The following is a 124,914-nucleotide window of genomic DNA, read 5'->3' as shown; positions in this document are numbered from 1 at the left end:
TGGCTCTACCTTTGGTATTTTAGAGTTTTGAAATCACAGCATGAAGTTTGTATCAAATTGGCTTGCAGGAAGATCTTCATGGGCCTAAGAAAATGACTAATCAATCAAACGGAAATAAGCAGTTGAGGGATCCTGACCTGAGACTTTGCAGATTGCAGCATGGACTCTCCAGTCCAGCGGCCAACAGCTTCATTTTTGGCTGCTGCAGGTTGTTGTTGCTCAGGTCCAGCTCTCGCAGAGCCGAGGACTCGGAGCTGAGAACCGAGCCCAGAAGCTTACAGTTGCTCATAGAGAGGTTACGAGCAGTTAATCTGAAAAGAATTATACATTTAAATATACATTGATTTTTTCCCCCATTGAATCTAAGTAATGCATGTCTGTGGGGTACGTACAGAGCTTTTCTGGAGGCTTTGAGCACTGGAAGCAGCATCGTAACTCCTTCCTCTGAATCAGAGTATTTCTTAAGGTCAAATGTGTCCAGATCTTCCTCTGATGACAGTAATATAAAGACCAGAGCTGACCACTGAGCAGGAGACAGGTCAACAGTGTCAGGGCTTCCTGCTCTCAGGTACTGCTGAACCTCCTCCAACAGGGAACTGTCCTTCAGTTCATTCAGGCAGTGGAGCAAGTTAATGTTTCTCTCTGGAGACAGATTTGGGTCGATCTTCTTCTTGAGGTACGTTCTCGTTTTGAGGATAGCTCGTGAGGCACTTTTTTTTTTGTCAGCAGACCACGCAGCAGCGTCTGATTGGCCTACACTCCTGTGTAAAGAGTTTAGATCTTGCTTTGGCCACTTCAATTTGATTTTTTGTTTGGACAACAGATTGACATTATGCTCGACGAATCTCAAATGGACATAGAGAGCAGCAAGAAACTCTTGAACACTCAGGCGGATGAAGCAGAACACCTTGGTCTGGTATAGACTTTTCTCTTCTTTGAAGATCTGCGTGAACATCCCTGAGTACACCGTGGCGGCCGTGACATCGATACCACATTCTGTCAGGTCGGATTCATAGAAGATCACGTTCCCTTTCTGGAGCTGCTCAAATGCTAGTTTGCCCAGACACTTGACCAAGTCCCTGCTCTGTGGGCACCAATGTGAGTCCATCTCTCCTCTGCTGTCGTACTTGACATTTTTAAGTTTCAACTGGATGACCAGGAAATGGATGTAGATCTCGGTCAGGGTCTTGGGTAGCTGTGCTCCCTCTGCAGAGTTCAAGACATCTTCCAAAACTGTGGCAGTGATCCAGCAGAAGACTGGGATGTGGCACATGATGTGAAGGCTTCGCGACATCTTTACGTGAGAGACGATTGTGCTGGCATGCTGCCGATCTCCCAATCTCTTCCTGAAATATTCTTCCTTTTGCAGGTCAGTGAAGCCCCTGACCTCTGTTGCCCTGTCAATACAGTCAGCAGGGACCAGAGCGGCCGCAGCAGGTCGTGTTGTGATCCAGAGGCGAGCAGAAGGGAGCAGCGTCCCCTTGATCAGATTTGTCAGCAGCACGTCCACAGAGGCGGACTCCGTGGGATCGGTCACAGTCTTATTGCTGCGAAAGTCCAGAGGGAGTCGACACTCATCGAGACCGTCAAAGATGAACACAACCCGGAAGTGGTCAAACCTGCAGAGCCCTGCTTGTTTGGTTTCAGGGAAGAAGTCATGCACCAGTCCCACCAAGCTGTACGTTTTCCCTTTAAGGTAATTCAGCTCTCGGAAAGTAAAGGGGAAGATGAACTGGGTCTCCTGGTTGGTTTTGTTTTCAGCCCAGTCCAGAGTGAACTTCTGAGTTAAGACTGTTTTCCCAATCCCAGCCACTCCCGTAGTCATCACTGTTCTGATGGATTTGTCTCTTCCTGGCAATGGTTTAAAGATGTCTTCTCGTCCAACTGTTATTTCCTGTGTTTTTGCTTTCCTGGCCGCTTGTTCAATGTATCTAACCTCATGCTCATTGTTGACCCCTCCAGAACCCCCCTCTGTGATGAGGAGCTCGGTGTATATCTGATTCAGAAGGGTTGGACTTCCTGCTTTAGTGAGCCCCTCAGAAACCCACCTAAATTTTCCCTTTAGCCTAAATTTGAGATTGTTTTGACAGACGGCACCCAAAACCTCTGTAAAAAATTTAAAAAAAGGAAAATTAATCAACATATTTCTTGCGACACAAATAAAGCAAAGTTTATTCTGCAAGTTAGATCTCTCTCTTACTGCTCTTCCCACAGCCAGCCAGGTCCTTGTTGGTCATTAGGACCTGCAGAATCACCTCTTGAATCATCTTTCTGCAGCTTCCCATCTGCACTCCATCTTCAACCTCTATCCAAGGTCTCAAAAAGCATTCTGTACTCAAGACCTTCTGGACCCATTTCAGCTCATTCTTCACAATAGACACCAGGCTGTCTTCCAACAGCTGATGCAGAGTAACATTTTGGTTAGGATTATCATAAAGAGACAGGTTGTAAAGCAGGAGAAGTAGAAGTACAGACCTTAAATAAGGAATCCAGGTCTGTTTGACGTTGCTGAAGACATGGAATAATAGAGACAGTTGAATCCTTTGGGTCAACCCTGTGGAGGCAACAAAGATAGGTTGGCAATGACTACAAGGAGAATTCCATCCAGGCGCCCAGTCGCCTACTTACCTCTGCTCCGCAGATGGCCGATCGTTTTCCAAGTTGACGATCAAGTCTTTAGACTGGTGGCTCCCAACGGACAGACATGGTGGCTCAGGAGAGTCTCGGCTCTGCTGCGGAGCACTGAAGTGAAAAGAGCTCAGGTAAATGTGAGTGATTAATAAATATTAGACGTTGTAGCTGGTGTGTTGCCTGTGTGAATTTTACAGTTGCAAATGCTGCACACGTTGCTGTCTCTTCCACTCCTCTAACCCTAGCCATGACCCTAATATAACCCCAACCTAGCCATAAACCCTAATTGGGGACAACCACGCCAGGGGGCCTTAATGAGCACTGTTAAATACAGTCCTCCTCCAGCCAGTGGCCCCTGTTTTTTTTTTACACTTTTATCTTGTCTTGAATTTTTCTTAAAATCTTTTTTAAAATGTCTTGTTCTTATTTTTTTTTCACTTATGAGTTTAGCTTTGTTTTAAATTTCTGAAATCTCTCTTAAACTATCCCCATACTTTTATAAAATAATCGTATCCTTTCTAGTATTTTTTTTATCCAGCAATTTAGCTTTGACCCTATATTTACCTTTCTCTCAAAAATGGGAAGAATTTTACTATCAAATGATTCTAAACTCTATTTTTTACCTCTCCTAATATTTTCAGTGTGACTGACTGGGATACTCGCTCTGATCTTCTGACCCTCAATGGGAGCTTTTCCTTTCCCTCACACTACTCAGATCAGTAGGCCAGTGCAACAACGTTTAAACCCAAACCCTGAACCCCAACCATGTTAATGACTTATGCATTTAAAAACTCTTTGATGATGTGCATGACAGAATTACATGGCTCCTCTTGCTCTGGCTGCCCGGGCCTGGTCTTGAACCTGGATCCCCTCCAGACGGGTCTGCAGCCTCCCCACTCACCGACAGTGCAAAAGAACTGCTACCCAAAACTCCAAACCCCAAATTGAACAGAATCCTTCTAACCTTGACCTAACCCAACCTGAACCCTAAACCCAGACATAACCTCAGTTTTAGAAAAAAAATCTTTAATTTTTATATTGCTGTTTGTTGACAATTTATGTACTAGTAATAAAAAACTGCACTCAAATGGGAGTGTGTGAAAGAAAAAACAAAGAAGATGACAATGAGGCAAGACGTGCAAACGTGTTGTTGTTGTGTGGTTTTGTTATTTTTTTTCTTCCCTTTATCATTAAGCCCAGCCAGTCATATGCGCCATTCAATCTTTCAACAGCCAATCATCTGCGCGATTCAATCTTTCAACAGCCAATCATCTGCGCGATTCAATCTTTCGATGTCCCGCCTTAAATTAAACTGCGGTCTCAATCTTTGGAAAAGCCAATCGATCCTAGAGTTGATTTATTATTTAAAAGTCTCCCCGCTGTTTATTCCGGACATCTCCGTGAATTTTGACACGGTACGTGCGCAAATTGCGGTCTGTCATTCGTTACGTTTTTTTTTCATTTCACATCAAATATCACCGTAAATGCTTAATGCAATATGTCCAAGTCATGTCAGGCCTTTGTAACGCTAATGTAACTTGATCATCGGGAGTTTTGCAATAAAGTTTGTGCAGTTGCTGCCGGAGCTTTAGCTGGTTGTATTTTTTTTTCTGCCGATGAAATTGCTTGTTTTCTTTGGCAGTTGTACGCTGGACTGCGTCGTTTCTGATTACTTGTTATGTTATAACATTATGTTATGTTATGACAGACCAAAGAAATGGCATGACCTTTACACTCAGGTGAAACGACCAACCTAAAACGACTTACATTAATCATTTCAGATAGCAGACTACATTTTCCCCTCAGGTATAGACAGAAAGGATATAATCTATCTAGATTTATGACTATTAGCAGGATAAAAATCCCTCTGAAGAACTTAACACGGTTAACTGTTACATTCAGCAGGGTGTTTACACATTTATTAGTCAGCTATTATGTTATGTGAAACAAGAGTAAGATTTTTTTGTTGTTACAGATAGAAAAGTGCCCTCTGCAGCTGAGTTATATTATGTTATAACATGACAGAAAATGTCTACCAAAAAAACCTCCAGCCGTGCCTCCTCCACCTCCAGCTGGGCCTCCTCTTCAGTCATCTACAGTTTTGCTTCAGCCCCAGCTTCCTTCTTCCATGTCCTCTTCACAACAGGATGTAAGTGATAAATAAATAAATTCTCAGTCGATCTATAGATCACCTTCCACCTTCCCCAACTATTCTATCCTGCCTGCTCCCCGGTGAATCCTGTCTGCTGTCTATTCCTGATAATAAAGCTGTGTTCCGTCGAACTCCGGTGTCACATTTGGGTTCTCGTCGGGTCCCTGAAGTCTGTCTGTCTGCAAGAATTTAAGTAGTGACAAGGAAATTGTGATGCCACAGAAGCTAAATATCAGTTTTTATTTTCCAGGCTGGAGACAACCGCAGCATTCCTGGAACGGACCGTGTAGATCAGGGGTGGGGAACCCCCGGCCTCCGGGCCGTATACGGCCTACGAGACCATTTCTACCGGCCCGCAACGCAATAAGATTTTTATATTTTATATGTGCACTTATACAGTGGGACCGTTCGCTAAACTCCGCGAGCTGCGAGTAGCAGCGGTAGCGTATTTTTGCCTTTCGTATCCTGAAATTTCTTTCGTAACAAGAGGAAATATTTTCCCGTTTTCTGAGATAAAACAGACGATTATGTTATGTCCGAGTCAAGGTCAGGGTCGGTGAACACAGCATGTGATGTACGTAGTGGGCTGGACTGATTGATATGGACGAAAAATGCTTAGCGAAACACGCTAAACTCGACGAGTTGAAAGGACAGATGCGTTTGGATAAAATTAACGCTCTTCGTCGGAGTTTGGAGGCTCAACAAGCAGCTTTCACACGACCATGTACCGACAGAGAGAATATTACGCGTGCAAGTTTTGTGATGAGTGAATTAATAGCCACGAAGCTGAAACCTCACGTGAACGTGCCTCGTAGCCGCCGCTGAGGCGCTCGCGCCGGACAACGTAAAATTGTTTCAAAGTGTGAATTTTTTTTCGTGAATAACTACTTAACTAAGACATATATTGTCATGATTCCAGTGGCTAACGGTATGTTTTTATGGTCAAGGAATCTAAATATGTAGTCAAAGTATATGTGGGACTAATATTTATGGTGGAAATCACAATATGCCAGGAATTGTTGCGCTTGGCGGAGGTCTGCGCTCTCCGAGTGCTTTCTAGTTGTTATTATTATTGTCTTTATCTTTCTTTCTTTTCATTTATTTTCTTGATTATCTTGTTGTATTGCAGTTTTTGTGAGTAGAGGCCTCGAACAGGCCCTTACTGGTCTCTTGCCTCAACTCTGCACCTCTTTTTTTATTGTTTTGTATGATCATGAAAACATATTTTACTTGTTTGTCATTTTATTCTATTTTTTTGGTGATTTTATATGCATGTGTGTTAAATAAATAATTCAAACTCAAATGCAGCAATCATGAGACTTAGTAACACAGTGGTTATAGACTTTTTTTGTCTTTTTTTTGCATCCCTAGCTATGTGTTCGTAATAGTATGGCCCTCGGAGGACTTTATAAAAATTGAAATGGCCCTCGATATGAAAAAGGTTCCCCACCCCTGGTGTAGATGAACTGGCTGAATACTTGGTGGAGCTACGAGAGCAGACAGGATTGACCCTGGACGATCAACAAGTTGGCACCATTCTGGGTTTGTGGCAGAGTCTTGACAAATTTGACAAAGACAGGATTGTGTATGCTGCAAGACATCAGGACCGGTGGCTAACTGGACGCTTCAGGTCTCCTAAAAAGAAGGCTGTGTTCACTCCTGGGGTAGAAAGCACAAAACGGTGTGTTCTTGGCTCAAGTGGTTCACCAGCTCAGTGGCCAAACTGCCGTCGCCTGATTGAGACCATCTTCGTGAGGCTGTTCAACATTCACACGAGCCCCAAAGAAAGAGGACAACACAGCGTATCTCGATGGTCTCTAATTTTACAGGACTACAAAAAGATCCGGCAGCTGGTTCTGTGCAATGGGACGCTAATGCAGCAGACAACCCTTCAACGTGTAGTGAACCAGACCACCCTCATGCAGTGGTATAACCAACGGTTGAAGGGTCAGGAGGTGTCTGTTCTTTTGCAAGGTGTGCAACGGCCAGTGGCAGCTGACCCATTGCCCTGTGCAAAAACAAAACCCATCTCTCTGCCACAGTACCAACAGCAGCCCCCAGTTACCAGCTGCACACATACCATATGCCAGCAAATACAGCTGGACAGGCAAAACCTAGGTTACGGCAAATTGATCCTGCAGTTGCCTCCAGTGGACCATCAGCCACCCTCTTCAGTACAAAGGAAAAATATACTGTCCAAAGACTGAGGCTCTCACCAAAGAACAGTGGCTGAAGCAGATGAGACAGTAATGCAATATTGTTACTTTTAATATGCTTATCCCTGTGGGCTGTTCTGCCCTTTGAGTTCCACTGCAAGTTTTACATCTTATTTCATAGTTGTATCAAGGTTTCATTGGGGTTTGATTTGTTTCTTTGACAATTTCAGCTTTATAAATGCTTAAATGTGAATGTCATTTTGTTCACAATTGTACATACATATTCTCTTTGTTATAAATTAAAAGTTTTACAAACCATTCCTACAAAAATAATTCTATCATTTTTGGGTCCGGGTGGGATTCGAACGTATGTCTTTCCTTCTCTTCTTCCCCCTTTTTTCCCCTTCTTCCCCATCTTATACAGACTATTGTTCCCTGGGGAAATGTCAGTTAACCCTTTGAAAGACCACACACCCAAGTCTATATAAGCAATTTCATTACTAACATCTGTTTTTTTTCTGTTTATCAATAGCTGAGGCTTAACTTTAGTACCAAAACTGTGAATGGGAGCATTATTATTTTAAATATAAATGTACTGTATGCCTTCAGAGGGTGGTGGTATGAAAAAAAAGGCCTACAGGTAATAACTTCCTGTTGGGGATGCAGATTGTACAGTGTTTCTATACGTAGTGGAAGCATTTATATAAAACGGCAATCCCAGAACGGCAGAGGCAGCACTTCTTCAAGTAGGTGCAGCAGGTAAGCCAGTACACGCCTCTTTGGTCTTGAACGGCCTGTTTGGTTTGTTCACACTGACAAGCTGGTTCCTCTGGAATGGGATAAAACACTGGCGTGCCTTGGGAAATATTAGATGTTTGACTGGGAATTAGCATTTGTGTTAACTTCAGTTTCACAGGAAAATGCTGACCTTGGATATGTACACTGTAAATATCCTGTATATCTTATTTTGTATTATGTGGGTTAGTGGCTGTGTGTGTATCTTGATTGTTTTCCCTCCCTCAATTCCAGAAGAATCCAAGTCTGCTATTGATCATTGCAGGAACCAAGTATTGATTTTATGTCCTTGATATCAGAATATTTATTGTCCTTTATGATCTTGGCACATTGCGGACCAGTTTTGCAGACCTCCAGTAGATGTAATGAATTGTTCTCCTCATTGTTCTCTTTAATAAAAAGCTGATGTATCTATGTTTTACTCAGTGTTACATCAATAAAATATCATTCAACACACTTGACCTTGTCATCAGCCATATGAAGTAAAAACAATTACAATTTGCAATAAAAAAAGGAATCATTTATTGTTTATTTTTGTTATTGCTGAAGCTTTGGAAAAAGTAACATGCAACACACACACACACACACACGGTATAACAAAGATAGAGGGTTTTTTGAGAAACTTCATAAACAGCAGAAATAAACTGATGATCGCTTGTCTTCATTTTTAACATTCTGTTTAAAATGTGGGGTTATTTCTCCTTTGACTGGCTGAGCGTTTAGATATTGCAGATGGAAAAAGAACCCTTAAATTCAAAAGTGAAAGGAGACAGCATGTGATGGGCACTGCCCTGACTCTTCCCATCATTTCCATGAAACCATGTGACCCCCCTCCCTCTCTTATAGTATAAATTCGCACCGTTACATCACCATCACATTTCTGCACAACTCTCCAGCGTTGTAAGTACAGTTAAACTTCAAATACGAGGTTACAAGCGTGTTTCTGGTATTTACTGAAGACGATTGAAAGCTGCAGAATTACATTTAAAATAGATGCAAATTAATGGCACGACTGTGACTTGACAAAATCGGGGCTTTGAGGCTAATTTTCTTTTTAATATTTTAATCACCTGTTAGATGTTCTCGCTTCCAGATCAGTTTTAAAAAGAAAACGAAAACCTTATTGAATAAAAGGTAATATTTTTCATTTTTTTTGTCACAGTGTGAACATTTGTAATATGACTGCAAAAACAAAGACCAAGTTTAACAGTTTAAATTTGAATTGTCTATTTTTCTGTGCGCGATTAGGTGGCGCGTGAACAGTCTCGAACAGCTGCAGAATTCTGCCTCATCACAGCTGCCAGGTGACGTCGCGATTTTCGAAATAAAATCACTGTTAACTTCCGGTTGGTGTTTTCAATTTTTTTGGGGGGAATCCCCCCAAAAAGCTTTCAATAACGTCTCTGATATTTTTCAAAAAGGAACTAATTTATTTACCAACCCAGCATTGGATCAGTTAGCCCAGATAAATATAATAGAGGAGCTGAACACAAATGTACATTCATTTAATTAGTATATTAAAAATAAATACATTATCATACAGAATTAGCAGAAATGTAGATATTTATATTCAAGCATTTACCCACATTTTTCATTCTCCACAATTCATTTCGTATAAATTTATTTTACAAGCATACTCCTGATTAGGAATAACAAGAGATAAATGGATGTTGTGTGTAACAGTCTTTAAATTATTGCTTGCAACATTGCACATAAACATTGGACTGTAATTCTACTCAGCTCCTCTACACTCATATAACACACTGGCTGGCACACGGTGATGACTGTGTTTTTCTCACATCTACAGAAGTAATCAGCATCTCAACAGTCACTCACCAGGGACATTGTTGCCATGGAGAGGTGAGTAACGCATCGTATAAAGTCAGAAGTAACAGTTCTACTTTAATTGTTTAGGGTGGTACTTTTGTACTGTTTTGTAATAGTATGCAAATTCTTGATGAATAGTTCATTAATCATCCTCCATACTACTGTGTGTACTAATACTGTGTAACAGGATATTTATGTTTTTAATCAAAATATCACTGCATTTTAAAAACTATATATATCTCTCTCATATATATATGTGTGTGTGTGTGTGTGTGTGTGTGTGTATGTATATGTATATGAACATCTTGTTTCCACAGCCCATCTAAATTTGACAGCATTACCTGTAAAGAACTGATCCATGGTGGATCTCCAAAAGTCTACCAGCTGAAGCCAAAATCAAAGAACATTGGAACGCTAAAACAAATGACCCTCGGAGAAAAGGATGCAAATACAGAAAACAAAACCATCCTGCTTTTGGGTGAGACGGGAACAGGAAAATCCACTCTGATCAATGCCCTCGTCAACTACGCCATCGGGGTGAGGTGGGAGGACGACGTCTGGTTTGAGATTGTAGACGAAAAGCAGACAGTCAGTCAGTGCGAGAGGCAGACGTCAGACGTGATCGTGTACCAGATCTTTGGTTTTGAAGGTGGAGCTCTTCCTTACTCTCTGACCATCATCGATACTCCTGGGTACGGAGACACCAGAGGGGCCAAAAGAGATGCCATCATCAGTCAAAGACTGTATGACTGGTTTCGCTCGGAGGATGGAATTCATGAGCTCAGTGCAGTGGGCCTGGTGCTGAAAGGCAGCGAGTGTCGACTGAGCGACCGGCTGCTGTACATCTTTGATTCAGTGTTGTCTCTATTTGGGAAAGATGTTAAGAACAACATCATTGCCCTGATCACACACTCGGATGGAAGAACGCCGAGGAATGCCCTGAAAGCTCTGAAGGATGCAAAACTCAAGTGTGCTAAAGACGAAAAGAAGCAAATCATTCACTTCTTGTTTAATAACAGACAGAAGGAAGACAGGTCGGAAGACTTTGAAGTGCTTAAATATGCTGACAACACATCGATGAAGGGGTTGAGTGGGTTCACAAGATTTCTGGCTGAAGTTGAACCCCAAAAGCTGAAGATGACTACAGCCGTCCTCAACAAGCGAATCCGACTGGAGGCCTGCATAAAAAACCTACAAGAGAGAATCACCTTTCTTGAGATGAAGCAGAGCGAAATTCATAAGACTCGGGAGGCTCTTGCAAATTGTGAGCAGGAGATGAAGAAGAACAAGAACTTCACGGTAGAGGTAGAGAAGGTGTACAAAGAAAAGAAGAGCATTGATAGTGGCATGTGGTGGCTGGTGTTGTATGAAGGGGCCACCTGCTGCACCGTCTGTGAGGAGAACTGTCACTACCCTGGATGCACCATAGCCTGGTCTCCCAAATACTGTGAAGTGATGAAACGTGGCCACTGCACCGTCTGTACCAGGATGTGCCCCGTCTCAGCCCACGTAAAAGAAGGCTGGATCTATGTGAACAAGACAAAAAAGGACAAAGTGACCCTCCAGGACATGAAAGAGAAGTATGAAGCCAACAAGGCAGAAAGTGAGAGCAAACTGAGCCTTCTGGAAAGACTGGAGAAGGAAGTAAAAGTGCTGGAAATGGACAAGGACAAGATGTTGAATGAATCCTTCCAGCATGTGGAGACGCTGGAAAAAATCGCTCTGAATTTCCTGTCACTGTCCACTGTGGGTGTCCTGGATTTCCTGATCAGCAAACTGGGGGAGAGCAACAAGACAGAGATGAAGAAGAAACTGGAAGTGATTAAGAGTCAAATGGATGATCGGACCCGAGCTGCACTCGCCTACAAAATATTGGTCGATGATGTCGAAAATGCCAACGAAGCCGCCGACTTCGAAAATTGAAATCTCATCAATTTCACATTTACCCCCTAAAAGTACTTAGAATCCCATATCCAATAAATACATGTGTAGTTGTGATTAAGCATGACAAATGACTTTAATTGTAAATGTTAACATAAAAGGAATAAAGATGGAAGACATGAAAAGTCATGATTACTAAAGTGCTGATAAGCATGTGTGTGTAATACTGAAAAATAAATCCAACAAAATATAAATAAATACATTCAGAACAACTTCAACAAGACTTGACATTTTGTAATTTGATAGTGTTGTTGTTGTCTTGTCAGTTTATGCAACATGACAAAACGGGAAGTGACCATTTCAAATAACACATATCAAATTGGATCCAACAACATACAGCAAATAGGTAAGAGCCTCCTCATGGATAATTCCTGCAGGGGAGACTCTATTTCAGCTGGCAACAAATTGTTTAACCCCAACTGATGCCATGCGTCACTTCTCAGTTGTTGTCATGGAAACGATGTTCGTATGTTTCAGCAGGATCAAATCTTTGGCTGCATCAAGCTGAGAATCATTTAAGGAGATTGCAGAAACTATTTAAGTTGGGTCAAGAGCTGCATTGTTAAAAACTGGAAGGAGGGCGGGGAACCATCGTCTTCGAGGAAGAAACATGGTTGGAGTAAAATCCTAAATGACCGGGATCACTTAAACACTAATCACTATTCACTTATTTTAAACATGCAAGTGCAAATAAAGACAAACAAATGTGAGAGACAGATCATAAATAAGAACAAACAAATAGTGCCAGTTACATTTGTTTGAACATAATATACATGCTTGAAAAGATGAGGAACCTTCTCCTGGAACAGACAGATGTACAGTAGGTGCCACATATACAGAGAACATCCTTAACTTCAGCAACATGTCAGCATTTATACTAATCGTATTGGTAGTGACAGCGATGATAAAGCACATGACATCTATGAGGACAATAGAAAGAGTGAGAGACAGGATCTGTGAAATTCAATTTTATAATGTAGATCTTGACACTATTAACTTACTGTGTATTGTCTTATATATGTAGCCAAACAAACAGTCTCGACCAGGGGTCACCAACACAGTGCCCGTAGGCACCAAGTCGCCCGCAATGACCACATGAGTCGCCCACAAGCCTGTTCTAAAAATAGCAAAACTCGCAAGTGAGGTGCGTCTAAGAAAATTTTTTCTACCGCTATTTTTTTTAAATCACACCTGCATTTACATAGATTTTAAAATGACAATGTTTTAAAAATAAATAAAAATATAAATAAAGTGAAGGTGAACTCTGACCTAGTTCAAAGGTCAATATTGTGCGCATGAAAGAACCTTTGCGCTTGTGGAGAATAAACTAGCGGGCAGTGAAGATGGTGGGTGGAGGGCAATTTTCTACCCCAAAAACATGGCAAAAAGACGACAGTAAATTTATCATTTTCAAAGTGAATGGGAGGAAGAGTCATTTTTTACTACTGTGAAAGGAAGGTGTGTATGTTGCATTTGTGGGGCGACTGTGATGACGGCGACGCAGCACAATGTGGAGCGACGCTTCACTACGCGTCATGAAAGCTACAATGCTAATGCTAACTACCCACCGGGAAGCTTTCTACAGTCAGAGAAGGCCCATGAGCTAAAAAGTGTGTTTATAAAATGTAACAGATTTTGAGCAGAATTGCAGTAGTTCAGTTAAGATTTATTCAATATGAAAGTTAATTTTTTTTAAATGTTGCATAACTTTTTAAAACATGGTTCAACATAGTTTATGAATGGTTAAAATGGTTTAGTTTCTTATGGTTGAAAGAGTCTGGTGAAAACTCGACATTTCTTTTCTGATCAAATGTAGAAGTGATCATCTGAACAATTGCTGAGATTAATAATAATAAAGTGTTGAATATTGATCTTTTCTGTTACCCACTCTAAGTTATTGATAAACACACACACACACACACACAAATTTGTTATTTTAGAGGAGTGTGTCAAGCGGTAGCCCTTCACATGACTCGGTACCCATGACGTAGCTCTTGGTTTCAAAAAGGTTGGTGACCCCTGGTCTAGACAGTAGACAGCATAGAGGTAATAGATGTTGAAATTTACCATAAACTTATTGATATTTAAGTACTTTTGTATCAGATAAATACTTTAAGCTTTTGTTCGACTGGAGTTTCAATAGCTGACTATTTTCCCAATTGAACATCTTCATCTTTGTGCGTCACTGCTGCCACCAAGTTCTGCCTTCTTCAGAGAGCACAGAGACACAGTGGAACCAGACTTGTCGGACCACAGCCCAAACCCGGGGAAGAGGACTTCGGTGAAAGTGGTGTTAAAGGTGTGGAGGTGGTTCATCGTGCCAGAGGCGACCGTGTAAAAAGACAGCGAGCCGGCAGCGAAGTCCAAATACACCGCGACTCTATTGGAGGCAGGAGATGAGTGTGGGATCAATGTTCTGTTTCTTTTGTGACAGACGGAGAACCCTTTGATCTCAGAGCAGAAAAGGCTCCAAGAACAACTGTTCACCCCAAACACACAGTCGGCATTGTTCCCTTTCCTGCAGATTCCTCTGTAACTCACTGAGATATCAACATCGCCCCTCCAGTCCACTTCCCAGTAACAACGTCCGGTCAGACCGTTTTCGCACATGAGCTGAGACCAGTTGTCAAACCTGTCTGGGTGTTCTATATACGGCTGCCCCTCGGCCACGAAGGTCACATTCCTGTTGTGGTCAGACAGCTTCAGGTTTCTGTTGATGGTGTTTGTGTCCAGCACAAGTTCGCAGGCATCTAATGGAGAGAACAGTACATAAAGCTTCTGTCGATGGCGCAGAAGAGACAGATTTTAAAGTGTTAACTTTGGAAACAAGCTTACACTTTGTCAGACCGGCTCTCAAATATCTTGCTCCACCAGGCTCCAACCTAGAAGAACAGTTCACTTTGTCAGCAGGTTGATAAGTGATGTGGAATTCCCCAAGGCTAAAAATATATATTATTTTAAGAAACATGAACAAAGAAAACTACTTGATAGGTGACAAAGTACACTTTTAAAAGACAGTTACTTATTATAATAAGCAGTCTTTATTATTTATTGGGAATCCTACATGTTATCTGCGCTGATATGTACGTTTCCATTGATTTAAAAATGCGTTTCTTCTCTCTTAAAGCCTTGCATGTTCCTACCTGAGATCATCTTGTGCAAGGAAAGGGAACAACTGATTCCATGTTGCACCTCCTGGATGGTTATAGCTCAGGTCCAGCTCCCTCAGACAGCTGCCGTTCAGAGCAGAGGCCAGAGAAGCACAGCCCACGTCTGTGACCAGGCAGCCCGACAGCCTTCAAACACACAAGATGACAAGCAACACGCTATCATTATCACTATAAAGGTTGACCTTGAGTTCACTAATGAGAACTATAATTAGGAAATCCTAGTTTGGGGATTACACCTCGCACACCTCAACACTGACCTGAGCGTCTGCAGAGAGCCCTGGGGAGCTTTCAGCGCGGCGGACAGCAGCTCCACTCCAGAATCCCCCAGGTTGTTGTTATTTAGCTCCAGTTCTCTCAGACTCAAGGCCCGGAAGTTGAGTGCTGATGCCAGAACTTCACAGCTTTTCGGTGAGAGGTCACAGCCACTAAGTCTGGAGACACGTTGACCGAGAGGACAGTGTGATAAGACATAAAGAAGTAAAGAGTGACACCATTCGGTGATAATACTGCTGTGCTATTACCAGTTATGGATATAAGCACTTAATCAGTTTTGTATATTTAACAATATAAAATGTTATTGTGTTTAATTCGATATTTATTGAGAATACTGACCGGACTACTTCCACTTGACAGTGTGGACTGTTTAATCCATCTGACAGTAACAGTAGTCCTGAATCCTGGATGTTGTTGTCACTCAGATCCAGATCTTTTATACTCGAGGTCTCGGGGCTAAGAACTAAAGCGAGATCTCTGCAGCTTCCCTCTGACAAGTTACAGCCGCTCAACCTGTAGAGGCAGGAACCAGAGTTCATGACTGTGCATTATTGACACTGGTAATTTGGTGACATTGATACGGCTGCAGTTTTGCAACAGATGCTCATTTAAGCGTCACCTGAGTTTATGAAGCATACAGTGTGGATCCTTCAACGCAGCGGACAGCACCATTACTCCACCATCTCCAAGAGGATTGTAGCTTAGGTCCAGCTCTTTTAAGTGGGAGGGGTTGGTTTGCAGTGCCAAGGCCAGACAAGCACAACTGTCCTCCGTGATCACGCAGCTTGATAACCTGCAAAGAGAAGAGGGGAGGAGGTGCATCACCTTTTCCTGCACAATCTCCATTGCATCATTCCTTACCAGTTAGAATGAGTCCAGCAGTCCAGAGGTCCTTGGATAAGCACCATGTTTATACGTTGTTAGCGCCACAATGGATTTGACATGAAACAACTAAGATTCAGATTGATTTTAAAATTCATTTTTATCCATTTAAGGCCCAGAACCTGCATTTCTGGGAGCTTAAAATGAAAATCATTTCCACGAATCTCCTACCTTTTCATTGATAGGGATTTTGATTTCTCCAACCCTAACCTCCAGTGGACATCACCAGTTTCTCCTCATTCCTGTAGGTACTTTGCACCCTCCTTTCTTGTTTTAGGACTGTTTAATTGCTGTACATCCAACATTTTGGCAACTGTTTACTAGCAAATTTAACATTTATGGTGATTCATTTACAGAACTTGGCTCTACCTTTGGTATTTTAGAGTTTTGAAATCACAGCATGAAGCTTGTATCAAATTGGCTTGCAGGAAGATCTTCATGGGCCTAAGAAAATGACTAATCAATCAAACGGAAATAAGCAGTTGAGGGATCCTGACCTGAGACTTTGCAGATTGCAGCATGGACTCTCCAGTCCAGCGGCCAACAGCTTCATTTTTGGCTGCTGCAGGTTGTTGTTGCTCAGGTCCAGCTCTCGCAGAGCCGAGGACTCGGAGCTGAGAACCGAGCCCAGAAGCTTACAGTTGCTCATAGAGAGGTTACGAGCAGTTAATCTGAAAAGAATTATACATTTAAATATACATTGTTTTTTTTCCCCCATTGAATCTAAGTAATGCATGTCTGTGGGGTACGTACAGAGCTTTTCTGGAGGCTTTGAGCACTGGAAGCAGCATCGTAACTCCTTCCTCTGAATCAGAGTATTTCTTAAGGTCAAATGTGTCCAGATCTTCCTCTGATGACAGTAATATAAAGACCAGAGCTGACCACTGAGCAGGAGACAGGTCATCAGTGTCAGGGCTTCCTGCTCTCAGGTACTGCTGAATCTCCTCCAACAGGGAACTGTCCTTCAGTTCATTCAGGCAGTGGAGCAAGTTAATGTTTCTCTCTGGAGACAGATTTGGGTCGATCTTCTTCTTGAGGTACGTTCTCGTTTTGAGGATAGCTCGTGAGGCACCTTCTGTTTTGTCAGCAGACCACGCAGCAGCGTCTGATTGGCCTGCAGTGAAAGCCCGAGGAGGAAGCGCAGGAACAAGTCTAGGTGGCCATTTGGGATCTGTAAGGCTTCATCCACAGCACTCCTGTGTAAAGAGTTTAGATTTTGCTTTAGCCACTTAAATTTGATTTTTTGTTTGGACAACAGATTGACATTATGCTCGACGAATCTCAAATGGACATAGAGAGCAGCAAGAAACTCTTGAACACTCAGGTGGATGAAGCAGAACACCTTGGTCTGGTATAGACTTTTCTCTTCTTTGAAGATCTGCGTGAACATCCCTGAGTACACCGTGGCGGCCGTGACATCGATACCACATTCTGTCAGGTCGGATTCATAGAAGATCACGTTCCCTTTCTGGAGCTGCTCAAATGCTAGTTTGCCCAGACACTCGACCAAGTCCCTGCTCTGTGGGCACCAATGTGAGTCCGTCTCTCCTCTGCCGTCGTACTTGACATTTTTAAGTTTCAACTGGATGACCAGGAAATGGATGTAGATCTCGGTCAGGGTCTTGGGTAGCTGTGCTCCCTCTGCAGAGTTCAAGACATCTTCCAAAACTGTGGCAGTGATCCAGCAGAAGACTGGGATGTGGCACATGATGTGAAGGCTTCGCGACATCTTTACGTGAGAGACGATTGTGCTGGCATGCTGCCGATCTCCCAATCTCTTCCTGAAATATTCTTCCTTTTGCAGGTCAGTGAAGCCCCTGACCTCTGTTGCCCTGTCAATACAGTCAGCAGGGACCAGAGCGGCCGCAGCAGGTCGTGTTGTGATCCAGAGGTGAGCAGAAGGGAGCAGCGTCCCCTTGATCAGATTTGTCAGCAGCACGTCCACAGAGGCGGACTCCGTGGGATCGGTCACAGTCTTATTGCTGCGAAAGTCCAGAGGGAGTCGACACTCATCGAGACCGTCAAAGATGAACACAACCCGGAAGTGGTCAAACCTGCAGAGCCCTGCTTGTTTGGTTTCAGGGAAGAAGTCATGCACCAGTCCCACCAAGCTGTACGTTTTCCCTTTAAGGTAATTCAGCTCTCGGAAAGTAAAGGGGAAGATGAACTGGGTCTCCTGGTTGGTTTTGTTTTCAGCCCAGTCCAGAGTGAACTTCTGAGTTAAGACTGTTTTCCCAATCCCAGCCACTCCCGTAGTCATCACTGTTCTGATGGATTTGTCTCTTCCTGGCAATGGTTTAAAGATGTCTTCTCGTCCAACTGTTATTTCCTGTGTTTTTGCTTTCCTGGCCGCTTGTTCAATGTATCTAACCTCATGCTCATTGTTGACCCCTCCAGAACCCCCCTCTGTGATGAGGAGCTCGGTGTATATCTGATTCAGAAGGGTTGGACTTCCTGCTTTAGTGAGCCCCTCAGAAACCCACCTAAATTTTCCCTTTAGCCTAAATTTGAGATTGTTTTGACAGACGGCACCCAAAACCTCTGTAAAAAATTTAAAAAAGGAAAATGAATCAACATATTTCTTGCGACACAAATAAAGCAAAGTTTATTCTGCAAGTTAGATCTCTCTCTTACTGCTCTTCCCACAGCCAGCCAGGTCCTTGTTGGTCATTAGGACCTGCAGAATCACCTCTTGAATCATCTTTCTGCAGCTTCCCATCTGCACTCCATCTTCAACCTCTATCCAAGGTCTCAAAAAGCATTCTGTACTCAAGACCTTCTGGACCCATTTCAGCTCATTCTTCACAATAGACACCAGGCTGTCTTCCAACAGCTGATGCAGAGTAACATTTTGGTTAGGATTATCATAAAGAGACAGGTTGTAAAGCAGGAGAAGTAGAAGTACAGACCTTAAATAAGGAATCCAGGTCTGTTTGACGTTGCTGAAAACATGGAATAATAGAGACAGTTGAATCCTTTGGGTCAACCCTGTGGAGGCAGCAAAGATAGGTTGGCAATGACTACAAGGAGAATTCCATCCAGGCGCCCAGTCGCCTACTTACCTCTGCTCCGCAGATGGCCGATCGTCTTCCAAGTTGACGATCAAGTCTTTAGACTGGTGGCTCCCAACGGACAGACATGGTGGCTCAGGAGAGTCTCGGCTCTGCTGCGGAGCACTGAAGTGAAAAGAGCTCAGGTAAATGTGAGTGATTAATAAATATTAGACGTTGTACCTGGCGTGTTGCCTGTGTGAATTTTACAGTTGCAAATGCTGCACACGTTGCTGTCTCTTCCACTCCTCTAACCCTAGCCATGACCCTAATATAACCCCAACCTAGCCATAAACCCTAATTGGGCACAACCACGCCAGGGGGCCTTAATGAGCACTGTTAAATACAGTCCTCCTCCAGCCAGTGGCCCCTGTTTTTTTTTACACTTTTATCTTGTCTTGAATTTTTCTTAAAATCTTTTTTTAAATGTCTTGTTCTTCTTATTTTTTTTCCACTTATGAGTTTAGCTTTGTTTTAAATTTCTGAAATCTCTCTTAAACTATCCCCATACTTTTTTATAAAATAATCGTATCCTTTCTAGTATTTTTTTATCCAGCAATTTAGCTTTGACCCTATATTTACCTTTCTCTCAAAAATGGGAAGAATTTTACTATCGAATGATTCTAAACTCTATTTTTTACCTCTCCTAACATTTTCTGTGTGACTGACTGGGATACTCGCTCTGATCTTCTGACCCTCAATGGGAGCTTTTCCTTTCCCTCACACTACTCAGATCAGTAGGCCAGTGCAACAACGTTTAAACCCAAACCCTGAACCCCAACCATGTTAATGACTTATGCATTTAAAAACTCTTTGATGATGTGCATGACAGAATTACATGGCTCCGCTTGCTCTGGCTGCCCGGGCCTGGTCTTGAACCTGGATCCCCTCCAGACGGGTCTGCAGCCTCCCCACTCACCGACAGTGCAAAAGAACTGCTACCCAAAACTCCAAACCCCAAACTGAACAGAATCCTTCTAACCTTGACCTAACCCAACCTGAACCCTAAACCCAGACATAACCTCAGTTTTAGAAAAAAAATCTTTAATTTTTATATTGCTGCTTGTTGACATTTTATGTACTAGTAATAAAAAACTGCACTCAAATGGGAGTGTGTGAAAGAAAAAAAAAGAAGATGACAACGAGGCAAGACGTGCAAACGTGCTGTGTGGTTTTGTTATTTTTTCTTCCCTTTATCATTTTCCCCAGCATCGGGACGTAACATCCGTATTAGTTTTATGTGTACCTCAACTCCACTGTGACACTGCGAGGCACTTTTAGCAAACTATCCCACATAAGGAGATAAGCATTGTTCTCCTCGAGAGATACATAAGGTCTTACCTGTCATCAGTGGAACATGAATACAGAGGTTCTCTTTTAAAGACTGTAAAGATTTCCTTTGACTGGTTGCTCTTGCAGGACAGACAGACGGAATCGGGGAACTCGAGGTCTCTTTTGCAGGAGGCTGCAGCTTGGGTAAACATCAAGAACATTATGTCATTATGTTTCCACATAACAAATTTAGATTAGTTACTTTAATATTCAAAACAAATGAATGGCACATTATGTAGAAAAAAACACACTCACTGCAAATAAACAAAACTAAATAAAGTACCCAAATGTAAAAATAAATGTAGAAGCAATTATTTTATTTTCAATGTACAATAAGTACAAAAATGTGCAGGAAAAGGTTCAGACTCTATTGCCACAGAACTCAGATTTAGCATTTGTTGTTTTCGTAGCACCAGTTTGACCTCATATAAAAAAGGTTAAGGTCATTGAATATTACACCACTAATGCCCCTTAAACCAAACTTTCTCATCCCCACATTACATGATTTCTGCCTGTGGGAGACTGGTAATCCAAGTTACCGACCTCCCCCAAACGATCCAACTGTCTGTGGAGGCCAGTCAGAACCTCCTGAGCCACACATGCTGCCCCCGGGAGCTGAGCCGCTGTCAGCGGGATGCACGCAAGGCGCAGGATGCGTGGCCCAATCCTGCTCAGTTTAATACCCAAAGCAAAGCAGCATGTCTCCTCATTAATGGGCAAATGATCAGAGTTGGAGAGTATCAAAATCACTTAGTTCATGCTGGATATGTGACGCGTTGAATACTTCAACTCATTTCTTCTAAGCCGTTTTGATATTTCTCACCTTCTGGCAACTCCTCTTGATCCAAGATGATGCTCATTTTTTAAATTAATTCAAGTGGAGCTCTAATCCAACTTCGGGTTGCTGCAGTTGCTTCTTCTATATGCTCGGTAAATTAGATACGCATTTCAAATTTAGTCACATTTTGTTTCGCAGGGTTTACGCAGCTTTCACTTTCGCCCACCCTCATGCAATATACGTCTCTGCAGCCCCGGATGTGGCACTTTCAGCAACGCCCCTGTGGTCTTTGCAACAGCGCCACCTTGCGACTCAAACACAACGTGCCTGCGGCTCTGGAAGCAGCATCTGCGGCTCTGCCCAAACAATTGTAATTCATGATATTATCACATTCTCATCAACATATGCAGAACCACGCCTTTCTGGGACAACAGGACCGTTGGCTGATCATGTTTATGGACTTTAACTGTAGTATGCTTTTTCATGCAAGACTTTTGCTTTAAATTGAGTTTTTTTTTTTTACATTGTTGTATGTTTTTTTTCCCACTTAGAATACTTCTTCCACCACAACAGTTCTATTCATTATTGATTTATCAGGTGAAAACAACCATGGCTCTAAAGGAATGCTAAATAACAAGATGAGAGCATGAACATTTTCTCTTTCAGGCTCAGAGTTTGCACTTTGAAATGCATATTTGTAAATATAAAGCGACCTCTTCTGTTTCTTGATTTATTTTATACTGACGCAGCATACATTGTCTAATATAAGTGAGAATTTCGGTCATTTTAATTTTTAATTTCCCACGAATAAGTTCATAAAATGTAAATAAAACAGAATTACGGTCTTATGTGTTTTGTGTAATATTGTTACTCGTGATTAAAAACAACAGAAAGAGGAAATTAATTTGTTAAATGAGTTGTCAAAAACAAGTCAATGGTCATATTTAAAAGGAATAAGAAACAATGAAACACTATTTCATCCACAATTTCAATCCACAAGCCTTTTTATAAAATTATTCTACGTTTATTTCGCAATTTTCGATCTTTTTTAATAAAGCTGTCTCGCAGTTTTTTGTGTTTAATCATTATGTATCGTTGATGTTTAGAACAGATATGTGCAAATCGCATCTCTGCCAGTAGAAGGCGCTGTTGTACCAACAATGTTTATAAACTACGCTGCCATGGCAACCGAACGCTCCACATCTCCACTGCAACGACTCGGTGGAAATTCGACCTCTGTTGCATTACATGAAGCAACTAAGCAGACTTTCACAGGAAATTATAAATATGTTGACTAAGGGTCAGGCGCGATGTCGGGAGATCACTGGGCCGACGCCTCATTCCGTCGCTCTGGTGAGTGTGCAAACGTTGCTTTAGTAATTTAGTAATTCAACTTTTACATGTTTAAAATCCAATATTTTATAATTTTGTTCTGTGAATTTCTATGTGCCAGTGCTACAGAAGACTCTTCTATTTAAAAGCATTTTACTACTACTACTACTACTACTACTACTAATAATAATAATAATAATAATAATAATAATAATAATAGAGCAACATTTTCATTGTTGTAATTTCTTTGTGAAACAGAGAGCAAAGACCTGGTCAGCGAGGCCTGCGGACTATCAGATGCAGGAGAGACTAAGGCAGGAAGCAGCCCGGACAAAAGTGCAGGAATTTGCAAAGGAACAGCAGAACTGTGGCATTAAGAATTCATGGCTGAAGACTACAGAGAGTCACTTCCAGAGACAAGATATTGAGCGACAAATACAAAAGTGTCTGAAAAAGCAGAGGTCCCAAGCTGAAGAGAGGAGGACGAGGTCTGAAGTGCATTTATATGTATTTACACTTTTAAGATACTTTCTTTTATAATCCATGCTCTGCGTTTTACAACTTGCTGACACATTTGCTGACTCTATTCTAAGTCTCCACACATCTGCTCTTGCATGCCTCTTCAGGCTGCACGCCCTGCTGCAGGAGGAAGAAGAGCAGCTCCTATGGGAGATGGAGGAGAAGCACAAGGAGGCCACAGCAGAGAGACAAGCGTGGATGAGAGAGCAAGTCAAAGCGCTCCGAGGAAAGAGAGAGGAAGAGCGAAAGCGAACGCTCGCAGAAAAAAATGAGCAGCTCTTCAGGTAAATGAACGCAAACTCCAAAAGTAGTTTGGAGTTTCCAAACGTATGCAAACTTCTGCTCTTTATATGGAGAACCTAAGCAGTCCAGGCTTTGGGTGACACCTTATAATGGATCAAGTTTTTATTTAGTGGTTTATTCTATTGAATGTCATTGAGGATCTGATGTTTAGTGAAGTTTGCTGAGAATGTATCGACGTGATTGAAGTCATGCATGCAGCCGTTTTCAGGCAGCGCTGTGAAGAACTGCGGACAGCCGAGAGTCGGCGCCTGGAGCAGGAGCTGCACGCTGAACAAAGGGCCCTGGTGAAGCTGCGGCAGGAGCTGCTGCGGGCGGAGCAGCAGGAGGACAAGATGTTTCAGGAAATGTGGGAGGCCGACGTGCGAGCCAAAGATGAGCGGGAGGCGCGGAGGGTGCGAGAACAGCGTCAGAGAGACATGGAGCAGCAGGCCGTGCTTACGAGTCAGATGGAAGCGGCGGAGCAACAGCGACGAGAACTCAAGGAACTGAAGGAGGAACATTCCAGGCTCCGGGTTTGCTCTTTATTCTGTTGCACTTGAAATGAAGCACCTCTCACATATCCACTCAGCAGGATCCCCGATCTGGTGATCATCTGGATGGGTTGAGCAGGGGTGGGGGTCACCAGTGGACCAATGTGTGCATCTCAGCTCACACAACTCCACTGATCCCCTTTTGTTTGAGTGATTTTATTTATTTCCACTGACATATCAGAAATGACCCTTAATCATCAATTAATGTCACCAATCAAGCTCTGAAAAGGAAGTGAGGCAAGCAAGAGGATGACAGTGGATATGTGAGAGGCATATTAATCCAAATAGCCATGTCCGTTTGACCTGACGGTCTCTCCGGTGTGGCGTTCAGAAGCAGCAGCTGGAGATGGAGCAGCTGCAGCAGCGGCGGGAGAAGCAGCAGAAGCTGGAGGATCAGCAGGCCAGGCGGCAGGAGCTGGATCGCTGCCTTCGCCACAAGATGAGGCGCCTGGCCCGGGAGCAGAAGGAGGAGCTGCAGGAGGACATGGGCATCTTGAAGCAGGTGTTCACGCAGCACGCCGATGGGAAACAGGAAGCTGCTCAGCGGAAGGTAATGATCCAATGCACTGATTGCTAATGTCAAGTCACAGCGAAAGACGCGGAGAACATTGACACTGCAGCAAGCTGTGAAAGGAGGAGTAATTATCTTTATATATGAAAACACGTGACATTTATTTATTTATCCTGAAAGTAGGATGATCCTGCAATAGGGAATATTTTAAAAACTGGTGGGGTGGTGGACCGCCTGTATAAGAAAGGCCAGAAGAACGCTGCATACCCGTATATCAGAACATAGCATGAGAGAGGACCTGAAAAACTGCTTGTTGTCCTCATCTCATCTTCTCCCTCTTTATCCGGAACCGGGTTGTGGGGGCAGAGAGATGCCCAGACTTCCCTCTCCCCAGACAGTTCCTCCAGCTCTTCGGGGTGTATTCCGAGGTGCTCCCAGGCCAGCCGAGAGACATAGTCTCTCCAGCATATCCTGGGTCTGCCTCGGGGTCTCCTCCTGGTGGGACATGCCTGGAACACCTCCCAAGGGAGGCGTCCAGTGGAGCCACTGCAGCTGACTCCTTTCAACGCAAAGGAGCAGCGACTCTACTAGGAGCTCCTCCGGAGTGACTGAGCTTCTCAGCCTCTCTTAGGGAGCGTTCAGCCACCCTGCGGAGGAAATTCATTTCGGCGGCTTGTACCCACAATCTTGTCCTTTCGGTCGTTATCCAAAGTTCATGTCCATTGGTGAGAGTATTAGTGGAGACTGGCCGATAAATGGGGAGCCTTGCCTTGCACATAACTACAGAAGCTTCACTATTCCACCTGTCAATCTCACGCTGCATTCTTCCCCGAGATACCTGAACACCTCCACATGAGGCAGGACTTCTCCACCAACCGGGAGAGGGCAAACCACCCTTTTCGGGTTGAGAACAATGGCTGTGTTGTCCTGTTTGTGTGTATTCAGGCTGAGCTGGCGGAGGACCAGCAAAAATACTTGAACTACTTCACCAATCAGCTGGAGAAACGAAAGAAGGAGGAGGAGGAGATCGAGCAGCTGATGGAAGAGGTGCTGAAGGAGGTCTGGGGCCAGCGAGACCAGCAGAGACGGGCAGAGCGTGAGGCGAGGAACCGACTGATGGAGGAAGTGATGGAGACCAGAAGCCTGCAGATTCAGCACAAACGTGAGGAAACGGAAAAATGAATCACTTTGCTTTTTATTTCATGGCACAATACGACACAAAATTTAGGTTCTACAAACCACCTGAAAAATATGTAATACCTAAAAAAGGAGAATCGGCTCTGAAAAAGCCACTGAATACCGGAAGTATCCTTTATCATTTTCCAAATTAAGGAGTAGACCTTTCAGTGAAGAAGTAAATGTTTTTGTTTTCTTTTTCGGATGAATTCCTGTTTGTGTTGCAGTGGGCTTGAACATGGAAAAGCAGGCTGAGTTGATGAGAGAGAAGGATGAACTGGACAGACTGATGGCAGAAATGAAGCTGGAAGATGAGGAGAAGAAAAGATGGTATGCCAACTCGAGTTGCATCCCGCATCCTCTCTGTAATCTCAAACATTAATCATCTATTTTGACCCGTGAATTCTTCCCTGGGGACCCTGAACTCATTGTTGGTGTCTGTCCCTGCAGTCAGAGGCAGATCAGTGCAGCATATCAGGCTGACCTTTGCGCTCAGATCGAGCTGCAGAAGCAGCTTCGCAGTGAGGAAAGAGCTCAGACTGAGAGGGAGCATCGACAGAGGCAGATGGAGGAGGAGCTGTACAGACAGAGGACGGATGAGCTTCTGTCCAGACCTGAGTTGAAACCCAGCTACAGCAGGCATCCATTCAGATAAGCGAAGGATCCAGTGTTGTCTCCATTATCCATTTCAGTGAAGCTTAATGCAGTGGCCAAACCCCCACATGTCAGTACATGATGAAGTAATTCTAAATAAAGTAAATACTGCTCGCGCAAAATGTCTTTCCTTCAGTTTATTTTATTTTTTAAAATCACAATCTCTATTAACTTACATTTCGAAAAAATGCAACAGATGCAGGCTAAGGTCCAATAGCACCACCTGCTGGTAGAAAGGCAACTCTTAGAATCGCCGTCTGGGCGAACATCCACATTACAATCAAAGGTTCTGAGAGATCTTGACCCTTGATGTTCCAAGGAGGAAGAGGGGCTTTGATCATAACCCCCCCATTATATTACCTACCTTGCGTTACAACTGTTGTAATGTACTACTAGGTTGTCAATAAACCTCATCACCCATTGGCTCCTCTTAATTAATGGTTAATGCGTTCTGACCGGTAGCTCACCGAGATCCCGTAAATCAACTCAGACCTCTGTATTCAAGCACCTTGATTCTCGAAACAGAATCACAGTCCATAATCTGCCTCTCAACCAGCTTTCCTTCCAACAAGACTTGAATAAAAGGTATATAAATAACACACAGAACTTGAAGGTATTTTCTGGTCAAAAATAGAACTTATATAAAAATGGGAATATTATTTGCATTAACACTGTTGTAAAGGTATCACATTACACACATAAGCCCTAATTTTGAGACTTGGTGCCACAAAGCTGGTTGGATAAACCTGAGGGAGTTGGACCGTGTTGCTGAAACTCCAAGTATTACATTGTGAAAGAAAGCAAAACAGGATGTACTCACTACTTAATCCTAGTAACTATTCATACACAATACTACTGTTATAAATGGTATAAATCATTTAACCTGTGTTCCTTTAAGCAGATGTTTTCAAAAGTTGCTCCTGGAAATAATCAGTCTACTGTGAATTTTATTTAAAAAGCTGTACTGATTTTTTTTTTTAAAACGCAAACTGTTATTATTTAACAGACGTCATCACATTAATCAGCCCCCCCACCGCCCCTCCAGACACTTTGAAACACAAGCCTGAACGTCTCCAACGCGTTTGGAAAAATGTTGCCCAAGATGTGATTTATGACATCACGCTATTACATCACACATGGATACCGACAGGGCGGAGCAACTGATTGTAAAACGAGCACAAAGTACATTTAACTCTTCTATTTAACCCTTCAATACAGCCACATGACAATAATTCAAAATATTACTGTTGAATTATTACCAATCAGGTCCATTATAAGACAAGCAACATATTAACATTTAAGAGCCAATAAAACTCTTAGTAAAGGAATTACCCATAAGCCTTTGGTGTTGCTGTAGGCCCACACACCTGTAGAACTATTGACACTGATTTCTAATATTTTTGGGATGTATGTAGTTACTCCTCAGCATTGACCCATCTCTAAGGAGCAGTAAGCAGCCATTGTGCTGCACCTGCAGAGCATTTTGGGGTATAAAAGCCCTAATGAAGCCAGTCTGGGAATACAAACCGGCAACCTCAAGTTCATTTTTGTTGCTTTCAGGCCACCACTTCTCATAAACTGACAATTACCATGATTATGATTTTTTTAAAAAAAGTAAATGTAGGCTAACCTGCAAAACATGTTAGCAAAGAGAGTCAGATGCTGTTTTTAGGATTCTACAGATTTGCTATTTAGTTATATGAGGAGATGATGTAATATATGTCACGGCTGTTGCTATCTATAATTATTCGTACTCAAGATATGACAATGCCTTTTGCTCTTCTCCCTTTGTTTTGGTGACTGAATGATCAAGCCTTTCAAGCTTTGGGTGGAGCTACTTTTTGTCAAAATCACAAGCAGGTAAACACCTCATACCTCCAGAAGGAGTGGTTTGGGAGTGGACTGGTGTAAGAATTATCGTTTATGCTCAGACAGGTCTGAAATATTCTGCTTCCCACAATCAGATGATCTAACGCAGTCCAGAACACAAACCTGAAACCATGTTTTAACAGAAAATCTGAGGACGTATGAGGATCTATCTTTTTCCTCCAGAGGATGACGAGCCCTTATTACCCTTATGCTAAGGTAAAGTTCAATTTTATCTTTTTGCAATCTTGGACTTTACACTGACGCTGGTGATCAGAGGATAAACTCTGGGTTAATGGCGGAGAGACAATTAAACTTCGCAGCACACACTCACAAGCTCATTATCAGCATGCTGCTGTAGCTATTACAAGGCCGATAAGATTGCCTTCTTTTTAAAAAAAATATTTATAAGGCCTGAAGCCTGCTCAGCAGATTAAACTCATCATTTTACAAGATTTATGTTCAAAGATGGGGCACTCTTTATCTCCAGAGCTTTACATTATCTTATTTACGGCGTACGAATGCAAACTCTGTTGACATGTGATACAGGCATTTAAATTCCAAATTAAATGGTCATTTATCAAATTAATCTGCACCGGCATTATCATTTCATCACAGTGCTGAGATTAACAACAAAGCATTTTAATACCTATCAGCAATTAGAGTCAGAACATGAGCCAACTTCTCTGCACCACTGATTAGCTATGATATGTGATATATTTGTATCTATACTTGTTCCATAAATAATAATGAGGGAAAAAAAAGGAAAATGGCACGATAATCAACAATGATTAAGACCAGTAAATATTTAACTTTTCGACACTTTTTGTACCAATACGTGTAGATTCTGGTGTGCAAAAATGATCATTGTCTACATTTCTATTACATCACAAGATATTTGTGCAGTTTTTTCATGTATTGTTATCCCTGGTGAAAAAATAACAAATGCTACAGAGCAGAACAGACATTCCCTGCATGGAATTAATTGGAATAAGCCAAACTAAACATAACTGCATTCTTTTACAAAATAAAAATAAAAATGCAAGTTTAATTAAATGCAAAATAGGAATTAAACTGCCTAACTTTTGAAATAAAACTAAAATATCTACATTTTAATACCTAATTTATACTTAACAGTTACACTTTAAAAAAAAAAAAAAGTATTCCTACTTTATGCAGTTATGCAGCGCTAACCTTGTTTCCCAGACAGGACCGTGACTGCGCATGTGCAGAGCGGCCGTTCCTGGTGAGGTTACCCTCATGTTGAGAACCTTTGCTCGGTAGTTGTAGTGCCCTGTACTCCCGGTTGGTGTGTGCGTGCATGCGTGCGTGCATGCGTACAGAAATAAGTCACCGCTGACAGGAAGTATCGGCGGTTTGTTCTCACCTTTGTTGGATATTTACCGGCTTCATGGATCGTTTCCCGTTTTCACCCGCGTTGCGTTCAAGTGTCGACTTTCCAAAAGAAAACAAGGCAGCCGCGTAATTAGCCGCAGGAGGAAACACCTGCTGGGGGTTGCGGGTCTGTTCCGGGCACCAGAACAAGCGACACCGAGACGGAGCCAAACTCTACCTGGATGGAAACATGCAGATCGAAAGTTTTCTGATATTCCTCCCACTTTAGACGACACAAACCTCCGTGTAAAATGGCTATAATGCCTTGTTAGGCGAGGAAACGCGGCGCGGCTTGTTGGGGGAAGAACCATGTCTGTGAACGAGCTGTACACCAAGGTGAGTTCCCCTACCTGGAAAACACAGAAAGCTTGTTTTCCATGAACCCCCCCCCCCCTGTTCAACCAGCTCTTTTAAACCTTTGGTTGATTTCAGACATGCTTTCTCCTTGTTACATAATGTGGTGTGTCGCCACAGCTCGGCGATGCACAAAATACTCCCGTATTTTTGGTCCTGGGGCAGGTTTACAAAAGTTTAAAAAGTACCAAAAGTATGACCGAGAAGTGTCTTATGTATTAGCCGATTTTTCCAGATGTCTGGGAGAACCTCTTCTATGGACGTCTGCGTAAGATTTATAGTTACTGGAGCCATAGTGCTTTAAATTTCCATATTTTTGAATGGGGATTGTCACAAACCAACCTGAACCTGCAGGTATGTAAAGCTGAAGAGGTGTGATTTCCAGTCAGACATGATCCACCTATGCCATGATGCATTGGTTAGTTCATTATTTAATTGTTGCGACCGACATATTGCACACATTAGTGGTTTATAACATAGTTTCGGGCCATGCTGGTGCACAAACACAGAACCTTTTGTTTGCTCCTCCAGCCAGCAGTTAAACATCTTCGCCAGGTTATTAAAAGTTATACAGCTGTCATCTTGCACGATAAAATATGGCACCTTTTTGCTTTAAAGGTTGTTGGGTTTTATGGGTGTCAGCCTTAGTCACTGCCATGAGGTTGTCCCCGTCTGGGCTGAAACAGCAGAAAAATAAAAGTGTGTTGCTGAGATTGTTCCATAACTTAAAGGTCTGTAGTAGACTTTTACTACCTTCCAACTGCTTATTTTGTAATTAAAACCACATATTTTGTCAAATAGTTGTTCATTTAATAGTTATCAGTGCAGATTTGTTCATTTTGAAAATGGTCTATTCTGGTTGAGATGAGGATTTGCATCAATCTTGGAGTGCCAACAACTACATACAGTGCTGGGACACATTTATGGATAGATTTGATTGTTGGGATTACGTTAACAAGTAGATTATGGCATTATTTCGGATGAAACAATGTTGAGCAGATGCTGGATAATTTTGAAGTGGCGTCAGACTGAACAGACACTGTCGAGGGATTTGCTGTAACCTGAAGAGCAGCTCTGTAATCCTCCTGGACTACACATTAAGGCAGCCACTTGATGTCCCTTCACCCGCTGCGAGGTTAAATAATCTGGCGCCGCACAGCCAATCCCACAGCTCCATCTGGTTTGTGTTCAGCTCCGACTAAACTGATTTGTGTGTTGATTTTTGTTTATTAGAGCCTTTGTAAAGCTTCCAGGTTGTGTTGGTGCAGAAGTGAGCAGGTTTTATATACAGTGAGGGTTCACGTTTGGGCAACAATGGTCCAAATTTCTGCTAATGGAGACATTTAAGCCAGTGGAAGATGGGATGATGTCCAACAGGGACAACATGACATACTTTATATCAGTGTATTATTTTTGTTCCGCACAATTTTAGTGTGAAAAGGGGAAAGAATGATAACTCTAGAAGATTTGTGGGTATTTCAGGAGATTACCCCATGACTTTGACTCACCCTAACCTCATAAAACCAGCGGTATGGTTTAAGAACAAGAACACAGAATTTGGTGAAAACATGCCTCCAACTTTTGCCATTTCCCTCAGCTTCATTGAAACTCTGTGGATAAAACTGCCGAGATGCCAATAAAAGATGAAATTTAGATTGTTTTTCTTAAAATATCGAGTCGGTGTGTCATCCCAAACCGCTATACGTGTCAGAGATTAGATGAGCTGGTTCCCCACGTGTCAGTGCTAGAATCTGTGACTGGGGAATGACTAATTATTTATTCATTATGTTTTCAGCCGCAGTAGCAAAATCAGTGGAGAGACAAGTCTGGAGATTTTGGAGACGTTTAGGATTAAACAGAAACAGTATAGAGAGGTTATAATCTGTTGGGTCATCACAGGATTAATGGGGTGTGTTGAGTGCAATTGTTGGATATCTTTGAATCATTAATTACATTGTAATTACAGAGAAGATTGTCCTGGAGTCACTAAAGTTTGAAGTGTGGATCATGTCACAACTTAGAAGGACAGCCTTTGATAATATAGAAGATTTAAATGATCAAAGCAAACCAGAAATGATCAGAAAGGATTTTAGGGATTGTTGTTATCACATTACCTCATTGGTGAGAAGCTGCTGCTGCGCTTTATGCTAATGAGAAACATTATGGTCTGTGGTGAACAGGTTAACACAACTAACTTTGTCATGGTGAAAAACACAATTCAGCAGTGTTGGTATTCAGAAAATAGCATCCTTTGACTCTTGTCGCAGTCATTATAGATATAATACACACTTTATGTTAGGAAAGGTTGTATCATTTTTTTACATTTGGGATCAGACCGTAGTTTGAAAATTGTTTATTTTTGGATGGTTTTTAAAGTTCTGACCCAGCTACTAAAAGCTGCCTGTTGATGTAAATCGTACTAGACGTGCATCTTTGTCCAAACAAGGACAAATGCACATTGGCCCTGGGTGTCTGGAGCGACCACCAACCAAGGTGAGAAGAGGCTGGATTTCAGGCTTTTCCTCCTGCCGGGGAGGGATGTAACATGATGACATTGAAGAATGAATAATTTTGATATCATTGGAAAATACAATGAAGTGTTAAAACATTAACAACAGTAATAATAATATTCAAGAGATATTAAATCCTGTCTGTTAAAATAGAGCATTAAAGTTGTCGTGTGCCCCAGCTGAGGTATCTTAGACCTTTTTGCTTCCTGGTTGCGTCTCTGAAAATGCAGCCCTCACCTGTGCAGATCAAAGTTCCTCGACAGGTAGAGGTAGTGTCGCGGCTTCCTGTTTGTCACACCCAGTGACACCCCCACCCCCAGAGGGTGACGTCATTGTGCTGATAAAGCCTCGCTGGGCGGAGTGTCAGAGGCTCCGTACAGTAACCCGAGGCTAGCGTATCCAGTGTCCACCTCCACGCTTACACATTCAGCTCGTGGACGTAGGCAGGAATTGACTTCTTGGACAAACACTTGTGTTCTAATCTTATTTTAATCAATTTTATTGTGAGCTCAATGGCCGATCCTGCAACGGACAAAATATGCAGCATTCTTTGTATATAACGACCAAATAAAGTTTCAACTTTATCAACATTCTAAATAAGAACAGGCAGCTACAGATCTGTTTTCTGAGCTTGAGGCCACGTGTTGCACTGTCAGGACGTCTTTCTGTTGTCATTTTATTTTAAAGCTGCTTTTAGACCAACAACAAAGACTCGTCTTTCATGCTAAAACCTGTTAAACAACCTGGTCTCTTCTGTTCTTCTTGTTACTCTTTTCCAGTTAATGCTTCCTAAACCCCCCCTATAACAGTAAAAATACCTCCAGTAATAATCCCAATAATCCCACTGCAAATAACAAGATGCTGCTGTATAAATGTTTCATAAAGCAGCATTTTTGCCTATTGTAGCATTAATGGTAGAAATATTGCTACCATGAATTATAGCGCATTGTAATTATATCATTTTTATATTGATAAACAGTTTTAATGCCATTTGGGTTTACAGTTTGACCCTCCCCTCCCCAATGAAAGTATGTTCCCAGTAGGATGGGACCCACCATACCCAGAGACACATAAGAGAAGGCAGAACAAACCACCCACTGTGCATTTAATGCTGTGCTTCGATTGGTTTCCTAGCAACGTCCAAACTAGTTGCTGTGTATTTGCTGTATAATGGCATTTATGTGTTACATGTATTGTTATGCGTGAATGTTCCTTATCTTTGTCCCCGTTCCCAATATGTAGTTGGAATGCGATGCTCCGCATTTTGACATAATTTTGGTAAATATATGTGAAAAGTGACTTCTCGGGCCTCTTGTTTTTTTTTTAAATATTGGTGCAATATTTCAGTTTTTGACAGGTTTCTAACTCATTTGTTAATTATGTATAGCAGTATGAGGCCTCACTAAATCCAGACTAGTTCCCTCATAGCCCATATGCTGATTCATCACTGACTTGCCTGACGTGGCAATCATGGCAGACACCCTTTTCCATGCTGTAAAAACAAATGTGTCTTGTCTTTTTATCAGGATAGTACACAGTAGAATCCTTGAGACAAGTGATTTGATCTGTTAAACAAGTCCAGTATTTTAGCTTCTTAAAAATGTAGACTGCTGAGAGGTTTTAGGTTTACTTCCTGAATTCAAAGACCTATTTTGTTATTTTTTGTGCCAACAAGCCTCAGGGTTAGGTTTTCTCAGGCTCTTTGTGTCTGATTACCTGTTATTGCCCTGTGGCTTCCTCTCTGACTTCACCGTGTTACTCTTAACATTTCTCACCTGTATGGAATTGTCCAATTCTACATCTTCCTTCTTCCTTGAGCATTTAGCACCATCATTCCTGATGTCGCCGATTTTGTAATTTCAAGGAGAGTAACGTGTTAATGATGCTTTTGATCAGGAAGACAGTCGGAGTGATTCCTCAGAAACAGATAAAACTTCAAAGTGAAGTGGTAATTACTGCTCATTACTGGGGAGAAAGAGAGGAACAGGTTTGAGCTGCAGGGGTGGACGTAAATTAACTACTCTCACACAAATTGTGATTAAGTAGAGAACTAATTAAGTACTTCTACTTTAGTAGTTCTGTTTTGGGCTCCATTGTTTACTGCATTTATCAGTTAGCTTTATCTTTAACTTTGATCACATTTGATCTATTAAATATTCTTTTGAGACAACAATAATTTTTCCGAATGAACTAGTTGACTTAAAATCTGGGTGTTTTAACCTGATATTGCCAAATTGTGTTTCAGTTCACGCGGGTGTGGATCCCTGATCCTGAGGAGGTATGGAAGGCCGCAGAGATCACTAAAGATTACAAAGAAGGAGAAACGGTGCTTCATCTCAGACTGGAAGATGAGACGGTACGTTATTATGCCATATATTCATGCAGAAACACTGGGGAGTGTTGACATCCTTAAGAACCCCTACAGAGCAATGACGAAAGAGAGAACTCCAGGTGACATCACATGTTGAGTTCTAATATATTGATTCTTACTGACGTATGTTTGATTAGCCTCTGGAGTATCAGGTGGGCACAAAACACAAAGCTCTTCCTTTCCTACGTAACCCGGACATCTTGGTCGGGGAAAATGACCTCACGGCTCTCAGCTACCTGCATGAACCTGCAATCCTTCATAATCTCAAAGTTCGCTTCCTGGAGTCGAACCACATCTACACATACTGTGGTGAGTCGTGATGTGCAAACGCTGCTTCTTTTTTTTTCCACATCAAATATTCCTGAACACCTTCTCATTTTTATAACATATATTTTGGAGTGTTACAAATAAAAATGACAGCAGTTAAAACTTTAAAACATTGTAAATTTTGCTCATGCTTGTGTGGAGGGCTGTATAAAAGCAGATCTGTATTGTTTTTTTTCCTATAGGGATTGTGCTGGTTGCCATCAACCCTTACGAGCAGCTGCAGATCTATGGCGAGGAGGTCATCAATGCCTACAGTGGGCGGAACATGGGGGACATGGACCCTCATATATTTGCTGTAGCCGAAGAGGCGTACAAGCAAATGGCAAGGTCAGATCGAAAGTGATGATTCATGATAGGTATTAGCAGTGAGCAGGTCAGTTTTGAACGAGGGAAGGAGGGATTCCTAATATGCTGCACTAGAGGAGATTTACACAACTCGTGTTTTATGTTTCTGCAGCTGTTGTAGGTGGATGATAATAACAGTGCTTAAAGAAAGCCCCTGAAAGACCCAACTGATTCTAATTACAGCCTGAATATCAGAGCTCAGCTGCAACTGTGACTCAGCACGAGATAACTAAGAACCTTTTAATACATAGTATTAACCAAAAAAGGACGGCTCCACAATTAATGTCATATTTTGCTTGAAACAAAAAATATACATTATTCCACCATATTGTCCTATATACAATTCCAGTGTTGATTTGCATTCATGTAAACGTTCCAACTCTTCCGATGATGAACCCATATGCTCTGTGGTAGAGATGAGAGGAATCAATCGATCATTGTGAGCGGAGAATCCGGAGCGGGCAAAACCGTTTCTGCAAAGTATGCGATGCGCTTCTTTGCCACAGTGGGCGGCTCGGCTAACGACACGAATGTAGAAGAAAAGGTGCTCGCCTCCAGCCCCATCATGGAGGTGAGCTCTGTTAATGCATTCTAAATGTTAAACGGTGACTTTATTTAAGCAACATGAAATCTACAAAGCTAACTTTTTTCATTTAAAAGAAAAAAGAACCTATTGTCATGCTTTGATGATGGATTATTCTCTGTCCACCAGGCTATTGGGAATGCAAAAACAACTCGAAATGACAATAGCAGTCGCTTTGGGAAATACATCCAAATCGGCTTCAGCCGGCGGTACCACATCATCGGTGCCAACATGCGAACGTACCTGTTGGAGAAGTCTCGTGTTGTTTTTCAGGTGAGTGCGGCTTGTGTTGCATAACAAGGTACCTCCATCTATTCAGGTTCTGTTTTGGAGAGTAACATGATTTGATGCCTTGTGTTTACTTTAGGCTGAAGATGAGAGGAACTATCACATCTTCTACCAGATGTGTGCCTCTGCCAGTTTACCAGAGTTCAAAGATTTGGCTCTCAGTGAGTTCTCTCAGTGAAAGATACATTTTCCAAGCTGAAAATAAGCTTTACTGATTGTTTTAAATAATGTGTTTTAGAGTAAATCGATCTCTGTTTAGCTGTGATATCCCAGGAATGTAGAAATCCCAGCTGCCCGATGATGTTGAATGCAAGCAGATAATAATAAGCAGTTTGTGATTTATTAACATGATGGAGCCTGTTGAACGTATCGACGTCAGCACTGCACCTAAGATCTTTAGTTATCTTACCTGTTGTTATTTGTCCGTTCCGTAGCAACGGCAGAAGATTTCACCTACACGTCTTTTGGTGAGAACATCTTTATCGAGGGAGTGAACGATGCTGAAGATTTCGTAAAGACCAGAGAGGCCTTCACACTGCTGGGTGAGTGGGGGAAAGTTTTCAAAGGAAGGAAACAACATTAATACTTTATTACTGAGGAGACCAAAGCAAACTAATGAAGGAATACATTTAGCGACGTTCTGTAACAACTTGCATCAAAAGAGACTCACCTTATTTATATTAAATTTAGTATTGGCTCAGCTTTCAGCAAGTCTTCCTTTGTGAATTACCCTGTGATTGTTTGCAAATCTGTGTCTTCAGCACTTGTATTAAAAGTTCACTGCAGGAACCCAGCTATATGCAAAAAAAACCCAAAAAACAACCCTGATTCAAGATTTAATTACGGACGCACTGCGCTATGTCAAAAACTGTCTTAATGTTTGAGTTTGTGTGCATTTTTTTCCAGGAATAAAGGAGAGCACTCAGAACAATGTCTTCAAAATTATTGCTTCCATCCTGCATCTGGGCAATGTTGAGATCTGCTCAGAACGAGACGGAGACTCTTGTCACATCTCCGTACGTGATCATATTTCCAGCTGATGATCCGCTCTGCGGAGCAAACGGCCACCATCCGACACTAATGTTGGTGTGTGCCTGTCCGTTGCAGAGGGACGACGTTCATCTGAAACATTTCTGCAGGCTGTTGGGCGTGGAGCTGCAGCAGATGGAGCACTGGCTCTGTCACAGGAAATTAGTTACTTCGGCCGAGACTTATGTGAAGAACATGACCTGCAAACAGGCAAACAACGCGCGTGCCGCACTTGCCAAACACATCTATGCCCGTATGTTTGACTGGATCGTGGAGCACATCAACATGGCTCTGCACACTTCATCCAAACAGCACTCATTCATCGGAGTCCTGGACATCTATGGGTGAGAGCAAAGCTGCAGATGTTAGAATACCATATAATAAGACGGCAAGACATTTTTTTGGTCTTTTTTTGGCAGGTTTGAGACGTTTGACATAAACAGTTTTGAGCAATTCTGCATCAACTACGCCAACGAGAAGCTTCAGCAACAGTTCAATTCTGTAAGATTCTTTTGTCAGCGACATTCTACCTGAGCTAGCTGTGCTTTTTCTGCTTTTTAAAAATGAAGTAGAGAAAATCTCTTTGTTTTCTCTCACTAGCATGTGTTTAAGCTGGAGCAGGAAGAGTATATGAAGGAGGAGATCCCCTGGACCATGATAGAGTACTACGACAACCAGCCCTGCATTGACCTGATCGAGGCTCGGCTTGGTGTCCTGGACCTGCTGGATGAAGAGTGCAAAGTGAGAAATATAAAGGACTGGTTCCTTAATATATTTGTTTTGAATTGCTCATTTTAGCATACATTTGGAGTACAGGGGCTCAGACTTCCACAGTAGTGAGCAATTAAAAAGAGATGCTTGCTCACCTACTTTTATAAATTAAGGAATTCTGTGTTGATGGGGAAGAATTATTTCCCTTGACTCATCTGTTAAATTTTAGACAAGACCTGTCAGCTTGCATTGCTATCCATTTTTTAGTCTTAATAAAAATGTAATTTCCCCATTACGGTTGTTATATCATCTACTCTCTGTTGCAGGTGCCAAAGGGAACGGATCAAAACTGGGCCCAAAAGCTTTACCAGAAACACTCCAGCAGTGCTCACTTCCAGAAACCTCGCATGTCAAACATCTCCTTCATCATCATACACTTTGCTGATGAGGTAAACAGACAACAGATGTTAATTTTCCTTCATTTATTTTAGAGATAATATTCACAAATTCTAATACTAAGCTTACATAAACTTGTTTAAGCATGTTTTGTTGTATAAAATACTCTATGTGATTTTTTTCAATCACAAAGATACATAAACAAAACCTTTACAAAATACATTATTCTCCAGCCACGAAACTGATTTGTTAAAACACCTAAATTTGGTACAGAGGGGAATAAATGGAAGGTTTTAGGTCTTTTTATCTTGTTGTGTAATAGAAGATTGCATTTTAATTTTGAAGAGCTCTAAACTGAAACAACCAGCAAATATATTTTTGCAGTGTTATCCTGAAAATAAACACAAGCTATATAATGCTGTTTTGTTTAAATGTCAGGTTGAATATCAATGTGAAGGCTTTCTGGAAAAGAACAGAGACAGGGTCTATGAGGAGCAGATCAACATCCTGAAGGCCAGCCAGGTAAGAAACGGAACAAACAAGAAGATTTATAATGAGATGTTACAGTGCAACATGGAAACATTCCGTATTTATGGATGAAGGTTCAGTAGAAGTGTCCTGTATATGACATTCAGATGTTGGGGTTGCAGCCAGTTTTGGAGCTAATTGCCAGCAATAACCATTTTTTTTTCTCCAAGTTACTGAACGTTACTGAAAAAGATTGATCTCACTAGGAAGTCTGCATAATTCTCACTAAATATCAACTGTATCATCATAGAACTAAAATATAATTTCAATACATTAAGACAGGAAGACGAATGGATTATTTTCTACATTTTTCTGGTTCTTTCTTTTTTCTCCTTTCATAAATAGTAGAAGATGCCAAGCATGCTGTCACAGACTGGTGAACAGTTTAGTGAGAAAACTGGGACAGACCTTTGTCTGTGTTCACTCATCTTTCAGACTCTTTGTCCTCATACACAAAGACTCGAGCAAAACACAGAATCTTCCCGGGGTTGCGAGGCTGAAGTCAGTTGGAGTGGCGTCCCCCCCCACCCACCCACCATGCTAAAGGGTTAAAGAAAAATGCCCCCACATTATATTTGTAACATCCACATGTGACCACCTTACCATGAAAGTTACTTATGTTTGAACTAATCCGATAATGGACTGTGTGTTTTTATTTTCGTTCATATTTATATACTCAAAATGTGTTATTTGTCTTCCCTTCAGTTTCAGCTGGTTGCAGATTTGTTTCATGAGAAGGAAGTAACTGGCCCTTCCAAATCCAGAGTCAATGTCCGACCAGCAAAGTCTGTTCCGAAAATTCCGAACAAAGATCACAAGAAAACTGTGGGACACCAGGTAATCGCTCAGCTGCTGTCTTTAAAGAGGGGAATGTCAGTGTTGCTAATGACGTGGATGTGTTTCTGTTTTAGTTCCGTAATTCTCTTCACCTTCTCATGGACACTCTAAATGCAACGACTCCTCACTACGTCCGCTGCATCAAACCCAACGATTATAAGGAGAGCTTCTCGTGAGTCAACAACCTGGGCCCTTTATTCCACTGATAATAATGTTTGATTATTTATGCAGAGCTGCAGCTGCTCTGTGAACACTGAGTTGGTTTATTTAATGTTCTGTATTAAGCCTGTAGTACTCTAAAATGTATCTGTGCTCAGAAATATTGCTAATCGATGAGCAACACAGAAAATGTGACATACATCTGACCTGGAGTCAGCGTCGGTGAGCTTTTGCTTTTTAGTGGGGAATTTAAAGTATCGGTAAACAAAACAAATGCTTTTTATTGTCATTTTAAAGAACATTAGACCATACTGATGAGGTTCACAGTTCTTTTTTTACACGCCATGCATGATTTCCTCATGGTAAATGATCCTCATTGCATGTTTGTGGAGAGAGGCTCAGCTGCAGTTCTATTAAATTAAATGACCAGCCTCAGTCACATGTTGGGCGACATTCAGAGTCTGTTAGTCAGCTGAAAACAGACGGTGCAGCCACACACACACACACATACACACGTTTGTGTCAGGATGCCAAAGAAAAAGCTTAGGTATTTGATTTGTTCAAGATGAAGTTTTGACTTTATCAGAGAAGAATTTCATATGATTTTTTTTCTTGCTGCAGCTTTGACTCCAGGCGAGCAGTGCAGCAGCTCCGAGCCTGCGGAGTCTTGGAGACCATTCGCATCAGTGCGGCTGGATATCCATCTCGGTGAGTCCTGCTATTTGCACAGCTTTCCTCATTTAACCTCATTTCATCAGTTTCATTATTCAAATCCTGGCAAAGTTTTGACTCGATTAATTTTACATAGAGGATCAAAGGCGTTGCTGATTCATTCTTATAGGCTAAAATTAGAGATTTTTTTGTTGTATTAGATATTGTGTAATAAGTTTTGACAGCAACACTGAGAGTTCTACTTAAGTTTTTAAAGTCATACTTTATCGTATGAGATGACTAAACAAACCCACCAAATCACAGCAGTGGATCAGCTAATTTTTTCTTCCCTAGTCTGTCTGTATATTAAAGTTATTGGCCTGAAACCTCTCATTTAAATTGCACATTGTATTTCTCATTCCGTTTTATCCAAGCAGTAGTGGAATTTTAATGTCCCGCTCCCTGTACTGCTTTTACCCCCACAGTATTAGAATGGGGATATTAAAGTGGTTAAAATTGACATGTATGTCCTGTGGTATTTACAGGTGGACATATCCAGATTTCTTCAATAGGTATCGTGTACTAATGACAAAGTCAGACATGATGGCAACAGACAAAAAGCTGGTGTGTAAAAACCTGTTGAAGACTCTGATTAAGGTGAGAAACTTCATTACATGATGTCTTCTTTCCTTTTCAATAATTATGAAAATAAAATCAGATGGTGTGTTGTGAAAGGACAACAGGAGTGAATATACGTATATATACGGTACTCAGTATTTTGTATTCGGACCGTATGACTACAAGTCTTTGACTTCCCTTCTCAGGAACCCGACATGTTCCAGTTCGGCAAGACAAAGATCTTCTTCAGAGCTGGCCAGGTCGCGTATCTGGAGAAGATCAGGGCAGATAAGTTTCGCGCAGCCTGTATCAAGATTCAGAAGACTGTTCGAGGTTGGCTGCAGAGAATTAGATACAGAAAGATTTGCAAAGCGGCCATAACTCTGCAAAGATACGGCCGAGGATACCTGGCCCGCAGGTGGGTCCCAATGACAAAACACTCAGCACAGCTGCTTTGGATGCTCGGAATTTGTTCTTTCTAGGTCCAATTGACAATTTTAAATCTCATAACTAACCACAAATAGATTAATTCGGTAGAAAACCACTAGCATTTACAAGCCAGGTGCTTTCAGATTCTACTGTTTGAATTGAGAGGAACTGGGATGCTAAGCTTACTATGTAACATAACTCAATAAAGTAACCTTCACACGTGTTATCCGTACATTAAAGGTAAGTATGCTTGTGGTCAAAAAGCCTGTTCTGTTCTCTGCCATATAATTGCTGTGTTGTTTTCAGACACGCTGAGTTTTTGCGTCTCAGTCGAGCAGTCCTCACCTGTCAAAAGCAGTATCGTATGGTGAGAGAACGACGGGCCTATCTGAGAGTGAGACAGGCTGTCATAACCATCCAGGCTTACACCAGAGGAATGTACACCCGCAGGATTTACCATGAGGTACAGAAAAAGCACTTTTGAAGAATACTCTCCTCACTCTGACCTGTTTAGTTTCCTCCGAGTGAACGTCACATCCTCAAGGAGACACGGCCTTTTTTGTTAAGGAGTTAATAAGGAGCGGATTGTTTCCATTTTAGATGGAATGTTTCCAAATGCCTTTCACAGACTTACACGTCTGCTCTTTTCTACAGTTCCTTCTTCACCACAAGGCCATGATCATTCAGAAATATGTCCGCGGCTGGCTGCAGAGGATAAAATTCAGACGGGCACGTGCTGCTGCTATCACCATTCAGTGTGCATACAGGCGCATGCTGGCCAAACGCGAGTTGAAACAACTGAAGATCGAGGCCCGTTCCGCAGAACATTTTAAGAAGCTCAATACCGGTATGGAGAACAAGATTGTCCAGATGCAGAGAAAGATGGACGAGCAGGTGCAGACACATTCAGTGATTAAACTAGAATAGGACTAGTACTGGAACTTAAAATTGACTTATGTGTTACTAATTGGCCTTTGTGTTTAGTCCAAAGACTACAAGGCTCAGAATGAGCAGCTGCTGCTAGTGAATAACACTTTGGGCTCAGAGGTGAAAAAGCTCCAGAAGCAGCTGGACGACGTCCGGAGTCACCAGGACGGAGGTCAACTGACGTCCCTACAGGATGAGCTGGAGATGATGAGGGAACAGTTACAGGAGGCATCAGCTCAAAGGAAGCAGTTGGAGAAGGAGCACAGCTCCGAGAAAATGGACCTGGAAAAGGTGAGAAGATAGAATCAGGATAAAAGAACAGATTTAGGTTCAGATTCTGATATATTAAGCTAGTAGTACGAGAGGAGTAAGTCAGGAGAGAAAATAAGTCATTTGAAGAAAAGAAAGAAGAAAAGCCCAGTGTGTCTCATGGTGTGTTGTTCTTTGCTGTGTTTGTGTCAGAGGGTGGAGGAACTGGAGAAAGAAAATGCTGTGCTAAAGAGTGAAAAAGAGGAAATGAACCAAATAATTCGTCAGCAATCGGAGACCTCTGCAGGTAAAAGCCAAACCGGCTGCAGCATGTATTATTTTTCTTTAGCCTGGACACAGTTTAGCATGTTTGGATTAAAATGATTATTAGAGATGCTAGTAGGCAGTTAAATGACTGAAAAATAGATTAAATAGTCACTGTAGCACACATGTGGACTGATTAAAACATGAGAAACATGCCAACATTGCCAGATTACAAACACATTTGTTTGTCTGTGTATTCCAATAGATGGCAGCATTGTGTCTCAGTCAGAGGCATCTTTGCAGAAGGAGTTGGATCAAGAAAGGCAACGTTACCAGAATCTTCTGAAAGAATTTTCCAGAGTAGAGCAAAGATATGACAACTTGAAGGAGGAGGTGTCCATGACCAAGGTGACCTCTTCTTACTATAGCTTGAAAAGCACTCTTAATAAATTAGTCATTAAATTAAAGTGGTTTTAGCCGTACATTGGCTCACATTTGTCTTGCAAGATGTATTATGTCAGTGAAATTCCATTTTATTAGATTGAACCATGTTGAATTCTTACTCAAAATACTTCATGGTTAATGATTTGAAGCAAACTGTCATAAAATATAGTTGTAATACAATGATAAATAAGGTTACCTGCGTTTATAAAAAAAAAAAAAAATCTTTCTCAAAATATAAACTACCTGTATTTTACAGTAAAATGTTTCCCTCCAATTATTCTCCAGTTCCAGCCTGGCCATAGGAGGACCACGTCCAATCAGAGCAGCCTCGGGTCTGATTCCAACTACCCGTCCATTTCCATGTCTGAGGTTGGAGACACTGAGGATTCTATTCAGCAGGTGGAGGTGAGTCAAGGAGCATGAACTAAGGCCTCAACCTGTGAAGGTGACACCGTACATATAGTTTTTAAACCTGCGCAGGAGATGGGATCAGAGACGGCCGCCATGGATATCAGTCTGTTCATGAAGCTGCAGAAGAGAGTCAGAGAGCTGGAGCAGGAGAGGAGACGACTGCAGACCAATATTGAAAAAATGGAGGAGCTCAACAAACGCAAGGTGATTTGCTTTGACACAACAGAAAAAATATTCAAGATTATTTCACTGCTTCAAGGACAAACTTTCAAAGATTGATTGTACTTAGAGAAATGTGCTTTCGTCATTAAAGGGGTCTGAGTCAAGGAGCACCATCTCTGAGCAGGAATCTGCAGATCAGGCTTATGACAGTCTCAAGGTTTGCCTTATTTCTTCCTCAGATATTCCCACACAATTCCCAATACAACCTCACCACAGTTAAGGATTTGATCCACAGACAGTAAACTGCACATCACTAACCCTGAATGTATCTCTCGTTCTTTGTCTCTGCAGAGACAGGAGCTGGAAACGGAGAACAAGAAACTAAAGAATGATTTAAACGAGCTGAGGAAAACCATTGCCGATCATGCATCTCAAAACAATTCATCCAACGAACTGCAGGACGGTTATAACCTCCTCCTCAGTCAGCTGAAAGCAGCCAATGAGGAGCTGGACGCTCGCAAGGAGGAGGTCCTGATTCTTAAGAGTCAGATAGTCAGCACTGCTCAGCTACTGGACAAAAATGACGATTTAGTAAGTAAATAGTTGTTCTTGATCTTTCCCATCCCAACATATTCGAATTGGGAATATTTCATCACTCAGCAAAACAGACAAAACCTTTAATAAACACTATGATGTAATACATTTCAAAATCTGTATGATGAGCTTTGCGGAGCAGAGCAATCAAAAGTTTAATTTTCAGTATAGAGGAAAAAAAAACCTTGGAGGAATCTTCAGCAATGAGCGTTGGGAGGCTCCTGGTCATAATAATTCTCACACCACATCCTCTTTAGTCTCTACTGCCTTCTTAAATTATATCACAGCAAATTATTATATTGTTGCTTACTAAAGAATATGCTAACATGTGCACAAAAATGTGCACTGGTGTGTTGCACATTTGTTTAGATTTTATTGCCTTATTTGATAAATGTTGATTAGCAGATCTTTTGTTTATTCATTTAACTTCTAACATCTAATAACCATGCGTATTATTTCATTGACACTGACTTTAGCATGACAGGATCAGCTAATGTTCATTATTCTGAAATGCATTTCAACTGCATTAAAATCCTCTACAATATAGAAATCCTGCCAGATTTTAGTAGTAGAATAATAAAATGTGATTACTATTATAATGAAAACATTTTTTCTGTTTTTAGCTGGAAAGCAATGGTGTGCCTGAAATGAAAAATGGCACAGGACCCATGGACAAAGAGGAAGCTGTCAAAGCTTATCATGGGCTGTCGGAGTCCAAGAAGTAAGAGGCTTCCTTGCAGCATTCATCAACATACACTGGGACAGTAAACATTGGACTGTAGACAGATTTGTTTACTCACCCTTCATCATATAGCCTAACCCTCCTTCCTTTTCTTATTTAATATTTTCTTTATACATCTCATGACTGGCTTCCCACAACATTTTTTTCCCTTCATTTCAGAGCAAACTTCATTTTTCATGTATTATCTTCATCTAGCATCTTAGCTTCTATCAGCTTCTGATGCCTGCAGTCTTCCTCATGCTCTGTTTGCTCTGTTTCTTCCATTCGTTCTGCTTCCTGCTGGACCCCAGCACACAACAGGACTGGTGTTATTTAAATGAAGATGGAGAGCTGGGATTGGCTTACCAGGGCCTAAAACAAGTGGCCAGGTCTCTTATTTCCTTCCTGCTTTTCTACTATTTTCTCACTTTTCTTCCTTGGATACCAAAAAAACTCTTTCTTTACAATTTTTCAAAGCTTATTGAGTTGGTTATTGGTTGCCATGAGCAGGTATGCCGATCAGTCATTCAGGTACAGTACCCGGGTCAGGACGTGGACTTGTGTTGGCATGCTTCGGCCACACTGGTTTATTCTCTAGCCACCTTTGGATGACATAATCCCCTAGAATGACATGGATGCATTTGTTTAGACCACGTTAATGTCCCTAAACTGGTGGCTAACGTGGTAATCTCGGTATGCTCAGGCTGTTGGAGGCTCAGCTGCAGTCTCAGTCCAGGCACTACAAGGATGAACTGGAAGCCCTTAACACTCAGATCGAGTTGCTGCGCGGTGACATTGAGAAAAAGCAGGAAATGCTGAACTATGCAGCATCACTGTCGCCAGAGGCTAAAGTCGAGTACAGCGTCCAGCAGGAGATCACTCGGCTCACCAATGAGAACCTGGTGAGAGATTCTGATGCCATGCACAGCACACAGAAGCGACTGACTGCTGCAGATCCATTAAAATGCTTTTATTCTGTAGGACCTCAAAGAGCTGGTGGAGAAACTGGAAAAGAATGAGAGGAAGCTAAAAAAGCAGCTCCGGATCTACATGAAAAAGGTTCAGGAGTTGGAAGGTACCTGCTGCTTTTCACTGCTGCAACAGTTTCTAAATCTCATATGATCCCCAAAGACTGACTGTCTGTCTGCTCTGCAGCTTCTCAGGCAGCTGTTGCTCAGAGTAGGTCCAAGCAGGAACTCAGTCGTCAGGTGACCGTCCAGAGGAAGGAGAAAGATTTTGAAGGAATGTTGGAGTACATGAAGGAGGAGGAAGCCCACCTGCTCAAAGCTCTCATCATGGGTCAGTTCAGCCCATGAAAGCTCACCATATTAATCTGCTCTTATTTATTTAAAGCAAATCAAAACGCTACAGTTGGAGGAAAGAGAAATATGTCTGGGTTTTGTATATGTCTGACGCAGGCTGAACTGGCCAATCCTCCTTTCAAAGCAGCTATTTCTTTGTGCTTTCAGACATGAGACCCAGCACAGTTTCTGCTACAGTTCCCTGTCTGCCAGCTTATATCCTCTTCATGTGTATTCGTCATGCTGACTATATCAATGATGACCAGAAAGTGGAGTCTCTGCTCACTTCAACAATCAACTCCATCAAGAAGGTCCTCAAGGTGAACGTCACTGACTTCCACATCTCTTGCTTACAAGTTTTTATGATATTTAATAATGGGCTGTCGTGTTTCTAAACTTTACCAAACATTTCTGGTGCCTACCTGCCGACATTTCTATGTTTTATCTACAGAAAAACAGTGAAGATTTTGAAATGACATCTTTCTGGCTGGCCAACACCAGTCGACTCCTGCACTGTCTGAAACAATACAGCGGCGAGGAGGTGAGGAAATCAAACGGGCAAAAACGGTCGGCTCAGACACAATCCACAACCTTTTCCCTTTTTTTATTCAGGCATTTATGACACACAACACAGGCAAACAGAACGAACACTGCCTGAAGAACTTTGACCTGACAGAGTACCGACAGGTGCTGAGTGATCTCTCCATCCAGATCTATCAGCAGCTCATCAAGGTGGCTGAAGGAATCATACAGCCTATGATCGGTCAGTTACATTGGTCACAAGACTTTCTCTTTGGTCTTTTAGACTTTTTAGGATGTGCAGTTGTTTAAATTACTTTATGAAGAAACGGTTTGATCTGTAAACACACTCATAGCAGATTCTGTAGAACTTGCTAGTAAAACTTTAGGGACTTTTTTCACATCGTGTGTTGATGTTCGGATAGTGCGTCACTCTTGAGGAAGCAGCTGTTGTTTTGACTCATTCATTCCTCTGAAACCAAACACCCAGCTACCGTCAATACACATGTTTTTTGCAATTTATTCTCTTAGACCACGGACAGCCATTGGATTTGATTATCGGTCATATTTTCTAATTAAACTGTCTTTAAAAAATCATTTTTTCTGAAGAAACTAGCCATGAAGTCATGATGAATTCATGGTCACTGATATTAATTCACGTTGAACCTTCCTTTGTTAGTACAGATTTCAGTCCTGAACTCTCATTTTGATGTTTCATCCAGTGTCGGCCATGTTGGAGAGTGACAGCATCCCCAGCCTGGCGGGGGTCAAGCCAATGGGATACAGGAACCGTTCATCCAGCATGGATACTGATGCAGGTGGTCCCACCACCTACACCCTAGACGCCCTGATCCGCCAGGTGGGACAGTTTCACGGCATCATGCAAGACCACGGTTTGGATCCTGAGATTGTGGGTCAGGTGGTGCGGCAGCTCTTCCACTGCATCAATGCCGTCACTCTCAACAACCTGCTTTTACGTAAAGATGTGTGCTCATGGAGCAGTGGCATGCAGCTAAGGTACGTGCACTCAAAGCACCGGAGAGCTTGTGCACTTCATTAGCTCACCACAGCTCTAAGGACAGTATCTGTATTTGTGTTTAGGTACAACATCACTCAGATGGAGGAATGGCTGAGAGCAAACAACATGTATCAGAGTAATGCTGCAGCCACTCTGGAGCCCATCATCCAGGCTGCTCAGCTGCTGCAGGTGAAGAAGAAGACGAGCCAGGACGCTGAGGCCATCTGCTCACTGTGCAGCAGCCTCACCACTCAGCAGGTCCGCTGAACACTTTCAACCGTGCGTATCTGTTGATTACACCCTGACTCTGACCACTGGTTGTGTTGTTTAAATCACAGATAGTGAAGATCTTGAACTTGTACACTCCTCTGAACGAGTTCGAAGAAAGAGTCACCGTGGCGTTCATCCGAACCATTCAGGTAAAGAGAGATACGGAGAACATGGGTTACATAGAGTGAAATTTGAATAGTTCATTTTGTTATTTTCATCGCTTAACCTTTCATATTATCTGGCATTCTACAGAATAGCCTTCAGGAGAGAAACGATCCACCGCAGCTTCTGGTAGACACCAAACACATGTTCCCTGTCTTGTTCCCGTATACGCCCTCTGCTCTGAGCCTGGAAACCCTGCACATTCCCGCATCCCTCGGCCTGGACTTCCTTGTCAGGGTCTGACAACTGAAAAAGCACTAAAAACCGAATGACTGCTGTGTTCCGAGCTGAACAATGGTGCAGACGGACAGACGCCTCTGTTATTCTGTGTGTTTGTGTCCTTGTGTTAAACTTATTGTCAAATATATTCAGACACTATTTGATGTCTCACAGAGGCCTTGCATTATTTAAATGTTCCTCAACTATCTGACAAACCGGAGACATAAAGAATGCAGGGCCAGTCGTTTTCTCAAATAAGAAAGAGGAAAAGTGTTGCAGGTGTTCCTATGAAATTAACAGGAAGTGACACGCTAGATAGAAAATGTCAGTGGTGTGTTGTGCAGGGAAGGTATGAGAGGATGGGAAGATGATTCAGAATCTTCCAAAATACAAATGTGTGAACTAATGTGTAACATTTTACATCTATATATAAAAATGACTGAAAGCTCCACACTGATAACAGGAAAAGCTTGTTCTCCATTGTAATCAAGTAGCAAAGCAAATTAGCATGCTAAAATCCTAAGAAAGGGAGTCGCTTCAAAAGATTAATTTCACTTCTGAAGTTTACACACACAAAACTTTCCTAAGTGATTGGTGGACTGTTTTGTTTATTTCTTCATTCACAACTCATCAGAAAATAACGTGACTTGGATGTTAGAAGATGAAGTTGAATGAAAATCAATGTAATAATCCTCAGCACCATTGAATACTGTCCTCGCGCCAGTAACGTCCAGTTTATTGACTCAGAAGAATTTGTCCTTATTGCTGCCTTTGTCTCTCTTGCCTTCCGCAGACTAACCTGGGTCAACTTGGCTAATTTAAAGTTGTCTTTCTTCATTTTGGACAAGGGTCCATTTTCCTTGTGTGATTGTGCAATGGCAGACAGTTGCAATAGATTTCTAATCCCTTTCTAAACCTGAAATGACTTGCTGTACGTTCCATGTAGGGATGATGGAAGGCAGAATAATCACTTGCACTTTTCTAAGGTACTCATCAATGTCCATCTTTACAAAATGTATCCTAGATTGTTTAAAAAAAAAAAAATCAAAACATTGTTAATGAAGCATTGTTAATGATTCATTGTGATGAATCTTGATGAATTACTTTTCCTGGCTGAAGAATTTCACTGTAAGGTGTTTTATTTTTTTGCGGGGGGGGGGGGATTTAATCACAAACGCATCACGTAGCTCAATCTCAAAATTAATGCTGGCTGATGTGACTTGATAGCGGTGAAATTCTTCAGCTTCATTCTTCCTCTGTATGAAGCACAGTCACTTCCTGTATTTCAAAGAATATATTTTGGAACTGAAGAAACTGACTCACAACTGCAGATGTTACTTTTCTCCATTTGTCTTTGTTCTTCATTGATTGGATGTCAATGGCAAACACCTGATTGCATCAGCGTCACGATGAATAAAATCTTGTTTCTTTTTTTTTGTACAGCAGCAGTACAGGTATTTTTCAATTCCAATATTTTAGAAATGGTGCAATTTTAATTTTTACAGCATCCACATTTAAATTGGCATGGACTTAATGTATTAAAAGTAAACCCGTAATGACTCATTCCACTCCTGCAGCCCTGTGGCCGTTGGCTGCTTGTGAGAGTTTGGGGCCGACCTGCTGTGCGAACACGTTGGGGAGAAGATTCCCACAAGCAGCTCTCTGTTGTCAGTTGTTCCAGCTGCATGTGGTTTACCTGTTTCTCAGGTGGCACTCTGAACACGATGCCGCCCTCAGCTTATTTTATATTCCAAATCCTCACCATTGCATCGAGCGTGGATGAGTCCGCTGCTGAAAATAGTCCCCGTCGAGGTCATCCTGCACTTCCTTCTGTTTTTTTCTTTGCAGGTAGTTTTGAAATTTGATGTTTTCTACAGTTGGTGGGTGATTTTAGATGAGATGATGGATTTTGTCTATAAAAGGCACATGAATGCAGAGGTTTCAGAAAAAGGGCTTTATTTCATTCTCAACTGGTCCAAGGTGTAACTGGTCATGACTATTACCCCCAGAGGAGCTTACCGGAGCACACTGAGGGCATCTCCATATGTCTCCTCCCATATTTCCCCATATTTGTGTCAACTCTGACCGTGACATGATTAAATATGAACCCCGGTTCATTATGACGGCCCTGATGTTGGGGCCCAAGATGAAGCTGCTCATTTCTGAGCTGAGGAAGAGGATGTGGTGACAAGTCATTTCTGAATCGGGTCTGTTTGCACAACATTGCAACCCGCTTTCTGGAGAAATTCTCCGGCATTGTCACCCAGTCAGCCCGACCGTCTCTCTGTCCCCACGTCCTGACGATGTGAAGCAATGGCGCTTGGCAGAATAACACAAGTGAGGAGAAGCAGGAAGCGGAGCCTGCAGAGAGGGTGTACAGAGGAGGCCTTCATGTGGCTCCTGTCACCCGGGCTTCAAAGACCCGCTCAGTTTGGTGTGGCTTCACTGAATTTCATTACCATGAGATTTTACTCTGTGGTTGTACAGCTATATGTGTAGGTGTAAAGACTGGAGTCATAAATAGATGTACCATCTCTTGGTATGTATGTATATCCAAAGTATGGATATTATATGTCTGCTTTTAAAAGCGTGTTTCTTTTGTATTTTAAGCATTTTAGAGTGTGCAAAAATATGCTCCCAAAACATTTTACTCCATTGCTTTAAAATAAAAATAATGAGGAAAAACTTTTCCTTTACAAAGTAACTACAGGAATTACAACCCTAGCCTCCAAGACACGCATGCTTGTCTAATAAAACCAGAGGTGTCAATCATGCGTGGTCACCCATATAAAGTAAACATCAAATTAACAAGCTAATACATATGAAGATTTAGGATTTAAACATTTAAGATGATTAAAAAACATTACTAATACTACAACTACTTTCTTTTTGGCTGCGTCAGCGGTGCTCTGAAGGCGTCGTGGCCATTTCTGCAGCTACCATAACACCTCCCATGATTTGTTCACACTGGGGCTCGAACCGGGAACCCTCCGATTCTCAGCCCAAAAGATTGAACTAATAATACTAATTATCATAATAATGATGATAAAGCCTGTGATATAAGAGCATCATGGTAGTTGTAGCTCATATGGTCACAGGTACGGTGAACCGGGAGGCTCCAGAACCGCAGAACACAGCGTAAACAGATGCATCATCAGATTCCCACCAGCAGCAGAGACGAGGCGACAAAAACCACAGCTGAAGATGTTTTGCGATGTGAAGCACAGATACAAACCTGAGGCATGCGGTTTGTGCGAGGTGGGTGGGGGTGCGTATCTCCTCCCAAATACGAACTGAGAGTTTGTTTACTCCACAGCGGCAACTTTGACACCCTCCCGCCCTGCCAGAAACATCCCCCATGCTCTTGGCATCCTATTTTCTCACCACGACCCGTCGCCCCGCGGCTCAGGCCCACGGGTGGGTGCGAGCACCCCATGTCCCGGGTGCCACCGCTGCCTTCAGCACCCAGATCTGCTCCCTGAAGAGTGCAGGATGAGCAGGAAGCCGTGATCATGTGATCACTCAGGTTTATGCAACACCAAAAAAACAACAACAAAAAACAATAAAAAAAGGGCCCAGTGCATGAATGAACAAATTTGGATTTAGTTCTCAAACTGAAACTCCACTGAGATCTGTGCAAATCCGCCGGACCTTCTTCAGGAAACTGTCGACGTCTTATTTTGATGATTTTTTTTTTTGTTGAGCTCAGCGTTTGTGAGACCCGCTGGCCCGCTTGCACCTGAGAATCGACACATGTGTAAAGAGAGCAGCTGATGGACTCAGAGAGGAAGAAAAACAGCACCACCAGACCCACAAAGGCCACTGAGAGCGTAAACAGGCGCTCCAGGGCGCAGAAATGAAACCTAGTGACGGAAAATTGAAAACACCACAGACACAGTGGTCAGACGTTGGGACTGTTTTCTTCCTAACTGATTCTTGTGAATGGTTCAAGGGTCACCTTCTGACAAAGGGAGGTCCGAGGTAGCTCCACGAGCCCCATTTAGAAACAAAACTGATGACAAGTATGGAAGGGAAGTGGTTTGCAGGCTTGAGGTTCTGCTTCACGGTTGCTGTGTGACTGACACGACGAGGCGCGCGTCTCTTTTTGTCTGCTAGAGCTGGAGCTGCACCTTTGATGCACCGAAAGAAAAAAAAGTTCCTACGCCAACAGTTCTTGTAGGAGAGAGAGAGAGAAAAAAGTCATGCTTTGGCCACCACCGATTAGCTCTGTAGCTGCAGACAGCGACCCAGATGGGAAGGAGCTAAAAACCACTAAAGTAGGTTGAACAAAAGCAGCCACAGAGCTGCAGAAGCAGCAACTCTCATCGCTTTGACACTTTCCACTCCAACACATTTTTATTTTGCTGCTCAAAGTTCTCCTGCTCACTCGGAGCGCTGAGCTCTAGATGTCCTCTTAGTCTGAGCTAATGGACAGTGAACAGCAACACGCTAAGGCTCTTCTTGGCAACAACATCCTGAAGATAATAGATTTAGGCTTTTTCCCCATTAGTATTAAAATGACCCTTTTATTCAGCATCCATTGTTCTGTAACCATCTCAATGTTTTAACTAGTTGGGGAGATTTTCATACTTCAGTCTTTTTGCTTAGATCATCTGCAGGGCTTTTGTTTTCTCTTCTTTGCAGTCTCAAATGGGTTCAAGCATCAACACATCGAACTCTCTGTTTTCTGATTTACAGGACTTCCTGTGAGGAGCACCTCCTCCTTCTCCTCTGTAAACTCCTTCTTCCTCTCTGTGGGCCGGCTGTTGAGAAGCATTCTCAGCTGGTGAGCCGGTGCATAGGGTCGAGTGTATTAAGGACGTGGCTGTGATGAGACTGTGAGGAGATGCTGTCCAGCTGCAGGACCACTGCACTGCTGCTGCTGATGACGATGATGACAATCATCATGATGTCAACCCTAACGCAGGCTCAGAGTGGAGATGAAGAAATAGGTGAGAAGCTATTTTAGGAGACGTGCAGCGCTGGGGTTAAACACAAATGCCACATTCGGCTCCATACTGAGCGAATTATAAATGTTAGGGATTGTAAATTCTTCAGGTGCTCAACAAATCATGTTCAATTTTGAACTGATACATTTAAAAATAAGATCATAGCATCTTTTCATGTGATAATGTAGATAAATCAGTTTGGATTTCTTGTATTTTAACATAAACACAATTCACATTATGTTAACCTTGCTGTTTCAACAGTCATTAAGGGGTCTTAACAACAAATGTCAATCAATGTTGAACCACAAAAGGGCTCGATTTGTTAATTCACAGCCTTTCGGATATTTATCAATCGTCTTCATAGAGACATGCATGAAATAAGATCTTTCTGTCGAACCACAGCCTTTCCGACAGAGGGCGCTGTTCCCTTGGATTTAATTTGGCATTTGTTAAAGCCTTTTCAATAATTTACAAATATTAAAGATGTTAGAATCTTTTGGCAAGTGTCATGAGAAAAGTTGAAGATAAACAATGTCTATGCTCAATAAATGGATTTATACACTGTCAGTTCTGGTGCTTAGTTACTTAACTGATGATAAAAGTTTCTTTTTCTCTGAACTCAGATTTATATGATATAATTGGCACTGAATGTGTTACATCACCGTTTAGTATTATTAGTTGGCATATTTAAGGCTATCATTGCTACTATGAGATTAGATTTCAACACAACCTACTCAGACCAAAAATTGTTATCTCAGTGTCTTTGTTGAGATGATTGTCAACCAACACCCAAGATCGACGCACTGCGAGTGTTACTGTTACTGAAACCAGTTGCTATGGCTTCTCCATTCATCACTTTTGTTTCTGCCTAACCCGACCATTCTTCTGCCGACTCATTGCCTGTACACTCATCTGTAAACTCAAGTTATTTCCAAAGATGCACATTACGCATAAAGAAAGGCAACCCATTCACATATATCGCTGAAGACAGAACATCAAATTCATGAAAGAGCTTTCATTTATTTATATTCATTATTTTGAAGGATTTTGGCAACATAATGCTTTTTTCAAAACTTTTTCTAAAAAAAACTAATTACAGTGTCATTCCCCGACTGTGGCATCTGTGCGCATCGGGAGCATGGGGAATTTTGGGAAATGACTGATATTTGCATATGAAGGTGGCACTTGCTGGTGTCAAATGATTCTTCCAAAGACCTGTGATTATAGTGTGGTGTGCCAATTGTGACCCACGGCCCACAGGACGCTGACCACAACATGCAGTTATGCAAAATAAATGTATAAATAACTAATGTCATACAGCTCATCTGAAGCCAAATTATAAAATCAGCAATAAATGAAACGTATAAAAAACATGTACTTTTGTTCAGCCCCCAGGACCAGCTGCACCTCTCACATCACGACAGGCACATCCACCCTGACCTGTAACGTGGTGACAGATGACAACGACAGTGAGGATGATGAAGACGTGGAGGATGACTCCATAGAGGAAATGAAAGCATGGTGAGGCATTCGACGCTACGCTCATGTGCAGTCTTGGACGAATCGGCCAGTGATGCTCTGCTCCTTCGTCCACAGCTACTTCGAACTGACCAAGGAGGTAAAATGCTTGAATAGTTCCGGCAACACGCTCAACCTTAATGACCTCAGTCCTATCATCAATATCAATGTGACCTTGGGACTCAAGAGCGGACGCACCACGACAAAGGAGATTGACCTCAAGAAGATAGGTAAATCCCAGCTGTGAGCTCAGACTCGGATTCCAGTGTTTTCCAGAAAGACTTCCGGAGTCTTGCCTGCGACAAATTTCTGAACGCATGTTTTACTTCCTCTCTAATTTCACTCCAGATGCTCTGTTGTCCTCCTGGCTGCTCTGCTTTGGCACCTCTTTGTTGACCTGTGATTGTTGTTCTCTGCAGTCAAACCCAGAAGTCCTCAGGTGTGGAACGTCACCATTCACCGGGAGCCTTACGAGGCTGTCATCCACGTCCGGACTCCTTATGTGAAAGATTACCTGACAACAGAGAAACAACTTTTCCAGCTGTTCATCTGGAGCGCCACCCAACACATGGTAGCACAAAGAAATCGCTGCTGCTTCATTTGTTATATGGTCCTCTGAAGGGTATTCACCAGATTTCTCTCATTGTTTGATTGTAGATTCAAAACATTTCATTGTTAGACAAGATTGTGTTGAAGATCGGTGAGGCTCACCTGAAAAAAAACACAATGTATCAAGTCAAAGTGCGGTCAATACCACAAAAATACCTACAGGGGACTTGGAGCGAGTGGAGCAAACCATACAACTTCTCCACTCCCGCGGGTAAAAGTGAGTCAATCAACTATGCAGGTGATCAGATATTAGGATAATAACATTTATTAATAACATATATTAAAGATTATTTATTTAAGATTTATCTTTTCCCTCAGGAAAAATCCCAATCACAAACCTATGGGAGACATACCCACTCATCGTGTGCTTTGCGCTTATTTTGGTGGTGACATCCAGCGTCATTTTATCCTGGAGAAACAAGTGCGACGTCTCTGCCCATCTAATCTCAAAACACCAACTTGCAACAACCTCATATCTCTTTCTTTTGCAGGATTTTTACCTACATGTGGCCCACCATCCCTCATCCTAAAGGCACACTCGTGCAGAGCTGCAACCCAAACACAGTATGTCCCAGTATCTTCTCTTTAAAAAGATTCTTTGTGCATGTTTGTCCCCACTGATGGTGTCCTCTAGAGGCCATAACTGTTACAACTTGAGCTCTATTGAAAGCAATGAGGTGTGACAGTACTTTCACAGAGCATGACCATACATTAACTCTTATTTTTTCATTTGCAGGGTCTTTTATTGAATGTCAAACCTGACGTATTCAGCGTCCTCAAAGTTTACTCCATTCAGGAAACGGATGTGGGGCCAGATGACAAATCAGAACCTCTGGTTGCTGCTGACAAGGATCGGTCCTGCTTTCCCTGCTCTTCACAGAGCTCCGACTGCTCTGGGAGCGCCAACAGTGTCAGCACAGAAGACCTGGCACTCTCTGGGCTGCTGAGCAGGAGCTCTTTTGAGGAAGAGGACAGCCTCCAGAGCGCCGCTCGCCTGCCTGTTGAGCTACCTGGGATGCTTCAGCCAGTGTGTGACAGTGAGGAAAAGAGGAGTGTTTTTGGCACTGGCAAGCAGGAGGAGGCTTATGTCACAATGTCCAGTTTCTATCAGATTAACAAGTCTGTGCAGAAAGAGTGAGGGTCAAAGACCATTTTTTGAATGCTCTAACCTGGAGGACAGGACCTTTAAATGGCTGCACTGGGGACAGATTTATGACTAACAGTGAAAGTCTGTAGGCAGAAGTGCAAAGTTTACTTACATAACAAAGTCTGTTATGCAACTTATATCAGTCAACCAGAATGTATCTTAATCTTTCCTTATAAATATATATTTTTTACCATAAAAGACCATAAATGATATTAAATGACAAAACCCTACCCTTACCTCCCCCATAGACGACTACTGAGCGCAGAACTAATGACGATCCCAAATGACATCCCAGATGAACCCCTAAACAGAGTTCCAGAGGAATCAGGTGTCCCCAGAAGGCCTTTAAGCTGCACAAAAAAATACCATACCTGTCTAAATAATCACCAAATTGTACAAGAAACATGTCACCTATATCTATATATCTATATATATAAACTGCTCCTCCAAGCGTTTAACAGAAACAAGAGTCTGGCTGCCAGGCTCAGCAGTAAATGCCCAGTCCATGTTCCTCCACAGAACAGCAGCACTCAACCACTGCAAATGCCTTCGCGTGTGGCGCAGTGGCACGTTACTACAGCAACCCAAACCGTCTGTTTCTGCTTGACGAGACACCGCAGTTCAGCATTATGATATACGAGACACAAGACTTGAACCTCACAGCAACAGCTGAACGAGTTCCAAAGAATGTATGCTGCTTTCAATGCTTAGCCTAACATTGCGTTCCACCTCTGTACTGAACAGAATGGTTCTGCTATTTGAGCATAACTATGTGTAATTCTTTAAAACTGTTTTTTATTTTGAGCCGAGGATGCTGTATTTCATATAACCATAAAAAGTCAAAACAAGTGCCATGTCGTGTTTTAATTAAACCCAATTAACAGATGCGAATGTCAAAGTATACAATAACAGGACAAATGTTATATTAATAGTTGGTGAACAGTTTGTGTCCTTCAGAGCTTCCAGGCGTGCTTCATCATGATAATAAAGTACACATCGCTGTCAATAGAGGCACTGACCCCGCAATAATAGTTGACAAACTCCTCTTTGGTCACCTGGGGAAGACAGGAAATGAGAACGAATGAGCAATTTAGCAGTATTATTGTGAGGTGAAAATCGGAGAAAAAAGGGAAGGATTATCAGAAAACAGATGATTTCTGCAAATCGGAAAGTAGGTGTGACAGAAGAACCCTAAAAGTTTATTTGTAGAATGTGAAAGAGGCCATCAACCCGCTACGTATGAAGCCAGAGAAACATTAGCCACCACCAGACTACTGTCCTAATGAAATCTGCATATTGGACGGTTGTTCTAGTCCAATTATGGCTTCATTTTTCCATGGAAACCACACCAGATGCAGGCTTCTTTTGGCTTCTAAGTTTGCCGAGCTTGTTTACCAGAAAGACGCTTATTCACAGCTTCCAGGCGTTTCGCATCATCACAATAAAGTAGACATCAGTATCGATGGACGCGCTCACACCAGCGTAATAGTTCAGAAATTCCTCTTGGGTCACCTTCAGGGAGCGACAGCATCAACTGGTGTTCAGAGACGACAATAAGACAATCAGGCGGAACGCTGGGCGCCGGTTACCTTTCCGTCTTTGTCGTACGGACAGTCGAAGCTGTCCAAGAAGGTCCTGAAGACTTGATCCTCACTCCACTCGCCGTTCTGGTACTTTGGGTGGTACTTGGCGTTGTATACTCCCCTCAAGTCTTCGATGGTGATCACACCGTCACCTGTCTTATCCAGCTTCCGGAAGGCTTGCATCACCACCTCCTTCCTGGCTTTAGACATCTGCGGCTGCACACGGACAACAATGAGACAGTCAGACGCACAAACACCAGCGTCGGGGTGACCAGAGCAGCGAGCGGGCGAGCGCTCACCCTCAGAGCGATGAGGAACTCGTCAAAGTCGATGGCCCCGCTTCCATCGCGGTCGAAATGCTGGAAAACGGCCGTGGCCTCTTGTTTATCGATGGGGATGCCGTAATCGTTCAGACCCTTCAGAAACTCCTTCAGGTCCAGAGCGCGGTTGTTGTCATCATCCATTATTTTGAAAGTTCTGGAGAATAAACAAACAATCAGCCACAGTTTGATTTTGATGCCATTTTAGCATCTTAGTGTCAGCCCAGCTCATCATAAATATTAAATATAAATATTACTAAAATACAGCTGAGCCCTTCTGTGCTTTGAGGGCCTGCAGGATATTAAATATAATTCTAGGCACACTATAGAAAATATATCACTCTAATATGCCCTTTATGACACAAGATATGACACAAAAACATGATTAAGATTCATATTCCTGTATTTGACACAAATATTTAAATGAAAGACATTGAACAGTGTATTGATGTTTATCATAAATGTGTTATTATTGATCATTGATCACCATTATTGAACATGTGTTAATAACATGCATAGTGCTAGTGAACAGTAATGCATTCTAAAATTAAAGTACTCTGCCGTAAAAGCCACAGAATCGAAAAAATAGTCAAATACCATCTCTAAAGTATCGATGGAGTTACACAATCTGCGGTTGTGGTTGACGAGAAAAACAGCTTCCAGCCCAGCATCAACAAACAAAAGCCGCAAAATCAGCAACAACCCAATTATGAGACAAGGAAGCGGCACACATGGCAACATCCTGCCACTGCTGTGCTGCACAATGCACAGTTTAGTCACAAGAGGAAGATCATAAAGTCAGTGCACAACTGTCAACATTAAAACAAAAAACACCATAAAGAATCAACAGTTCATTGATGGTGTAATTTGCAGCAAGGTTTCTTCATGTGATGTCAGACTCAGATCAGATCTCACAGCTGATTGTTCCAAGTTAGAACTGAGGTGACGTCAGGGATCATGTGTGGGGGTTTCTGTCTGTACCCTGTAATAGGCACATTTCATTTGTTACTTAATGACCTTATCACCCTTTGAAGGGGGCTGTTGCACATGGATGCTGAAGCTCTTTGATGTGAGGAACCCTGGAGGGGGAGTGGAGCCCTCACCTGCTCAGACCTTTGATACCAGACGAACCTCGGAGCAGACACTGCAGACGGAGTCGCTCTACTGGGTCAGTGCACTCCGACAAGCGACGCTGGGCATTGGTTGCCATTTCCCGGTCGTGTCTTGCGGTCCCTGCCATCACTGACCACCACAGAGAAAAGGTTTTGTCAATAATAGGACTGTATTAACATTACTGAAACTTTCAACAAAATCATATCTTATTAGTTCAGGAAATAGATTTTGTAATGCAGAATTCTGAGTGTATAATAATATTTTTTAAGTATGGGACTTAAATGTCACATGCTCTATGTGATGGAGCTACTTATATGTCAGAGTAATACGTAAAATAAAGACTAATTTAGCAAAAACAGCTAATCAGTGCTATAGTTGAGGGTGCTCATGCTGGAAATAATTGAAATCTTCCAAATTCTTAAACTGAGGTCACTGTTAATCCATAAATTCAAGATGGTGCATGATATCCACCATTAGGAGAAATTAAGCATTTTGATGGTGAGGTAATTTGAAAACATGTGAACTTCATAAGAATGCAAATCATAACCACACAATAAACAGATATTTTAACATACATAATTACAAAGGACAACACTTCCCCCCTTTAACACCAGCAATTTATGAATCCAGCACTACAACATATTTAAACTAGCAATAATATAATATTAAAGTTGACTACAGTACATTCATGTATGTTGAACAACATCAATAATTGCGGACCTTTCTTCGGTTCAATTCTCCATGGTTAAAGCGGAATTTAGGTTATTTCTAGGTTATTTCTTGCCTCAGGTGTTCGCACAGGTAATCTAAAAGCTCGTGGAAGCTGGAGATCTTAGAGAACAAAAACCAATTAATATAACAACTATATAACTAAGAATCATTCATGGAGTATATTATATAATAAACGATCTTATTGCCACTCACCGACACTTTAAAGTCTTTATCTTAGATAATAGATAATAACAACCAGGAAGTTTGACAACAGACGATCCGCGGTTACCGTGGAGACACCAGATTCTTTGTTGTGATTGGCTGTTCAACTCTCAGAAGGACTTCGCCGAGCTAGCTCCTCAACTCCTCCGGGGTATTTTAATTAGCAAGTCGGTTATTGTAATTTCAGCGTTTTTCATGTATTCATTTACGATTAACTGTAACTCCGACGAACGCTTTTTCCATTCAACGCTCCACTTTGACTACTGCTCCCATCTGGTGTTGACATAATGGAATTACAGCTAGTGTTGGCTCGAATACTCTTGGATTATAAGGGATAACATTTCTAGAGATTCCGTTAATAGATTACCTTGTATTGACTGAAAATAAAATAAAAAATTGTTTAAGAAAATGGCAATTTCGCAAGCGAAGGAAAACTTACTGCGCATGTGTGAAAAGGGGGCTGGTTTGTTTATCAACGTTGTTTTTCACCCCCTCGGAGTACAGTCATTCATGGGGTAGGAGATAGACGCCAACATTTGAGGTAGAAAAAAAATGCAACCCTTTTATCTCGTTATACTGGACGTCCATTGTTTAAATCGTTTTTCCCATACATAGTAATAATCTATCCCTGCGGGGCCAGTAGCCCGGCGGCTGCACAACATTGCTACTAGCTGCTGCTAACATTAGCTTTATTGCTCTACACTGTAACGCTGTTTTAGCTAAATTAACTCTGGTTTGACAGCGTCATTAAGAGCGTTGTACTGATGAAATCACGGCTCCCGTATTTTCAGAGTTTGCGTTTATATTTTTAAAAGTGTGTTAATCCTACCACGACAACCCGTTATCTTAGCATTGGGAAGACACTACCTCATACTAATACTATGTTAACAGAGTGTTGACCTAAACATTGACTGTCACTTTTGTGGTAGTAATATCACTTCGTGCAGTGTGTGTGTTGATACATCTGTATTTATTACATAAAACATGAATTCTGCCAACCACAGATGCGCATGCAGCAGATATAAATATTATAAATAGGTGATTCATGAAAGGAGCAGTATGTAAGCATGTGGCCACACCTGGTACTGCAAGCACAATCAAACTACTGTGGCGTTTGGTATCCCTCCGCCTCATCCGCAGAGTAGAGGTTGCCAGGTTGTATGCCAGATCCAGCAAGAACACATTTGACCAATGTTCCGTCTTAATTACATTTCATATTGCCATAGAGCTGAGGTAATGTTGGAACCTTTTCCACAGTGTTTCAGATTTATGCCCAAAAGGCTAGCTTTAATAATACGTTGCCAATGTTAGCAATGTTAATTCGCCGTTTTTCAAAACAACTTATATGAACATGCATAACGTTATTAGACTGTAGAAAATGTCTGAAACGGCAACCTGGATGCCAAACCGCTACTGACTTCCTGATTGGTTGATGGCAGAGGGCGGAGCTACAGACCCAAACACAAAATGTAAACATATACACACACACACACACACACACACACACACACACACACACATTTATATATGCTGTTATACATTTTCAATACATAATACATTTCTCACATACTACTTTAACCTGTTATATCATAATGTGCTGGTGATTTTTTTAAAAGTGGGTTTTAAGATTCAAACTGTGGATTTATTTAATGCACTGCTTGAGTAATGTAATTATTTGAGTCCCCAGTAAAAAGAAATAAGGATCAGTTTGATTTTCATGCATTAACTTATTGTTTTTTTAGTATCATAAATATGATCACATGTATGAAAAGGTCTTGTCACATGAATACCTGACCCAAATGTATGAGTTTAGGCAAATGTTCTTCCAAGTTTAGAACATCATTTTTGCTGTTCTCTTACAGAAACCTTGTACCGGCCTACAAGAGAGCTAAATCATGGGGAACACCAGCAGTGAGAGGGCTGCTATTGGTCATGGGGAGAAGGCCCAACGACGAGACAGCCGAGGAACAAAGGAGGGCGAGAGGCCTAAAATCCTTATGGACAGTCCTGAGGATGCAGATATTTTTCACAGTGATGACATAAAGGTAAAATGATGTAAAATGAATGTTACTAATTTTTGTATATAACGAAGTAAGAATGTTCTGTTTGTGTCAGGCTCCTCTGGGAAAAGAAGAGTTTCTGGAATGGCAGCAAGACTTGGAAGTCGATGAAAAGGCACCAATGTTAGACCGACCAACGGTCTTTCGTTGGACTGGAGAGTGCAAGGAGGTTTATCTCTCTGGATCCTTCAATAACTGGGCCAACAAGATTCCCCTGATCAGAAGGTTCAGAGCCTTCTTAAAAAAAATAAAAATTTAAGGTTATTTAACAGTTGAAGGAATTCACTCCACTCATGTGAGCCTTTCTTATGCCATTTATTATAGTCAGAACACCTTTGTGGCCATTGTTGATCTACCTGAAGGGGAGCATCAGTACAAGTTTTATGTGGACGGCCAGTGGACCCACGATCCTGCAGAGGTCAGCTCATATCCTCATACTCGTGATTCTGAAGACAGCTGTGATATTATAACCCAGTTTCCCTGTATGTTGGTTTTAGAAGTGGTAGCTGCTGCTAGGCAGGTCTCAGTAAATCCATGAACGAACCCCAAATAGCGTGGGATTATGTCTGTTGCTGGCTTCATTGTTATTCCCAGCTGCAGTTGGAAACCTGTGACTCATGCAGAAATGTTCAGACAGATATGTGTCAGATATGTGGTATTGTCGTGTTTGTCTTCCCACCCACCCCTTAAAATGCAATGATTATGTTATGTTTGTATAGATGTGTATAAACTGAAAGGAGCTAATTATGAAATCTGACATTTGATGACTGTTTTTGTGTTGCCCCCACAGCCAGTTGTCACCAGTCAAATGGGGACGGTCAATAACATCATCCAGGTGAAGAAAACTGACTTTGAGGTGTTCGATGCTCTCATGGTTGACTCGCAGAAATGCTCCGACGTGTCAGGTGAGTGTCAGACCAGTGTAAGATTGCGATTATATTAGTTTGTCTCATACGCACTGTGCCACCCACGCTTGGATTTCTTCTCCTTTATCTTATCAGACCTCTCCAGCTCTCCCCCTGGGCCGTATCACCAGGAGGCCTATGTTCCTAAACAGGAGGAGAAGTTCAAATCACCACCCATACTCCCACCTCATCTGTTACAGGTCATCCTCAACAAAGACACTGGAATATCTGTAAGTTTCTCTATTTATCCTCTTTATTTTGTCTGCAAATGTAAACTCGCTGCCCACTTTATCAGGTCCATCTTGCTAGTGAAAGAGTTTATTTTGCCTTCAGAAGTGCATTAATTCTTCCTGACATACTGTCAACAAGGTGTTGGAAACATTCCTCAGAGAATTGGCTCCATGGTATCATGATAGCTCCATACAGCTGCAGGTTTGTCAGCTCGTATCCATGATGTGAATCTCCCTTTCCACCAGATCCCAAAGGTGATCTATTGGATTAAGGTGACTGTGGAGGCCACTGGAGTACAGTGATCTCATTTTCATGTTCCAGAAACCAGTTGAGATGATCTGAGCTTTGTGATAAGGTGCATTATCCTGGGGGAAGTAGCCATCAGAGGCTGGTCCACGGTGGTCATAAAGGGTCGGCCATGGTCACCAACAGTACTCAGGAAGGCTACAGCATTTAAATAATGTCCAGTTGGTTTTATGGGGCCCACAATGTGCCAACAAAACACCCCCCACATGTTGCACATTCCACGTGTTGTGTGCTCAGCAATGCCGTTCTTCATCCTGTGGTTGTAACGAGAGGTTATTTGAGTTACTGTTGCCTTCTATCATCTGAACCAGTCTGCCCATTTTCCTCTCACGTCTCACATCAAAAAGGCCTTTTTGTCCACACGACTGCTGCTCACTGGATATTTTCTCAGCTCCACATACGTAAACACATAGTGTGTGAGTTGTGGCCATGTGATTTGTGTTAAGTGTTTTTATCAGGTGGACCTAATAAAGTGGCCGGTGAGTGTATTTCATGGATGACACTTGCGCTGCAATAAGCCTCTAGGTGGCAAAAATCAATGCATAAACACAAAAATGGTCATGACCTGGTTTCATTTTGTGTCCAGTGTGACCCTGCGTTGCTCCCAGAGCCCAACCACGTGATGCTGAACCACCTGTATGCCCTCTCCATTAAGGTAAGCTATCAAGCCAAGTCAAACATATCAGAAGGATAGCTTTCTGTTTGTTTTACCTGTTTTAACCGCTGTGGGCGGGTGGGGAAAAATCTCTGGCGGTGACTAATCTTTCTGTAATAGCATTCCTAATAATAGACAGTGTGAAGCAAAACAGCTGTGAGCAAACAGGACCTGAAGTGTGTGTCACAATGATAATGCTCCACCAATATGGGAGTTGAAGGAGAGGTTATTTCCCCCTTTCCAAAGCAGTATCAGGAAGAACAAACATATATAGCAATATACACAAAGAGGGACTAAATCTGGTAGAAAAGTAGGGAAAAAATTAACCCATATCAAAGTGGCTGGGCAGGTGTGAGAGGTGCAAGTCTGGACTGTTTTTCTCTTGATTAATATCCACGTCAACATTGCTAGGCTGCATTTTGGGGTTTAAATGTGGGGCTCACAGGGTCACATACAGTAAATACATTAGATGGTGTGCAAAATAAAGCATCCTTCTAAAGTGGACTTAACATATTTTGACTACCAACTCAGACTTTGTGTTCAAAGTCGGTTTCTGTGAACCTCCACTGTTTGAAACAAAGTTTATTGTTTATATGTATAAAGATGAGGCTGAGAAATTGGGCTGTTAACACCTTAGCGCTGTTCTCAACTTCCTCTTGTTCTGTTCTCTGTTTCCCTCAGGATGGAGTGATGGTGCTCAGCGCGACCCATCGGTACAAGAAGAAATATGTCACCACTTTGCTGTATAAACCCATCTGAAAGGATTTTTTTTATACCAGAGAATCGACAGACAAGTTCAGGTGCTCGGGAGGTCCATCTGTGACTGTCGGGACTCTTAATCACCTGGATGAGAAGATAAAGGCAAACTAGGAACTAGCACAACTTATTCCCTTGGTCTGCCCTTATTTATTCACCAGTTAGTAGCTTTTCTTATTCACAGAGAGCTGATCCATACAGATCTAAATGGCTGGGAATGATGGAAAAGTATCAGTGAGAAAGCAAAGTTGCCATAGAGGAGAATACAGGCGGCCAGGAAGGAAACATGCACTGCTATAGTTCTCCACTGTTTATTTCTAGGCTTTAAACATCTTATTTAAACATAACAATACAAACCTCTAATGTATTTAGTGACCACTTTTGTGTCGTTTAAACATAGTACTGTTGATCGCGACCATTCCACTTTGATCTTTTTGGTTTAGGTTATGTATAAATGTAGAAACTGCTTCACTTTAGTTTGCACTAAATTGAGTAATTTATCTGTCACTGTGTGAAGAAACACATAAAATAACTCTAATTTAATCTTATTTAATATTTTATTTATAGTCTCCTGACAGAGTTTGTAGGATTAAACTGTTTTTTTGTGGTTTATGTTGCAGAGAGCAGCAATCTCTGCAAACATGTTTACCTTTTAATGATAAAGGTCGGTAATATGAAAATGCTGGACTTTGACTGACGTTATGATCTTATATCAGTTTATGGTTGAACCCTTTGTGCATATTTTCCATATCAAGAGTCATTTGTATTAAAGATCAACGTTGTTCATCCACATGCTGTTCATGTCGTCTGTACCCCTATCAGGAAAACCGACCCGGAGCACAAACAAAGGTCCAGTTTATTCTCTTGAATGATCAATTCAATCAAAGAATATTAAAGCACTGAACACTTCTGCAGGCACAATGACCCAAGCTCCCACCAGGGGGACGATCGGTACTGAACCAGCTCAATCAAGATGGACCAACTCTAAACACCAACATCGGCCCTATCAGTTGCACAATTATTTTTCCTGCTTAATGGTGGCAAAAGCTTACATGCTTTATTTATTCTGCAATCAACACCATTATTTGATTCATTATTTGATTGAATTATGTTTGCAGTTTAGATGAAGCGCATTAAATGGGACATATTGCTCTATTTTATGAGTCCTTTCCCCTAACCCAATTCAAAACATCTTATTTGTGTCTAAAAATCACAAATCAGGACTTCTTTATCCCACTTCACACTTCCTGGAACTGTCTTCAATTTATGTGACTTCCTGAGTTTCACACATGTCTGGACGTGTGGCGAGATCTATCAGATCACTGGTTTGGGTTCGACCATTGCTCGCAGGGTTACTCTGGCACAAGGGTGTATGATTGTCAAGAGAATAAACAGAACATACCATGTTTGCACATAAAATGGCGGCTAGGGCTGGCGACACCTGGGATGTGTTATTGCTCTATTGTTCGATTCGGTAGCGATGACAGGGTGTAAAAGAGTTCCAGGTGGCGAGTATTACATGCAACTACTGGGATAAAGAGAAATGTGAAGAAAAAGAACCTTCTTTTTTAAGTCGCTTAAAGAAATAATGGCTACATATTATTGATGCAGCTGCTTGCCTGACTTTATGAGGGAGAAACAAAGCATTAAGACCCTCATAAATAAATCTTTAGACAATATACAAACAAAATGAAGGCTTGCGTTATTAAAATAATGAGGTTAGCATGGCGTAAGGATATTAAAATATTGAATCCTGGCAGTAAATGAGTCAACTTTGATGATTATTTGATAAAAATAGCCTTTTGTTGCGTACTCCAAGTGTCATAATTGACCTTGCATTCCGTTCCCATCTGCTGCTGCAGTGCAACGCCAATAAAGCTGAATCTCATCTAATCTAATCTGCACTGTGCTCATCTTCTGCTATGGTGAGACTCAAAAGGTGTCCTTATCCATTTTTGCGTCAGGGGTATTAGTCCTATCGCCTGGCAGATTAGAAGGTGTGATACCGATCTCTGTTGCCGGGATACACCGCTGTTTTCTCTGCATCTTCTGAAGACGCAGAACATACAGATTTACGTCCAAGGTCGTTTTTTTTGTTATGTTTTCAGCCCCTCTGTTCCTCAAGGTCACCATAATCTCCGCAGAACCGAAGCTCCAGGTACAGGTGAGTTCACGGAGAGTGCGTGTGCACTTTGGAGCGTGTGTGAAGACGTGTAGTGTGAACAGCTGACAGTGCCGTACCAAAGTCCCACACATGATATATAAAGATGTTGAGGTGGGCAGTGGGCACTGCCTCCTGACATTCCCCAGGATGAATACCCTCCAGATTGTGTTCCTCGTGGCTGCAAGCCTCTCCGTCGGTGAGGGAAACATCCCAAATTCGGGAAACATCCCTTAAAGAAGTGCATCTTTCTGACTCCAGCTGCTTCTTTCCCTGCTTTCAGGTCAGTCGCTGGACTACCTGGCCCTCCACCAGTTCAGGAAGATGATCTTGTGTGTGAAGCCCGACAGCTGGCCCGCCTTAGACTACGCCGACTATGGCTGCTACTGCGGATACGGAGGCTCCGGCACTCCTGTGGATGATCTGGACAGGTCAGTACTTCAGTGCGGAGATTCCTGGTCATGCAGCTGTGCAGCCTGTCTCAAAGGTGTGGTGTAATGACTGTTTAGGTGCTGCCAAGTGCACGACCAGTGTTACAGCGACGCCATGCAGCATCCCGAGTGCTGGCCCATCCTGGACAACCCCTACACCGAACTTTACGACTACAGCTGCGATGAGGCTAACAAGAAGGTCACCTGTGGCAGTGAGTATATCTCCAATGGTTCAGATTTGGCATTTCGACACAGACGAAGGGGCTGACAAGCTCGATGGTGTTGGCGTTTGTGATGGTGGCGTTTATCCTCTTCAGGCAAGAACAATGTATGCGAGATGTTCATCTGCGAGTGCGACCGCAAGGCGGCAGAATGCTTTGGCAGGTCACCATGGATTCCCGAACACGAGCACCTGCCCAGCGAGAACTGCCAGTAAACATCCCCACATCCATCGCTGCATATGTACAATTCTATTGGACGTGTGCTTGCGCCTGTTGTGACAGTACCAATAAAGTTGTGGCATCCTTGATTTTAATCGCCTTATACTCAGTAATTTATCCTTTGTATAATTCAGTTTGTCTCATTTAATTGAACTCATTTAAATTGTTCTCTTTTGTTGGCGTATTTATATATTAAATCTGCAAAAACCTAGATTGCTTTTTTGCTAAATGCACAATGCACACACACACACACACACACACACACACACACACACACACACCCACACACAGACACACACACACACACACACACACACACAATTTCCAAACCCTTAAAAAGCCCTTTCAAGTTGTGGGGGTAATAGCCAACATGGTCCCACTTCCAAAAGTGTCCTGAATTTGCCAGTAGAATGTGTATCTTTGTGCTCAGTGTGCAGGAATACAAAGAAACACACACACACATGCACGCGCGCGCCAGAGAGGGAGCAAGGCATTTGAGACGATTTGACAACAGAATAAAACAAATGGGACTGCTGCGGTGGAGCATATTTCATCCGGCCACCTTCGCCCCCAGCAGCTCAGCCCGCGATCACAGCTGCGCCTTGCCGGATCACTCCTCGGGCCACTGTAAACATCAACACTATGAGCACCAGCAGATGGTCACTGGCTGCTCGCCATCAGTCAGCTGTGACTGGGGGAAATAAAGGGAAAATGACAGAGGCAGAGAGGAAACGTCTTACACAGTTTGGAGTTTACTGCAGCTGTCCTCAATGCTTATATAAAACATAAAGTACTGCAAACCCCAGCGTCCTAGTCCTTTCTTAAACCTCTCTTTGTCCCCCAAATGCTCTACATCATGCAGACTGTGTATTTTTCTCAGCTCAAAATACACCCCTGAGCTGAAGGAGCGGAACTCATAAAGTTCAAAAATCAATCGGGCTCAGACGTCCGCTGTGTTGCACGCTGTGACTTGCACGGGGAGGAAGTAGCACCTGCGCCGTCTTGCACATACACTGCTTACAGCATTATTATGTTCAAAGGTGCATGTGTTTTCTTTGCAGTCTCACCTTCAGACACCCATCTGAGCAGCGCCTGAACCGAAAATAATCGCAGCGATAAAACCCTTTAAAGAGGCCAAGGTTTGAGATCTTCCTGAGCACGCCTGATGACAAGATAGCAAATGCTGGTTAATTGTGGAGCGGTGGTCGGGCCGGGACAGCTGGATCTAAGCTCGGTTTTTTTTGCCAGTTGCAGAAGGAACCCTCCCAAAAACTTTTCATTTTCAAAACTCTGAAACCAAGCAAGAACCCACCAGAATCGACCCACACGACAAGACCGGTTGCCATCATGAGAACGATTTCTCTTTGTTTCCAGTCAAACTTGTTGTTAGGTCTCCTCCTCGTCCTCCAGAACTGCAAGTGTGTTTACACGGCTTTGTTATGGATACGGCATAATTAATTTTCCATTGCGCAAAACTACTTTGTTTCATCTGGGATGAAAACAGAGGCATAAATCTTGCGATGCGATCTGTTGCCCATGTGCTTCTGCCAAAACTGGAATGGGGAGAGTTATTCCCTTTGGCTAAGGTGAGTATAGTGGTTAAACATGTTGATGGCTCACATGTTGGGAGAAATCCAAACAGAAATTCAGGGGTTGATGAAGGAGGAGCGAAACGAGGGGGAAGACGGGAGCGACTCTGCTCATAAAGACTCCAACCCTGCATGTCTCACTTGCAACGACTTCAACCGGGAGCATTTGTTGCATGCAGGGGAGTGTCCCCAGCAGGCAGGCTCTCACCTTCTCACTGTCGGCTTCAGTCACGTACGCCTGTTTCTGCACTCGCAATGTGTCACGTCTGTGTAGACGCTCAGAAGGTTTCAGGAATGAAATCATGACTCATGTTCACACCCTCCTTTTGCAGCCATTGTATCTTCAGTTCGGGTAAAAGAAACAATAACGAACTGAAATTACCTGAAGTCCCTTTTTGCTGTATAGTTATATGCTCAATTCATTTCAAGGACACTCACTGAGCGGAGCTATGAACGTTAAGTTATTTGGCATTAAATGTACCCTAATTTGTCTCGTCTTGTCTTCTGAACTGTTTTATCCCTTTTGAGGCCACAGGGAGGGTATACAGGGTCCTGGGTCCTGGACGAGTTGGCATTTCATTGCAGGGAGCGTTTGTGGGTTCGGTACCTTGCTCAAGGGTATCTCGGCAGTGCCCTAAAAGTGTTCTGGCACCTTCCCCTACTACCAGAACACATCCTATGTTTGCACTGGGGCTTGAACCAAGACCCCTCTCAGTCCCCAACAGACGGAGCTACCACCTGATCCTAATTTGATTGCGTGTATTTGTGGAGTGACTTAAAAATTTCTTTAACTTTGGTAAAGAAAACATTAACACTGACATCATCACAGGGCTAAGGTTATAACAAAATACTTGTATTAAAAACAAGCATTGTTCTATTACAATTAGATGTCGGATGCATGAAAGGTCAACAGTGTACCGGGTGTGTGTGTCAAACCCATCACGGGTGAAGCTGGTTTGGCCGAATGCAAAAGGATAAAATACTAAAAGGTGCAATGCTCATGACCACAGGTGAGGCCCCATCATTTATGAACATCTACTCTTAACTAAAATGGCTAAAGATAAGATTTATACTCATACTAATATAATTGAAATGAATGTCAAACATCATAATTGAAGCATAGGTATATTAAATATTGTACAATCAATGAAGGGAAAAAAAATACATTTTTGCACAGACTTCAAGGATAAAACCAATATTTATCTGACAATCCTCAACTTTATTTTGAATTTCTTAATAAATGGATTTATATATAAAGATTTTGGAGCTCAGAGGAAGGCCATAATGGGGGCCGTTGCTTTAAAGATGTCCGGCGCCACAGGTTAACCTGGCTTTGTCTCACATGTGATCCATCTTTGTCCAGGTGCACACTATAGTTATTACCCCTGTTGTTGTCCCACTGAGGCGTTGAACCAGGTCCAGCTGTGCAGAACACAAAGAACTCTGCCCTCTGTTTCGGGTCGATGTTCTTTGGCAAACACAAGTCGAACGCGTAAACGTCTACGGCGGGAGGTTGCTGCAGCAGGAACATGCAGGGAAAGTCGCGATAGCTCCGCCAAGAGTCAAAGGTCAACCGGATCCACACGGTCTTTTTAACACTGTCGTGGGAGACACACACTTTCCCAATCAATGAGTTCTCAGAAATGTCACAGCTTTCCAGCTGGATGGGCATTTCCTGATGTGCAAGGTATGCCTTAAAGTCCAAAAATGGCTGCGCAAGACCCACCCTTAATCTGTAGTGCTGCTGCTTGTTTGAGGTTGACTGCTGATCCTGTGGGAGTGTGTGGAGAACATGTGTGTCAGCGGGGGTCTTCATCAAAGGAGAGTCGAAGGAAGCGGACTCAGGGGTAAACACATGCACGGCGGCGAGAGCCAATCCCTTAGTGTCTGCAAACATCACGCGCTTCTTGCTGAGTCCGAGTCCGATCCTGCGGAAACAGCTCCTTGGCCTCAAGGGCACGTTAGAAGGAGGCGCAAGAGGGGAAAATAAGGAGTGAAGACCCTCGTTTGGCTTGTGCTGCGTGGCGTTCGGAGCAGGCGGGGACACCAGCTGGTAGAGTGACTGACGTCGACTGAGGCTCAGGCACATGGCGAGGTCAACTGGTGTCACGACGGGCTGCGAGTGACCCCCGAAAGCATGGAGAACCCTGCAAAAGTGGAAAAATGATAGAGTTTTATGGCTGTTCTAGCCAGTTTCCACTGTGAGCATCGTAGCGAACAAAAGCCGACCTTGGACAACTCATTTCCCAGCAGTTTTTAACAGCAGAAACCTATTGGATGGAGCAGAATTCAGTCTCAAACAAAACCCTTCAGCATGCCTGTAACACGTCCTTGCTTGGAAATGCAAAAGAAAAAAAAAAAAACAGCGCCAGAAGGACGAGGGATTGAGCGGGATGATTCTGCTGTGTCCCTGCGCGCTCTTTAACTCTTATGTGTTGCCTTTGCAGAGGAGGCTGAACGCGACACAACGGTTTCAGGTGGGCGGAGGGCAGCCAATGAGGAGGAAGCTTCCTCTTTCAGGCTCCAAATAGTCCAAAACGTCTCTGTGAGTCAGCAGGCATTCCAACCTAGACAAATTAAATTAAGTATGAGTACTGTTTATCCAAGACAATACCAACAATGAGTTATTATGCATTTATTTCATATATAAAATCACATACCATACAATAAACAGCATATTTCGCATTATTTAATGTTAACAATAAAATTTCTCTTGGATGTACAGTTTTAATGCAAGGATCGTTCAAGAGCATAAGATAATCTTTTGAGAATTGAGCTTTCAGAAGCTCAGCAATGCTCAAACATCAAAAGTGCACCAGCTAATTTGTTGACATGGCAAAAAGAAAGTTGCTTGATTATGGGTGGACCTTTTTAACCCCACATAATTAACTGTGATCTTAGGCCAACACAGGTCACACGCAACTGTAAATATTAGCATGGGAACCGTCTGACATTCCACCGATCCAGACACTCCTGGGTGAGGTCACATATTTAAACAATGAGTAAGGCTCTATGCACACCTGTTGCCACTATCCCTGCGATCTGGTCCGGCTGATCTGCCTCATCCCTCATGGAGGTCGCTCAGCTCCTGCAGGCGTCTGGTTCATGGAGGTTTTCCCCAGATTTGTATTATTCCAGACTTTTCAAAGCATGCAACCCTTTCAAGGACAACCAGGAAGTGCAGTGGTGCCAGTCAAACATGAGCTGCAGCCTGCAAGGCCTTACTGGAAACTGCTGGAACATACAGGAAAGATGGTGAATTGAGATATTGTCAAATCCTGTTAGAAGAAAAGTGAAAGAGTCTTACCTCTGAGTAGCTCTGCCAGTGTGTACTTGTCATTATTACACGTGAGGCGGAAAGTCATTAACTGCAACTGCACACGTGCACACGCCTGTGAACCTGGGAAAGAGAAATTCAATTCAACTGTATCTACAGTATACAGCATCTGTTGCAATCAAAGATTTTCAGTAGGTGCTTCTCTGAAAGAGACCCCCTGAAAGTCACTTTTAACGGGAGGAAACCTTGAGCAGGACCGGGCTCATGGCAGAGGTGGAGAAGTGGGTTGATGCAGGGAGAAAAGCAGCCAGGAAGTAGAGAAGGGTGAAAATAATGTCATCAAAACTTAGACTAAAATGAAGAGACTTCTATGTCAATCCATTTATTAATAATACCTTTCATATTTGAATTGTATTATGCTGCAAGGCCTCAAGTCATGTTAAATAATTCCATGTTTTAGACAGGCTGAGCTTCAGCAGAGCAACACTATCCTTGTGGCAAGAATGTGTTTTATAAAAGTTTAAAAGGGAATTTACATCATGAGTATGATTCAATCCAACGATGTCTAGTAAGAAAAGTGCTGCCTTCACTGACAGTCCGGAATACCAAACATCACTCAGTCCTAAAAATCAATAACATTAGGTTATTCTTTGAAATAAACAAACAACCCTCCCCCCAGAAATATTCCCTACATGTGTTTTATATTTACATTGACTTTCTTTTTAGCACAGAAGCTGTTCATGCTCTGGGTATCATGTCTCAGTTTCACACTGCTTGATTTCTTAAGAGCATTGTTTCTGAGCCCGTGGCCATATTATGTTTTCACCAGACCAAAGAAACCTCTGCCCCGAACCCTCAGGCAACTCCGGCTTTTAACGCTTTTAGGTTGCTCCTAGTTCTCTCGGTGGCCTGCATTACTGGTCTCTGGAATGGTCACTGAGTTTGCGACACATTCTTCCCACATCTTTATTATTGTTTGAGCTGAACTTCAAGTCTGGACATGAAACCGAAATAGTTGATGAATGGGGATTCTTTTGCCCTCAGACACGTCTGGTGCTCTCGGGTGATCTTCACTTTTATGCCGTCAGTCTCCTCCTATTTGAAGAACATATTTTGTGAGCTCATGTCTAGAATCTAGAGTGTGTGTGTCACAATGTCTAAACTATTTTATTCGTGCTTCCATATGGATGAATCACATGTTTGCACGATTTAGTGTCAGAGAAAGTGCTGCTAAACCCATTAAGCTATAAAGCCTGAGCTCAGGTAGACTCATTCAGTTTGCACCATTAATCAGGAGCTTTTATAGCAGCTGCCCCAGTCGTCTGTCTGTCCTTCTCAATCGGCGCTTTGTCATCCACATGTGAACCCAAGTGGATGTGAACCGTGTGTTTATTGGCCGTTGAGCGGTACAGCGGTCTTCCCAGCAGCCGCGCAGTCTGTCCGACCCGTGAACTCGCCTTCACTAATTGCCACTAATGTGTGTCTGAGGCGCGCAGAGAGCTGTTTGTTCTAATCCAACGGGGAGAGGTCTGGGGTTAGCTTGTTTGTGCTAGCGACAAAATGAATTAGCCACTGATTTGCATGCCCTGAAAGGCGTTTCAGTAGTTGATATGCAAAACTCTTTGCTCATGAAGGCGGTAATCATCGCACTGGGCTTAATCAGCTGAAAGAAAGGAAGGAATTAAAGTGCGTTATTGACCGATGAGCACCCAAGAACCATCAGAGGATCTTCCATCATCACCAGAAGCTTCATATTTATGGCTGTATTTATTGCTTCATTTAATATTTATTTCCTCTTATCTGGCCTGCGTGATTTAACGTCTGATGTGCTCGCGCCTGAGGAAAGCGCACTGGCCCGCGGCACTTTTCGAGCCTCACTGTGAACCTTGCTGATGGGATGGCCCTGCAGTCCGTACATACAGTAGATGCCGGACTTTCAGGATCAATCCCAGAATGCACAGCTGCAACAGTAAATGTTAATACCTCTGCAGTGCTTCCAGTGTAGGTAAATGTAACATGTCAAGCTTCTAATATGCTCACCATTATGCATCCTGACAGGCACAATTATCAGATTATTATCTGTGCAACTACAGACACAGACTTCCTGTAATGTGAAGCTTCACAAACTTGTTCAGCTGATTCACTCCTGTAAGTGAGACTTGTTATTCCTTCTTCCTCTGCATGGGGAACTGTGGTGAGGCGTAACCCATTAACATGTGCCATATATGCTCATTTATTTAACATTTCTACATCCTTGTCTTCATGTTGAGTTTCATTTACTAGCTGGGATGTTTGCTACCTGCTTGTGTGATTTCGTAGCACAGCTTGGCTCAGTCTAAAAACTGCAGATCTCAATCACCACCAGTATTCCCATGGCCCAGTCCCCACCAAATTTCCAGCATTGCTCAACCAAGTATGCAGGATGCCAACAGAAAAAGTGACTAGAAGTGATAAGGGAACAGTTAAGTACAGCTACAGTATGTTGTTAGCAATCTCAGTTTCATTTTGAATAAAGGTATTGAGTAATTCCTAACTGTACCCTTATAACTTAATAAAATACCATCAGCTGTATGTTCTGATTCTTCAGAACACAGAAAATAAAGAAGAGCAAACACCAAGCAATCATATTTGGGCATAATAATCGAACAATTATATTGTCTTCATCCATTTATTGCCTGGAACTCTTTTGAGGTCCTCTCTAAGAAACAAACAGATGTAATTGCTGTACTACTGTGTTCAGTTTTGCTTTCATCGGCGGAGCTGATCATTCACCGCTTTAACCCCATCAAATTGATTTAGGTCCTGAAATGACCTCAAACACGCTGCGCAAATAGCGCGAACAGCGCCCCCCTGTGGAAAATAAAAGAAGTACGTCTGTCCACCGAGAAGGAAGGAACCACCAGATTAATTAAAAACCTGCATTTTATATACACACCTTATTGCGACCAAAAAAGAGAGAAAGAAATCTCTTCAATGCAACGAACTTTGAAACGTTGGGAACAAATCGAGCCGTAAGACCAAGGTTACTGGTTTTGTCGCTGCCTGAAAAGACATTTCAGTCCTTCAACAGTTCCCATATCTACAGCCTTGCTCCTCCTCTCCCCTCGATTCATTTACCCTGAACTGAAGACAAATCAATTGCGAGTCATTTCTCTGTGTGTTCTTTTGTGTGAATGTCTTGCCCTTGAACACACACAAGCAGATCCTCACGTTTAATTTCATTCCTTGCCTTGTCTCCCTGAAGAATCTGGTGAGTCGGTCCCACATTGGTGTTGTCACGCTTTTAAGGCTTGATTGATTGGATGTTATTTTCTTTAAAAGCCAAATGTCTGCACACTTTGTGAGTGGATGGACGGGAATTATGCCTCGCCTTAATATGGCAACATGTCTGACAGGAAACAAGAAATGACACTTTCTTCCAGGCAACGTCGGTGTCTGGGTCTGCAACTTCAGGAAAAGTTGTCACGCTGTGATGTGTTTTACCTAAAAGCAAAATTCTTTTTGAGTCTCTGGAAGCCGATTTTTAACTCTGCGCTGACTTGAAATGCAATCAATGTCTTCCTGGAGGTTAGGAGATCCAAAAACGAAGACATGATGTGATGGCATTGTCACAGGAATGTAAAGCTTTGTGGTAATCATCACTGTCTGACAGATACAACCTTCCTCTGACAGGTTACACTCGGCAGACTGAATAAAACATCGAAAGCCAGCGTGAACGTCAGTCATTATCTGAGGAGCCGAGGGGGGATCTGAACTCCTGGCTTAATGCAATATCTAAGTGTCTTTTTCTGAGCTATTAGCGTAATTTAGTTCTGAGTTATGTGGCTGCCTCCATGGGGCCGTGCCTGCTGCCATGTTTACCCCCACAGGCTACAGTCCAAGGCTCTTGGAAAGCCAGAGATAAGGTCTGCCGTAGGTTTGGCTCCTACCTTTGGCCAGATGTCCTTAGCTTGACTCAAGTCAGCAGCAGGGGACATTTGCATCCAATTGTTTAGCTGGTTTCTCGCCTCTCTGTGACGTGGTCGAGGATCGCATTCAGGGATCAGAATGTACATTTGCCAGCAGCACACCGATGTGTGAAACCCTATATTAGACATGGCACCAACAGGAGGAGGAAGCAGCACCGCCGATGACGCCAAAGGAGACTAAACAGAACGACTTTGAGATTCAGGCCTGCACGTGCAGCCTAACCCGAGAAAGTCGCGTCATTTGGAGCTTTTATTCCCCCTCGCCTCTGATATTTTCTATTTCTCGATTCCCGGTGTGAGATACAGCCATCGATGTACCCGGCCGCAAGCCTCATTAGTTTATCTTCTCTTGTTCTCAGCTGCTATCCATCGTTAAAAAACAACTCTTCCCGTTTGGCTCCGCCGCGGCTGCTGTCTGCCTGTTGCTGGGCTGCGACGCGCATGCTGTGCTGCTATTTTACCGGCCGATTCAGAAGGTTTGAAGGTTGTATTGGTCCATATTTACAATTCACATTGGACATTCATCCTTTCATATTTTTGTCCAAATGGGAGTAATTAAGGACAGAAGTACACCCGCACCTTTCGGGCTAACTGGCTTGCTGGTGTTCTCTGTGCAACGAGACGACCTCGATAATGACTCATTAAACTAGCATGTTGCTAATGTGGTCTGCGGTACTGCCTGAAATTTCCAGACTGAAGTGTCGCTTTTGGGCTTTTACTGTTATTGAGAGCGGGCTTGCGCCGACGCATCGCGGGGGGGGCTATGCAAAATTGATTTGATATGCATGCAATTTCCATGACAACACCAATGCACATCGTGTTCTGCCTAACACATCTAGCAGCAGATTTTCCGCTGGTCTGGGAAGGAGGCAGCTGTAGGTATTAATGTCTCTGCCAGACTTTCTTCTTCCTGACATTTCCAAAAGATGCCGAAAAACCACACATGGACGGCTGACTGCAGTCCACAAAAGCAGCAGTATCATTGAACCCACATCACGTGCGCTCCTCTGACAAGAAGCCTGGAGAGAATCACGGATTTATTTCTCTGGTTTGATGTCCTGACCTATCAGGTTATCAGTGCTGGGCTTTATCAGGGCGGCTAGCTTATAACACATCTTTGAAAAATACTAAGCGTTTTTGACGATGGTATGCTTACTCGGTGCCGGGAAAAAAGCTTTATCGTTCTCCGCTCAGCGTCTAAAAAGACTGACAAGTGCGTGCGGAGGTGACCTTTAGTTTATCTCTGCCCTATAATGGCTGGAAGTCTGGTGAAGCCGACACGCTGTAGAGCTTTAATTCTTTTTTGGAAGAGATGAGGCTGAATTGCCTGGACGCAGATGTAGCGAGCTTCCCTGTCTGCATTTTAACAACATTTAGTGCCACATTTGCACGCTCCCATCACAGCCATATATCCCAAAACCCCCCAGATGTGTCCTAATTTTACCAACTACAGGTCAGTTCTGATCATCAGCTGTGAGTAACAGTTTGGTGCAGTTCCACAGATGGCGGGGAAATGGACCGGTCAAGTGAATCCAGGTGAAAGCTACCAAACTTTCCATCCTTGGCCTATTTTTAAAATGTTTTTTTTTTTTTTTAGATCCAAATTAGTCTTGACAGTAGATCTGGAGAGAAACTTTCAACACAAACACACAAATACTCAGAGGAAGGAAGTTAAAGAAAGGTAAGCTAATTAGGTGCACAGCACACTGCATGCAGCCTCCCAGCAGCTCCACCTGAGGGCAGTGGAGCATCAGTCATGACTGCTACAAAGACCTCCATTTCTTCCTCCACTATTGAGTTCCTATAGAAAAGAGCCACATACCAAAGTCTCCATTCTGCTCTCTGGATTATGAATAGCAGAGAGTCACTGGCCTGAAGCCCGCCGGTGCGTTTGTGGCTCTTGGCTTCAGTTCCCGTCCGCCTGATTTGGCCTCGTGGAACGTTTTCCACGAACGCCAGCACTTCTGCAACCTTGGAGGGAATATCAACAAGTGATGTTGAGAACCCGAACAACTGGAGCGCCTCCTGTGCCAGGGAGTGTGCTTGGGCACGGTTCCGGTACCTCATACGTAAACAAATCCCTGATAAAACCCGATCGGCCTTCTGCGATTTTATCCCTTCTCTTCTTGGGATTCTGTTGATTATCTTCCCGCTGAGTGTGCAAAATCTGGGAATAATCAAGCCAGCCGAAGCATTATGCAAACAGAGAAGCCGCGTCTGATCGGCGGTACGAACCCCAGCCCCCGGCGCCGTTCCACTGCATCGCACTCTGCTGCAGCTCTCATGGTGCACAGGTGAGATGCACATGCAGTATTTATTCGGTGGAAAAAAGATGCCTGTGCGATGCAAACGATTGGCAAGTGAATAATTGATTCCCCCTCTGTGGAGCGCCAGGGGGGAATCCTCAACTGCCCTCGCTTCTTTGGCATGATGTAGCGGGTCGACCTTGGAGAGGGCAGGTTTGGATCACATGCAGGGTAAGGCGGCGAAGCTTTATGCATTCTTAAAAGAACCACACGTCAACAACACCACCGAATACGCATCGCTGAAAAACAAACCCACCCCAGGGGCCGGAAATGAGATTCTGAGGGGCCTAAAATGCAAATCTGCCAGGAAAGTCTCAGCTAAATCTCATAACGTGACCCCAGGTGGGAGAGACGGATGCAGGCAGAGACGCAGGCGGCAGCTGGGCCCAAGTTTGTCGGGAGCAGTAACGCAATCTGTCCAGCTGATATAGCTGATGCTACTTCTTTACGCGTCAACCATCTTTGCCTTGAAGAGACGCAGCCGGATCTTGGGGGCAGCTTTCAGCCGAAGAGGAGCGGCGGGCGGGGAAGCGCATTAGAAATTCCCCGCGCTCGCTCACCAATTCCCTCAGATGGCTTTTGATCTCCTACTTTTATTCTCCCTACACTCGTTCACCTCCGTCACCCACGCCCGTGTCCTCCTTTCATGTGGAACGGAAAACGCAGCCCATGGAAGGCTTCTGCCCGACCGGGGGGGCTCCCAGATGGACATTCAGGAATTCCATCTCAGACGGGAATTGCAGTCGTATCGCAGCTCCTTTTGTTTGATAATGACATGTCATTTTCTCTTTGATTGAGTGGGAGAGGGGGAAAATAATATATAATTAAATTCCTGCTGTCACTGTAAAAAAATGACAATGGCCTGATAATAACTGCAGTGAAAGAACAGCAGAATTTAATCATTTAAAAGGGTTTTTGTGTGGAGAAGGAGGTTTTTGAAATCCAAGTCTAGTTCACAAAGTACAGCTAAAACAGCCACTTTATCCATATTGAACATTGTTACGCACACGGTTGTATCTATTTGCTTTTGTAGTTTCTGATTTTAAGTAAGCTATTTTTAAAAGCTAGTTTGTCGATGACTCTGACGTCTACAGAAGGAGTCTCTGACCTGGAGGGACGCTGTTTCAATAAGATAACACTTTTCCAGGAAAACCCCCCAAAACTAAAAACCTTTGTTGTGGCCGCTTTGGTATTGGTTCAGCTCGAGCGAGTGAACCGTGAACATGTGCACTTATCGCCATCAAAGGCTGAATTATGCTTAAAATCCCCCTCAGAGTTAGAGAGTGCGCATGTGCAGGCACATAAAGTAAACAGGCGACATTCAACTTTGACCTGAATGTGAAACTTCTTCCATTTTTGAATTATTCAAACATAAGCCATCAAAATCAGTTTGGCATTCTTCATACGGCATCAAGATGGCCTCTAGAGGCTTTACAGAATCCCAGAACCTGAGCCCCGCACAGGCTACACCGGCAGGAAAAACCTCCCTTTTAACAGGAAGAAACCTTGAGCAGGACCAGGTACAGATAGAAACGAGTTTATCTGAATGATAATGAAACAGACCCCCTCACATATGTGCTGTAAGCATCGTATATCAGTGGCAGCCTTGGTGAAGACTTGTTTTTACAGTGTATGAATGTGTAGCAGTGACGGGAATCTACCCAGTCCAAGCACTCACCCCCGTAGCGGTGGGCACGATTGCCTTACAACAGGAAGGTCATGGGTTCGATCCCCAGCTGCAACAGGCCTTCCTGCGATGAGTCGGCACGCTGTCTCCGTGTCAGTGTGGGTTCCCTCTGGAGGCTCCGGCTTTCCTCCACCACCAAAAAGCACGCAGGTTTGGTCTGTTGCCTCTCAACTTCCGGGTCGCTGCTCTTGCAGCCGGTTGGGGGGGGGACTCGAAACTGTTAAATACCCCACAGGGATAAATAAAGTGGCAAAAAAGTAGAGTTAATTCGGAGCAATCGACAAATGCATCGTGCATTTATTTTGCGACCCACCTTTTATGGGAGGAAAAGGGGCCAAGGAGAGGAGTCTCTACCGGATCATAGAATCAAATCCAAAAATCTTATCTCCCTTTCAATTTTTCCATGGTTTATTGGCGTAAGTTAATTCCACGGCCCCTTCTTCTCTCCATCTGAATTTCATTGTGTCTGCCTAATCAGCCAGCAGCAGAAATGATCTGCTAACATTTCATTTCTCCATGAATATTTGATTGTCAAAAATTGCCCCGAGGGAATGAACTGGGGCCGAGGTTCGGTTTTGATTTGCGATTAAACTATCAAGAAATCAATTTCATCTGCTTTGAATAATTCAGGGTTTAATGGAATGAGAAATGGCAAAAAAACTGGCTACGGGTTATGAGATGGTCTGAAGCGTCTGTGCGCGTTGATGTGGGGAGAAGTGTGACGCGTGTGTGTGTGTCGCTATATATTGGGTACCAAAATACTCATTCTACCATCAAAGTGAGGACATTTTTATATAGTGGAGCCATTTTGGCTGGGCCTCACAAGGACTGGTTGTGGGTGAAAATATGGTTTTATGGTTGAGGATAGAATTGGGTTGGGGTTAGGGGGTTAGACAGGCTGGGGGGTGGGGGTGGGGGTTAGGGTTTTACAAAGATTTGTGAGGGCTGCACCTCCAACTAAAGCATTGTTGACCTTTCAACCACAGCTGAAGAAAGGCAACAAGGCTTTGGAAGTGCATTTTGTGCTTGTACTTAAGGGAATCATCTCTCCGTGATAAAACTGATCCAAACAATACAAAAAAGCAGGAGGAACATTTTCTCTTAAACTTGCGCTGTAATTGGTCTCCGAAAAGCCTTTCATGTTGCGCCGTCCACCGGCCCCTGATCGCTGCAGCGCGCCTCATGAATGCTAACTGCTGATATGAGCCTGAAGTCAGGACTCGAATATGGAAAACAAGAATGAAAGAAGGGTGCAAAAGATGGGAGCAAAGAAAAAAGGTTGGCGGTCGCGGGGGATTCAAAAGGTTTTTCCTTCAAAAAAATAAAAATAAATAAAAAAGAGGCCACTTTCTGCCTGTCTCCCCATCGGGCACAAAACAGCAAATGTTCAAAAGTACGTTTTGATGTCATGTAGATGCTCTGGTTTCCCAGAACGGTCCCTCGGTGACATGCACCGACATGTCATCTCCTGCTCTTGTCAGTGAAAAAAAAACGGCAAACAAAAACATGGTGGCGCTGCTGAGTTTTTTTCTCTCTTTTTGATGTAAATACGCACTGAAGCGTCTGCACGCAGATGGGAATTAATGACACGGCTGCGCTTTCGTAATGATGTGGTGACCAAAACCAGAGCACGTAAACTTGTCAGAAAACACGACTCGTTTTTTATTTTTTTATTTTTTTTTATTTGACAAAATTTAGCAAGCTGCATCTCTGGCATGCTAATTTTAGCCACCGCTTGTCAGTCATCTTTACATTTGAGTGATCTGCTGCTCATCTTTATTTGAGAGCACCAAGAGAAGGGGAACGAGGATACTTTGAAAAAAGACTCCTCAAAGGAGCCTATTTTCAGACTAATCACTCAGTAGCTGCGCCGCACGTCAGAGGGAGATCAAGCAGTCGGAAGAAATATTTTGGAAACGCCATCATTAACAAGATTTACTTAGGGTACAGGAGGTTGCTCCGATAAACAGGTCAAAGTCACGCTGCTGTTTACTGTAGCTGATCTCTCAGTCACTGACAGTGAGGATTGCAGCAGAAAGTCAAAGTAAATCATGTAATTTTAAATATTTCACTGGGGTCAAGAGGCCCTCAGGGTCGGCGGCTGCTAGAGTTATGGGAATCCTCCAATACTTCTCTTATTGGTCAAGTTTTGAGAGAGTAAAGAGGAGATCACAGACATCCTGTTTAATAGCAGCCGACGCGAATGCAGTCAAATCCAGTGATGGCATGCAGACGCAGCGGGCCGATATGCTAATACCACCCCGTTAATGTGCTCTCAATTGAAAATGTGAATGTGTTTAGGGCTGCTAAAATGTCTAAAGGCAATTTGACTGAGCGATAAGAAATGTGGCGTCAACGGTCTCCAGAAATAAAGACAGCAGCACGTCGCTCAGTGGAGCAGCCCTGGACATTAAGGTGTGATTACGCTCATTAGCCATTAGCTACTGCCTGTTGGTGCATTTTCTATGATGTAAAGCAGGTCTACTGCTGAAGCAGGTGGAAGAGCGTGGATCGTCAGCCACTGTCCTTTTCTCTCAGCACAACAATATTATTTATTTATTAACCTCTGAGGAAAGGAACTCATTTTTACGTTGCCAAAAATAAGCCTCCCCATTTGCTCGTTCTATACATGACCAGCCCTGACCTGCGATATCTAAGAACAGAACTGACCTCCGTGACCCCCGTGACCTCCATCCATCCTAATGGGAGTCACAGAGGTGCCAGGTTGCATTCCCCCTGGGAGGGAGGGAAAATGAGGGATAATCAGAATGGTTTGACGCTCGGGCTTTGACAGAAGGGATTCACTCTTTCCCTCGACGTTTGCAAACGTTCTTCCCGACCTCCTGTCAGCACTTCCCAGTGGCACACCACTGCAGAGATCAGGCTGATTAGAATCGTGGGGAAATGCCACTTTTCTTGGATGCTGTGTGTGAACAGAAAATTAGCAATGCAGCTCCAGATCTGTTTAGGAAATAGGACTGACATGGAGTGTTGACATATCATCAAACTCAGACTGATTTCTTGAATAATTGCTTTGTACCTAATTATATTAAAGTGCCCTCTCGGGTTTGTGTGTGATGTGTGCCCAGCATCCTGTGTTCCTGTGTCACGGGATGGGGCTCGCCTGGGGGAGCTTCGCTCCAAGGAAACCGGCGGATTCGCTTTCTAGCGGGGGCTTGGATTAAATTCAGAGAGCAATTCTCAGATCCTCAATTAGATTTTAAAAGTTTACAATCACATTAAGGGGCTGTTGAAGGGGGTGGGAAAAAGGAGGGGGTGTTGGTAGGGGTGTGTGTGCTGGAAGGGCAACCCGGTGTTTTTGTTTAGTGTCTGTGATAAGATGGCACTCAGTTAGCGAGAGGAATGAAGAATTGCATCAGCGCAGCTGTTGTTCCATTACGCCCCCCCCCTCCTCCAGGAGAACTCAGAGGGTGAAGACGAGGACCTGAAACGGGTAAGTGCCAGCGAGGCTCTGGCACAGGCATCTGTGACTGATGCTTTCTTCACTTCACTGTGATGTCTTTGACCGTGACCTCTTCACTTAAAGATCTGCAGACACTCCTGAGCCTTTTCTGTTAAATAGAGAACCACAATCTTAACCCCCACCAATGGATTCAATGGATTCTGGTTCATTTTGGAGCTACATGAGGTTTCTAAATGAACAATTTCCACAGTAACCATGTTTGTGAGTACAAAGCCATATGTCTTCAGTCAAGAAGAATTCCCATCCATCCCTCCCTCCATCCATCCATCCATCCATCCATCCATCCATCCATCCATCCATCCATCCATCCATCCATCCATCCATCCATCCAGGACCTGGACAGAAAACACACAGACACTGTGAGAACATACAAACTTCACGTAGTAAAATCCCTGAGGGGACTCCAACCCGGAGACCATTTTTTGTTGTTAGCAACAGCACGACCGGGTGTGCGCATATCTCCATTCTAACACATTGTAATCTGTTATCTAAACTACAAGGAAAATCCTGAACTCATGTAGAGTACAAACTCTACTTAAAAAAAGTACAAGATTTATGCTAGCTCTGCTGACTCCCCTTACGTGGAGCGCAAAGACATCTTAACATTAAAAGAATTTAAAAACCAACAAAATCCCCAACATGTAGTGAAATCTCCATCATCTTCCCCTTGCTAATGCAGAAGAGAAAAGTTTCCCTTCCAAAGTTAGCATACGTCTGCTTGGGCTCTGTGCTCATGCACGGCATCGTCCTCCCCTGAGGTCAACTGCACAGAGAAAGCCTGAAATGCAGCTCTTAGTCAGACAGCTAAAGATATCTATGTCAGGACACGCAATTATTTTCCAACATATGCGCTCATATCAGGGGCCCCTCCGACCACAGAGCTCACATGTAAGCGGAGTCTCCTCTTCTCACGAGGAGTGTAACTGCGGGCCCGTCAGCTTGATTTCCCCGCATGTTTGAATACAACGTCGAGAGTAGCTCCGCCTAATTGCCGAAATTATGTCTGACTTTGCTGCCAAAATACATCTCTCTTTTCCGGGAGCCATTTTATGAAAGTGATGATAACTCTCTTGTTAGGCCTGTTTCATTTCCACTGTTTGACTCTCAAAATCCAGACAAAAAAGGAAAAAGGTGCCGTTCTGTGGCACTTTAACTATGCATTAACTGAAAGTAGGGAGATGAGCTTCATCCGCCGGGTTCTGAAATGCTAATTTGTTTTCTGGCATTGTCATCGTTTGTGGCACCATGACAGTATTTTCATCTTTTCATCTGCAGCTGCATTTTCAGTCTCACGCTTAAGAGAGAAGCTTGTCATTCACCCTCATCGCACGTGTACTTCCTGCTTTTTCCCTGTCCTTTTGAGGGACTTTAAATGCGTCGCTTTGTTACAGGCTTGAGCAGGAGTTCGTCTTTAAAGGTGGATTTTCATGGCTGCATTGAATATCAATCGAACGAATGAAGGAAATGTTTGGCTAGATACACGGGGAACGACTGCACGAGTTCAGTGGAAATTAAAACACTCAGAGGAAGCATAATGTCTCCCTGAAATGGAGCGCACAGCATGCATGGCTGGGGGATTAGCGTCCATAATGGGGTTTTGAGGATAGCCGGGATTTCAGATGTGGAGATACGGCACCAGGGGTAAACACCAGGCAGTGGGATTTAGCCAGCCAAGGACTCCCCCTTCACGTGGGCCGTGTGCACCCATTTCCCACAGTCAATTACTCAAGCATCTCCGGTGGGGATTTAGTTATCCTCTCTGAAAGGGCACTGTGGTCCGATCATACTTCCACAGGCTGCCGAGACGCAGAGAGACAGATAATGATTCACGGGGAGGCCAACAAAAACAGGATGTCACTGTCAGAGCTGGCCTAAAAAATAAGAACAGGATGGGAGAGTTGGAAGTGGAGTTACTCAGACACAAACGCTAACTCAATTAGAATTTCAGCCTCGGCTCCATCGGAGGGCAGAGATTTTAAAGTCGCAGGCTCTTTGACGCGCTGCTTCCGTAAATATGACACTGTGAAGCAGAGCGGGAGATCCGCCGCTTTGGTGTTTAATCCACTCCGACAAGGCGGCAGATAGTGCTGACGCAGCGGCGGCTGAAATCAACTTTTTTTTGGCAAAGAGGCGACAACACCTCACGCCAGGGAAGACCCGCTTGATGCCGGAATGTGCAAAGGACACCTTCTCGGACGCAGCGAGCCATCACAGCAGCCTCATTTTCTTTCTTTTCATTGGGTGCATCTAATGATCTGTGTGTCATGCTACTATACACTGTTAGCAGATTATGATCAAGATTATGGATTACTCAGATTATGGACTACTAGCGTTGCATTGCAGAGTTAATCTGAAGGCCCGAAGGTGAGATCTTGTGCGCATCCAAGCGTGAATCTCGCTGCGACACAGAAAACTAGACGGAAAAGATGCCATTTAATGGTAAATAGGGATGTTAGGACAAGAAGAGAGCATCGGGTGGATGAAAAAGGACTCGTTTTATTGTTGCACCGTTGTTTTATGTTAAGTTTTAGGGCTAGGGTTCAGTTCAGTTAAGAGTTAAGTTAGGTCTATAGACTAAACATATACAGCATACATGCAAATACATGAGAGAGTTGTTGTGGTTTGTAATCATGAAGATATTGATGGGGGGGGGGGGGGGGGGGGGGGTCAGTGAGGTCAGAGGTCAGTGGGCACTTGAGCAGCCAGTGATATTTGCAAATTAATACAGAGAAAGAGAGAAAATGAGAAGAAAAGATGCATCAAGAATGACATCAAAGACTGACTTATAAATAAGGACAAAAGAATTGGGCTCGCCTTTCTGTAGTTGTTGGTTCAGAACAATGCTTTATTTGTTGTTTGACCCATAACTGCTGAAAAAAACCCCATCCAATTTGTGTGATGTTTTGTGCCTGAACTAGATTGTGTTCTGGCCTTTCCCTCTGATGTGACTGCTCACCGCGACAGGCCGCGTCTGACCGCGCTCCTTTGTGTGCCGAATCAAAGAAACACAACCCCTTTGTCATCTGCCACACTTTGAAGCTGAATAAAGGCAACGTTGTCGAGAGCAAGCTTCTACCTTTTCCTCAGCAGGGGGCACATGTGCGCTAATGCCCGCGTCGCGTCCTCTGATTGGCACGGGCTCGCCGAAAACCACGGCTTGTTCAAGGCATCAGCTTACCGGGCGCACATGTTCGGAGACAGATGGAGTCAGAGAGCGTGTCGGGACTGTCTGAGATGAGCTTCACATCTGCCGCTCGCAAGGAATCGGGCCACAGCCGGTCAGGGATTACACGGTAGAAAGGAGGAGTCAGTGAGAGTCTGAGTTCAACTTTAACCTCTCTGACCCCGAGGTAAAAGAGAGCTGAGCGGCAGGCCGGAAAAACCAGAGAGACAGGTCAGGGGGTAGAGTAATTGAACGCAACAAGGCAGGAAAGGCGAGCCTGCACAGTCAGATGTATCACATTCGCATGCAGATAATCTCTCTACTGATGATTTTAATAAACTCTGACGCGTTAAAATTGACGTTTTATTAAGACTCTTTAGTGCTGGACTAAATGCACTAAAGGTGCAAAGTGCTCATCAGTACTAGAAATGGGTGAAAACAATGCTTTCATGGACTTTGATGCATAAATAAATCATCTTGTGTGGGACACGTCCGGCTATTTTAATCCCAATCATGTCATTTTGATGGGATGTTAATGAATACGATCACTGATTAGCTGTCACTTCACGTCAGACGTAAGCAGGGATGCTGCGGCTTATCTACATAATAAATGATGTTAATATTCATTTTGGTTGATGTTGTTTTGGAAGCGTAAAGTGTTTGTGTTTGCTGCTTTGTTGTACCAAGGCTTTCTTCTTGAGGGGATGAGGACCGTGGAGACGCTTGTTGGAGTGTCACATGACCTCTAGGGATCATCACCGCAGCCTTATTTTACTCAGTGGAAGCTGCATGGCACAAAGCTTTATGTTTACACAAGAGTTTTCCTTTACATAAGGCATCACAAATAAAAGAGAATTGATCTTCTGTCCTTATTTCAAAGCGGAAATGTCATTTCACTCTGAATGTGCCGCAGCAGCGACAGTGCGGGGGAGAGGATTAAACCCTGGACAGGTCGCCGGTCCATCACAGGACACGCGGTTGAATTTCGCACCGAATCTCAACGCGAGGTATCACATTTGCAATGCTCCACAGCATGCCAGACGCAGAGCAGCACATCTCTGCAGTCACTTTAACTCAAGTGGTCTCTGGTGGCCTTCCATGGCGAGGATGCAGAATCGCGGGTCAGACGGGTGCAAAGGACGGCCTCTGGATTATGTGACGACATTGAGTAACCATAGAGTGTTGAATATGCACTTAATCCGCCTGCTTTACTCCAATGAAATAGTTTAAGGCCTTGCATTTGTTCCACCCTCCCCTAGATCTCACCTCTGATCTATTTAGTGTTTTGCTTCTGACTAACATGTGGAGTTAAAAAAAAAAGTGTTTCAGACCGTGTACCTACAAAGCCCCATTAAGCTTTAAACCAGCTCTGAATGTCAAGGGACTTCTCTCCACGGACTAACAGTGAGCCAAGTTAAGGTCATGCCCATATGTCACACAGGTGGCAGGAAGGGGAACAATAACAAAATAAACAGAATTAACTGTCAGCACAGAGAGCCACAGTTAAAGGCTCTCCAGACGGTCATTCAAACATCCCTATTAGGCGATTTCAAAGATCCTAATGGTTCAGCAACGGCGCCATTAATAAGTAGTTCGTAGGTCAAATGTGTGATGTGCTTCATCTTCACTGAAGTGACCTTTGATCTGCTGAGTCCAGTGACAAAATTCTTTGAAGCCTTTATGCTCATTTTGCAACATGGATTGATGCTCCTGCTAGCGGAGCGATCTCGTGACAACAAACTACAACGTGCCCCTTCAACCCGGACTCACACCCTAATTAGCTGCTCTTTTTCCCTCCCTTCATACTGTGCTCCCCATTCAAATTACTGCGCAGCATTTGCAGGCTGGCTGTCTGCTTCAGTACTTTCACAGCTTTTGAATAGGATGTGAACCTTTTTGAAGCATTTTGGCTGATTTCCAGTTGCACATGCATGACTAGATACGGCGTTCGTATCAGCTGATCAAGCAAAGGTTGCATCCTTCTCCCGACTGTCTCCATGTCTTTTTTAGTCCTTTTTTGTCTGCTTTTGCCAATATGTAGATGAATATATGTAAGGATTGAGCTCCTAAGCTGGTGCATCTTCTTCTCCACTCCCATTTTCAAAAGTCGGACCTGTATTTTTAGAGCTTTTAAAAAGGTGACCAAGGTTTGTGTTTGCACAATTAACTGGGACTGATTGGAATTTCTTATCGTGCTGGATCCCAGCTTGAAGTGCAATTCTAAACCAAAACCAAAAACATGATGAGCAGAAGCAATAAAATTCTCTCATAAAGAGAAAGGGAATGTGGGGCCATCTGACGCGAACAATCAGAGAGAAAAGGTTCAAATGTTATTCCAAGTTAATACACAAAAAAGAGACTTCTGTGCTGTTTTTCTCCTTCTGCTGTAAAAAGATGTGGACCCCTATTGCACCATTGCGAAGGAGATAACTGACACATTAGAGAATGTAATGAACACGCAGCCACCCCAGCAGGGTTGGAATTCAGAGGGGGATAGAAACCATCCAAAGGAGTAAAACAAACAAAACGTAGCAGATGAGGTGGGAATGAAGGACTAGAGGTGCTTTATGGTGAAATGGAGGGATAACTGGAGAGAGCAGGATGGGGTCGGGGGGGACATACAACAATCTCTAACACAGAAGATGCAAAAATGGAAGCGCAAATGATAAAGTGCAGGTAGCCGGCAAATGCTCCGATCAGGAGGATGGCGCCTGTCTCACACGCTGTCAGTGCAGGGAGGAGACAGGCCTGACGGATTTGTATGATAGATGTGTGGACGCATGGAGCCGCGGCCCCAGCTGCGGGACTTAATGAAATGTGTCTCGCAACAAGATAGAGCACCCTGATTTAAGCACACCCGGCACACCTATTCCTCTTCCTGCTAATACGCAGGCAAAAAAGCCGCTGCCGCCGCCGCACGCCGGGGCCTTCCCCTCTGTTTGTCTTCCTATTTGGGAGTCGGCTTTTTCATTTGGAACGTATCCGCTGTCGCTTGACTTGGCTCACAACAAATCACGCTTTCATTTTCTGCACCTGTAGATCACTGAAATGTCAAACCTGATCAAAATATGCTTCATTCAATTCAGTTTTTTTTATGCTTTAGCATAAACCAAAGTAAAAACTGCACAAAGAATTCAGGCAGAGTCTGGCGCAACTGTTAAACACTAAATAGAGCAATATTATAACAATACTATTACATGTTACTCTAATTAAAGTCATTTAAACAGGTTAATTCTGCCTTTTTACCACTGCGGCCAGCACAATTACCGTTTCTGTCTTCTAAGATATTGTGGGACCTCCTGTGACCTTTCACGTGCACTTGAGTGTGACTGAACTGGTTGTTCTCAACCACGCAGACAAGCCAATAATGAAAAAGATGTCTTTTAGAGATCGTAAGCCGTGTTTATTAGACTACATCAAAAATGATGGCAAACACAAGAGAAAAGTTAAGTTCCTCTGGTTGATGGGTCCCTGGTAGGTAAGAAGACTCACTGTGAGTTCTTCGACCGTGACCACCACCCTGGACTCTTTAGGATCCAGAAACCTATTTTGGCTGGGAAAACACTGCAAAAGCAGCTAGGTCTGGGCAGCCACTGTTTAACGAAGATTATTAGTGAGAAAGAACGGGCAACATAAAAGCAAAATAAAATGTGACACACTCTTCATGGTGGTACAATTTCAGTTCATGCAGGAGCTGAAAGCAGCAACCTTTTGGGAGTAGCAGTGTGCAGAAACGAAAACAAGACGCTCTCCACTCAACATCGCCCCCCCCCGCAGCATCCGTCTTCTACCCCGATACCTCTTCTGTCCACCCGCTCATGTCCTTCTTCGTCACCGCTTCGTCATCGCTCTCCTCCTTGGCTCTGAGTGTCTCGTCCCTCGAGGCTGAGCTCTCGTGTTTGCCTGTGTGGGTTCAGGGCGCGAGGCCAAGGAGAGTCCTCATCAGCCGAGTGTAAAGCTCCAACAAGGACGAACTGATTCTTTCCCCCCACGAAATGTCGACGATCACCTTTCGTTGCATCTCGCTGTCAACTGCCGCCTCGTGTCTGTGTGAGCAAGGGGAGACACACACACACACACACACACACACACACACACACATATATATATACTGTATATATCAAAAGTGTAGTTGCACGGCAACTATACTCCTATGGAATAATTGATTTAACAGATTGCCGGTCATGTTTCATTCCAAAGGAAGTGACAGGAGCGAAGGGATGAGAGGCAGCCAGGAGATTAATTAGTGAACAAACTCATTTTTATGGAAATTAAACGCATCCTCACATGATAGCGCTCCTTCTGCGCAATTCTCCTGTCCATGATGGAGGACTTGGAGACAAAGTATCAGGAAGATGACTCTGAGCATCACAGGCCAGAGATTATGCAAGCATCCGTTAGGGTTGCTGGTTCCAGCCCCCACTTATGTGGATGATGCATCAGGTCCCCTTGAAAGCAACATAATGACCTCTTCCAGGATGAGGAATGCACCAAATCAGAAAGTTGCATAGAAAACAAACTTGTGTTTTTAACAGCCGGTCCATGTGTGTGTACACACACACATTCGTTCTTCTACTACAAGTTTAATGTCACAAACAAAAGGACTTCAAATAAGTTAAAGCTAGTATCCATTAATTTAATCCATAAAACACATTTATGAAACATTACCTTAAAAATTACACACAACCCAATCACTCCCTTCTTTTCAGTCATTTACATCATCCATTAAACTACAGCTTTGTCAAACCACACAAAACCCCCACGATTCTACCGGCGTCGATCCGCTGCTGTTCCTGATTTTTCATTTTCTGTCTATTGTTGTATTTTTCAGTGCATTTAGTTCTGTTCACATTAGGTGGATCACCGGAGGAAGCTCATCATCAGGGCTAGAATTGATCGACCTGCCCGCAGGTGCGTCGTGAAGTTACATTTAAAGGGGAATCAAGTCGGCACTGCGGCGTAAAACACATGTCCAACGGGGTAAAATCTTTGTGCTGCTGCGATGGTTTTAATCAGGGCTGCGAAAAAAAAGAAATGAATGAGAAAGCTGCTGTTTGAGAAAGTTTCAACAGCTGAGGACAAAGGTTAGAATTCAAACGCACTTTGAAACTGCAATTACCACAGTACCTAATTGCAACAAATAGGTAAATACATGAAAACAAAATGTTATAAAATGGCATAGAAATTGTAGAAATTCACCAAAAACATGCAGATACAAAGCGAATAAAAAAAGAGAAAGAAAAATATGAATAAATAATATCAAATCATTATTTGAGCACAATATAATGTACACAAGCCAATGTTTTGGCTTTATGGTTGACGTCCTATGTGAATATGTTAATGTTCTGAGGAGCTAAAGTGATGAAAGTAGAGAAGCAAAGGGCCAATTAGTAGAACCATAATTATGCCTTAATCATCTGAGGTTGCACACCGAGAAATGAAAATTATGATGATGCTGGGTTTGCCCATCCCCAAAGGCTTCGCGGAGCATCTCGGCTGCACTGCCTTCCAAGCTGTTTATGTGTCTAACTGCGACACTCCTGCTTGAGCTGTCACCACATCGCCACCTCCTTGCCCCCCCCCTTTTCCCATTTCTTTTCTTTTTTTTTTCTCCAAATTCCAAATCTTTTTTTATTGTCTCTGGCCACCCCTGAGCTCTACGGCGGTTTCGCTTTTGAAGATCTTTCAGGTGCAATTTCTCCCCCGGTAAATAAGTGTTGCGACAGGAGACAGGTTGGAGATGGACTGGAACCTGATTAGAGGAGAAAAACAACTTGGAATTCCTCCTGCGGCAGTCTTCCAAGCCTTATTTTTCTCTTTGCTGGGGCTGACTGTGGGTATATCGATATGTGCCATGCGGAACGATCAAATTGCAGAGCTCCGAAAATAAGTTAATGACTAAAAAGTACCATGAGTCAAATGGACACTTAGTATTTATAACTGCTGGAAATAAAATCGAAAAAAAAGAAAAACAACTGTATATGCTACACCATCACATGTAAATCATGAATTCCCAAACGAGGTACTTATTTAATTTAAATTAAACTAAAGACAAATGGAGGATTCACAAGCCTCGGAGCCTCCATTTTTGAAACCGTGAAACCATCTTTATCACTTCTGTGAATGAAATAATAGTGTTTGCATGAGGCAGCGGTTGATGAAAGAATCCAGAGGGACCTGAAATAAACCGGTTTACCAGGGGGTGTCTTAGCTGATGGACTAGCGGACATTAAAGCAACACCGAGACAAGCTCGTCAGTAGAACTCCAGCCCGCCTCGCTATGGCGACCCAACCCCCATCAAGGTGGAACTCAATTGTAACCGACACCCCCTCCCCCCGAGCAAATTTGAATAGAGTCGGGCTGAATGGTGACACCGTTTAATGGAAAAGTGCCAAGTGTCAAGCGAGCAGACCCAGCTGATCACATTCAAAAATACAAAAATGAATCCTTTAGGTCTCTTGACAACATTTAATAAGTGGGCCAATTAGAGAGAAGCATCGCTGAGCTGTTGCTGCACCATTTGGTTCATTTTTTTGGAACGGTTGTAAGGTCAACGGTTCCTGCTATGTGCAGTTTGGTGCCCTGCAGGGGTTTGTAAAAGAAAAAATAAAATGAAAATGAATTAATTAAATCAATATAGGGTAAAGTGGTTATCTTTTTTCTGTACGCCAAGCACTGAATGATGCTGGGGAATGAACATTCATTAAATGCATCGTGTATGTTGCAGGTCACCATCATTTGTTGCACCAGAGGATCGATGTTGAGAGCACAGAAGCAACAACCTGCCATGGAAAACATTGAAGGTCTCGTTGTTTTTCAAGTCAGGTTTTTGGAGAGGAGAGGCATGCCGTTCTGGGTCAGAATGGACAGAATTCTGGTGAGTAGGTTGAACATTATAGGAAAAGAAAAGGATCTGAATTTATGATGCTGTTGCTGGTTGACAGAGTAAGATTGATCCTTGACCCGCCACCTTCCATGGTGGAGAGATTAGAACACAGAGCAAATGAGGAATCCAAGGAGCTGTGTTGTCTAGGGTTTAATACCGCTGGTGGGGTCTCCTAAAGCAAACAGACCCTAGGTGATGGATCAGACTTTCTGCTGCCAAAGTTATGTGTTCTAAAATGATGAGAGAGAGATACATAGAGAGAGAGATAATGATTATATATATATTTTAAAAAAAACATAAATCATTTAAGAAATCCTGCAAAATTTATGGAAAAGAGTTCAAGATGTGTTACAATGATGAACAATTACAATTCCTTCCACCCTGACCTGGTTTTAGCTGGCAGAAGTGCAACTGCGAAGCAAACTTTCAAAAAAGAAATGTCGGCAAAGTTGCACTGTGACATCTTCACCAACACACTTTGTTGAGCATTCCCGCTCAGCCTAGTTTACAAAAATAGCACCAACACATTGGCAAATTTGCACCGTATGTAAATAAAGCCCGATCCCTTAATTCACACACTTTGAATAATGAAAGACTTTTGCTTTTCTTCTTAACTAGACCCATTTATTGACCTAGTTTCTGATTTTTCAGCCGTTGCAGGTACTGAAGGCATTATGTTGATAGATCTCCCGAAACCACAACATCTGTCTGTGTTCGCAGTAGATTCTCAAATTCCCGGCCTTCCTGCTGCTACATTAAGAGCTATTAAGATGTAAGAGTGAACTTTATTTAAAGTAGACTGAGTGGGAAAAGGAATCAAAGTTACAAATTTAGACAATTTATTTATTTTTTGCCTGATGTGAAAACCTCTGGAGTCGGGAGGAAAGCGTGCGCTCTGATGTGCCTATAAGCTTTCAGTACACACAAGAGAAATAAAGGAAATGAGAAGATGGACAGAAGCTGAAAGATTGATAAACTAAAAATTGATGAAATGTCTCCTGCCTGGACGAGTAAATAAATTGAAAACTTTTCTGAAAGCTTACAGATCTATTTTTTCCCCCCAACAATCTAGTCTCACCTGCAGTCTGAAGCTAATGAAAGCTTAAGGCTAATGACATCTCATACAGACACCATCGCTGAGTCATTAAGAAAAACGCGCCTACTGAGCGCTGAAGGGAAGAGTCAGTTGCGTGTCTGACGTGTTTTTCATCTCATCACTCAGGTGGTGCTGCTATTTCTTGCAGGGTCCTGGTTTGAATCCCCCAGGGGGGGTTTGCATGTTCTTCCCTGGCCAGTGGGGGTTCCTTCCACAATCCAACAACATCCATTTGATTCGGTTGATTACTTTAAACTGATCTTGAGAGTACGTAAGGTTCCTTGTCTCTGTATGTTAACCCCATGAAAACCTTGTTAAAGGAAAAAATTAAGGATTAAAAAAGGATAAAAGGCAATAGGCTGAATGTATTTATTTCAAAATAACAACAACTAAAATCTAAACTTTCTGAAATGCTCTCCCACCAGGTTTTTCCCTAATGTTGCATTCATGCTGGTGTCCCTTCCTGCTGACAGTTAAAATAAATGTCTCGGTGCCATCAGAGCCATTAAAAGGTTTTAGCCGGACAAAAGTAAACACAACACAACATCCCCTTTCCTTAAACGGATCCTTATCTTTCAGGCCCGTTCTTGAGAAATCCCCGATATGTGTGGCCATCAGTTTTTTTGCCAGTAAACAGACACTGGCAGGTTACCTAATGACATTTTCCTCTCATGGAGAAGGCACTAGATTTATGAACTGGTGGATGAGAGGACCAGGGGGCATAGCAAGCAAATAAGATGGTGTCTGGGGACCACAGTTGCATGGTCTTGTCCAGGGACATGGATTTGTGGGTCAGGAGGTTTGGTAAACACCACAATTCGACTATATTTTACCACCATTATTATTCAGCTCCTTTCACTAACAGTTTAAATATCTTTAGAAGTTCACCTTCAAATCAAGAGAACAGGGCCGCTGATATTGGATTCCTGGTTGTATTATTATCGTATCATTGTTTTAGTTCACAATGCTCAAACTGTATCAGAGTTGTATTTATTCAATTATAATCCAACAAAGTATCTTATAATTTATTGTTACTCCCCCGCAGAGATATAAAAACAAGCATATCTTTATTTATGGGGGAAAAGGAGATTGCAGGAGACTTGTGGGCACATATCAGACGCATCAGCCAAGTAAATAAAACTTTGTCTAGTTAAACTCTAATCATTCTTTTATCTTCTTTTGTTAAATCTGTTTAACCACCACTGAAACTCTCACCTTGTCTTCAGTTGTGTGCTCCTCCTCTGCAGCTGGGGCTAATATTATTTTTTAAAACTAAGTGTTGTATTTGATATTTCATGAAGGCCAAAGTCTTCCAAAGAATACACAACTATTAACGGGCAACTTTTCTTTGTATGGATCCCTCCTCTCCTCTCCTCTCCTCTCCTCTCCTCTCCTCTCCTCTCCTCTCCTCTCCTCTCCTCTCCTCTCCTCTCCTCTCCTCTCCTCTCCTCTACCCCTCTCCTCTCCTCTCCTCTCCTCTCCTCTCCTCTCCTCTCCTCTCCTCTCCTCTCCTCTCCTCTCCTCTCCTCCCCTCTCCTATCCTATCCTATCCTATCCTATGGAAACATTGAATTTAGGGGTGGAATTGTTGGTCACCATAATTCATCTTACTGATTTCAACCTAAACTTTAAAGCTAGCCTGTCAAGTCAGGACATGTTAGCTTTAAAAACACATCAGAACGCTTTTTCCTCAGCCCCTGTGTATTCTGCTGTAATGAAAACTCTCTTGGCTGTCTCTGGGAAAAAGAATATCCTCTTTTAATTTTATCCTGCTCCCTTTTTATTGGTTCAGCCAGAGAAGCCAAATGAAATAACCCTGTCAGATCTAATTCCAGTAAGACATTACTCTCCTCGCACAAAGGGCAACACACACCTATATTCTGATGTGTATCTCACAAACAAACGCTCAGAACTTACGTAGATAAAACAAAGCATACCATGAAAATATTACACCTGGGCAAAGTATTGTACCTGAAAATTAACTATATGTAATATAAAAGTCTACAAGCACATTCCATAGCAACCTTTATTTCTGCTCCTTTTTTACTCAGTGGAAGACATCTTTGCTCCTCAGTGTGTTCACAATAAGGAGCTCAGCTGTCTCTGCACTGATGTAGAATAATCCACCTGGTGCCGTATGGCTGCCTTTCACAATGGTGGAGAGCAGCGGTGAGAGTTTCTGATGATCTGAAGTCGGCTTTGCAGTCAATGCCGTTTGTTTCTCTCCCTCCAGGCTCTCCAGGGTCAGGATGTGAGGTGCGCTGTGCAGATATGAAGGTTGCGAAAAGTTAAATACAGCAAAACAATTATCACAAGAGCGTTGGGGGTGAAGTCTTTCTCCTTTGGCCCACTTCAACCTCCTGCTGAAATGAGGGCGAGCTTCACTACTGTAAGGATGTGTGCTTCTTGTAGGGTAGGAGTGAATCGCCTCTGGGGAGTTTTTGTGTGCTGTTGAACATAGAAACTGGGCCACGCGTGCGACTAGAGAATACACATGATATCGCTGTAAGGTGCAGCGGCAAAGCGTGAGTATGTACGGTGCCTCGGAAGGCTCAATGTAAGATGGGCTGTGACACTGACAGGAAGCAATGATTTGTGACAATCACACAGCAGATGTAGCCATGTTTGCTAGAAAAGTGTGTTTCATTTACTTACCAAACTTTTAAAAAGCTTTGCTGCCAATTTGCCTGTGGACCAATGCTCGCCACCAGCGGTTATTTTTTTTAAATTTTTTTTTAATGTCATGGCCTTGCAGTAGCAGTCCAACACAACTTCTGTCCTGACTCACTTCCATAGTGGCCATTTGGATTTCTTTATGTCACATTTGTGTTTTGGTATTTGCATTTATTTTGAGCCTTTGGGGCCTCTTTAGTCAGGCCACAGCCACACCATTGAAGTCTTTGAATTTGATAAAAGCAACCATGGATCACAACCAAAGACTGGACCCTAACATAATAACTGTAGCTGAGAAGAGATGTTTAAATGAAGTAGAGGCTCTTTTAAATGTTATTATGGCTGCGAGGGATTAAAATTGGCTCTTAGCGAGTACAGAATGTGACTCGACAATGTAACATGTGATAAAGAACACAATGTGACCTGTCTAAGACACTAAACTCAGAGATGCAGGTGGAGGACATGTCGTCGTGCCTGTCAGTCCTGACAGGGCACTTAACTCTGCACACACACAGACACAGACACACACACACGACATCCCAACCTCTTTTTGTAAAAAGTTACTTTCTATACTTTTCTTTGTACTTTCTAAATACCTCCAAACAACCCCCCCCCCCCCATATACTCCCTTCCAGAAAAAGAGAGGAACAACCCACATTCTGCAACTTTTAACTGGGACTCAGCTCATTGTTTTGCATCATGAGTCAGCACTTACTTCATGGTTGCCTCCCAGAGGCCGAACCTTTGGTATGAAACTGCAGACAGTTGTGTCTTACAGGCAAGCGGAGACTGACAACACCTGTCCTTCAACACTACTCACCCTGCATAAAGAAAGACACAAAACTAGAGCTGAAACCCTCTCAAATGTTCTACCCGAGCTCAGCTAGAGGTTGTGCATATTTTATTTGTTTGACTTGTTGCTCACAGGTTATTAAAATTTATGAAATGGTTCATTTTGTCCCTTTAAATAAATTGATTTTAATTGGAGCAAATGAAGTGATTGAGCTTTCAAAGCTGATCAGTTACAATCATTCGCAGACTTTAAGTGGACTCAGGTGAACCGGGTTCGTGACTCGTGATGGCTATTTTCGGAGGCTGCTCTTGCATTATTGGTGACGGGTCATTTTATGATGCCATAAAGCCAAAAGTAAGTCTGGACTTCTAAGAGGAGACAGGGGATGTTGGTCCTAACCCGAGGGACCCGTGTTTTAAAGCTGTTTTGTTCTAAGTTGATGTTACAAGCTGCATTGAATGGTAAAATAAATAGCATTAACAAACAAGCGACACAAGCCTAAAACAGCAGGAGTTAACAAAGTAGCAAGTTCTGAATTTGAGTCCAGGTCACGCCTCCCTTTCTTTTTTCTTTTTTTCTTCCTTTTTAAGTTGACTGAAGAGTCTAACTCTAAGAGCATGAATGATTGTGAGTGAGAGTGGCTGCTGGGTTACCCCCCAGTGCAAGCATAATCCTCTTCAGGACGGAGCAGTGATTATCAAAAAGTGATTAATGACTGTAACCTTTCCCCCCAGCCCTTCACCTGCAGCTAAAACTAGTGTGCCTACCTTTGATTTTAGCAGCAAATTAGCCTAGAAGCTTAGAAGGTGAGCCGTTTTGAAACAGACATGTTTGATTCTATAAGGAGAGAAGATCTGGTCCAGCATGTTTATGGATATATATATATCTATCTATCTATATATATATAGATAGATAGATAGATAGATAGATATATCTATCTATCTATCTATCTATCTATATATATATAGATAGATAGATATATATATCTATATAGATCCATAAAGATGGACTGTATCTATTGATGGGATCATAATGCCGTTTAGCTGTTTTGCTGGTCTCGACCTCGGGGAACAGTGGGTTGCCGGGTTGTGACATTTGACCTGGTGCAATATAAAGACATCCAATGTGTGTGCAGCTTTGAGTCACTTCAGCATGTTTAAGTGATGTAAAAATCTAGTGTTCTCTTTTAGATACCTCCTCTATAGAATTGATAAGAAAGTGACCATGCAGATCACTGGAAAACAAAACAACATTTTGCTTGATTAAAAAAAAGAAAGGGCACAATACTCTCATAAGAGGTGCTGTTGGTGTGCTAAAATGTTTTCTTGCCAAATAACTTGAGAAAAATGCATTATTCTGCGACTCCTCATTCACTGTTTCCTCATGCAGTCTTAATTTGTGATCTGGCGCTCTTTCCTCCTCCTTCATTCCCTGCAGGCATTACTTGCATGGTCCGATTCATTGTTTGGAGCTGTCGGGGCTCCCTGAAGGGGAGTCAGTGCTCAGCACTCAGCCAGTCAGCTGTCCATGAAGTGCTTTCTTGTGAGTCTTAACTTTCTGGGGGACTGGACTTGCACTTTTCACACTGCATTATTGCATTGAGTTGCAGTTAACAGCACCGAGCACTCAGAGTGGGCTGGAGTTGAACAAATTAGCAATGAAATAGTCACAAAAACAAAAGCTTTGACTCATCACTGCTAAATATAGATGCACAAGTAAAATATTGTCAGGAAATAATGGAGATTGAAATGGAAGTGCGGCTTGGGTGCTGTAACTCTGTTCTAACTCCATTATGAACATTTGTCTGTGTAGATTCTCAATCATCCAGGTCATTGTATCCAAGGTAGTTTTCTCTGTCAACTGGACTGTTTTTCTTCTCTTTTGAAGACGTTTCGCCTTCTATCCAGAAGGCTTCTTCAGTTCTGAACTCACTGGGGAGAGAGCTTGAAAATATAGCCCCAGCATGCTATTGATCTGGGTGGTCACCTGAGAGTCGTTGGCAGGGTCATTCACCTAGTTTCGGTTGAGGTGTCTCCCCTTTGTCTGCTGGCTCTCTTGGTGGTGAGTCACCTGGTCTCCTGGAATGGTGTGAACGTCTGGTTTGTTGTAGGAAGGAGTGGAGGACTGCATTGTACGTGGGTGATAGGAAGTGCCTCAGCCCACCACCTCTGTTTAAGGATGGTTTTTCCAATTTGACATGGAATAGATTCCTTGACACCCCTCTCAAACCAGAGAAGATCGCTGGAAACATCTTCAAAAGAGAAGGAAAAATAGTCCAGTTGACACAGAAAACTACCTTGGATAACATTATGAACATGGATCAGCAGCAACACGCTTATTCTTCAGAAATCGTAAGTTTGTTCCTATTTTGGAGCATTTTTATGTTCCTTGTTAAAGCTTTACAGTGGCTGATAGCCTTGGAGGTTGTTCTACCGTCAGAGGACAGCCTTGAAAGTTAAAGCTGCAATTCTATGCTTATCATCTGGTCCTTGAATCTTATTGGTAGGGATTTACAAAGCACTGCAAAGCACCAGGTCAGAATTCTGTTCAGTTTGAAAATAGAGTTCCTGTTTTGATGAATGGAGCTTCAGCTGTGGAGCATTTGACCCTGATACCTCGCAGGAGTTACTTCAGAAGGCAGAAGGCATTCAAAGAACTTCGCTTTGGATGTGTTATTGTTTATCTCATGTGTTATTGTTTATCTCAGTTTATCTCATGTGTTATTGTTTATCTCAGCAGTTGTTTATGTTTAAACGTGCGTCCACCGTGCAGACGTGCTACTACATCAAATTCAGTTTGAGCTACCTGTATTTTGATCGGTGGGCGTCACTGACACAATCTATGATTAGAGTTTTTATTTTGCCTCTTTTTGTCGCATTAAAATGAGTCAAATCAGTTTAGTTCAGAGAACTCTCGATAAGAAACAGCAGATTGCTCCAACTCACCAGTTACTGCTGGTTTAATCTATGACTCAACCGCCTCTGAGCCAAGGAGGTCATAACAGTCAAGAAGTGACATTTTAGCGTGGCAAATAAAAAAAAAGAATAGGCAAAATGAAATATATAATTCAACAATATTCAACATGTATTAATGCCATTTAAAATTGCAATATCATAATAATGGGCTTCACGTACTTAACTTTCAAACTTTTATCTCTTAATCGGGCTTGTCATACATGATTACAGTCAGTTCTAACTGGAACCTCCAAGTGTGAACACATCGGCCCCATTCTGGGCTCCTTTTTTTTTAGGATTATTTTTAAGGTTTTATTGTTATACTTCAGACCTCATAAATATTTATTCTCACTAAAGGCCTTTAAATGCCAACAATCTAGCCAAAAGGCTAAAAACGAACGGCGAGCGCACTTTTGTAGCAGTGAAGTTATTAAACCAGCAACCTCTGCCTGTATAAAACCTACAAACTGTTACGCTTTCACTTATAACCCAGGAGGACAGTTGGTGGTCTTGCTCTGAGTCTGAGTCATTCATATGTTTTTTAGATACTTACAACAGACCTTTTAGGTACTTTCCTTTAAACAAAAATATTATACAAAAAAATATTTTATTCTAATGTCTGCAGCACTTGTTTAAAGTAAATTTTGTTAAAAACAAAATTGTTTGATTTTAAAAATCCTGCTGTATAAGATGGATCCAGACAGTGGAGCTTTGCTTTGCATTACATAGTTGACACAGGTTGACCCATCCTGCGATACCTAATAACCATAGTAACGTTTCCTTGTAGCGCTGTCCCAGAATCAAAGTCATTTTTTCCTTTTTCGTTTATTGCCAAAGCAAACTTATTGCACACAGAGAACTTCAGCAGAAACGACACAGTGGTAAAGGTATAATTTACAGTTTCATTTCCGACTAATTTAAGGCCCTTTGTTGTCATTATTAAACAGTGGCACATAATGAAATATGATTTTGCTCGTGGTTGTTCCCAAATTATAGCAAAAAGCATCTTTAACTCTCCCATAAATATGAATCAGTAATTAAAATGGAACAAAATGTAGTTTCCAGGACATATTTGGTCATGAAACAAAGACTTGGGAGAATCCAGTCACCGAAATAGGACAGTCTCTCTTTGTGGTCCTGAAAGATTCAGGCAGAGTTTTCCTGGCTCGCTAAAACAGTGAAGAAAATGCAGTGTCCCAGTTCCATAAGAAATATTCTAACTGTATGCGGTCTATAATACACATGTACGCAGATGAGAAGCCTGTGAGCTAAAGATCCCTGGAGGCTGAAGTTGTCTTTAGCAGAAGCTCATTGCATCCTGACTCATCAAAGGGACTCAGAGATGACAAAAGTTCAGTAAGTGAAACGTCATCACAAAGTCTACATAAGTGAAAAATATGTGGCCAGGCTCCATCAGGAAATAACTGAAAAGGCATGAAATCTTCCTCTAATTAATTTCTAGTTAAGGGTCCTTTATATATAATTTATAAAAGTGCTCTTGCACTATAGAGGTTTAGGTGTAAGTTTCTTGAGATACTTTTGATGTAATGATGGTAACTGATAAACTATGTCAGTGAAATTCAGATGTTCCAGTGTTTCTCCTGACTGAATAAGCACGTAAACTGTATCTCTGTCCATGGAACTGAAGCGCTGGACAACGGTAATTTGTGTCTCTGTCCAAGGTGCTAAAACCGCCACATGTGTCTCTGTCCAGGGTCCTGAAAATACCGACCACACGCTCCAGCTGTCTCTGTCCATGGTGCCGGAACTCCCAAGCGTGTCTCTGTCCATGGGTGGAAACCATGGAGATCTATGAAGAGAACTGGATCCAGGAACTGCCTTCAATTTTGTGGGAAAAAAAAAGAAAAAAAAAGCTAACCATAGCCATTGGCTAATATGTGGAAAAAGACATCTATAACTCAGTGGATAAATGGTTTGTATCTCCACAAATGTAATATAAGGACTGTTTAATTATACCTATTTCAATTATTATATTTCCTTCTTCAATATTTTTCAGTAGGAATATTATTCTTGACATTCAGAATGCACAGGAGAGCAATGGGTCTGAGCCTGCTTTTATGTGTGTTGTCTTAATTGCACGTTAATTTTGTGGAATTAAAAGCTTTAATATTAACATTTAATTATCTCAATTTAATGAATATCAGCAAGATGTCTGGCCCTAATTTAATACTCACTGTTCAGAAGGTTAAAAGATATCCATAGACAAAATATATCCACAGATTCGGTGTAAATGACTCAATAACTCATGGGAACATTCATTAAAAAAAAATAAAAAAATCATTTTAATCACCACCAAACAACTTTCATACGGATGAACGCCCCCAACATGACAGCCACTTCTCTTAATAGCTCCATGCTGAAAAACCCTTTTGTGCCCTTTGTCCGTGGTGCTGAAATCTCTTTGTGCGTCTCTGTCCGTGGTGCTGGAGTACTGACCATCGGCTCCAGCTACCTCTGTCCATGGTTCTGAAACGCTGGCCGGTAATATTAACTGGATCTCCATACGTGGTGCTGCTCCGGTGACACTTAGGTCCTCTAAATTCTGACTACTTGCACTGCTAAAATCATATTTTGAGAGTTCATGTTTACAGCAAAAAGAACCAGAAGAAGTCTCTATTCTCCCCACAGAGGTGAAATGATGTTTTTACACTCTGGGCTGTTCCGCATGAGATGTATGCATTTTTACATGCATGACCATTTGTACTGTACAGTCATTGAAGGGGAGCTGTCAGAGAGATTAAACTGCCCCAGACAGTTCCTCCAACCATTTGGTGGTCTGTTACCTTGCTTGAGAGCACTTGAGAGGTGTTGTGGCACCTTTCCATCTCCCAGCCTTTTCAAATTTGCTCCAGAACTTGAACTTGAACTGAGAACCCTCCGAATCCTGATTACTGCGGGCACACACATCCTTGCGAGTTGATCGGTCCACAGCTTTTATCATTTATATTTTTTCACACCGCAGTTATTTTTTGTCTGAATATATTACACATATTATTACAGCATGTCTCATTTTTTTTAAACTTTATAAAATGTTCCAATTGCTGGTGGGAGTAAAGAAGCAAAGTTAACATGTTCCTCTGGACAGATGAATAAACATTCAGTGATCACACTTAAATAGTGACTTGTTGGAAAGTTTTTACCTAAATCCTCCAGTTCCCTCCAACCTAATACACCATACATCCCTGGTGCTGTAGCACAGCCTCCTGGATTTTTTTTATTCCATTCTGTTCATGTGCAAAGTCCAACTGGGTTTCTATTTGCGACCTGATAAATCATTCAGCCCATACACTGCTGAAGTCGCCCCGCACCAGATTGAAATTACTCGCAGTGAGTGAGTTCTGCTGAAAAGCATCCAGGAATGGAGGAATTTTGTTGGCAGCATGTGAGCAACACTGAATCTTCAGTCTGGATTTGGAACTTTGGCTACCTGCTATCTGGAACCACTGCAACGGCTAGAGTCAAATATAGACTTTTAGTCTCAGCCTACAATGCATATTATATCAATAAATCTTCCCCCCACTCAAGCAAATATGCATATTTCAATAGAGGAAAGTATTTAATCTCTCCACAGCTTCGATAAGCCATGGCTCCATGCTGGCACTGATTGATGAATTTGTGTCACCTCTTTAATAATCACGATCTATCATGTATTGACGGACACAAAGAGTGAACAAGCTGTATAAAAAGCCATCCTTTGAAGCTCAAGCCGTTATTCAGAAAGAAGGAATAACAGAACATTGAAACCGGGGGAAAGGGGGGTATTTCACTTAAAAAATGTTAACTTAAAAAATAGAAGAAAAGATTGAATTTCAGCTGGAAACCACCAGCTTTAACTCAGGGAACTAAAGTTAAATACATTGAGAAAAGAAAAAGTAGATGAATAGGTGGTGGATGGATGAATGATGGATGGATGGATGGTGGATGATGGGTGGATAAATGTTGGTGGATGGATGGATGATGGATGGATGGATGGATGGATGGGTGGATGGATGGATGGATGGATGGATGGGTGGGTGGATGGATGGATGGGTGGGTGGGTGGATGGATGGATGGATGGGTGGGTGGATGGATGGATGGGTGGGTGGATGGATGGATGGATGGATGGATGGATGGATGGATGGATGGATGGATGGATGGATGGATGGATGGATGGATGGATGGATGGATGGATGGGTGGTAAATGACTCAGGCCCAACACTGAGACTCAAAACTGGACCACCTCACACGAGCTCTCACTGATAACATGCAGTAGAATTACGTCCATCAGAAAAGGAGCTAATTGATTTGGCCCTGAGCAAGAACACAGGGATGAATCCTGCATTCAAACCAAACCCCCAACACCCCATTTGTGTCACACCATATTTTTGGGGGGTTGCGTATTTAAGCGTTACATAAATGATGTTCGTCTCTGCAATAAAAGCTCCTACCTTCTTGGCTTCTGTACCAACCTAAACAACACATCAGCTTTAAATGGCTGTTGTTTATCACTGATACACAAGTCTCCTCTTCCTCGTTTAGACAACAGCATTAGAAGACACACAGAAAACTACTGTGTGTGAGGTCAAAACATACAACCCACCAAACAAACGTAAAGACTCTATAAGCATTGTATGTTGAACACTACATTTAATACCCCCCCTAAACTGCCTGCTATGCTGTCCTGCAAGCATTTCTAGCCACAGCAACCTCCATTACACCCTTGCCCCCAGATCAGTTCCCAGTGGGACTCCAAAGGAAGGTATTATCAAAAGAAATCCACTGTACAGAATTCCATTTTTGTCTTATTAACCTTACAGTGCAGCTCAACAAGGAGTATAAGCCCTGAAAACATAAAAAGTAAATTGAGTAATAAAAGCACAGGGCTGAGAGATAACCGCTTTTATTTATTCATATGTTTTTGTAAACCTGTAGCGTTTTATTTTAACATTTTTCAGAGGCTCTCAGAAACATTAGTTAACTTCACTAACATGACTTCAGCATCAACAGCCTGTGTCCTCGCTCCATTTTTTTCTTTCTAGTAATGCATAAACCTACACTTCATGCAAGAAGATTAATCGGGTAAATGGGAAAAAAAGGAAAAAGATAATTGAATGAAACAGCCTTGGTCTCTTTCATCATTCACAATGAAAAGAACACTGATGACAGAATGCGGGACGTACTCTGCATTAATGTTAGTCTGCCTTTTTAATATAAAGCCCTCATTTGGTCCAATTACTTTTCTTTTTTTAACATTTTAATTTAATATTTGCTCTTTGCCATTAATGTACTGAGGGGAATTAGAGATGGTCACTTTCTGGCACCAGAGGACCGAACCCACGTGGTGACATTCAGCGGATGATCCGAAATGACGCTTCCGTCTTGAACGTGACCTGAGCGATGTCACCCTCTTTGTCAGTCTTGAGGTTATCGGCAGGAAAAAAAGGAGACCGCTTCCAATGTGGTGCAAAGGCTATCAGCCTGATAACATGAAGGGCAGGTTGGGGGGGTGTTTATCTGTGGGGTAATGCTATCAGTAGCGTTAGGCAGCAGATGGGGACAAAAGAGCCTCCTTGGAGGTTTCAGACTAATTTCAGAGATCAGGAGGAAGATGCTCTTATATACAAATATAAGAGCTTGTGATCTTGTATGTTCATTTCAAACTAATAAAAAAACTGCGTAATTAGTCCACAGCTCTGCTGAAGTTTTGATTAAAGCTGATAATTTACTTTCTCGGTACTTTTAAATTAAAACAAGGCTTGTTTCTAAATACCACAATGACGTGGTTTTTAAGCACTGATGCTTTACTTTCATATCATGTGTGCGTACACGTGTGTGTGTGTGTGAAGGTTTGTGTAAAAAGTGCATCAGTCTGTAGACAGACCTGGGCTGTGCTTACATGGAAATGCAGCCGATTATGAAATCCTAATGCTTCGGGATCTAAAACCATCCAGCCTCTGACAATAGTCGCAAGTCGGTAAATACTCCTAACAGACGCCACGTTTCATAATCGGACATTAAAATGAAATCCTTTCCAAAAGAAAGGACAGCAAATAATAACTTAAGCCCGTTAAACGAATCTGAAAGGCGGCTAATAAGCTCAGTCCCGTTTGAAAAGATGTGTTTGGACAGAGCAGCTGACTTGGGTGGCGCTGCCGCTTGTTCCGGCTCTGAACTAACTTTGGGCGCTCTGATCAAAATCCTGAGGATGGAAGAGAGAAGGAATAGTCAGGAAAGAGAGCGAGAAGAGGACATGGGCTCACCCCCCTCGCGTTCTGAGCAGCAGAATGTCAGACGCTAATGCCTCCAGATAGAGGCTCTACTCCAGGGTATTAACTCAAACATGGACGACTAATGCCACGGGATAAAGCATTCAGCCCCACTTACGGGGGCGCGGGCACTCTCGCAAGATCACGCTGCCTGGGTGGCAAGCTTTGAAATTACCACCGGCTCGCTGGTACTTGAGCAACGGGATACAGCGGAAGCAGAGCGGGACATCCTGGAAGTGCATCCATAAAGGGAAAACCTCCGATTTTTGAAACGAGGACACGCTGGGCTGCAATAAGGACACACTTGTTCAGAGCATGTCATGATTTCTGATCTACCACAAAAGTTGTGAAGGGACAGTCATTGAAAAGGGGTTTCCTGCCTTTCTGGGCTATTAAAATGAATGTGTGGAAACCATGTGTTACTTCAGGTTGTTCTGGTTTCATTCTAACTTGATGGTGTACAAAAAGCCTGTCACCGATGGAAGAGGACCCTCAGGTCTCTGACCTGATTTAAGGGACCAGAAAAGGGCTAATAGAGAATAGTCTCATGACCCTTTATAGATTATTCACTGTCCCCATGTGACAGTGTTGTTGTATTTTACACACCACACCTGTAACACACCAGGCATACAGGTGTGTTTGGGATCATACATCCTGAGGACACATCGCCCTTATTGACCACTGGGTAACAGCTGCGTTTCTGTAGCTACGAGACAGAAGCTGAAAATTCCTAAAAAGAAATATCCACAAAGGTTGGATGGTGCCCACTTCAGAAGTCTTCACTTGGCCCTGAGAGCTAAGCCTGGATTCACAAACAGACTTTTTTCTTAGGGGAGCAACCGAGCTGGCTTTAAATATCCAACCTTTCTCTCAACGGGCAGGAACACAAATCACCAGGACCAGTGGTGCCTGATGCTTTACTGACCATCAGATATTGCATAACAGACAAAAAGAATATTTATTTTTCTAGAAACATGGTTATCTTATTTCATTTCCTTTTGCCACTTTGAAAATTTCATCTGGTTTCATCGGTCAAATCCCCAACAGGAACTGGCACCAGCCAGAGTGTGCACATTTTAAGGTGTAGAATGTTTCATTTTCATTTTATGTCCAGGGGAGTTCTTATTAAAATCAATATTTCTGAACAGCATGATGAAATAGATATTATCTCTGCACAGCTGCGTCCTAATAGCCTCTATTATTTGGCTTTGATTATGCAAAAACACGTGGAATATTTCATTAACACAGGCCTCCAATCTCATTCCCTGCACTCTAGTGGCCATGCCTGACTTCTTTTCTAAGTTTTTATGCAATTAATTATTTTTGCTCTTACAATTCTGCCTAAATTGGGTGGGCTTCATGACTCAATCCAATCCACTACTTCCTCGTTCTGGAAAGGATAATACACTAGAAAGGAGTCAAACCCCCTGGTGACCAGATTAGAAGCCTTGGAACATTGAAGAGCCAGCACGCATACAAGGCTGATAAGTAATCTCTTATTTCATGAATTCATTGCTACAGAAACCCCAGAAAGAGATTAAATAGCTTATTTCTCCGGCTTATTTTGAAGAACCACTGTCTCCTGTCTTTTTTAGGTACTCGCTGAGGGGCTTCAGCAATCTTAAGGGATGGTTCTCTTTATTTTATTTAATTTTTTCCCAGCATATGTTGACATCTTAACGGCTGAGAATAATGAGGAGTATGCAAAACTGCCACTCAGGGCAATTTTCTTTCTAAAGTCAAACAGAAAACTGCTAAAAAGTGTTATAGTAGCTTTTGCTTAAAAGAACTAGGAAGTACTTGAAAGTACTGGAATACATCAAATGTACATGCTGTATACTGTCAGGTTCAACATTATAGAATGTTTAATAGTTCTTCAGAAAGCTGGCAGGTATTTTTCTTAAAGCAAATCATCTAAATTTGGCCATATATGGAAGATGCGATTAGTCATGGAGGTTTATTTGTTTTTAATGGAGCCTTCAATTGAATTTTGATGTAACATTCAAAGAAGAGGAGGCCGAGAAAAGGAAAATGTTGCCGGGCTGTGAACCTGATCAATGATTCACACTATTTAACGTCAAACCTGTTCAAACTCCCTCCGGTTTGGCTGTGTTAAACAGAGCGGACCCACTGCAGGCCTTTAAACATGAACATCGTCTCCCTCTCGTTTGTAAAATTCATGCATTTGATTTTAATGTCTCTCTCACACCTGGAGGTAGTTCCACAGCTCTCCTCTGGACCTCAGAAGCCGTGAGATGCACAATCTGCCTGTAATTTGTCAAACTGTTGCAGAGCTGCAGCGCCCTCAGTTAAAGCTTTAATGTAATGACTCTTGCTTTTTTATGCCACTGTCCATGGTCTCCGAATGGCCGCTGCCAGAAAAGAAGCAGCAGATGCACATGTGAGTATCTAATCTTTCAAAAGTGGTTCATGGTCAGGAATTTCTCTTCATCGCCATGAAAACATTTAGGCCGTTTGGTGTCATCTCATCTCATCTTTTATCACTTATTTCTCAAGTTCCCTACAGACTTCGTAAAATGATAAATGTCTCCTTTGGCTTGCCGTCAATCCTTTAGGGTCAGGGTCAGAGAGGGCGATCCACCTTATCTCAGTGATTGTGAGCAAGCTGGAGGCCTACTGTACATGCTCACAGAGGTCAGAGGTCACCCAGTGGTGCTAAACTGATAGCTCACCTAAAAGACATTTGAGTCATCAACAAGCAAAAGGATTAAATGTGTCATCTGCAATCCCACAGACCATAAAGACTCAAATGCAGAAATAAACGACAATAGCAAATCCTCAAACAAACAGATGAGTTACCCTCCAGATGTTTCAACATCCTACGCTGTTCATGTTTAATCACCATCAGGATTTCATTAGCACCAAGAAAAAAACCCAAACGAGCCACCGTTGAGCTACTTAGAGATGAGCTTTGTGCTGTTTCCCTGAGAAACCTGGCAAACCTCAAGACCTTGGAGGAAATAGTAATCTGCTCTGCGGTGTTATGCTTCAGTACGCATTATCATCAAAGAGGTGTGCACAGATAAAGCACGGGGGAAAAAAGATAATGAATTGGAAAGCTATAGCTTGCGCAGCTGATGTCCCTCTGCTCACTTCTGCCAAAGATCTTTCTTGTATTTTTAGCAAACCATCCAAATTAACTGACCCATTTTGTTTTCAACCTTAACCTCTTGATAATTAGCATAAAATAAGTGTTTTTATTGTTCTTTACCAACATTTACATGTTTTATAGTTAGTAATAAAGCTTCAGGTTGCACTGACCTACAAAGCATTCCAATTCTTATTTTAAATGTACCTGACTCCACTTGGACTTTTACAAAAGTCTAATAAATTTTCATTATTATGCTGATAACAGGGTTGTATGGGGCTAGCCCCAGCTAGCACAGGCCTGGAATTATAATAAATGGCTGATGTCGCTGAGGTTTTCTGTGAATGCGTGAGAGCAAGTAAAAAAAAATCCTACTTTTTTAAACGGCTGCATTTTCATTGAGTCGGTAACATTTTCAGTCAGTGTAGCAGTTAATAATGCTACACTCCATCACGGTTTGTGGAGGGCTTTTTAAACACGTGGATGGTGCCTTCTCCATCCCACATGCTCTGTGATTTATCATTAAAGCCTAAATTTATCCTGACAGACAAGTCCTGGTTTCATTGTTGGCATTTCAAACGGCCCCCGGGGTGAAAGGTGCGTCTACTTTGGTTCGTAGTTAATTTTAGAAAAATTACCAAACAGGGAAGCTCAATTAGCCCAATAGAATAAGTGTTCCCTAAAGTGTTCCCGAAACCAGAACAAACAGTATGCAAAATAAACGCAACCGACCAGAGTGGCAAGACACAATTCAGCGGTGTTTTTAGCAGGGATTTTATCCTCCTTTGTCTTTGTTTCTCTGAGCTGCTGCCAAGTTTATAAAGCTGCAAATTGCAGAGATTGATGGTAGATTTAAGATATGGCTTCTTTATGCTGAAGGCGGTGCAGAGCTGCCCATGTTTTTAAAGTAAAGATGAAAATGAAAGTGAATTTGCAAGGCCCGCTTTGCTGGCTCAGCAGACTATAAAGCCACTTTTTACTGCTGTTATTTTTTTTTTAACACTGAATATTAAATTTTCGGGGGATGGGAATTTGTCAGCACAACACCATCAATATAAACTTTATTTATTGTTGTGCATGATACAATGGTTGATTTAATCGTAAATAACTTTTGCCTTTGAAAGTTAGGAAATAAATATTTTATTTCAAATTAATAAAAAAAGGTAAATGAATGTGCTCCTCTCCTCTCCTTCCCCCAGTAAAACATTAGCTTAGCAGTAGCACACCTGAAGGCCCTGTGAGTCTCTATATGAACCTGATGACCAGAGTGAAGGTAAATCAACTTACATTTTTGTTTTTGAAATACAATATGACCAACACAAAGAAATATATAAACTATATATAAATATATAAACTGTCTTTTCTCCACTCCCAAGCAGTCGAACATGTCCAGTATCTCTCTTGAGTCTTACATGCAGTGTGTGTGGTATTTTAATCCCAAAGTAAAACAAACAAAAAACCCCATTCTGATAAAAAACACAACCCTAACTTTTCGTGTGGAAGATAAATATACAGGATATTACGGCATATTAGAGCTTCATATAATATCATTTATTCACACATCCGCGTTATTTTATTTGATGGATTGATGCCATAGCCTTAACATACTGCCACTGTTGTCAATCTTACACTTCAATAGGGGAAACATCAAAACTGTGGAGCCTCAATTTCTCCTCGCTGTTCTCAGCCTGACATACTTATTTACCTTATGCCAGCAATATGACAAACAATACATTCCTGGTGACAGCTGATTGCTTCCATTGTTTTTTTTTAGCACTTTAGCAGGATGTGTTGACAGATGGATAATCCTGATGTCAGCTTCCTGTGTTCAGGGCACAGTCGTCTTTAAAGAAGTCTTTCCTCTCCACTTCCAAAGTTGCTGTATGGTGCATAACTTAGAAATGCGTCGACATGTCATCAGTTCAAATCAAAGACATTCCTTGAGAAAAGATAATCCACTCAGGAGACACAAAAACAGTCAGATGAACATTCTAACAACATCAGAGAGACAGAAAGTAGTAAGAAGTAGTATATCTATTTTATCTGGCATCAAATGGCAAGTTATGGTAGTTAAAGCGATACTTCTCAAACATTTAAAAGATAAGTTTTACTTAATTTACGAGCAAAGAAAGCACCGGTGTTATAAAGTCATTAGGACATACCCGGGCTTATGCTGTACTGTTTACTTTTATATACTTATATATACCATGTGTGCAATGAATATCATTGGTCCAAGCACAGAGCCTTGTGGGACACCAAGACTAATTGTTACAGAATGTGATAATCAGTCATTTTAAACGCATGATTGAGATTAATGTGCATTTGTGAAATAGTGAATTTAGTGAAACACGCAGGAAAAGCTGCCTTTTACAGGGAGAAACCTTGAGCAGGGACCCTTCTGGCTCTGGCTAACAAACTGGAGACAGGCCATGACTGGAAGAGTTTGTGTTTCACCGTATATGTTGTGTACTGTTCTTGAACGCCGTCATTGTGTCTACAGTTGATGGACACTAAAACACATTGCACAGATATACAAAAAAACGAAGAAATGATTAATTCAAACCAGTTCTGGAACATTTAACTTTATTACCCCATTTGTATTAATGGCTTTGTCTCTTCGCTGTAATTCTGAATAGAACAGCTGTCATTGACTGCACACTGTCCAGGAAATTGAAACAGTTCTGTTTTAGAGGATAAGTTTAAACACCTGTAGACATTTTGTCAGTTAGAACACCTTAAATGTTCAAATGTCTAATACAGTGGTTTTTGGCTGACTCGACTTGGTCATTTCCTCATCCGAGGCTCCTCCCCCCCACTGGTTCTACTCTCCTCCTGTCAGCGAGCCATTAAACTTATAAACTCCGCTTGTGTTAGCTTCCCTGCTGTAAACGTTCCTTTAATTGTGTTGCATGTTACATGTTTCATAGAACATGATGTATTACAATTCCCTGCGCCAGGCCTTTGCTTGTGTATTTTTTGTGCACCTAGCTTCCACTAAATTGTGTATTTTATAGAGAGTACTCTCCCTGCCAATGGTTTTCTTACATGTCTGGTTCAGGATACACATTTCTGGTAGATTTTAAACTGCTGTTGCCAAAATGAACATGGTCTCCTCCAAATTACAGCCATAAATCAATCCGTCTGCACATCCATCCCATCCAAATGTCTATTCTAACTCTTAATTACTGTTCACGTGCATGACAAGATTTGTTTGTTGCAAGTGAATTTTGCCTGTGGCAAACAGAAGGCAACTCATGAACCATGCGCAAGTAAAGCAACAACAATCCAATGAAAGCCACAAATGACTAATATTTTGTTTTTTAGATCAAACATTACACTCAAAGATTTCAAGCACCCGGTACTGGTGAAAAAAGTCCTCTATCCTAATCAAATCAATTCATCTTTTTTGATAGAGTATCTGCTACCATCAAGATTGTCTCTAGGTGCTTTACAGACTCCTGACTCCTGACGCCTGACCCCCATCAAGTGACGGTGACAAGAAAAAACTCCCCTTAAACAGGAAGAAACCTTGAGCAGGACCAGGCTCATATGGAGGGACCTAGCTGAGCAGAGGGTGAGGAGAAGGGGGAGGACAGGTAGAGGAGAGACACACATGGAGATACATCAATTACAATAAGCTGTCAGTATAAGAGATGAGTGGGTCAGCAGGGTCAGAGGTCAGTGCACAGCTATGGGGTCAGTGATACCTGTAGATGGATACAGGGAGAGGCAGAGGAGAGGGAGAGAAAAAAATGGGTTAATGACATCATCACTGACCTACGAGAGGGGAGAGTTGAGGATGCATATGTTTGGTCACATTTAAAGTTTAAAGTTCCAGTGACCTTCATGCATTAAACTTTGTTTAAAAGTTTTTTTCTTTCATTAATAAAAGCTAAACCAATATATATATATATATATATATATATATAGGAGTGCTGGTGAAAGCAGAACAGTTATATAACTTAGCATTGCAGTTTGGATACTGATGCATTTCTTTAATGCGGTGTTGACACATGATATATAGGCCAATTTATATTACAAACAGGATGTAAAGTGCGATGAGATAAGCTGCAGACTGGAATTCATCGCACCGATCTGGACCCTGAAGCGTGGACTGTCCTTAACAACCGTGTCGTAAATATCTCAAATATTTTTGACGTTCAAGATTAATCTTTTCTTTCTCTCTCTGGGAGAGCGTCGTCTCTACCCATCATGTGGGTTATTAAAGGAAATGCTTCAAAATACCGAGTGGGGGGACAATCCCTGGCAATCTGCCATGAGTCAGACTGGTGTCGAGATTAGCGTGGCCATGATGAGTCGTGACACGGAGACAGATTTTCTCTGGGAAAGGCCCCCGACCTTTCTTCTCTCCACAGCGCAGCCACTGGGGTTGGTGGATAAATCACCTTTAATTCGCTTTAACGGCAATCCCTCCTGAGCGTCGTGCGGCGTCGAGCGGATGGCTCGCCGAAAATTGAATTTTAGTTCTGCGGATTTGCCTGTTGTTGAGGGGTGGGTGGAACGCATGTGTGGGTTTGGGAACGGCGTCTGTTGCTTTTTTATTTGCGGTATGGACGGGAGGGATTTTATGTACTCCATTATCGAGGCACAATAGGCCATTGATGGGAGAATTCACAAATTAGATGCGACTTGGGCTTTACTTCGGAAGCGTTTTCGCTTATGTAAGTAAGGAGGATCAGCACTGGTTGTGATCTAAACGGAATAATAGCATGAATTATTTGCTCACTTCAATTAGAACGGGGTGAGCCTTATCATTTTTATTGAATAGCAAGAACACTGAAGCTTTTGTATAGAAGATGACGCATTAGCCTTGTTTGTAAGTTGTGTTGCCGTGTCCACTGTTGTATTGTTAGCCAATATGTGCCTCTGCTGGTGCCCGCTGTCAAAACCTAAACGGAGCGCGACAGGGCAGTCATTAATGATTCAACAGGCATTCCTGCACAAAGGTAAACTGTGACTGTAATTAGGCGAGGTCTGCACGGGGGACTGGAAGATTAATGAAAGGCCAGTCGTTCACAGTTTGATGCACAGAAACAAGAGGCATTTCACAGACATGTTGGTAACCACGTTGTATCGGGTGTGCGTCGGCGTGCCCGCGTTTGGATGCATCTTAGCCTGTTTGAGCTTGGATAAAGTAGAAAAGGACACTAGGCAGAGATTCCACAGAGAACCACTGAGTGCATCCATAAAGCAATCGGGGAGGGCTGACAGAAAAAGATTAGATATTGATTTTCAAAAGAACAAAAGCAAAACAAAATTCAACTCCAGTACCATGTGCTTTATAGCCCAAATGCAGCTGCTCTTTGGATCACTCATGTGATTAATTGAAGGGATGCAAGGTTCAAAATAAGTTCAAGGAGGATAGAAGTGTGTGATGTTTGCATTCTGTGTATTTTCTTTTGGCAAACTCGCTGAACTGAAATCCATCAACCCTGGTCCCAGACATGATTACTGTCAGGATGGAACATTCACATCCATCCACATACAACATCCCACAGTCCCACTTACTGCAAAACGAAAGGCCTGTGTAGCTGCTGTTTGCGAGCCTGTTCTCCACTGCTGTTTATATTTTCATGATTATCAAAATACTGAGGGCAGGCTAAGAAAGAGCCAAACATTTGGGATTCATACTTAATATATGTGAGGGATTTCAGTATGTACTGAGGGTCAGTGGTCCAGAACGATGGAGCCTGTGGAGAAGAGGCTGCAGGAACATATCAGGTTTTGCTGTGTGATAGAAACGTGTCAGCTAGAATGAAGGGGAAGGTCTAGAGAGGATGGTGGTCAGACCAAAGATCCTGTATGCTATAGAGACAGTGACACTAAGGAGGAGACAGAAGGCAGAGCAGGAGGTGGCAGCGATGAAGATGTGGGGGAGATGGAGGAGGATGAGTCTCTGAGGTGACCCCTGAAGGAAAGAGCTGAAAAAAGAAGAGGAGGAAGAAGTAGTAGTGAGACCCAACCAAGCCATAAAGTGATGCTTTAAAAGCTCAGATGTTTTCACTCCAGCCCCAAATACCCCAAATAGAGACTAATAAAATGGTCCAATCTGGCAACATTGTCTTGATCACTAATTGAATCTATAGAAACATATGAATAAGAGCTCATATTGATACCTTTAATATTCTTATGTTGTTTTTAATCATAAAATTATGCCTCCAAAAAAAATAATGCTTTAATCATGTGATTCCTGTTAAATTGAATCAGACTCTTTCTCCAGCTCTCCCTGCCTGTGTGACCCAAGGGTAAATGTGCTAATCAGTCAGTTACTTTTGGAAATGATAAGCCCAGTTAAAAAGGTAGACCATGAAGTGACAGTTTATGATAAATAACCCCATAATAAAGAAATACTTTGGATATGTTATTCGATGCTCAGTCCAACGGCTCTGTGGACCGTTGTTCTGTTTATCCTGGTGTAGTCATGAGAAAATCCTCCTAATGACTTACCGGTAGTCATAAGCTTCATTTTTAACAGAGGTTCTGGATGATTTCAGTATTTTTAAAATGCAAAACACCCAAAAACATCGGAGCAGTTGATTTATTCTGCTTTTCTGCAGTGTTGTAAATTGTCTGCCTGTGTTCATATTCTGGTGTAAACCTTTACCTCCCAGACACTGCCAAGTATTATCCTCTGGATGGCAAACCCATTGTTTTCCTGGGCAAAAATGGGAATTTTTGCAAGTCATGCTGTGGAGCAAAATGGCACCAATCTCAGAATATGGCTGCCCAAACAGCTTTCTCTTTCAATTTAACCAGAAATGTCTAATGTTCAATGAACGGTCAAGAACTGTTTACATGTTCTATCAGATTGAACTGGAGGAGGGAACATTGTGTCCTCTGGTTATCCACGTGTCAAACTGTCCTATGGTTCCATCTGTTCAAGCTATGTTCATTATTTCAGAGATTTGTACAAAATGTCAAATTTGGTATCTGAAGCTGAGTAAATCCGTTCTTCCTGAATGTGAGCATGTGAACCTTGGCGCTGTATATGAAGGCTATGAATTTATCTCCACTTTGCTGACCTGATGAGAGTTTGCTTGCTGCCTGATGAAGTTGTGTTTACCACAGCACAGCCAGGAAAGTTCCGTTTCTGTGCAGACATATGCTGGTCCCAGTGATTTAAACTGGAAGAATGAGACTGAGAATAACAGCATGACACACGCTATTCATTCTGAGCCCAAACCCACTCGACTGGATGTGTTTAGAGCAGTTTATTAACTGTAATTTATCCAGGTGAAAGAGTATTTACAACTAAAGTATCAGCTTGTGATATACTGTATATAGTATCAAAATACTCATTATGGACACTATGAATGAGGAGAAGCAGTGTCTGCTCAGCTAATGCTCCTCTTCTGCTGGGTTCCACGTCACATCCTGCTCTAGCTTCAGCCAATCCACAAACATAAACTGTGTTTGTGTGTGTGTGTGTGTGTGTGTGTGTGTGTGATTGTGCATACATTCTGTTTGAAATAACAATGCCCATGAAGCCTAACCTGTCCAGCTAATCTTCACCAGCTCACCCTCCATCACTGGGGAGCCGTGCCTGTTTGAGGGTCTCTGTTCAGATGCCTGCAAAGGTACCAGAAGCTCTGATTTAAGCAGAATTTAAAGTACCAGCGGGAGAGGCTTAAAACCAAAAGTAACATTCCATTAGCTGCTGTCTGAGACTTGTTCCAGATGTTGTGATTGGCGTTGGATCAGAGGGAAAAAAAGGAAAAGGGACCTGTGCTCAAAGCCAGTGCATGCATGGGCCGTATAAAGTGTGATTCTTTCATCCTTGCTTCCGTGTCCTCTCCTCCCCGTGGGCATCCATTCATCATGCCGTCACATGCGAGTGAGAGCGCGGCTCGCCTATCTCGGCTGTGCAGCAGGATTCCTGGAACAGGTGCGGGGTCCACGGTATAATCGGTCGGTCCTTTTGTGGCCCAAAATACCTCATCTGCATTACCTTCGCCGGCGCCGCTTCATCTTATCTCCCCTGAATTGATTTAGTGTGAATCACCCGGATTGTGGTGCAGATATAATCAGGTCCATGTTTACAAAATAAGCTACAGGACACAATGCCTGAAGTGGAAGATTTGGCGCGTCGCATGAGTAATTCGACAGATTGTTTTAATGGGTGAAAGCCTGCCCACTGGATGCGTTTGTGAAGATGCTGCACTGCATATTTCATAACCTAATATATGGGTCAGCGGCATGAAGATCCGTTTCTTTGGCAACCGGTTATACTGCTGGTTTGTTACAGTAAACAGAGCAATGCAAATAATCCTCGATCCTAATCGGGTGGGAGGGATCATCATGCATTCATTCATGCATTTACACGAAATTGTCCTTGTTGCAGTCGGAATTTGAATAAAAGCCACAAGACCAGGCCAAGAAAAAAAGTCATGCAAATGACAATATCCTGCTCTATCGTATCAGTGACATATGCAGTGTATGACAGTGGCTCAAGCTTTGATTTGAGGGTATTTTCAGCAGCCAGAGCATCAAAGATGCCTCATTGTATGTTTCCCTTTTAAGTCAGCTCTCACTTGCCAGGTGCTACGTGTTTTCCGGCCCTCCGAGCCAATTCTCATTTATTTGGTTTCAAGTCATGTCTCCCCTTAATACCATAGGTCTTTTTAGGTTCAGTTTGCTACTATTTAGTGCGTGTGGCTAACACCAGGGCCATGATGGAAATACGTATTTTGCTTTCGGATGTCATCCTTTGGATTTCTGTTTTAATTCAGAAATAAACCAAATCACATCAAATGTACCTCCTCAAGGCTAAGATCTATGTCAGGCTCTTGCTCTAGCGCTAGTTTCATTTTTAAGCTGCGTCTCGGGCCGCAAAGCAACATGTCAGGAGTTATTCCCTACACCCAGCATGCTGCTGTTGTTCTTGATAGCTCACCAACAGACGCGTTGTGGGGCCTGGTTCTTATTGTCATTGATGTGCAGTCCCCAGACACTGCTTTTCTCTGTTCACTGCACCTCGGAGTGTTACGTGTCATGTAGTGAATGTGTTCACTTTTTGTCCGAGCTGTGTCTGCAGGGACCTTGAAGGTAAGAAGGGTGTTTGTGTGTTTGTAGGAGGGGGTGTTGGGAGATTGAGGCAGGACGTCTGTTCGCTGTCGCCCCGAGACAAATGAGCCCCCCCCCTCCCCACGACCGATGTACCCAGACATCCCAGATGTTCCCAGACCTCATGCGGCCAGAGTCGCTGACAGGCCCAAGAGACGCGGAGTCACAGTGTGATTAATCACCACACGCTGCGCGTCTTGCGTGGCCGCCGGTGGCACCCCACTGAACCACGGTCCCCCTGTTGGAAAACATCCTTTTCTACAAAGAGAAATATTGACTAATCTGCTCACTATCAAAAAAAATGAATCCGACAAGAAGGAAAGCTGAAGATGATCACAAAATATGCCAATAAGTAGGTAAACAAACACCAATAGCTGATATCAAAAGTATATCTAAACTACACCAGGTTGGTTTAAAATTTAAATTCATTATTTTAGGGTTTACACTGCAGGAATGGCAGTGTACCCAAACCGTGTCTTCACTACAGAAACCTGCTCCCTACGGCCATTTACAGGAACTTTTACAGGGCTTTACCAAATCCCTGCTCTAGGGTACTTAGATCGGCCCAGAAAAACTCCTGGGTGGGGCTTGAGGTTTACTCGGCACTAATTGACTAACCCCTGAACAAGATGTGAAGCAAAACCCAGGAGAAGAGGAGCATTAGCCTAGCAGACACGGCTTCTCCTCGTTCATAGTGTCCACCAACATGTACACGAAGACACTAACCAGAAATGTGGCAACCGCCTGTCTTGTTTTGTATTTTATAAGCATCACAAGACAACATGTGCTGTTTACTTCACGCTCATTAACACTGTAGCGATAGAGCGGAACAAAAAGGTCATGTGAGCAATACTCTGTAACTTGTTTTTCTTTTCTTTGTCATGATTTTTGCTGTTGTTGTCACCTGGGTGACATCACATTCAAAACTGTCGCATGTACATGTATATTATACGTGCAGTATACACGTATAGTAGTCGTTACTGTGTGACGATCGAAACACATGCTGTCGCCGAGGGATCCAATCAGAGGGTCAAGTGAGAGTGTTTCCTTTAACGGTCTCGTGAGGACGGCAGTGGAACAAATCTGCATTAGCAGATTCTCCGACATTGTTCTCCTGTTCCAGGTGCAATGACTGCATTGCTTGTGTGTTTTACTCTTCATCACGACCACTTTTTCCTGTCTTCCAACTGAAGAAAACACAGAATATGGTACAGAAAAGAAAAAGTATCTTCTTTTTCTGTAAAGCTCACAACTATCGCAAAATTGAAAATTATTAAATTAACCAAAAGGGTTGCGTGAGGCCTCTCATCACCTATATATTATGGTTTCTGAGTCATATCTCACCAAGAAAACCCAGTTGAGTTCAATTACACTGACTTGTCTCAATATATTTTCACTGAAGCAGGTTTTATATATTTAGCCGTTGTTTTTTGAGGTCTATTGCAGAATTGGGCTACGATACAAAAGAGCGGCTTTAAAAAAAAAAAAAAAACATACCTCTGAAAGCACAAACCTTTGGTGCTTTGACGGAGCTCTAATGGGAGGGATTTGGTTCATTCATGCACAAACAACTGAATGGATTCAAGTTTGAACAATGGAGACGGGATTAAACCTGACACTTTACAGCCATTACAGTTTCCAGAGAACAGATTAATTAGTGGATGGAGGTGGGGGATGATTTAGGATGGCACAGTGGAAAAAAACCTCCAGTGTATGACAGAAAACCCATTTCCACTGAAGGTTCTTTGTTCTGACCACATATAACCCCGGACTGCACATCAGATGTATTTGACTTTTACTATTGTGATATAATGGATCAGCATAGAGTCTGTATGATGTCAATCTAGACAGAATGATTCATTCTCAATGAAGTTATTATGAGTTTCTGGAAACAGGCTTTTGCCAGTGAAAACAGGCTGACGCATTGAAAGCGGCGCCCACTCGTAGCTTTGGAAATCATGGTACACTGGTTAAATCTTCCTGTTTTTGAACTGCACAGATGCAAAACGCACGCTCAGACGGGTGCATATGATGATTGGACCTGACGCTGTCTTCCAAACCTCTGCAGCGTGCATTTTCATGCTCGCCCGATGCTGCTGTAGCATTCCTCTTTAACCACGTGTGGGCGGTTTATGCTGTCGCTCTATTCTGCAGGGGCAGCCTGAGGTCACGGAAAAGTGAAAGGAACTGTATGGAAGCTTCAAAAAGTGTGGACGGGCTCGTACCTCACGCCTACTCTGTTGGACAATAATTAGATCTTGTTAAGCTAATGAGCTTCTTCTGCCTGATTGAACCTTGCTCAACAGGACGGCCGACATTCGGTAAGGTTCATTTACGGCGGGCAGTTTAAGACAAAATCTGAAGAGACTGGTTTTCACTTGAGGGGAATTGAATGTTAGGCCTGGGTTTGATTCTGGATTTACAGTAAGTGGTGTTGCTCCCACAGTACGAGGGCAGCTGTTTGGGTGCTGTATATTGCCCCTAGTGGTGAGGGTGGGAACCAGGGTGTATCTTCAGTGGAGTGACTGCTCCTCCGAAACCCAGTTCCAAGTTTGTGAACAGTGAACAGAACAGTCGATGGAGTCGATAAATGATTTAATCCACGTATTTTGCCAGCTTACATCAAACGTAACTAATAACAATCAGCCTAAAATTGCTTGATGAGGTTGACATCTGGGCTGTTAAAGTTAATGGAAATGTAAAAAAAGAAAAAAATGTTGGCACAAAGACACGTACAGTACATGTGGTAAATCAATCATCATCCCACGCTGTCAACACTGCGCCAACACAAAACTATGCTTTTAGCGGCGCTGTCTCTCATGTTTCCCTTTGAAGCAGTAAGAGAGCCTCAAGAGGGAGCAGGTAAAAGGTAGGCTGTTGGATCTTTACGGGCACAATTCTTATTGTTGCCTGCTTTTATACACATACAGTTCCCCTTAGAGTATGCAGAAGGCTGTGTGGTTTTTTCATGCTCATTGGGTCAACGGGCTCAAACCAAGATCATTCAAATGCAAATACAGATGCATGATGGTGCTTTCAATCTAATATTCCTCTTTTCATCTTAGGGACTCGTTACATCAGACTAAAATTGAATGATAGAACTAAGTGAACTCATTTTTATGCAGCGTATATGTGCTTAATGCTGAGGCATTATGCACCGAGACAAAGGGAGCATCAGTTATTGCTCCCCCCACTCCATCATAACCAGTTGCACAAGTGTGTCTTTGTTATGGAGCCTGAACCTTTTCCCTGCTTTGTTTATTGTGGGCCTCAGATCTTTGCATCAAAGCCTGGTTGCGGATGAAACAATGATGATGACGCTCACATCCACTGTGGCACTGCTTAAGTTTAAGCCTGGAGAAAAAAAAACAACAGGGTAGATGAAGAGAAAATGGATTTCGCCTTTCTTAGAAAAAGGAAATCAGAGCATTATCCATTCTGACAGGTCAAATGTGTCTGGAAACATGAAAGGTCAAATTGACCCACTTCCTGTTGGCACTGATTTGGAGGGAAATGATTGGCTGAGAGTCAAAATCAGCAAAAAAGGAACTTATTAAATGTTTCCCAGGTATATAAAGGCAGATACTATCTGTATACTATCTATACTATACTATCTATAATACTATACTATCTGCAGTCAGAGTGACATCACTTTAGACATCACAGTTTCGAAATGGAGACTAAAAGGAAAGTATATTCCATTTTCTATTAGCAGCGGTTTTGTTTTTGCTGTCTCCCATCAGTTGGATCACAGGAGAGTACATTCTTAATCTAGAAAAACAATGACAAAT

The 124,914-nt window shown here is 42.6% G+C and overlaps 10 protein-coding genes across 22 annotated transcripts in view; 6 read left to right on the top strand and 4 right to left on the bottom strand.

Annotated features, from left to right (window-relative positions):
• LOC101063549 (NACHT, LRR and PYD domains-containing protein 3-like) overlaps nucleotides 1-2,783 on the bottom strand; it is a gene marked incomplete at its 5' end in the record, with an annotated part of 5,567 nt that extends 2,784 nt beyond the window's left edge. Inside the window, 5 exons of the mRNA XM_029838033.1 lie at nucleotides 138-311; nucleotides 393-2,106; nucleotides 2,201-2,399; nucleotides 2,476-2,554; nucleotides 2,629-2,783. Of these exons, the coding sequence (XP_029693893.1) occupies nucleotides 138-311; nucleotides 393-2,106; nucleotides 2,201-2,399; nucleotides 2,476-2,554; nucleotides 2,629-2,783 (2,321 nt within the window). The remainder of the gene's footprint in view (nucleotides 1-137; nucleotides 312-392; nucleotides 2,107-2,200; nucleotides 2,400-2,475; nucleotides 2,555-2,628) is intronic.
• Nucleotides 2,784-8,601: 5,818 nt separating this feature from the next.
• Nucleotides 8,602-12,434, top strand: LOC101080174 (uncharacterized). Of its 2 annotated transcripts, none has more exons than XM_029838121.1 (5): nucleotides 8,602-8,634; nucleotides 8,828-8,868; nucleotides 8,983-9,038; nucleotides 9,542-9,594; nucleotides 9,879-12,434. In XM_029838121.1, exons 4-5 carry the CDS (start codon nucleotides 9,587-9,589, stop codon nucleotides 11,482-11,484), a joined length of 1,614 nt encoding a protein of 537 aa, XP_029693981.1. In that variant the 5' UTR covers nucleotides 8,602-8,634; nucleotides 8,828-8,868; nucleotides 8,983-9,038; nucleotides 9,542-9,586; the 3' UTR covers nucleotides 11,485-12,434. The 2 variants fall into 2 exon arrangements, with proteins under 2 accessions (XP_029693981.1, XP_029693980.1); XM_029838120.1 differs by having other exon boundaries at nucleotides 8,812-8,868.
• Nucleotides 12,435-13,434: 1,000 nt separating this feature from the next.
• LOC101079179 (NLR family CARD domain-containing protein 3-like) lies at nucleotides 13,435-21,238 on the bottom strand. The gene is given in 14 exon segments (XM_029838119.1): nucleotides 13,435-14,252; nucleotides 14,338-14,384; nucleotides 14,646-14,798; nucleotides 14,930-15,103; nucleotides 15,285-15,458; nucleotides 15,565-15,738; nucleotides 16,325-16,498; nucleotides 16,581-16,869; nucleotides 16,872-18,368; nucleotides 18,462-18,660; nucleotides 18,737-18,815; nucleotides 18,890-19,003; nucleotides 20,219-20,348; nucleotides 21,033-21,238. Coding segments are annotated over 14 exon segments (3,822 nt in total). The 5' UTR covers nucleotides 21,070-21,238; the 3' UTR covers nucleotides 13,435-13,671.
• Nucleotides 21,239-22,174: 936 nt separating this feature from the next.
• cfap53 (cilia and flagella associated protein 53) lies at nucleotides 22,175-26,129 on the top strand. Its single transcript, XM_011617610.2, has 8 exons — nucleotides 22,175-22,340; nucleotides 22,578-22,807; nucleotides 22,946-23,122; nucleotides 23,350-23,653; nucleotides 24,003-24,221; nucleotides 25,128-25,344; nucleotides 25,586-25,688; nucleotides 25,809-26,129. Exons 1-8 carry the CDS (start codon nucleotides 22,236-22,238, stop codon nucleotides 26,011-26,013), a joined length of 1,560 nt encoding a protein of 519 aa, XP_011615912.2. The 5' UTR covers nucleotides 22,175-22,235; the 3' UTR covers nucleotides 26,014-26,129.
• Nucleotides 26,130-27,935: 1,806 nt separating this feature from the next.
• Nucleotides 27,936-50,603, top strand: myo5b (myosin VB). Of its 3 annotated transcripts, XM_029837771.1 has the most exons (40): nucleotides 29,138-29,609; nucleotides 34,383-34,493; nucleotides 34,646-34,817; nucleotides 35,018-35,162; nucleotides 35,595-35,751; nucleotides 35,893-36,036; nucleotides 36,131-36,212; nucleotides 36,486-36,593; nucleotides 36,958-37,067; nucleotides 37,159-37,424; nucleotides 37,500-37,581; nucleotides 37,681-37,821; nucleotides 38,118-38,240; nucleotides 38,626-38,709; nucleotides 39,421-39,552; nucleotides 39,627-39,724; nucleotides 40,333-40,419; nucleotides 40,908-41,019; nucleotides 41,187-41,398; nucleotides 41,716-41,872; nucleotides 42,064-42,303; nucleotides 42,394-42,627; nucleotides 42,799-42,892; nucleotides 43,115-43,257; nucleotides 43,579-43,698; nucleotides 43,774-43,908; nucleotides 44,018-44,083; nucleotides 44,218-44,457; nucleotides 45,084-45,181; nucleotides 45,493-45,570; nucleotides 45,885-46,083; nucleotides 46,163-46,256; nucleotides 46,337-46,480; nucleotides 46,651-46,802; nucleotides 46,934-47,023; nucleotides 47,095-47,245; nucleotides 47,724-48,018; nucleotides 48,103-48,277; nucleotides 48,358-48,438; nucleotides 48,542-50,603. In XM_029837771.1, exons 1-40 carry the CDS (start codon nucleotides 29,583-29,585, stop codon nucleotides 48,692-48,694), a joined length of 5,532 nt encoding a protein of 1,843 aa, XP_029693631.1. In that variant the 5' UTR covers nucleotides 29,138-29,582; the 3' UTR covers nucleotides 48,695-50,603. The 3 variants fall into 3 exon arrangements, with proteins under 3 accessions (XP_029693630.1, XP_029693631.1, XP_011615911.2); XM_029837770.1 differs by lacking the exons at nucleotides 29,138-29,609; nucleotides 45,493-45,570 and adding an exon at nucleotides 27,936-28,097; XM_011617609.2 differs by lacking the exon at nucleotides 45,493-45,570 and having other exon boundaries at nucleotides 29,139-29,609.
• A 2,817-nt stretch (nucleotides 50,604-53,420) lies between these two features.
• il7r (interleukin 7 receptor) lies at nucleotides 53,421-57,741 on the top strand. 3 transcript variants are annotated; one of them, XM_011617606.2, is made up of 8 exons: nucleotides 53,421-53,622; nucleotides 55,008-55,140; nucleotides 55,216-55,367; nucleotides 55,557-55,708; nucleotides 55,795-55,963; nucleotides 56,047-56,167; nucleotides 56,238-56,310; nucleotides 56,483-57,741. In XM_011617606.2, exons 1-8 carry the CDS (start codon nucleotides 53,517-53,519, stop codon nucleotides 56,882-56,884), a joined length of 1,308 nt encoding a protein of 435 aa, XP_011615908.2. In that variant the 5' UTR covers nucleotides 53,421-53,516; the 3' UTR covers nucleotides 56,885-57,741. The 3 variants fall into 3 exon arrangements, with proteins under 3 accessions (XP_011615908.2, XP_011615909.2, XP_011615907.2); XM_011617607.2 differs by having other exon boundaries at nucleotides 53,422-53,622; nucleotides 56,065-56,167; XM_011617605.2 differs by having other exon boundaries at nucleotides 53,422-53,622; nucleotides 55,795-55,984; nucleotides 56,065-56,167.
• capslb (calcyphosine-like b) lies at nucleotides 57,738-61,351 on the bottom strand. 6 transcript variants are annotated; one of them, XM_029837618.1, is made up of 6 exons: nucleotides 61,282-61,351; nucleotides 59,900-60,038; nucleotides 58,776-58,953; nucleotides 58,483-58,692; nucleotides 58,289-58,405; nucleotides 57,738-57,948 (listed from the first exon to the last, which is right to left on the bottom strand). In XM_029837618.1, the coding sequence occupies exons 1-5, from the start codon at nucleotides 61,286-61,288 to the stop codon at nucleotides 58,304-58,306; spliced, it is 636 nt and encodes a 211-aa protein (XP_029693478.1). In that variant the 5' UTR covers nucleotides 61,289-61,351; the 3' UTR covers nucleotides 57,738-57,948; nucleotides 58,289-58,303. The 6 variants fall into 6 exon arrangements, with proteins under 6 accessions (XP_029693478.1, XP_029693482.1, XP_029693480.1 ...); XM_029837622.1 differs by lacking the exon at nucleotides 61,282-61,351 and adding an exon at nucleotides 60,910-61,186; XM_029837620.1 differs by lacking the exon at nucleotides 61,282-61,351 and adding an exon at nucleotides 60,834-61,185.
• On the top strand, nucleotides 61,253-66,545 carry prkab1a (protein kinase, AMP-activated, beta 1 non-catalytic subunit, a). Of its 3 annotated transcripts, XM_011617604.2 has the most exons (9): nucleotides 61,288-61,383; nucleotides 62,211-62,311; nucleotides 62,705-62,887; nucleotides 62,958-63,127; nucleotides 63,227-63,320; nucleotides 63,693-63,807; nucleotides 63,904-64,037; nucleotides 64,931-64,999; nucleotides 65,681-66,545. In XM_011617604.2, the coding sequence occupies exons 3-9, from the start codon at nucleotides 62,738-62,740 to the stop codon at nucleotides 65,756-65,758; spliced, it is 810 nt and encodes a 269-aa protein (XP_011615906.2). In that variant the 5' UTR covers nucleotides 61,288-61,383; nucleotides 62,211-62,311; nucleotides 62,705-62,737; the 3' UTR covers nucleotides 65,759-66,545. The 3 variants fall into 3 exon arrangements, with proteins under 3 accessions (XP_003976671.2, XP_011615906.2, XP_029693477.1); XM_003976622.3 differs by lacking the exon at nucleotides 62,211-62,311 and having other exon boundaries at nucleotides 61,253-61,383; XM_029837617.1 differs by lacking the exon at nucleotides 61,288-61,383 and having other exon boundaries at nucleotides 61,390-62,311.
• A 1,414-nt stretch (nucleotides 66,546-67,959) lies between these two features.
• Nucleotides 67,960-68,882, top strand: LOC101078276 (phospholipase A2-like). The gene is made up of 4 exons (XM_003976624.3): nucleotides 67,960-68,115; nucleotides 68,200-68,347; nucleotides 68,426-68,559; nucleotides 68,665-68,882. Exons 1-4 carry the CDS (start codon nucleotides 68,010-68,012, stop codon nucleotides 68,781-68,783), a joined length of 507 nt encoding a protein of 168 aa, XP_003976673.2. The 5' UTR covers nucleotides 67,960-68,009; the 3' UTR covers nucleotides 68,784-68,882.
• Nucleotides 68,883-71,482: 2,600 nt separating this feature from the next.
• Nucleotides 71,483-73,602, bottom strand: LOC105418331 (protein phosphatase 1 regulatory subunit 3C-B-like). Its single transcript, XM_011617603.2, has 3 exons — nucleotides 73,397-73,602; nucleotides 72,606-72,943; nucleotides 71,483-72,523 (listed from the first exon to the last, which is right to left on the bottom strand). Exons 2-3 carry the CDS (start codon nucleotides 72,617-72,619, stop codon nucleotides 71,623-71,625), a joined length of 915 nt encoding a protein of 304 aa, XP_011615905.2. The 5' UTR covers nucleotides 72,620-72,943; nucleotides 73,397-73,602; the 3' UTR covers nucleotides 71,483-71,622.
• Between the last annotated feature and the right edge of the window lie 51,312 nt (nucleotides 73,603-124,914).

This window comes from Takifugu rubripes, chromosome 6, assembly GCF_901000725.2.
Source record: "Takifugu rubripes chromosome 6, fTakRub1.2, whole genome shotgun sequence".
Lineage (NCBI taxonomy): Eukaryota > Metazoa > Chordata > Actinopteri > Tetraodontiformes > Tetraodontidae > Takifugu > Takifugu rubripes.
The sequence above is the reverse complement of the archived record's forward strand: the minus strand, read 5'-3'. Positions and strand labels throughout refer to the sequence as shown.

Coding starts and splice junctions, on each gene's coding strand:
- cfap53 (XM_011617610.2), top strand. CDS start 22,236: ATGAAGCAACTAAGCAGACTTTCACAGGAAATTATAAATATGTTGACT. Junction 22,808..22,945: donor GCTGAAGAGAGGAGGACGAG/GTCTGAAGTGCA, acceptor ATGCCTCTTCAG/GCTGCACGCCCTGCTGCAGG. Junction 25,345..25,585: donor CCTGCAGATTCAGCACAAAC/GTGAGGAAACGG, acceptor TTTGTGTTGCAG/TGGGCTTGAACATGGAAAAG.
- myo5b (XM_029837771.1), top strand. CDS start 29,583: ATGTCTGTGAACGAGCTGTACACCAAG. Junction 37,582..37,680: donor TTCAGCAACAGTTCAATTCT/GTAAGATTCTTT, acceptor TTCTCTCACTAG/CATGTGTTTAAGCTGGAGCA. Junction 42,893..43,114: donor GCAATCGGAGACCTCTGCAG/GTAAAAGCCAAA, acceptor GTATTCCAATAG/ATGGCAGCATTGTGTCTCAG.
- il7r (XM_011617605.2), top strand. CDS start 53,517: ATGCTGTCCAGCTGCAGGACCACTGCACTGCTGCTGCTGATGACGATG. Junction 53,623..55,007: donor GAGTGGAGATGAAGAAATAG/GTGAGAAGCTAT, acceptor ACTTTTGTTCAG/CCCCCAGGACCAGCTGCACC. Junction 55,368..55,556: donor GATTGACCTCAAGAAGATAG/GTAAATCCCAGC, acceptor TGTTCTCTGCAG/TCAAACCCAGAAGTCCTCAG.
- capslb (XM_029837618.1), bottom strand. Junction 58,954..59,899: donor GGTATCAAAGGTCTGAGCAG/GTGAGGGCTCCA, acceptor TTTATTCTCCAG/AACTTTCAAAATAATGGATG. Junction 58,693..58,775: donor AGTTCCTCATCGCTCTGAGG/GTGAGCGCTCGC, acceptor GTCCGTGTGCAG/CCGCAGATGTCTAAAGCCAG.
- prkab1a (XM_003976622.3), top strand. CDS start 62,738: ATGGGGAACACCAGCAGTGAGAGGGCTGCTATTGGTCATGGGGAGAAG. Junction 62,888..62,957: donor TTCACAGTGATGACATAAAG/GTAAAATGATGT, acceptor TGTTTGTGTCAG/GCTCCTCTGGGAAAAGAAGA. Junction 63,128..63,226: donor AAGATTCCCCTGATCAGAAG/GTTCAGAGCCTT, acceptor CATTTATTATAG/TCAGAACACCTTTGTGGCCA.
- LOC101078276 (XM_003976624.3), top strand. CDS start 68,010: ATGATATATAAAGATGTTGAGGTGGGCAGTGGGCACTGCCTCCTGACA. Junction 68,348..68,425: donor CCTGTGGATGATCTGGACAG/GTCAGTACTTCA, acceptor ATGACTGTTTAG/GTGCTGCCAAGTGCACGACC. Junction 68,560..68,664: donor CAAGAAGGTCACCTGTGGCA/GTGAGTATATCT, acceptor TATCCTCTTCAG/GCAAGAACAATGTATGCGAG.